The sequence below is a fragment of the Vidua chalybeata genome, chromosome 4 (assembly GCF_026979565.1).
Source record: "Vidua chalybeata isolate OUT-0048 chromosome 4, bVidCha1 merged haplotype, whole genome shotgun sequence".
Taxonomy (NCBI): domain Eukaryota; kingdom Metazoa; phylum Chordata; class Aves; order Passeriformes; family Viduidae; genus Vidua; species Vidua chalybeata.
This window is the reverse complement of record NC_071533.1, coordinates 2,812,131-2,939,143: the sequence shown is the minus strand read 5'-3', so window position 1 is coordinate 2,939,143 and position 127,013 is coordinate 2,812,131. Positions and strand designations below refer to the sequence as shown.

General features: G+C 45.4%; 2 protein-coding genes across 6 annotated transcripts; one reads left to right on the top strand and one right to left on the bottom strand.

Moving 5' to 3' along the window:
* Positions 1-52,255: 52,255 nt before the first annotated feature.
* Positions 52,256-58,580, top strand: PAQR3 (progestin and adipoQ receptor family member 3). Of its 3 annotated transcripts, XM_053939871.1 has the most exons (7): positions 52,257-53,896; positions 53,979-54,141; positions 55,099-55,254; positions 55,940-56,137; positions 57,531-57,621; positions 57,926-58,074; positions 58,494-58,580. In XM_053939871.1, exons 1-6 carry the CDS (start codon positions 53,712-53,714, stop codon positions 58,066-58,068), a joined length of 936 nt encoding a protein of 311 aa, XP_053795846.1. In that variant the 5' UTR covers positions 52,257-53,711; the 3' UTR covers positions 58,069-58,074; positions 58,494-58,580. The 3 variants fall into 3 exon arrangements, with proteins under 3 accessions (XP_053795847.1, XP_053795846.1, XP_053795848.1); XM_053939872.1 differs by lacking the exon at positions 55,099-55,254 and having other exon boundaries at positions 52,256-53,896; XM_053939873.1 differs by lacking the exons at positions 52,257-53,896; positions 53,979-54,141 and adding an exon at positions 54,151-54,994.
* Positions 58,581-60,855: 2,275 nt separating this feature from the next.
* On the bottom strand, positions 60,856-110,826 carry BMP2K (BMP2 inducible kinase). 3 transcript variants are annotated; one of them, XR_008430343.1, is made up of 17 exons: positions 110,424-110,826; positions 91,665-91,783; positions 91,217-91,322; positions 89,408-89,550; positions 89,001-89,122; positions 87,940-88,021; positions 87,176-87,308; positions 84,980-85,083; positions 83,494-83,573; positions 82,542-82,702; positions 81,065-81,225; positions 80,332-80,427; positions 79,472-79,653; positions 78,502-78,659; positions 75,350-75,463; positions 63,721-66,053; positions 60,856-63,566 (listed from the first exon to the last, which is right to left on the bottom strand). XR_008430343.1 is itself a non-coding variant. In XM_053939870.1 (16 exons), the coding sequence occupies exons 1-16, from the start codon at positions 110,572-110,574 to the stop codon at positions 64,627-64,629; spliced, it is 3,339 nt and encodes a 1,112-aa protein (XP_053795845.1). In that variant the 5' UTR covers positions 110,575-110,826; the 3' UTR covers positions 60,856-64,626. The 3 variants fall into 3 exon arrangements, 1 of the variants encoding a protein (XP_053795845.1); XR_008430344.1 differs by having other exon boundaries at positions 60,856-62,567; XM_053939870.1 differs by having other exon boundaries at positions 60,856-66,053.
* Positions 110,827-127,013: the final 16,187 nt, after the last annotated feature.

Here is a 127,013-nt window from a genome sequence, read left to right as displayed (position 1 = left end):
TGTCAAGCTTGAGCTGTCAAAAGCAGACAGGCTGGCCACAGAAACAAAAGCACAGAGTTCACCCCTGGACCACTGGGCTTGCAATAGACAGACCAGAGCAAGTTAAGACATTAACAACCAAAAATAGTCTAACTTTTGGCTAGAAGCTCCTATGGGAACCATCGCAACATAGGAGGTTTGCAATCTACAAGGCTTGGCCTCACTAGAAGCACTGGAGTAGCCTTTCTTGAGGAGAACCCAGGCAAGGCCAGCTGGCCAGAAAACAACCCAGCAAGGGTCACAACATTGAAAAACCATCAAGGAGCCCCTACAGTTTGTCCTAGGAGTGGCTGGAACCCAGTGAACTGGCACCTCCTCACATGTTTAAAACAAAGCTGGAGGACAGACTTAAGGTCAAACATCAGCCCCTAAGCCTGCACCAAGCTAACAAGGTTAAACAGATGGTCCTGAATGATCACATGTGAAATTGAACTCTTCCTTCTCCAGTCTCAAAATTTAGGACCAGAGGCACAAAGTTATTAGCCAAGTGATACCAGAGGTGTTTAACCCAACTCCATTCCCTTGGGAGAAGACTCCCCAGCATACAGCTAACAGACCAGCAAGAATTTAAAAAAAGAAAAAAAAAAACAACAAAAACCAAACTTGGTTGGTTTGAACAGCCAAGAAAAGCACCTAGAATTTGAAAATAAAGGAGAAGGAAGCGTTTAGGGAAAATTTACATTCCATTTGTCTCATGTGCTAACTAGGTAACATCACATCTCCCAAAGAGCAAAGTTTTCCATTGCCTTTCATTTCTCATGTCTCAGGGCTCAGACACCAGAGACATCAAAAAAACACCCCTTAGTACCACATTGATCTATTCTGGCCCGAGGCACTTCAGAACAGTTAAGCACCTGCTCAGATTAAGACCAGTCCCAGAATCCTTTCTTTCACCACTGCACACACTCCAAAACCCTGCAGGCACAATTCCTAGCAAGCTACAAGGTAAAGGCTCCTCTTGTCTCCCTAGTTCTTAAAGCCCAATAAAAATTATTTACAGCCTCTCCGGGCTATCTGGTTTAATCCTTTCCAGCTCAAGTATGACACTTGCTGGGACCCTATTAGGTTTCTTATGGTGCTCTGACTAGCAATCACATCTGTACCTGACTGTCAGGGGACACTCTTGGCTGAGCCGGCCACCCTGGTCTATGCTGAGAGCTCTGAAATTTCTCAATTGAAACATTTCAAAGTTAATGAACCCTTCTAACACAAAGCTCCCACAGTGTGAGAGCTCTTTTATGAGCCCAGCACACGGTGGATGCACACGCAAACCTCACTTCAGGCAGGCTTCTCTTTTCAGAGCATACCCAGGCAGAAGGTCAGACTGTCAGGCCCAGTATGTGGCAGTCAGGACTGAAAGACACCACCCACAGGATAGCTGGGTGGCTCTGCCACATGGTGCTCCAGGCCACAGCCTTCTCAAAATAGGGCTGGCCATAATCACAGGCCCTCACTGGATGAACACATGGCTGCTATAAATGGAAAACCACTCTTAAGTCTCTGAAAACAGCCATCAACTCCCAGCCACTGTCCAAATGTGAAACAAAAATAAAAAACCTCCAGAGTCACTTACATAGAAATGTCATTGTGGGAAAAAAAAGGACAATCTTTTCAAAGCAATAATTTACTTACGTGCATCTTCATTTGAACTTCGGTTCATCTTTCAGGAACACTTTTCTGTCCTGTGAACTTTAAGCAGTGGGATCTAGAACCAGAGTCCACCCCTGCACCCCCCACAGTTCCACATGACCATTGGTAAGCCCCAAAATGCATCAGTACCCCAGCACACAAGAGTCAGACACAGAGAACTGGTGCCGTTTTTACAGGCATTGAACAGGCTCTTCCACATATGGCAAGAATGGGAGGCAGAACCAAGGAAACCCAGTGCCTCTGCTCCAGAAGCACAGTCTTCTTCCAGCTTTCACTCATGCCAGCTCATATATCTCCCCCCAGAGCTGCACACCAGGCCCAAACAACACCATCCAGCCCAGGGACAGCAGTGCATTTAACTGGGAGCATTGGAACGGGGGCCCACACACACTCAAGTGCAGGGCACTAGGCTATCACTGCCATAGCAGAAAAAGAGACTGGCTTGTGTCTTTCAGGTCTTGGGTCGCAATTTTTCCCCTTGTTTTTTAATTGCTAAGCCTGCAATTGGGGTTGAGTATGGGGAAGGGGGAAGGGAACAGAATCTGGTGAACAGCTGGGGCCTATCACTTTTCATTGCAGGTCTTGGAGAGATGTGGTTGACAGAGTGATGCACAGAGGCTGTCCCAGTTAATGACTTCACCATTCTCCATCATTATCCCCATCATTAGGAAATTAGGAGGACAGAAGGTATTTACTGTAAACCTGCCACCTCCCAAGGAGAGATAAATAGAAACTGATAAATGGGATCTTCTGGTGCTGTTCGTCTATTAACCTTCTGCTTCCCAGTTTAGGCATATGCATGCTATCCTGCCATTAATATCCAGTAATTGGCATAGCAGTGGGCAACACACTCCTACCTTGAGCATCAAACATCTCCTGTGCTGCATGCGAGCGCACGGCCACGCACACCACAGCTCTGCGGCTGGATTTGGGGAGGGGCTCCCATGCACTGCTCACACCTCAGCCCCTACGCTGAGCGAGCAGCCAGACCTACTGGGTCTGAGCATCAGGCATGGATTTGATGGCAGGAGATTTGGGAGGAGGAGAGGGCGCTGCGTGTGTATGATCTGCCCTGTATCGAACTGACAAAACAGCACGTAGGGACACTGGCACCTCCAGCTGAGCTGCTGTGTGTTCTGTCAGCTTACCTGTAAATACAGCTCACAAACACCTCCAGGGATCCAGGAATGAGAGTCCCACTCACCAATGAGAGTCCCACTCGCTCAGCATCCAGGAAACAAGCATTTTCCACACCACCTCAAAGCCATGTGCTCTGCAAACTGCTAAAAAAAAAAAAAAAAGCAAGCTTCTGAGGACTTGGAATTTATGAACTCACCTTGCTGGTCAAAAACCAGCCAAGGTTTCAGCAACCTGGACCGACACTTCTGCAGCTGCCTCCCCATACGAAGGCCTCTTTGCATGTGCTGACTTGCTTCACTCCCACAGACTGAACCTCTGCAAAAGAACAGAGGGACAAACTGAGCCACTTCTTCCCTCAGCAACCCAACCCTGCAAGGCTGAAGCAAATCCATACTCAGAGACCAGGATATTAGCCATATAGAAAGCAGGCCCACTGGCAGATCAAACAACTACAACTCTCAATCATTTCTTCCACCTAAAAGATTATACCTCCGCTTTGGAAAAACCCTGACCCACTGCTACTTTCCTCTACTACTTGGCATTATTAATTGCTTTACTTACCCTACCTCTAGCATTTTGCTTTCAACCAGCATTATAGTTCCCAATTCACATGGTGTGCAGGTGACTACCAGCAGGAGACACCAGCCAAGATGACAGCTGCGTTTCTGATGAGGAACAATCAGAACAACTTAACACAATTCTTAAGACATCCACATTATTATGGCAGTATTTATCAACATGTAACCTTTTCCAGAAGTTCAGGGAAAACAGAGGGCCTTTTTTTGCATGTACTAACCTGGAAAGCAGCTCATCTGCTCTGTGGTGGATGGATGGCTCCAACACCCTGGAAGCCAAGTACTGAAGGCAGGAACCATGCTTCCTCCTTCCACAAGCACTCCCTTGCACACATCAACCCAGTGCAAAGCCAACGTGACTGTGATGGTGAGTTCTAATGGGAGCACCGGTATTAATTCCCATCTGTCTAAGCAACTGGCAGTGTCCATCAATTACAGCAAGAGCCAACTAACAGTTGCAGCTGCAAAATAATAAAAGCAGAATTAACATTTCAAGTTCCTGTCATTCACCTGAATTTTTTACAGTTGTAATTAGCAAGCTGCAGAAGCTGTCAACAATCAACATCAGCCAATCTGTCTGCACCAGGAACCCAACTGCCTGCCAGAAATTGTCTTCGACAGGTTTTTTTCTCCCCTTGCTTCCCTCCATTAAAATTTTCCCTTCAACCCCCCCCAACACTCTCATCTCTTTTACCACCAGTCACTAGAATTGAACATGTCAAAACAGCGAGAGACAGAATGACTGACATTTAACTGATAAAGTCATAATTATTTCCTTGCTCCAAAGCTCAGTATCAAAACATGCTGCTGTCTGTCTCCCCAGGCCTCTGCTTCCCTGCCAGTAAAGAAGTAGTACTGCAGCCCCTTCCCAATAACGTGACTTTTACCGGACTCCAAACATTCCTTATGTGGAGACACTGAGACAGCAAAAGAGCCTTTCCAGCTCGAGGCCTGCTCTTTGAGGAGCATGTGCAACTGTTTCCCAATCTTTAGCAGAAGAGCTTGTTAAACACTTTACAAGGTGCACTGGCTCCATTTAGTCAGGATCACCCAAAAGCCCAGCACTCCCAGGACTTTAATTTCTTTTTTCTGTTGTGCCCCACCACACAAACAAGAAAGAAACCAGAAACTAACAAGTCAAAATGAAACCAACCCCAAACACTTGCTCCTTTCAGTGTTAGCCAGAAAACAATTCCTTTTAAAGACCTGGGAGCACGCAAAGCATCGTCCTTGGAGACTACAAGCACCTAGACCCAGATGCTGTACTTTCAGTGTAAAGTTAGGTTCTGTTGTTGGTTGGGGTTTTCTGCAGGTTTGACGTTTTTCTGCTTTTGGGTGTGGGGTTTTTGTTTAGTAAACCGTCACATTTTTAAAGCTATTGCTCCTTTTTGAAACCAAGTTGTGGCACAGGTAAGACACATGTCATTATCAGTTAAGAGCTGGTTTCAAAACTCTGCATTCACAGGTGGCTAGAATACATTACACATACTGCAACAAGCAAGGACACCTGTAAATGGCCTGGGATAGATGGCTCTCACAGATGCATCCCTTCAAGTAATTGCTATTAGCCAAGCTCCAGCATTGCCACCAAAGGCACCCGACTGGGGCACAGCCGTGGGTAAAGGTTAAAACAAAACACAGCTTGCACCCCACACGCACTCTGCTACCAGACCTCCACTTAATGCATTAATCCATCTGCCGGCTGCATAACCACAATGAAAGGATAAAGCTACTTTTAAGACAACAACAACAAAAGAAAACCCGCAAAAAATCAACCCACAAAAAAAAAAAAAAAAAAAACACAAAAAAACAAAAACACACAAAAACCTCCAAACACACAAAAACAAAAAAAAAAAGCAAAGAAAAAAAAACCAAACAAACAAACACAAGAGCCTCCACAATCTGTATATCCACCAAGAAAAAACGCAACTACCCCTTTTCTTCAGAAAGCATCGCACAATAGGTTTCATAGACAACTCGTGTAGATAGTAGCAAACCTGGTAGACTTAATGTAGCATTAATATGTTACTACATACGCTTGCTCCGAATTAGTATCACTGAGTCGCCACTGTCTTAAGAAACAGTAACACTGGAATAGAACACAGGGCAGAAGACTCTTCCCGGGCACTCTTACACACATAATATTGATAAACTGAACAAATAATGAGAGAAAAATCTAGTTATAAACACAGAAATATCCGAAGAGCACATTAGAGGAAATGTTCCTTATCACAAACATCAGCAAAAGCACAACAGACAACTACAAACAAAAAACGTACTATTCCAAAAACTTAGACTTAAACCTCTCAGCACAATACTGGGCAAAATTCACCTGCTTTGCAAATGACTCCAGGGGATATAAATCCCATTTTTTCCCAGCTAGACAGTGAGACAGGCTTCCAGCCTGGGACAAAGCCTGCAACCCTTGTGCTGCCCTTTGGACCCAAACCCACCAGTTTCCCAACATAGCCAAAACCCGTTTTCCTCAAACCCAGCCTGTGAGACTGGGAGCAGCAGGAAGGGTACAGGACCATCACTTGAGCCTAAAGAACTGCGACCCGTACTCCCATCCCGAGGGCACCCGCAGCCCAGGCCAAGCACCCCTCGGCAGTCCAAAATGCCGGGGAACAATCCCCGCCCGAGCAAGAAAAGCCTTCTCACCGACAAAATCGAGCCGGAGTCCCAGGGACGACGGGATGTGCGGGACCAGCGCCTCCCGCCGCGCCCTGAGGGGAGCCGCTCGCTCCTGAGGGCAGGACTTTCCCGCCGCGCCCTGAGGGGAGCCGCTCGCTCCTGAGGGCAGGACTTTCCCGCCGCGACCTGAGGGGAGCCGCTCGCTCCTGAGGGCAGGACTTTCCCGCCGCGCCCTGAGGGGAGCCGCTCGCTCCTGAGGGCAGGACTTTCCCGCCGCGCCCTGAGGGGAGCCGCTCGCTCCTGAGGGCAGGACTTTCCCGCCGCGCCCTGAGGGGAGCTGCACGCGCCGCGGTTCGAGGGCGGCGCGCGAGGGCCACGTGAGGGGCGCGCGAGGGCCACGTGAGGCGTGCCCGAGAGCCACGTGAGGGGCGCGCGAGCGCCCCAACTCACGAGTCAGGGACGGCGCCCCCTGCTGGTCACTCCCGGCGCGAAGGGCGCCGAGTGCCGGGGCAGGAAATGTCGGGATAAAATCCCCAGCGTTCTCCTCATCCCAATATGTGAGACTACAAACGAACTAGCGCACGAGACATTAATTTAGATCAATGAACCAAGTGAAGGCAGTACAGAAACTGACACAAGGGAAGCAAGCCTAAGAATGCCTTGAAGCTCTAAGGCCTGGATTCACAAATGGAATTAAATAGCAAGACATTATGCATCAAGTAGAAGGCAAGAAACTACTACGTATTTATCCAATATTCTTGGGGTTGGACACACTCCTGTGAAGGCACGGTGCTGCTGCCTTGCGCTGCCAGAGCCTCCTGCCCTGCGAGGTTCTGCACTGGCCTTGGCCAGGAGAACCCTCCCAAAAACGTTCAGGAAAAGGACTGAGCAAGAGATACCGTCATAGAATCCCCAAACCACCAAGGTAGGAAGGGACCTGTAAGCCCACCAAGTCCAACCATCAACCCAGCACTGCCACTGTAACCCCTAAACCACTGAACCACATCACTCAGCGCCAGATCCAGATGCTTCTTGAACACCCCCAGGGATGGTGAGTCCACCACCTCCCTGAGCAACCTAACCCAGTGCCTGAGCACCCAAACAGTGAAAAAATATTTTCTAACACCTAAACTGAGGCCATGATAAACACACAAAGTGCTTCCACAGCAGAGGTCACCTCCCAAAGGCTGGCAGTCACCCCAGGCTGACAGCAGTGTGCAGTTCCAGCATACAGAGACATTTACCAGAATGGCACAGGGGCGCATGGCCCTCGAAAGAGCCTGTGCCGGGTGCCAGGGGGTGCCAAGTGCGGGCCCTCGACCCATGTGTGCCAGGTGCCAGAGGGTCCCGAAGGGCCCACGGCATCGCTTCCATGCCTGGAGCTGCTGGATCGGCACTGGGGCTTTGGAGCAGAACACTCTCAGGAGCTAGTACAGATCCAAAACTGACAGAGGTCAGGGCGTGCCTGGCTGTGCCAGCGCCGCGGCGCGAGCCAAGCTGTCCAACTGACTGCAGGGCACCTGAGCCAGGCTGTCGCTCTGGCAGCAGCAGGGGGGCCAGGGCTGATGGAAAATGCAGACAGCAGCGGGCATGCCGAGACCAAGGAAGTCAAGGGAAGGGATGGACACACAGAAGCACTGCATGTTGTGCAGGAGGTTTATGTGAGGAATGTCATCGGCTCCACCAGCTATTTTCACCTCTGAACCCCTAATCTGAAATGTCCACTTCTGGTTTCAGCTTTCTAATTTAGGGCCCATTACCTCAAACACATTGTCATCTTGGCTTTTTGATCCTCCCAAGTGCTTTCTCTTTAAAAATCCCAAGTGACTCTCTGCAGATTACCCAGGGAAAAAGAGCAGCACAGGGAACGTCAATCCAAGGCTGTACAAGAACCCCCAAGTATCAAAGCACAGCAACTCCCTTGGCCAAGGCATTTCTCTGACCCTTTCCCATCCTGCAGGCTGACCACAAAGGCTGAATTTACATAGCTGGCGTTATATCCTAGTTATGTAGATTAAGTTTGCTTTGGGTTCACTGCAATGAAGCAGCCTTAAAGTTTATCAGGAGATTGTTTTTTCACCTTAAAAATTATCCAGGATTTTCCTAAAAGGACAGAAGTGACAGCATGAATTTCCTCTATTAGAATCATCAGAATTAGAATTGAGACTTGAGCACTAATGCCACAGGATAAAGTTTCAGCTGTGCATTCCAAACATTCCAATGCCCACTGCCTAATTGTGTCCAAAAAATTTTTAAAAAAATTCAAAACTCAAGATGAAGATGTCAATCTTACATGAACTATATTTCACTTGACCAACAATTTTGGGTTTTAATGCTAGAATTAAATAGTTATTCAAAATAGCTTTGGAAAAATTATTAGAATCTTGAAGTCCAGGGATTTGAACAGTCACAAGCTGTACAATCAAAAGGCATGAAGGAGTTTACTTCATTTGGCCAGCTGACAATCAGATTTCCAGCTAACTTCCTTCGTTATCAGAGAAAAAGACAGGAAGAGGGGCAGAGCCTGGTGCCACACTGAACTGCACACCAAAACTGCTGTTCCATCAGCTGAGAGCAGGATTTGGTCCTGAATACTTCTGGGAAACCATAAGAATTCTCAGATTTTTCCATCCCCAAGCACAATATTAGATTTTTTTTCTTTTTCTTCACTGTAATTAAATTCTCACCAGTCAAAGAGGGCACAAGAGCAATCTATAAAGAACAGTCCTCAGAAAAAGGATCTGACTCACCCTCACTCTCTCCTGCACAGCAGCTGGGGCTTAATTGGGTTACTGGAAAGTATACATACAAACTAGAGATCTCATATTTCTGACCAAGCATTTAAAATTCCTGTAAATAAGACAACAGTAAATATTTCACATGAAGCATAATCTGGTGCCAAGCCATTTCACACACAAAAAAAATTAAAAAGGAAACTGAGCAAACAAGCAAACAATTGCTGTATCCTGGTCTGCTGCCTCAGATCCTGTTTTAAGGGATGCTGCTCTTATAGTCCCTGACCTCTTAGCAAAGGGCTTGGCCCTGGCTTTTACTGCTGAATATTATTTCTCTTGGGAATGAGAGATTATGACACTGAAGTGATGGGAAAAATATTTATGACTCAAGGGGAAGATGGTTTGAAGCATTTTCCCCCTTTTAAGCTCACAAGTCCAGGGAAGGGAAACTACAGACCAAGTCTTCTTAAACTCTATGAAGTCTGAAAGAATTGTTTTATCCTATTCTACTCTTACCAACAGCAAACACGGCCTAAGGTGTTCAAGACCCACCCACCAAGTACTCATGGATAATTTAAAAAATCAAGTTGTGTTTAGAATTTTATCCTGACCATGGAGTGTCTGGAGAGCCTGAGCGTGCTGAGCATTATGTGAACATTGCAGACTCCCTCCTCCACAGAAACTTGCCAAAATAGGAATGCTGGCATAGGGTGGATTTGCCCAGGCTGGTCCTCTTGCCACTGTGCTTTTCCAAGAGAACAATACACAACTCCTACTTTCCCTCTGCCTGTTTGCTGGCTGTCCTACAAGGTACTGCCCAGAAGTCAGAGGATGCACTCCAACTTCCACAGCTGCCTCCACACAGGACCAAATGTACTCACTAAAAAATCACATTTTCACTCTTCTGACTTCCTCAAGGAAGGAACCAGAGGAAAGGTCCAAGTTCAGCTATTACCAATCATCTTGGAAGGTTTTCCAATCTAAAGGGGCTAGAAGGAAAGCAAAGCCATGTTTGTTGGCGCTGACTGTCACCAGTGGACAAGGTCCACATGTCATCGAGGCCACGGCTACAAAAGAACAATTACATCACTTGCTTGACAACATTTGTGATGGCACCTCAGGGCTAAACCAGATTTAAACACCTCCCTCAAAAACATGAGGGAACAGAGCCATAGGAAGTGAAGTTTGAAAAACCATATTTATCAGCAAATAATGGTGTCCTGGAGACTGGGTTATCAAGCTGAGGGATAAAGCCTTGTCACTGTTTGTCATGGGTCCCTGCAGTGTGCACAGAGCTCAGCTGCACAGTGATGCCAACACCCAGCGTGACACAAGTGGAGATAATCCCATATCCTTCCAGTGTTCCTGCCCTTCCCAGGCCAAGGCAATGCAGGTACTCGCACAGTGGCCAGCTCAGCAAGTAGAGAACATTCCAGGCAAGTGCCTGTGTTCAAACACCTGGGAACTGGGATTCTGGTGGACAATATTTACACTATCTTGCCCCAAGCTGGCACCCAGGTGCCTTGTTCAGGTACACCACCCATGCAGAGAACAGCACTGCAAAGCCTCAGGATGCTTTCCTCCTTTGCCAGGGAAAATGGGGCAACGTGCATTCAGCAGCAGTGAAAGGAGTTATTAGAAACAGAGACTGGGGGCTGAGGAGGGAACACTGACCACAGGATCCTGTACCTGCATTTGCACCCGTTGCCCACACAGTGAGTGTCACCCAGTCATTCAGTCACTGGGCTTCAGCATCTCATGTTGAAGCTGCCAGCAAGCACCCCAAAGATGGTAACTGTTTTGGTCAGAATAATAACTGAGTTCACAAAAAAAAAAAAATCACCGTTTTCTTCACTCTTTCAGTTCCACTGATTATTATGATTAAAGGAACAAAGGAGAGGAAAAATAAACCTGAACCAAAATAATTTCAACACTGAGACCTTTTAACACCAGGACCCAACTGTAAGCTACTGAGCTCCCCAGCAAGACTTACACACTGCCTCATTCTGAGACTCCAGCATACAGCGCTGGCAGAGTGTCAGGGAGTTTCTGACACTCTCCTTGACCAAAGGACCTGTGGCCTAGGTGACTGTGGTGTTTCCTTCACATTTGAAATCACGTGTAACTCCAGCAGAACCAAGTGCCCTGGACAGTGTTCATTCCAGGGCAACTCACTAGAAATATTTTGCCTAATTAAATACACTCCATTCTCCACAGAACAGCAGATCTCTCGGTGCTGGATAAATTATATAATTTCTTTTCAGTGAGATGGTCGTGCTTTTCCAAAAATGTAAATTAATTCCTGAGGGGAAGGAGAGTGAGGTCTGGCCCAAAGAGTGCTATTTGGCATGATCAGCTCTCCTTGCTGTCTCACCGTCGTTCCTGCACAAAATCTGATGTGGCAGCTTGTTTGAAACTTGTTTATTGGGAAGAGGTCATAAGCTGAGAACTGTTCAGAATAGGTCAGGCATCTGATTAAAGGGTGAAAAAACTGAAATGCTTCACATGCATCTCTGAGACAGAAGCTTGATGAGGAGAGAGCTTGTTGTAGAAGAATGTTGCCAAGCACCTCACACGGCAGGCAGCAGCAGACTGCAGGACTGGTTAGAGCAGGGGAAGATTAAGTAATTCTGCTGTCAGCATTAACAAATAGTCAGTATTGTTCTTCTGTACTTCAGGACAGGTTCGTGCTGGAAGAAAGCCCCTCTCTAAAAGGGAGATAATATGAAACTCTGCTAGCCCTGAAGAACTGAGGGTCAAAACAGATGGGGAGAAAGAATAACATTTTGAAATTATCTGCAAAACAAAGGAGAGGCAGATCATCTGCTTATCCCTGGTCTTGTACCACTTCAGTGGCTGAATTCCCATGTCCTGAGCCCCAGCTCCATGACTGCTTCCCCAAGGTGTTCTTTCCATCTGTTGTGCTTTTTGCAGTGTGTGGGGAAAAAGAAATCCAGGGCTTTGCTATGTTATGCATTGTTGCTCATACACATTCCTGTCAGCTCCACGTGAGCTGTGCTGTCCCAAGCTTCAGAGGCCGCAGCCTCCAGCCTGGTGACACTACCGGGCTACTCTCACCACTGTTGAACCGGAGCTGTCACACACTCCAAAAGTACCAGGCAAACAGCCATGTGCTTCCTCTCCATCTCTCACTCTGCCTTTCTCCTTCCAACTTCATTGTGACACTGTTCCACGGAGCAGCCTGAAAAGACAAATTCCTTGTTCCCTGCAGTGCAGGTATGACACGGTTTTCTTCTTGCCAACTTCACACACTCTTCTGGTTAAGCCCTGCAATGTCCTCCTGGGGGACTCAAAGTTATTTGCATCTGGTATGGAACAGTGAAACCATTTCAGAGCCCCCTATAAATGCTGAAGTAACTGCAAGTTAGGAAAAAAATAGCTTACCGATTTTCCAAGAAGAAGAAAATGCTTAGGAAACAGTAGGGAGAACCAAAGTAAAACATGAGAAATCAAAGTTGACTGAGAGGCATGAAACTCCACTTAAAAAGCAAAATCTGATTAATTTTTCTAGAATGATTTCCTGATCAACAGCTGCACAGAGAAGGGATGGCCCAGGTTGTCAAGCACAAGTGTGTGGTCCTTTGCTGCACTTACCCTGGGAAGCTTTGTGGCACTTCCCAGGATCTCCTGCTCTCCTGGGGCAGTCCCCTCTCAGGAGCTGAGCTCAGCACTGCGTGCCTACAGGATTACTGAATCGGCAAAGGTGTTCCAGGAGCTCTGACCCTGCATTCCTCAAATCTCTCTCACGCCTTAGAGCATTATGTCCCTCTAACCTAGAGAGCACCAAATAAATCTCTCTAGCTGTTAATTCCACGCAGGCTCTTGCTAAGAGTTCCCTGGAGCATGAGATGCTGCTTTCTTTAGAGTACGCCAGCCTCAACTGTACTATAACCCGACCACTCCTCTGGTGAGAGCCTAGAGCTGACAGCAGGGACCTCCAGCCCCCCTGCTGCCCTGCAAGGGTGACAGGAGCAAACGCCTAAACCTGTGGTCTGGTCTGTACAGTTCCACACAGGAGATGACAGATACCATTTATGCCACTTAAAGTACAATTGTTGTGCCTTACTACCTGGGCTTCCAGCATGCAAAGCACTGGAAATACAGGGAATTTTTAACAGATACTTAGAAGCCCTCAGGTGAGGCATTTATTATTAAGAAACCAGAAAGTCATGGGAAGCCCAAGTAAGGCAATAATGCTGCTTCTGACACACACATTTCGCCTGCAGCCTTCAATGCAGTCAGTGGTTCTGAAAAAACAACCAACCAACCAAATCAGCATCGCACACAGCTCCTCACCTCTTACAGTGCTGAATTTAGCCCTGGGGAGAGCACAGCTCTGGCCTGAGAAGCACCCCAAACGTCTCCTCTTTAGCTACACTCCAGCCTGAGCAGGTTTTTTGTAAGGGAACAGATGGCTGCAGAAATTACAAAGGTACCAAAGTAGAATCACCTTTTGAAAAAACCAACTAAAAAGTGTTCTACTCTAAAATTAGAGTGCAAAGCACAAAGTGAGGAGGACACAGGAGAATTGCAGTCCCTCATGCCTTTCCCTTCTGCTCTTTAGAACCACTTGAAAGACTTCCTCCTGCCCCCCCAGTTAGGACACTGCTCTCTCATGCACTCTCACTCTCCTCCCGTCTCCCCATTGCAGTCTCCAGCAAAATGTCAGAGGAAAAGAAAAGTGACAAGCTCCTAAGAAACTGAATAGCTCATTCTGTTTGAATATCGCATTAACCCAAAGCTCTGCTGCTTCATTTGTCAGCTTTTTCAGCACTCTCCATCTCTGCAGCCCCCCTGACCCAAGCGCTCTGATTAGCCATGATCAATGTGCACATTTGTGGGAGCTCTGTGCACACCGCTGGACCCTCGGCCTCGCCCGCTCATGCAGATAATAAAGGCACTTCGAGTCACTTGCCCATAACTCCAAGCTTCATTAAACAGGGGGGATGTCACCAAAAGTCCCTTTAACTGTCTTTTCACTTGCCCGTAAGGGAAAAATTGACAGTGCTGAAAAATGGGATTTGGAATATAAATAACCCCTGGTTTGGGTGTTGCAGTGAATGCACGCTGTTGCCTGAGCCCTCATGCAGAAGCCTCCTCGCTGGCATAGGTGGGAGGAGAGGTGGCTGTGCAGAGAGGGGAGACTGCACAAAACCACCCCCCGGGTCAGGAACAGCTTCCAAAGGAATGGTTTACCCTGCACAGAGCAGGCTCTGGGCAGAGTCCTGTCAGTCACCTCTGCTGCTGGCTGGCACACTATTTTCCATCTACCCTAAAAATGAAATAAAGGTCTGACGAAGCACCAAGGGGAAAAAAGGATAGAAAAAAAATAGGTATTTTCCCAAAGCAATGGAACCCAAACCCCACAACCCCTCACACCCAATCCTTTGCATTTTTAGGCCATGTTAGATAGTACCCTGACAGGCTCTGGGGTTCAGAGGTCTGAACCCTAATTACAGTAAAGAACTACAGAACTACTTCTTATCTGCTCCCCCAGGATGTCCAGAACTATTCTCATCTGATCCCTGAGGAGCTTTCTACAGAGCTCTGTACAGATCATTCCTCCACTCTCTCAGTGGGTCTGAGGCGGGAATGCTTTCCAGCAGAGCCTTAGGGCAAGAGCCCTGCAAACCTTGCATCCCCCATGAACGTCTCCGAGTAGATCCTCCCATATAGCTCAGCCAAGCGATGTGCTTGTCCTATTACAGCACATTCCATGATGCAGACAGGCTCCCAGAGATTTCCATGGACTCCAGAGCAGGTTCATGCACTGTCACCTCTGCTGGGAAGAGCTACACATTCAGGGCAAACAAGAGCCCCTTCCTTTGGGAGACGCCCGACCCCAGACAGAATTTCCCTTGCCTCCAGAGCACAGTCTGCAGAATGAGCCACTGTCTTTAAAACAAACACTCCAACGTCGTGCTTCTCATTAGCCCCAGTCTTTTGTCCCCTTATTCATGGGAAGGAGCACCCTGACCACAGAGCAGTCGTTCCAGTGCTCTCCCTGAATAGGGTCTTGTTTCTCTGTCGGAGCCCACAGCTCTGCTGGGCTGAACTCCCCAAACTGCAGCAATTATTCTGGCTGAAACAAGACACAGAGCACATCGGGATCAGGCCACAAAGACTCCAATAAAGGCAACAAGCACATAATAAAGCCCCATAACAACTGATCCTTACAAAAGGCTGTCCTTACAGAGTGATGTATGGCAAGAGTTTTCAGCCCGGTGCTCCCTGCTTTATCTGGATCCAGTCAGCCCTGAAGCTGAGATGATTTCTGTGCTTTGCTCTCGTTTTCTCCCTCCTGGCAGTACTGCCCAGGGGACAAGGGACAGACTGACAGAGGCCAGCAACCTCAGCAGGGACACTTCTATCCCAAACCTGCCCCTTCTGTCCTGCTGTAAAAGTCAGGGAAGATCTGAAAGGAGGAGCAAGGGGGAGGAAAGGAATGCTGGACACACAAAAAAAGATGGGGCAATAAAGATGACATGCTTGTGCTGTTTGAGGGAAGGCAGCCTGAATATGCAATGGGACTGCAGCCTGAACCCCAACACCTGCTGGATGTAATGGACTCTGAAGTGTTGTTTCAGAATTAATCAAGTCATTTAAAATCATAGCTGTAGTCTCCATTCACTACTCCTGTGCATAAACGCACTGATCCCGATACTCATCCATGTCGGGTGACTTGAGCAATATATCACCATAATTGCCATTTTAGGGCTGCAAATTGGAGCTAAAATAACCAGATGCAAAAGAGATGGCCGTATCATACTCTCAAGATGGATCTACAAAGTTCAAGGAGAGTTCAAGCATGGAAGAGGCAATAGAGAGGGGTCAAGTGTAAGGAGATTGTTCATGTTCAAGAGGAATTAACTTTACAAATATATTGTTTCTGAGGTGGTAATTGTACCATCTTACAGCTATTCATACCTCATTGAATCTTTGCATTCTTCTCAGCCATTAGAGTGATTGTTCCCCATTGAAATAAATTTGATTTTGACAAAATATTCTGTTTTAAAACTGCAACTGATTTCCCCAAGATTTTCTGCTTTGAAGTAATTCCTGCTGAAACTCCAGAGCACCCCAGGTATGAGATCTTCAAACTACAGGCTTCACATCCATGAGAGTAACAGAACTTAGACCTTGAGATCTCATCAAGAAGAGCCTTTAGAGTGCTGTTCTCACCCAAAATAATACAGTGTGGCTGTGGGCCTGGTCTGGAAGCTTTGAAGTATTCAAACACTTCAGCTACCATGGATTTTTGGTTGCCAACACAGAAATGCCTTTCAGCAGTCAAGAATAGTATTTTCCATACAACTTGACAAAGAAAGGCTCACATAAAGAGCTAAGTCAGTTGTTTTCTGAAGTAATCAAGAGACAGAGCATCAACAGCATCAAGGCAAAGCCCATATTAGCAGGAACAAACTGTCCTGCCATGTTTGGCCAAGCATTCCTGCCCTCAGAAGACAGCAGTCCTACATATCTCTGCAAACCAAAACAAAAGGCATTCCATCAGCTGTAGGGCAGGTGCCTATGGAACTTTTAAGCCTCCCAGCAGCACTAATTTAAGAAATGGCTTATCTTTTACGCTTTAGAGTCAGGTGAGCCCATTATTTGTGTTTCTCTTCCCAGCTTCAAATTGCACCATTTAAAGTCTGATTCCAGCTTATTGCTGAACCACCCCCAAACCTAAGAATTACTGGCAGCATCTAGTAAGTCACATGCACAGCCAGGGAAAACGCACTTCCCATTGTTCCTGTATGGCTGGGTAAGTCTCCCCTGCAAAGCTGTGATTCCAGCGTGCTGCTGCTGCACCCCCAGCAGACAAAGGGGCAGCCTCAAGCCCTGTAAATCAGGCTAGCACCATTGTGCAGGGAGAGCTGTGCTAATTCATCCTGCGAGGAGCCGGTGACCTGAGCCCTCCCCACAATGGCAGTACAGAGAGCTAATGTGCTATGGGTTACTTGGTAATTCCTGCAGCATAATTGGCCAACATGGAAACGGTAGCAATGATTGAAGTTCATAACTAATTGCAGCCATTACCGAGACAGCATCATTTATGATTAACTGCATGCAGTAGGCCTGATTCCGATTACACTCACATCTCATTCCAGGCAGTTGTTTGACAGGTAGCTGGTGATGTTTCCCTTCTGGAAGAGGCTCACCCTCATGGCTACAACTGTGTTTCCAGCATATCAATTCTACATCATGCTGATAACACCAGGAAAGCCAGGGTTTTGGGGCTTGAACTCTAGGGTGAGGGGAAAGAAGTCTGCATTTTACTTGTCCTTTGATTGCCTGACAGCAGAACTCTGCTAGCCCACTCCTGTTGCTTCAGGCAGCCTGCTGACCTGTCTGCTCCTTTACTCCCATGTTTACCTGGCTGTCAGGTCAGGTGGGACTTCTGCAGCCTCACTTGACATGTTCAGCACTGGCAATTACCTGTGTTTCAAATCCTCACGTGCTGCTTTGTATGGAATGGGAACAGAGAAGGGAGATTGCCTCAAGAAGCTTACATGCCATTTACAGTTCAAAATAAATGGCTTCCGTTTCTCATTTCTTCCAGAGGTCTGGCTGTTGAGTTTCAGCAGGAGTTTTTGGGAACTAGCCTCCCTTGGAAGTCTCCTTTCAGCTACTGGTGCTCAGCACAAAAACGCAGCTGGAGGGAAGGCGGCTCAAGGCAGCATTACTTGGGTACTGCCCTAAACACAGATTCATACACAAACATACAAGAATGTGTGTATGCACATACATAAAATGTATGAAAAACAAGTCTCCATAAAGTGCCCCAGGTGGACACATTCATTACATTTGATGCAGCTGGGTCAGAGCCTGGAGTCCCTTGCAGAGAATGAACAGTTCCATATCTTTATTTTACTGAGAGGCCTTGTCTAAAAACCATCATCTGCAAATGTTAATTTTTCTCCACCTTTCATAAACACCAGCAATAGAACAGCCCTTTCTCCCCCTCTCTTTTTCTTATTCAGGATATCAGGCAGATAAGAGTTATCAGTAAAGGTCATCCTCAATTTCTGTACAGAAATGATCTGTCTCCGGTATGTAATAAACATTTATCCATGCCTTTATTAGCTATATTGGATCTGACAGTTCTGTTAAACCATTTTCTTTCATTTTGCTAGGTCATGACGGTTAATGCTGCTAAAAAATCTCATCACTGCTTTTGATCACTGTATTGTCTTCCCAGCGTTAGCAGGATTTTGTAAAGGTAAGCACTGGCTGGAATGACCTATTAAAGTTACAGCCCGTTGAGCTCCTGGCTTTTTTCTCCTCACAATAAAAAGCGAAGGAGTGCAAAGCATAAATTTTACTCTCAGGGTTATATTTAGTTGGGCAGCTGACATTTAGGAGAGCAGCCACTTCAAGCCCACTTTGCATTGGTTTCGCTCCATCTTTTTCGCATCCCCGAGTGTCTGAAATGGTGCTGGAAACCACAGCATGGCAAATGAGCACAATTAGTGGGACCAGGAGGTGATGTCCCAGTTAACCCCCACCATGCCAGCAGCATGTTAGGCAGCTGCTCAAAAAGCAGGGGCTTGGCATAAAGCTACAGGAAATACCAGAGTGTAGGAAGACCCTGCCCATGACTGGGATCTGCAAAGGCAGCAACAGGAATGCAGCTACCTCTCGTGTACCTGGGCAAGGCACATGGTCAATGCAAGTCTGCCAGCCTCTGGAGAAGTTCAGTGTGAGTTTCACCTACTGTTCCACGTAGTTAGCAGCAGCCCCCATAGCCTGCTGTCCTGCCAAGCACAGAAGCCAGAAACAAGGGGTTCACAAGGTACAGGTATCCCTTGTGATGGCTGGCAAGAGAAACCTCTCCTCAGAAGGAGCCTGCACTGAATTGTGATCAGCTTACACACAACTACAAACTCCAAAACACCACTCTGCTGGGGGTGGAACAGGGCAATATGGGGATACTGCAGCCACAGAGACTGCACTGGAGCTATCTTAAACATCTATAGCTAAAACCTACCTTCTGCCTGCCGCTTTGTTTTTAGACTGTAACAAGGGCTTGAGATCAGTGGTACAAAAGAGCATATAATCTCTTTCTGTAAGCAATATATGGCTTTTCAATTTCCTCAAGCAGCCCCTTATTCAGCAGCAACAACCCATGCTGTTCTGTTCTCTTCTCCAGCTGTACCCAGCTGTAGCTTCCAAAGGAAAACAGGAATGGATGACTGCAGCAACTCACAAGAACAACAGCAAAATATTTTCCCGGTCTCCACGACAACAGGCATATCAAAGAGACAAATCTCTCTGACTGCTTCTCCCCACATGCTCTTCATCTCCCTTTGTCCTGCCTGTCTGTGTTCCCTACTGTCCGTGTGATATGTACCTGAGGCAGCAGAAGACCTCCTACCTTCCTGATAAAAATGACTGCCAACCTTGTATACACAGGGGCTGGTGTCCCTGGTGCCAGGACCCTGGTCAGCCCTGGGGAAATGCAGGACTTCCCATCCCTGGCTTTTCTCTTGCCAAAAAACCCGCCACTTCCAACAAAGGAAGATAAAGGGTGTTAACCCTGCCACCCCAGCTGGCTCAACCCAAACCTTGTTCCCAGTACCCAGGTTCCAAGGGAGAGGCCTCTCTTCCTTGCTCCTGGGTGGCCACCCAATGTCAGCAGCTCCCTGTGATAATTCATGACCAGGCACGGCCAGGGGCAAGGGCTCGGCAGCAGGGACTGCTCAGACTCCATTGTCCTTCTCTCCAGCCCAAGCTGGAAGGGCAGACAATAGACACACAGCCCCAGAGACGCACTCTGACCCCGATGCCTCAGACCACCAGGCTGCTAAACAAGGGGCAGGACCCCTGTGGCCATGGGAATCTCCAGCCTGCGTTTAAAATTAACACTGTTGGTGAGCTTGGCCAAAGCTGGCTCTAACACTTCCAGGTATACACCTCTCTGCAAGATATTCTCACTCTGGATACAGACATGCAAGCACAAAGAGAGGAAGACAGAATGCCTCAGAACAGCTTTTGGATGAGCAGCCACTGCTGGTGATTTTTCACGTATAGCTTTAGTTTAGCTGGCAAACCAAAATTTGCTACTGAGCCTTTTCATATTACAAACAGGCAAATCTGTGCCTTGGTGAAGACAGCAGCTTGGGCCCCAGGCTCTGTTTCCTGTGCTCTGCTTAAACACAGTAAAGTGCTTTCTGTTGGCTGGGAGCAACTCACATGCTCCAGAGAATTCAGGCTCAGCAGCCAGCTTTGACCAGCTCACCTTGTACAGCTCCTCCTCTGCACATCCCAACAGGACTCTGAGGGGTTATGTAACAACTGCTTTGTATGGGCCAGTCTTCCAGGAAAATGTCAGTCCTGACTTCTCTATGACCAAGCAGATTTGTGCAAAGGAATGAGAACACCTCATGGACCAATTTGCCAAGCTATTAGTCTTTACAGTGAGACAGGTAACATATCCTACTCTATGCTGAGGGATCAGAGAACAAACATAGTGCTAAAAAGTAAAATCCATACCCAGATAATGCAGCTGGTAGTTAATGACTACAGTATGTGATATGCATACCCACTGAGTTGACACTGACCTGATCTGCCTTCCCTAGTTTGTGCTAAGCAGGTTGGCAAATGAGGAGAGTGGTTTATCTACCAACATATTTAACACAACCTTGAACTAAATTACAATCAAAAGCCAGAAGCCTGCCTCATTTTAGTAGTTAAATAATTTATTTCTAGGAAAAAAAAAAATAACCCCCAATCCTGCCCTGAAGTAATTACCAGCATGATCATCTATTTGAAGTCTCGCAAATTCTCAAGGAATGGCACTAGTGATTTGGCCAAAGCAAACCAGGCACTCAGCAGTTCTACACAGGCCAGAGGAAATGCAGATCCCAGTATGAGAAGATTAAATTATTATGACTTTTGCAACAGGGTGCACAACTGTGAGTGGCCCCCTTCCTCTGCTGACCAGGCTGTGCTCCTCCCTGTCGTGAGCACTCACTGTCATACCTAATACTGACAGGCTTTGATAATAATAACATTGTCAAGATAATAGCAGGGAAGTTTCAGTAGAAACTCCATATTCAAAAGCCAGCTGTGCACAGCCCCAGTTGCTTTTTCTAAGAAGATGCCTTCAAAAATTAAAATTCAGCCTAGCTTCTGAGGAAAAAAATAATATATTCTACTCCCCAAAAGTGAAAAAAAGGAAAGGAAGTTATTGGACAAGAGAGGGATGAAGACATTATTACATGAGTTTAAATTTCTCAAAGTTCTCAAAGGCATTTTGGTCACTGCAAGCAAATAACATTGCAAACAGAGAGGCAGGCCTTAAGTCAGAGAATAATTACCTTTGTCAGGTGTACTGATTGCTCTGATCAAGCTGGAAGAGTTTGGGAGCTTTTCTCCCTCATCCACCTTCCTGCATGACATAACCATTCAACAGTTCAAACAAGGTGGGACTTAATGTGATTTTTCACCAGAATGGTACTACTGCTGAAATCCAAAAACTCTGTATTTCTTAGGGTTTTGGCAAACTTGCTCCTTTGTCCACACAAATAATGGCTTAACAAATGAAAGGAGAAGAAAAAAGTCTGCTCCCTCTACTCTTTGTCTTTCCTCCCTGCTTCAGACTGCATCATCCTGAGTTACCCAGGCTGAGGGCTTCAGAACTCTTGTGAAAAAGCCCAGCAAGGTGAATGTCATGCACTGAACCCTCAGGGCACTGGAAGCTCACCCTCTCCTGCTCTGTGGGCACCCTAGCAGCCCACAGCCACTGAAGGGCTGAGCTACGGCAGTCAGGCAGTCTTCACCTGCCTCTTCTGTGCTCTTTGCTCACCTTGGCCTCATTCTACACTTTAGATCGTTTTCTTTTGAAAGTCATCTGAATTCAAGTAGTTTCTCCAGTGCTTTACACACCTCTCCAAATACATTGAGACATAAAAACTAGGTATTTGCTTCTAGATTCTGGAAGCAAAGCCTGAATGGACTGCACTGAGCTATGCTGGTCTGTAACCTCAGTCCCAAATCCCTTTTCACAAAGAGAGAGAGAGAGAGAGAGAAAAGATCAGAGTTAAAACCACCTCAAGCAAAGCCAACCTTTACTCTCTCTCACGGACACCTCTGAAATTCTAACAGGTCTGTGTATAGTCCTTTACCATAACTCAACTCACAGAGTGCAAGTCACAGCCCAAAAGGCAGGTGATGGGGGGGAATTCCACAATATTTTACATCATTTGGCCCGAGCAGGATTTATATGTTTCTGGGCCCTCAAAGGAGTCAGGAGCAGGTAGTGGAGGCACAGAAATCTACGTGTGCTTCCCATAAACTGAGGATGTCTCTTCACTGGCTGGTGTCCTGTAAGAGTGACATGAGCATAAATGACTAAGCATTGATATGAGTTCCCTGACTCTCATTGCTGTGTGAGCAGGGATCAGCACAGAAGGTGCAGCACAGAAGGCACAGCACAGAACAAAACCCCATAGGACTGAGCTAGAGCCTCAGGCCAGAACCACTGGAAAGAACTTTTCTTGAAGGTGGGAGGCTACTGAGGGAGTAACAATCTCTAAAAGAAATCAACAACAAGGAGCAGAGATGGTAGCTAACTGGATATGCCTAGGAGACATAAATACCAAAATAAGAATGGCAAGACCTTCCCTTGCTTCTGGCATTACTGCTTTCTTTGGAGGGGTTTGGAAAATAGATCACAGTTCTAATAATCCATAATTTTGTCCCGTGGACCAATCCAGATAATGGTGGTGCACCACCACCTCCCTATTAGGAGACTAAAAGATAACAATGCATTTATTAAATGCTTTCAAGTACACTCTATAATTCTAGCAGGGTAAAGACAGAAATATATATATATATTGCAAACAAAATATGTCTCAGCAGCACAGCCTCACTGCCCCAAAAGCACAAACCCCAGGCAATGGGCTACCTGCACTCTCAGCTCTTTCTGCCTTTGGCACTCCTGTGCCTTGGACAGCCAGTCTCCCATAGGCTGAGGAAAGGGCTGCCTCAACCCCCAGTACTGGGAGTAGCACCCCCAGCTCAAGTCAAGAGAGTGGAAAGAGCCTGAAATCCCTGACAACTTTATTTCCTTCCCTCTCTCACCAGGCTCTGCTCCTGTGTTTTAGTTGCAAATTCCTGTTCTGTCACTCACTTGCCTTTCAGGACTAATAAGTGGACATCATGATGCCTTGAGGAAGGAAAGGTATCAGCAGAGCATAAGGAAGAAATCCAAGGGATAGAAAGGAAGGAATAAACTCCAATGTTTTAGTCCAAAACATGTGTCTTTTTACAAAAGATGTCTTTATACAGCACATAGGTTTTGAGGGGTTTCCTGGTTTTTTTCTGTGTCTTGAAAAAGCAAGGGAGCAGGCATTTTGCTGGGAGCTGGTGAGTGTGGAAGGGCAACTTCAGGATTCCTGCCCACAGCCCAAGTGGATCCCCAAGCTGGCTGCTCCCTCCTTTGGGAGGGGCACTGTGGGACAGGCAGGAGAGGGGGAAGGAGGGAGGCTTTTCTTTACACTTGTGCTGTGCTGAATGTGGACCATCTGTGCCCCCAGCTGGAGTGCTGGAGATGGTCTGGCACTTGAACCACACCATATTTACAGATCTAAACACAAATGGCTACTGCCTGATTGTTTCATGATTCATTAGTCAGACAAGCTCTCCTCTCCCGCCAGCACAGCTGTTACAGAGTAAACCTTTGTCACTTAATAGGCCTGATTATTACTTTCCATCAAAGGTATTGATCTGTGTCATCTCTACTTAAGGGAAAAGGGGAGAAGCGAAAAGGGGACCAAAATGTGTCAGGAAAACAAGAAAGGGGGGAAAAAAATTCCAACAGAATGACATTTGTGTGGTGAGTAGGGGCAGCGGTCAATGCGTTTCATCTCTCCTGGCTGTACTGTATCCGTGTATTCATTTGCCACGGTGCTGAGGTTACTCATGGAGATGAAACGTCTCACATGATGTGGCACTCCTTGCGCCGCACCAGACTGCTGCAGTCACACAATATGGCCATGCATATAATTGGTCGGCCAAAGACACAACGTGAATTAACAAACAGTATTTTTAAAAAAATAGAAATCAATTAAGACAAGCAGCAGAAGGTAAAAATACAGGTTTATCCCCAAATGGCACCGCAGAGATTGATGGCAAGACTTGGGTGAGCAGCCCCAGGGTTCAGGCCTTGGCCACCCCAATCAGTGCTGCTCCCCAAATTTCCACCCATGGAGAAGCTGGTCCTTTTTGTTCAGCACACGGGCTCGGGTGGGATGTGGCTGTTACATCATTGCCATGCAGTGTTTTACCACAGCCTGAGAGCTCCTTGTTGCTCCGCAGCCACCTGCCAAGCTGCCATTGCAGCAATCCAGGGTTATTGTGGATTCAGTCGCTCCACTGGCAGGAGGAGGTTTGCATCAGCCAGACTGAGAGTTTCATGGGCCCTCTGACTCCCAGCACTGTTACCAGCAGCATTTTTGCTTCCTGCTGCACCCAGCATGCCAGCAACCAGGGAGGCAGTTCAGAGCCACAGATGTGGCAGTGGGGAGTGAGCAAGATCTCCAGCAGAGTTTCACTTTCCATTTTCCTGGCATTTAAGGGATCCTCTCTCCTGAAGCCAATTCCCAAAGTCCTCGGCCAGTCCTCTTTCAGACCAGGTGAAGGTCTGGGAGGTATGGGACAGAAAATGAGTACAGTGAAGACTGCTTGGCTTGCACCCACAGCAGCACAACAGTGTCACAACTGGGATCACAGAGGAATAAAAGCAAATGTGTCTTCAGAACCAAACATGACATATAAAACCAGTGTAGATGTTCTGAGTGCTAGGTCCAGCTCTCTCTCCCAGTTTGGGAACAGTTTCAGAGCCACCCCAAAATTACCGCTGCTCAGCTACCCCAGAACATGCTCTTTCTGGGTGAAACCAACTCCCTTTGTTCCAAACTCAGTAGCTGTAGGACAGGGCAAGGAATCATCTTGTAAATCCTTTAGGAAAAGAGAATTCCAAGACCCACACACATTCCTACATAGTACAGTAAGACCTTTTCCTCCCTCCGCACCTCTCAGGAACAGTCTAGAAGTACAAGAAGTTTGTCCTCAACCCCAAACTGTGTTTTCCAAGCAAAGAGGTCAACAGGACATCAAACAGGGAAGACCTGTTACTAAAGGCTAAGCACCGGTCAGAGAATGAAGGGGAAGGAGTGGAATGCCCATCATTGCTGTGGAGATCTGCTCAGAGCACATGGTTTCCCCTGAGGTCAGCCTGCCTTGGGGCCACCAAGGTCTGTCCAGACAAGGGTTGACATGTCCCAGCATGTCAAAGGACAGGGAAGCCATCCACACTCTCTGGAGAGGAGGATACAGGCATGTGTGCAGTTCTGACATGGAACATTCTCTTCCCATCTGGTTTCCACCCAAAGCTCCAAAACAGACCAAAACATGCATGACTAACTCCGTATCCCTCGGGAAACCTGGCGTCTCCACCCCAGCATTTCCCCCAGCCGGGCCAGGTCCCATCATACCCCCTCACTCCCGCAATTGAGCTGCATGGAAAGAGAATTCAGAAGCCTGCAGCACGTGACACCAAGCGAGAGTCGTGGCACACACAATCCCTGGAAAGAGTAGCTTGGCAATCCTGCGCGAGCTGCGCTTCCCGCCAAGGGCCCGGCGCTGTGACGGTGCCAGGAAATCAGCCGTTCAGCCAGCAGGCACAGCAGCAGCCACGGACACGGAGGAGCAGAAGGGAGCCGTCAGACCCCGGAGACACGCTTGTTCTCTTCTCCTCCCGCGCTACAACAAGGAGCAGGAGGCTGGGCGAGTGAGGAGGCAGCAAGATGCTGGAAATGGTAGCTTAACCCATTTATCTTTCCAATGCATCAAAAAAGAAAACTGCTTAGTCAGAGCTTAAAGAGAGACCCAAACCAACAGACTGAGATGATGCCTTAGAGCTCAGGTTATGAGCAAAAACCTTCCCACTTAAGAGCTGCCTTGCCATGGCAAAAGGTGCCCTTTTGTCTCTGAGGCATTCAGAAGGAGGCCAAGTAAAACCATCAGGAACAGGCTGTTGGGAACAATTCTGCAACAAACAGGTCCTCATCATTGTCAACACTTCACTTCCTTCCCTTGGAGATCTTCTTCGGTTCTGGTAGTTGGTGACAAGATTAGAGCAAGGAACCAGCAAGGGAGATGAAAGACATGAAAAATCCAAAACCAAACAACCCAAAAAAACTCAGCCAACCAAACAAACAAACCTCCAATCAAGTAGCTCTTAAAGCCTTAGCTTCCAAAATCAGACCTTTCCAGGTACTTGCTGAGAGCAGGGGTTTATTACTAATTTTTCTTCCTGTCCTCACTGATGCAAATCAGGAGCAATCATACATGAGCCCCACATCACACCTGCTGTCAGTGCAGCCCAGTAAGACCCTGCAGAGACCCTGCAGCACTACCAGCAACATCTCCTCAACTTCACTGCAAAACTCAGATAGCAACTTCTTCCTGGAATACATCACAGACTACACCCCAACACCCAGCATTATGGATCCTTCTTAAGTGAACAGGTACTGCTGGCTGGGGTGGATTTCCCACCAACTTCCAACACTGATGTTCTCCCTTCCCTGATGTTCAAACAACTCCCTTGGACGTCCTTGGCAGGTACCAGGGGCCTAAGGCCTGGTGACATGACCTACCTGCCATAAGCATGGCTCTGACTTCTCTGCAAAAGGCAGCAGCAACAGCTAGGCAAGTCCATTCCCAGATTTTCCATATAAATATCTACATTTGCTGCTCGTATAAATTGCAGCAGGGCTTTGTCAGGTTCCCTCTGTAAGCATGGTGAAGTACTGCCCCCCGCAACTGAATTGTGTCATCAGCCCAGGACACCTTCCCTGGGAGAGGAGGGAGGAAAGCGAAGAAGAAAAAAGGGAAAGCTTCAGGTCAAACGATTGATTACAGCTCTGAGTTACAGGGGGCTATTGATTTTTCATTAAACACCATGTACTGCTGTAAAGCAGAAAAAAAGTAATTCATTGATCCGAGCTGTGGGCCATGTTCACTTATTGGCTTCCTGCCACTTCCCATTATTCCCAGTTCTAAATGTATACTGAGGTCAGTTCATTCTCATCATTGCCTCCTGTCACCAGAAATGTCTCTCAGTAACTATTAGTTTAATCACCCCTTTCTTACAATGATAATGAGTGATAATATCCAGCATTATGGCAGATTCAGGAATATTATTCGATGTATTCTTGTATTGCATTCCACAATGCTACAGTTAAGGGTCTGTCAGTGTCTCCATTACAAAGCCCCAGGCCTTGAACTTTATAAATCACTCCTCAAAATTTGCTGCTGGCAGAAGTAAAAAGCAGAGGATGTCTCAGCTCTGGAGAGAATATTGCTGAAACTGCACTCTGCGAAGTCTTTCTGGCCACAGTTTAGCCGCAGTGAATGGGAGCTGGAAAGGGGAGGAAAAAAGGGGGAGAAAGAAGAGGAACTTGGCCAGCTCAAGCTGCTTTCTCCAGTGAATTAAAATGCCATCATTTCACAAACAGGATGATCTCGCTGTTCCGTTGGACGGCGATTCAGGAACAGGCACACTCCTCCTACAGCTGATAAACAGGCAACACTGCCATCCTGCCTGGCTGAGAGTGACACTGGAAATCTAAGAATGTCTACTCTGAAGCTTTTGCCTTGTGTTGGATAACCTGCACTTCGAGAGTGCTGCCAATGTAGGGCCAAGGGCTGAAACCCTTAGAGTTTAGTAGCACCTGCTCAGGTAAACCTTAGCCTGGAAACAGTGGTGGGTACAGCTTTCGTAAACAGCTTGTACCAGACTCCAGCCCAGAGATTTAGGGGGAAACCAGTCAAATTTGGGATTTACATCCATACCTACTGGAAACCTTGCTGTGTACAGCGATAAGCATTCCACAGAGATTTCACTGGAACTGGATGCCCTAAAAGCAACAGTAGGCTCTGAAGTGTTAATTTCAAAACTTTGCGCTGATGAAGATTTGCTGAGGTGAACAGTCATCAAGCAAGAAGAGGAAAAGTAGATATGGTAGGATCCAAAACTGTGCTACGATGAGAGAAGAGAAATGAGCAAATAGAAACTGCATCCCAGCTGCCTCCAGCAGCACAGAACCAGGGCTGAAATAATGTAACCGTGAGCAAAAAGATTATTTTTAGAGAAATATGAAACTTTTAGATAGAACTTTTCTAATATGTAAAAAATTTAAATATTTTCTTTGTCACTAAGACCAAAAAAAAAAGTCAAAGAGAACAAGAAGCACAAATGACTATCAAGTGGCCATGCATTTTAGGCTACTGTACGACTTCTTACACTTTTTGATTTTGTCTTAGTTTTCTAGAATTGAAAGACTTATTACAGGAGAAAATAGAGAAACAAAACAGATGACTACCCAACCATAAGGAAGCATTACACTAATTCGGTAGAATTACTTTTAGGTGGACCCTACTTCAGCACTCACACACTGCTGGCAGTGCCAATAGTGACTTTTCTCCGCCACCACTTAGGGATGCTCCAAGGAATCCAGTCTCAAACTCTTACCAGGCTGGAAGAGCTTACAGACCACTCAACCCCTGCAAATGAAGCTGTTGTTACAACCAAACCTGCACATGTTGCTACAAGCCAGGTTTGGCCTCTGTTGCTAAAACTTCAACTGTGTGCTTTTGTCACTTAGCCTGGAGGTGCCAGTGCCACCCTCCCCATCAGGGTTCTGTCCCCACCGTGGCCATCACCAGCAGCCACTGCTGGCACAGACCAAACAGCCACAGTGACAAGGGACATCCACAGTGCCACCCAGCCCAGGGAAGTGTCTCTCAGGGGCAGATTCCAAAGGGGCAGCCAGAGCAGCACTGAGGAGTGTCCCCTTGCCCACTCCAGGAGAAAGGGACCCCTGGGAATGAACATTTTCACCAGACACCTGAGGGAGTTCTCTGTTTCAGCGGGGGTTTCCGGGCCCCCCCAGCCCTGCTGGAAAGCAAGTCCCAGCTCCAGGCACGACGGCAATCACTCATTTGCTTCCCCACATTTTCTCGCATGAAGTAGCTTCTCCAATGTGTTCCGAAACATTGCCTCCCCCTGAAGCCAACCTCCTGCCCAAGCTCTTCACAGTTTGTGGTGGAGTATGAAGCTGGCTAATTCCTGCTTCTGAGTCCAGAGCCCGTTCGTGAGAGGTCAAGTAGGGCTCAGAAGGGCCATCTGGACAGAGAAGGAACAGCAAATTCCTACCAGGAACTTGCTTTTGTGCAATAGGGCTCTGCAGAGGGAGAGGAAAGGGTCCTACGCACGAGGCAGAGGTGGTGCCCACTGTAAATGAATTCTAGTGAAGAAAAGAGCTAATGGGTGAGTTACAGGGTGTGGGAATAAGGTAGAGGATGATGGCAGGGACAGCAGTGATCAGCCTGAAGGCATCAGGTGCAGCCCAGAGGGAACTCTCCATTCTCAGAGGATGCTGCAGGAATAAATAATACTTTTCTTACCAGGCACACGAACAAAAGAGCAGCATGTCAATGTCAGGTAGTTATATGGCTCCTATTATCAATAAGCACTTGGCAATCTCTGCTGTGTTTATCCTCACAAGACCCTGACGAGGGAGGGAAAAACAGTCTTTGCAGATGGAATAGGTTTGCCTGCATAGATCTTGAATGTGGCAGGACAAAGTATCTGTGAAGGCAAAGAGAGCAGGACCCAGGCTGTTTGAGACACTTCAGCCTCAGGATATCACTTGGGAGTCAATGTGCAAACACATCCGAGAATTTTGACCTACCTCAAGCTCACACCAGGAGCATGCAGCAGGGCAGACTTACCTCCCATGTTCTCTGGGAGAAGTTACTCTCATTCCTGCTGAGACAAATGCACCCACCACAGACAGGAGCAGCCTGCACCTGCAGGGCATTCCCGCAGCCTCCCAAGAAGTTACAAAGAGCTCAGAGCTGTTATTCTGGCTGCCCGAGCACTCCTCATCTTCCAGAAAGCCCCATGCCTGCAGGAGCCAGGTCATTTAAAATGGATTGGTTGGTGCTATCACATATCACCCTAGGAATGAAGCTCTTACTGGCAAGACCTGTTTATTCCTCTAATATCCCCACCTTGTGCCAAATAAACAGCGTTGATGTCACATCATTTGCAGAGGACAGAAAACCTCTGCAGAGCTGCAACCAACAGCCCTCTCTTGTGCCAGGACATAGCACACATCCCGGGGTAATAAAGGCTTCATTTCATGCTTCAGCTCACCTGGGCTGAGGCTGGGATTCAGCAGCCTATCCAGGCACAGCTCTGACTCCACAACAGCTCCCGCCTAGTCTTGCTATGAATGCTCCCAGATTTTTCACATTTTTAACTCTTTAACGCAGTCTAAAAGCAGGGTTCAAAGGGAGGGAAAAGGAAAGGAAGGCTTAAAGAAAAAAGGAAAATAAAACCCATTCAGACTCCGTACTTTCCACTTATTTGGTAACTTTTTTGCAGACCAGTCTGCTGTAACCAAACCTGAGAGAGCACTGACACATTTTAAGACAGTTCAGCTCCTGCAAGGATCATGAAAATAGGTTGCTTGCTGGAGAGAACAAACATCTTAGTTCAACAGCAATTTACAGCCCATCTTCAGAGCAGACCCTTCTCTGACTCTCACTCAGTGCTTCACCATCCGTCCATATGAAGGGTCTGTCAGAGCCCACGAGGCTGCAGAGCATCATGAAATATGTGTGCACTTTGTCAGAAGCATGGCCTAAACACTTAAGAGTGCTGTAAATATAAACTCAACAGCTGCTGTGCCTTACAGTTCAAGGTAAGGGAGAATAGCTGACGTAAATTGTGCCAGTGTGCTATCAACATAAAACAACAGGGCATGATACATTACCATGAGCCCTGAGCACTTCACATCTGTCTTGACACCACTGTGGGTTTGACACCCATCAGTTCAAAGGAGAAAATACAGCTTGCCAAGGAAATCGTTCCGGCCCTGCATCAGGGCACTTGCCCCACCACAGAGCAGACAGACAGCACTCTCTGCTCAGGCAGCATAAAAGGATTTGGGCCATGACACACAGGCAAACATGCCGATCTGTTCCATGGGAAAGTACCTGTCAGGATGAGTCTCAGTCCAGCTGGGTGCCTATGCCAGCACATAACCTCGAGCACCCACTTGAAGAGAGCTGCTTGCAATTTCAATTTATGCACATACTTAGACTGTGTTCATCCACAAGGGCAGGCTAAACCAGGCTCTGCCAGCCCCTGCCTTGTCACAGCGCTTCAAGCAGCCCAAATGGCATTCCTGACCTGAGCCAGCCTGGGGCCCAGTCTGCCCTGCATCGCAAATGCCACCATGCTCATTGCCCGCTACCAACTGCACCGATTTTAAAACCTCTCACCCCCATCCCGAGGGAAGGCTGCTTACTTCTGAACAACGGAAGTCTTGGTTAAATTGTTATTGAAAACCAGCAAATATATGGCACTCGTGAAACAAGGTACAGTCCTGAAGGCTCACGTGGCAACTGGACACTAAAAATTGGGGATACAAGCCATCATCAGGGCACCCACATTCCTGAGCCAAGCCTTTCCTGATCTAAGCATGGCTTAGAAGTCAAGATAAACATAAGTCATTCCTTAAATAAAGTTCTTCGTTCTTAAAGATTTTTTATGGACTTTGACCTGACAGAAACCCTTGGCTTTTGGATGTTCCTCACACTTTAAAAACCCAAGACCCCATCGTGCTGTGACAAAAATCTTTTTGTTGAGGTTTAACTCAAGGTACCTGTGTGATTCTGGTGACACCATTAATGGCATCCACACACTGAGCAAGACATATTGCTGGAAAATCAGGGTGGGAGACAAGTTTGTGCTCAGGTTCCTTTCCAATATACATATGGGCAGGGCATTGCCGGTGCCTGGCACCTGGGAAGCACTTTAGGATCACTGGGTTTGAAGGGATCCAATGAGACTGCACAGCTTCTTCAAGGTAAAGCTTGAGGGCTTTGTGGGATGTCAGTCTAACCTGGTTCAGAGAGTTCAGGTGGTACAACAGCAAGGCACATCCTCACAGGTCAAGCCCCAAGCACATTTCCTATCACACGACAGCCTGGAACACACCTAAGCACCTGGCTGAATTATGACCAGGAATCATGAGAGCCCAAGGACAAGGTGTGTTTATGGTCACCACTCCTCCATACTCATTCTGCAACAGCACCACTATTCTGGACACCACAAATGGGGTTACTGATTTTCATAGCTAACTGGAGTTTCCTTACTCAGGCTCCAACTTTCAGACACAAGCTTTGCCCTGGGGAACAAATGAGAAGAGCCAGGCACAGCAGGTATGTGTGACTGCTGGTGAGCACTGAGTATTGCCAACCATTATAAAACACAGGAAAATAGCAAGCAAGGTTTTAGCCAGTTTAAACAATCCTGCAGGGAATACTACCAATAGAAACTAATACATATGTAAGCAAGAGCAAGCTGCCCGGGAAACGGAGCACTTTGCCTCTAGTGTCAAATAAAGCACAACACTTACATTGCCTTTGGTCCAGTGTTAAGTGTATTATTTAACATGCATATATTCCCAAAAGATTCTTCCTGAATATCTACATAGATTTATCCCCTTGTGTTCAAAGCTTTCATGCATGAGGGCAACATTATGCCTGTGGTCTGAATGAGGAGTGACTGGTTTTGCTTGTCTGGAAACAGTCCAGATTTCTCCCTAAGTACCTGGGAGCAGAATTTGCCCATGTGGAGACATCCCCCAGCCTAGATGGTGACGGCAGTCACTTGTGATTTCTCAGGAGTATTCAAAGTCCACATGTAACCATCCTGTGTTTTACTGTGGATTTGTCTTAGACCTGCTTGTTCATCCGCCCCTGCTGTTGGTGTAAACTCAATTTATCTCTGTCCCAGTCCTCTCCTCCTCTTACAGGAGAGCTGCATCCTCTCCTGAGTGATGCTGCTGCATGTGTTTGTGAAACAGTCCTGTTCAGAGCAAGGGGAAGGGCAAGTGAGGGCCCCCACACAAAGTGGCAGTGCTGTGTCAGGAACAAAGATCTCAAGCAGGGGTCAGCAGCACAAGTGGCTGTCACCTGGTCAGCCCAGCACTCCAGAGGCTGAGCACTTCCAATTGCAATTCAAATCTGCCATGGAGTTGCTCGTGTTTATTTAGGCATTAAAAGCAATTTCCCAAGCACATGTCTGTCACATTTAGACACAAAAGGCTGGCCTGTAATTAGGATGTATATGACCTCACTGGCTTTAATTGGGAGAAGCCGGCATCCAACCCATTTCCCAGATAGAAGAAAACTGACATTAGGAGGGAAGTTTGATGTCAGCTGGTAGAACATGCACAATACCTTCTGTAATGGCCCCCAATTCATCATCAGCCCCTCCACCATCAGGACTTTGTCAATGCTTTACTCATCAATTTGCTCATGCACCAACACATGAGATGAGGAGACCGATACTGTGTCAGAGAGAATGATCACACAGCAGGAAAAAAGGATTTTTAAAAAGGAAAAAAAAAAAAAAAAAAAAAACCAAACAGGACTAGCAAATTCTGCTTTGGCAAGGCAACAGGGTAGGCCCAGGGCCAAAGGCAGGGTTAACCCAGGGGCTGTAAGTCTGCTAACTTTGCACCTGCTTATGCAGGTCAGAATTTAGCCCACTGAGGTTTGCTGGAACTTAATGCACAAAGAAAATATTTAAGACTGAAACAACCCAGCAAGAGCCAGTAGTAAGGAAAAGTGCATTTGCTGTAGGAAAATCCCGCAAAGAACACCGAATTCTGCTACACATATCCTGATGCAGAGAAGGTACAATTTTGGCCTGTTTGAGAGCTGACAGCCACACCTCTACCTGCAGCGCACTGCTCCTGCCTGCAGGAGAGGCCAGAGAGCCACCACTCACGCCAGGCAGTGCCAGACTCACCCAAGGGACAGACAGAGGCGGTGTCAGTCATTCCAAACACAGACCCTCACCCTCCAAAGCGATCTGTGCTCAGGCCCAGATTGATTGGTCCCATCAACCAATTTTTTTCAAAACAGGGACAAGGCTTGGAAAAAAATACTGTACATAAACTACACCTAATTTTATTACTTATATTTTTTACTGTGACAGGAACAGAACCTGCAACTCTGCTACACCAAGAACTGGAGAAATTCAAGAGATAAACAACTTAGATCTCAGAACATTTTCCAGAATTAAATACTTACTTCCAACCTATATCAAAAAGTTTTTTCTCTCTCAGACAGGCAAATACTTGGTCTTTCCTGACTGCCATATTTCACTGGGTCAGCAGAAAACCTAAGTGAAGCCAGATGACTACTCAGGCACAAGGAAATGCACCAGGTAGGTGAAAATCAAGGAAAAAGATACCAAACTATATCACATAATCAGTCTGAATTCTGTTCTTAGCACAGTTAATGAGCTCTAACACAAAGAAACTGGCCCCCAAGAGACAGCCAAAACCTGCACAAGCTGTAGAAGGCCTCTTGCTTCCTTCCACTCCTAATTCTGTCCTTCATGCTTCTGCAAAATAACCTGCTTCTCCATGTCCCTTCTGTTGGTTTCTGTCTGCTCTTGTTCTGCTTTGGTTTTCCTCTGGCATTCCAGCTCATGGGGGTCATCTTGTACTCGTGTCCCAGTCCCCCCTGGCAAAGAGGAAGAGCCGCACGGGTTACTGCAGCATGCCTGATCTGTATTCTGAGCCACAGCTGGGGGACAGACCCCAGCCAGCCTCCAGCCACAGCTCCAGGATACAGAGCTGGGCCAATGAGGGAGAGATGCTGTCTGCTTACTGTTTCCAGCAGACATAAAACACAACTCCCAGTGTGTGCTCCCAATAAAGAGGGGCTGGAGGGGTGGAATTAATAGCTGCTGAGCATATCGTGTGCAGGATTGATGAGTTAAATAAGTAACAAACACAAAAAGCACACAGAGCAAACACGCAGGGGGAGGCAGGAGGAAAGGAGCAGGCACTGGCCTGGAGGGCCTCCAGCGCCATGGAGCCCCTCAGTATCTTGGAACAGGCAGGGCAGCCCACGGCCATGGCACGGCCTCCCCAGGAGCCGCTGCCACTCCAGCTCCGAGGCAGCACTTGCAAAAGCCATCAGCACCAGAGCCTCGAGAGCAGGGGCTGCTGCTGGTGGGGAGGGCAGGGATGGCACCGGGTGGGCCTTGCAGCCCACAGATGTGTGCCTGTGCACTGGGGGAAGCCCAAGGGTGTGGGGAGGTGTCAACCGTGGGCACACAGTACCTGGCATTGCCCATGGACAAGGAATGGAAGAGAACATCATTTCTTTAAACTCATCTTGCATTCAGCCAGCTGCATATAAATTTCCCTCTATCTCATCAAGCTCTCACTGTTTGGCCTCCTCTGACTGATATTGGCTCATCATACTTAATCTAGGGTGAAATTTCCTCGTCTGAGCTAAATTACTCGCAGCCATCAAGGGAAACGATATTTATTTTTCGTGGGGCTAATGACCTGTCCCCCGGACCCACCCACTGATGGTTATTTACTAGGGCCCAGATGCTTGGGCTCAAAATGAGTGCTAATGTCAGCGGGGGCCATTCCTCATCCAGGGCTCTGATTGAATTGGAGCGATCCCATTGACATTGACTCGGTGACTTTTAAGGCCATTACCCTCAGCAAGAGATGAACCTCTCATCATTGCTCCAACACTGACAGCTGATTAGCGACAAATTACAAGCGGGAAGAACCTAAGACTTTGTTGGGTGATGGAGGGGAGGGGGAGAAAGTGGAGGGGGAATTTGGAGGAGGTGTGGGGAAAGCACAGAGTCGGGGAACTTGGAGCAAGGAGTACAGGAAAAGGAAAGAGTGGGAGGGGACAGCAACACCCAGAAGCTGATGCCAGCCTTTGGCTGATGTAGAACAGGGCCCACAGCCAAAGGTTGCAGAGAGGCAAAGACACGTAGTGACTGCAGGAAGCCCAGAGTCAGAGCAGGGCTGGGAGGAAGAACCTCCACTTCCAGTCAGCGTGTGAAGAATGGACAGCGGGGCCAAACGTAGCTGGGGCAGGCAGACAGCTTGGTGGCAGCTGTGTGCCAGCTCTCAGGAGACACAGGTCCTGTGAAAACAGAAAAGCCTCCAGGAGAGGAAAGGCAAGAGCTGCCTGACAACCCTGACATGCATTTCAGTTAACAACTGTTAACTGCTGTTGTTAACAGCAACACCAACACGACTGAAGGTACTGTCACAGTGACCTGTTTTGCCAAGTACACTGGTACCTGAGTTTCAGGTACCTCTTTTCACTGCTCTTACATTACTGAGGGATAAAGTTTTAATGATTCCAGGTCACACAGTTTTGGTTCTAATCACAGAAACACAGATACTTCTGCTGTCAAACATGGGAGTAGCCAAGAACCCACACCAGTCTCTTGTGTCAGCTCCCCAAAGAGGGAAGAGTGGGTAGGTGTTAATTTTAAAGGCGACAGAGAAAGATACCGTACCTTAAAGAAAATGCTACCCCCTGTGCATACAGCTTTTATCTGGATGATTTGTGAAGCACACTATACTCGCCCCCTAAGTAAAAGAGAGTATTTTCAGTGACATCGTTAATGGAGCCATCCTGAAAGGCATTACAAGGAGGCTTGTTGCTCTGTGGTCCTGCATAGCAGGCTCACCACACTTCACAGCTCACAAAACACCAGGCCCATATCAAAGAACAAGTGTCATGAAATACAGACAAAGAAAATGCTTGCAAGGCTGAACCACCACGGTTGCAATTGCCTTCTCCGAAATAAAACCTGGCTCTGGGTACTTGGCAAACAAATGCACTATGCCTAAGTGCAGTCTGTCAGCTGAGGTCTGAAACCTCAAACGCACCTTCAGCAGGTCATGGTCATGGCAGTTTGAATCTCAGCCCCCAGCTGAAGGAAAGCTGCTCTGAGAGACCCCAAGCCTGTGGCTGAACCTCCCCTTGCTCCTGCTTTACAGCTGCATCCAGCACCTGTCTGCCACCGCTTCCAAGGAAAGGCAGCCAAAGCAGTTGCACTGCTCTCCCCCTCTCTGCTCCACATCAATTGTTACAGTGATCTCAAGAGGTCACTAGGAAAGGTAGCATACACTGACATCCTAAATCCTCCTGGGGAGGAGCAGCAAGCAGTTGGACCGGCCAGACAAGTCACTTTGTTTTTTGGTCTGCCAAGAGCACCTGCGACCTCAGCTGTGCTCCCAGAGGTCTCGAGCTACTCCATTTCAGTAGATGCAGATCCCTCACTGCAGAACTGATGGGGCTGCCATCAGCCTTGGCTAGACACTACCAGCTGACACATACTTTGATGCAGTGATTGACCAACAACCCTACGCAGTGCTCTTCACAGCTACAAGCCTTGTCCCACCTCCAGTGCTGCAAGTTTTGACAGCACTCAATGGCCGCCTCAGAACATTCTCTGAGGGAACGCAGCTTGGCTTTTCTGACACAAGCATAAGCTATGGCAAGTGTTATCAGCATGAAGGATGTGCTAAGGGATAAATGTCTGATCATCATGGGAAGTTCCCTGGTTTTAAAAGATCCTAGCTGCAAAATTTCCACCTCAGAGACCATTCCATGAGCTCATCACCCTCACTGAGGTTTTCCTCATACAGGAAACTCATACTGCCACAGTTAAGTCCTTCTTTTACCTAATTTCCATCTGCCTATCCAGACCAGTCTATCAGTGTGCAGGGAACCCACCTGTCCCTCCAGCACTGGCCAGCCTGCTTTGAGAGAAAGCCCTGCCAAACCACTACCTCCTAGCTTTGCAGCACTACCCTCTTCTGAAGCAGGACAACACCAACTTGGAACATTCAACAGAGATTAAAAAAACTTCTATGGACAAGCAAAGGTTCACCAGCTTGCAACAATATTGAGCAGATACGGTGTACAGGAATGCAAATGGCTTCCACCCTAAGAAAATCTTTCTTCAAGACAGGACAGAGGAGCTTTTCTACTTAGAAATAATCTCCCCAATAAATGTAGCATTGTAGGGAATTAATCATCTCCTAGAACCAAAAAGAAATCTAGGTAATTGGAGCAAATCTAGTTGTCACCTAGTCAAACAAAACAGAATCCATTCACCAACTGCAGCATCACAATACTTGGTCACCAAACTGCATCTCAGAGCTCACCAACAGTATAAAAGATCTCACATGGTCCCTTTAAAAACCCTACACATTAAAAGGAAAAGAAAATATTTCTTGCAACATGTTCTGAATAAGCCCAATGACACCTGCTAGTGAGAGGAGGTCTGAGCCAAGCTGCCAGGTAAAAGCAGCTCGTCTCTCCGGCTGTGGAGCGCAGCAGGAAGCTGATGGAGTGCCTGGCTGCCTGCGTGTGCTGCACAGTTGCTGGGGTGGGTCTGTCCGACCACGCATCCAAACAGGCTAATGCTCCCTTTCCCAGCCTGATTGGTCAATTTAGGTGACATATTTTGGGCATCTCTGCTTACTCAGTGACTGCAACTTGTACCCCGTCCACAAATCCCCATCTGCAGCTACAGATGGCCCTTTTTTTTTCCCCCTTCCTCCCTTCTCCATTGTGTAGAACAGCTCTTGGAGGCTGCAGAACAGAGGCAGAGATGCAGAATTGCTGTACTCTGCCACACAAGCCAGACAGACATTAAATTCAACACAAGCAAGGAAACCCCAATTCTGAACCTGCAAACTGTTCACTGTGCAGCCAAAAGTCCCTTTCTCCAGGTCTGGCTCACACACAAAGCACAGCCCAAGAGCAGCAGTTAAATGCTCTTGTAGGACAAACCAGGAAAAAATCCTACTGAGTTTTTAACTGTGCAAACTTGATTCTTCCTTTAGTGTTTAATATACTTTATGCCAGACTTTGCAAAATGTTCTCTTCTTCTGTACCTTATGAGGAACAATAAGACTTACTCCAACCTGGGAATAGTTCCAAAGCCTGGGAAAATGCTACAAGGAAATCCACTTTTATTTCTGTTGCAAAATACCTACCTGTCTTTTCTCACATTGCCTCATTCCTAACTCTTCATTTTCTACTTCAGTACTAAACAGCGACAGAAGATTAAAAAAGAGCTGTTTCACCACTCATTTAGTCTCATTTCTCTTACCCTCTAGTGAAACAGGACCCAGACCAGGGGAAATGAGTTAAACAGCAGAGAGTAAAGGCACAACTGTTTGTACATAGACTCACCTCTTTCAAACCGCCTGTGCTGCAAGAAGGAGGTAATTTACCTGTACAATGCTACCTCATGCTGGGCTGTTGATGCTGCCAACCAAGCTGTTCTCAAGCCCTAGGGTTTTGGTCTAGGAATGTATTTGTTGTTGTTCTTTTGCCTAGGAGAGTAACTGTGGTTATTTTTCATGGTTATCACCACTGTTACCTTCAAAGCAAACAAGCGAGGCTGTAGAGTTTAACCATGCTCCAGTTCTGCATGAATTACAAGTGCTTTTACACTTCAGCTGAAGGAAAGCAAAGCCTTGTCCTCCTCCCTACATTGTTTAAATGCCTTTCCTGTATTTCAGTCCTTTGCACTACAAATATATCTCTTTTTTTTTTCCTTTTTTTCAGCCTGTTTATTGCAAAGTTCTGTGCTTCTAGAGTCACACCTTGAGCACCGTTAAGTGACATTTATTTTACATTACTCCTAGTCTGAAAACACATTTCATGTGATATTTTGCCAGCTGGGCTCAAAACTATTAATCCATTTTTAAAATGCAGACCATTTTGTTTTTAATCACACACTTCTATTTTGAGTTGGGTGCACTGTAATCCATGGAGTTCTGTAATTTTCCACTTCATTTATTTTGGATTTAATGAGCTGGTAATAATGTATATTTCCAACTGAAATGACTGCCTGAAATGTAGAGCAGAAAGTCACTAAAGTAAAGAATTTGGGCAGGGAATGTTTCTGTCTGAAGTTTTATGGAAATAAATTGAGCAACATTAAGATCTGGAACTATAACAGAGTGAAAGCCATGGTTAAGTGCTGATTTTATGTTTTCAGTAGTTCTTAAAAAATATTTTTTAGTGCTTACTGTTGTGTTAGACTGAAGAAGTCTTGGTACACCTCTGCACAGCATCAGTTGGAGCCGTGATGTTTAACTGCAGAGGGGAAATCCCCTCCTCATTAGAGCCTTAGGTGTAATTCCCATTGCAATCAGCCCAGGAAGACTCGGATGATCCACCTCTCAAATCAGGCTCCTAGCCTCCACTTGGGCAGCTAGGCCAGGGGGGTGATTTCAGAAAGCTCTGAGCAACCAGAAGATGCTTGAAAATTAGGCTACTTAATTAGATGTACAAATATGGGACATTATTTTCTACCTTGAAATGAATTCTTTGATGGCTCCTAGATTTTCCTCTGCTCCAGATGAGCAGGAATTTCATGCTAAGCAACAGCAACCAAAAGTTTCACCTGTTACATGTGTGTTTATGTCTGATGTGTATTCTTCTGTGTGTGTATGCTCCATCTGGGCATGGACAAAGAACACCATCACGTCGTTATATCTACAAAATCCCTTTTGGTTTGCCACAGAGGGCAAGGATCAGATGTATACAAAGTAGCCTTGCTTGATGTGAAAACACATGGGGTTTTCATCTTGGTTAATTTTAAAATAATCCTAAAAGTTGCATCTTCTTGCATAGCAGCTCTTTAAACAGAGTAATAGGTCCATCGCCCCTACTCTCCATTCCTGGTCAGTGCCACGGAGTGCCAGAGAAGAGGGAGTGCTTCCAGCAATGATCTTAGACAAACATTTGAATGGTTAGCAGGCACAAGCCAAATGTTGTGTTTGTTATGGCAATCCCAGCAATGATCTAGCCCGGCCAGGATGTGTCATCTAGAACTCAAGAGTAAACTTGGCAAAAAAAACCTAGGCTGTCTCTTCAATGGCAAAACTGCTTTAAAAGATGATGTTTAAAATATTAGTTTAAATGCTACATTCACAGTCCTGTTCTGCAAACTGTAAACAAAAGCTGATTACCCGAAGACATTTTCCTCTGTAATTAGGTTCACTCCTCAGTTTAAAAAATCCCCACATAACTTGTAAGGAAAAACAGTCATGTGGTATATATCCCCTGCTCTCCTCAGAGCCTCTGGATAATGTGACTGTGCTAATTGGTACCCATTAGGGCAGGAATCAGAATCCCACTGCCCCAAACATGCTGCCTTTTCCTGGTAATTATAGTGCTGGCAAACAGCCCCCCCCACCACCAATTTCGGGGCTAATCATAGTGAATCCTGTACATAGTGTGATGCTGCATTATTCAAAAAGGTAATGAAATTCCAGGAAACATCAGATGCAGCAGGTACATGAAGATAATTCTGTTTTTATAACCAATTTCAGTCAGATAAATACTAGAATCCTTTCCAATTTTCCCCCCATGAAACTAAAGTGTCACTGAGATTTACAGCCCCCTCAAGTTCTCTTTTCAGAGGAACATTCATTTACATAAACAGATAATCCCAGATAAAAATTTCCATTAGACAAAGGTGAAATGGATCAATTTTCTCTGCCAAGACAAATCTTAAATCTTGAACAGATAGGGTCATTATTACACCAGGCCCATTTCAGAAATAATGTGTTAAAAAAAAAAATCAGCCGATAGCAGCCATTTCCAGCTTTCCAATTATCTTTAAGAAAAGCTTATTCTGTGGACAATAAAGCACATTACTGCACAATATGATACAGTCCATAAAGATCACAATGTTTTATGAAAGGTTAAAGAAAGCTCAGCACATTTAGGGGAATGTCATAACCCACAAAGTCTTTCAAGACTTAACCAGATCCCTGCGCAGGCCGTGCCAGCGCCGTGCTGTGCGGCGCTGCCCTCCCGCTATCGCAGCGGCGCTTCCCGGGGGCACCTGGAGACTGGGGGGTCCGTGTGCTGTCACACGGAACAGACGGGCTGCCACAGCTCCTCTTCCCCCGGGAAGAAAGCCAATTACCTGTCCCTTCTCAGCGTGCTGGGGAGGAGGAGACAGTGGTTGATGACACTTACCACACAGACGGAGTCCCTCTGCCCCTGTCCTCATGACCAAAGGGCTCTTCTTAGCCCGCTGGGACACCTGGCACACAGAGAAACATGGAGTGAGGTCACTGTACTGCCTCCTCCTGCTTCACCTCCACCCCCAGCTGGGCACTAACGGGGCGGAGGCAGAGCCCCAGCCTCTCCTCCCCACCACAGCCCCCTGCTCCCCACCACCTGCTGTGGCCTTCCCTGCAATGCCAGAGCAGAGCATCCAGCTCTGCAGCCCTTCCCTGGCCCCAGGTTCCAGGGGGAAGCCAGGCAGCTGGGGCAGGAATACCTCCCGCAGCAGGGAGGCCACGCTGCTCTCCAGTGCCACACAAGTTTGTCAGGCCCCTGGGAATGGAGTTTATGAGGGGTGACAGCAGCAAGGAGAAAGTGCCAGAAATCACTGCCTAATAGACACAGCAGTCAAAGCAAAACAAGCAGCAACTTACCTGAATCGATTTTTCATCCAAGAGGAATCAGATTTATTTGCCATTTAACTAACTGTCTGCTCCTTACAGACATCACAGGAGGAACAGGGAGAGGAGTGGTATGGGTATGAGTGACACGTGGCTATTGTCAGGAAACAAGATCGCCTCACAAGAAATAACCTGCAGGAAGGCTTTATCCTGCTTGCTGCCAAATCCTGTCCTGCAGATCCCTAAGCCTGCTCAGGAGTGCAGGTGATAAGGCTGCAGAAATCTCTGGGATAGTTATAGGTACTTCAGAGCTGGGGATGTGCTGTCACTTGCTCTGAAGAATGAGAAGCAGGAATAACCTGAAAGGGAAATGGACACCAAAAGGTGCATCTGGATGTGCCTTTCCAAAGCATTATCCTATACCAGAGCATCAGGCAAAGTTATTTTCATTCCTTTGCTAAGAGCACCACAAGACCACCAAGTGAACCCAACAGTCTCCTGAGTGGGGACCTAGTTCAGTGACCTCGCCTGAGGTATTTTAATTCCTTTGTTGTGATGGATCTTCTGGACCAAAAAGCCCAGTGGAAGAGAGGCTGCTCAGTGTAATTTACCCTTACAGCAGCCAGCACCCAGGACCTCTGGGCTCTCTTCTCCATGGCCATCACCAATAGATAGTGACAAAACTGTGGAGTAACAGCAGCTCATTCATCTGTGGAAGGAAGGCCATCATCTATCTAAATGCAAAAAAAAGATGTGAAACTGCACAAACACTTTTTAAATGTCTCTTCAAGGGTCTTCTGGTTCAGCCACCAAAACCAGAGACATACCAAATTTGAAAAGTCTAATGATATGGAATCCCTATTTGCAGGTGAAACAAATCTCTGCATGAGCAGCAATGAAAATTTCCCTCCTACATTGCTAGAAATGTGATTACCTTTTAGTGACACCAGAAGAAAAAAACCTGACAGGACACAGCTGAGCCATTGGACTGTTTGCTACAGCTCTATCAGCTCACCAGAGAGCTGGCAGCCCCAGTGCTGGATGGAGCTGTGCAGGCTGCAAAGGATTAACACCACCCTGGTATCAGTTCTCATCAGATTTTTCAAGCCATGTTTGCGCTTCTATTTCTGTCCTACAGGAACATGACAGAAAGTCTGCTGTCACCTTCTACAGCTTGACACTATTTGTAAACTAATAAAAGAATTACTTGGTGCAGAATTTCTGAATGACTACTGGAATTTTAACCAATACCTTTGGTTTGAAAAAAGGGGATTTTCTGTAATGTAGATAAATGCCCCGGTGCCAAACTTAAATTAAAATTAATCACAAAAACCATGTCTGCTTTATCCCACCCCAGACAGCAAAGAGCCCATAAATGACAATACTTGTTTTCAACTTTATAAACTCTACTATCCTGTGTGTAAGTAAAGGATTCTTGGGAGGCAAGAAAGAATAACAAAGAGCAGAAGCTCAGAACTATCATCTCTCTCTTTCATACAGGCTGCATGATTCAATGATCACTGCACAAAAATCACTGTACAGGAGGAACTTGGGTTACCCAAAGAGGGATCACTGGATCACCTTTCAACCTAAGACGTGGTCCCAAATACTTCTAAATAAAGTATTATTTATTATAAATTTTATAAATTTATTATAAATTATTATTTATTATAAATCCTGCAACCCAGGAAAAAACCCAAACAACCCAGGCAGGATTTCCTACAAACCAAGACAACTGTGGTAGATCGTGTTGGGGTCTCATCTGCCCCAGTGTGCAGCCTTTCAGCTGAATTTTGACTAGCTAAGGCTGTAGAAATCACACAAAAAGAAAATAATGTTGATGTTCAAAAGTGTCAGGCGATGTGATTAAAGCTGTCAGGCGCAGCAATCAGCATGGCTTCAATACACAGAACTTGCAGCTCATGTACTAGAAGACAGTACATGGCTGACTTCATAATTTTATTAAATTGCTTTAATTTTGAGCTGAGAAAATCTTCCAAGTAGAGCCATACTTCCTTTAACTGCTACTGGAAACTTTTTTAATGTGTGGAAATACTTGCTATTGCCATTACTGGCATATCAGTCATAACATCTAATGGTGTGGAGATTGTTGCCTTATAAAATTCACAGCTGGGTAGCTACATGGCTCAAGGCTAAAACCTATTTTAAAATCCAGTATTTTAGGAGGGAGAATGTTTATTAAAACATTTTGCCCATTAAAAATATATGACATATCATCGGTCATTCCATGTGATGCAGTGCCAGCCCTTTTTTAGGCAGTCCACTTGGGATGACTGCTGAAAACCTGGCAAGCCTGTTTGACAAGACCACATCCTAATAACTAACTAGTCCATCAAAAAAATCCCAAACAAACAAACAAAAAAAACCCCGCAAACAAAAACCATTCCAGCAGCCTGAAAGAAACTCACCACTGCCCCTGACGTAGCATGCCCAGAACTTGCTCACACACAGAGCCACAGTTGGTCTCTTCACGCTGACAGTCACACACTGACATGCTTGCTTGATCTCCTCATGGCACAAGTGAAACTGAAATAATAATGAGGCTGCAGGTTTTAGTTGGGTTTTGTTGCAGTTTTTTGGTTTGGGTTTTTTTTTTTTTTTAATGAAATGTGGTGAAGAGAGAAACGTTGATAAATATTCTTTCAGCAACTCCAGGGGCATTTGGCATCCACTTCCATGAGCTGATGCATGTCTTAACCTGGAGAACACAAGGATGAATACTTTGAGGCTAAACAAAAACACAAGATTGCTGTCTCTTCAACCATTTCCCCACTTGTACTCTCTCTGTAAGGAGAGCTGCTGGCACAGGAAGGATCCTCCTTGTCCAGGGTGAATCTCCCTCCCCAGCGAGTACTCCCACTGAAGTCAGCAGGATCACCCACAGAGGGACCGATTGCCAACATGAGTGACCAAGTTCTCCATCTGACCCCACCTTTGAAACAGCTGGCATTTCAATTGTTAATTGAGAAAATTATCCGAAAAGCTCTGACAAAGTGGAAAGGACTCAGATACGGAGAGATGGATGTGCAGTCAAGGTCATCTGTTCTCATGGCTTGTCACTGCCCATCCTGCAGCTCCCTCTCACTCTGGCTGGCAGCAGCAGGTCTCACTGTGACCTGAGGAACCACAGCCCTTCCCAGCTGTCTGCAAGACATACTTCCATTGGGACTTTGCTTCCTGTAGCAGCAGGACCAACAAGGCCAGGCAGGAACTAAGAGGTCTCTCTTCCCAAACCACTGACATAGCTTCTGGATAGCCAAGGAGGTGGGGATGAGGGCAGACCGGGCTGCCTGAGCACAAGAAGGATGACACCTTGGATGTGAGGTGTCAGTCATGTTCAGTGTGGTTTTTGTCCTGTCAGGCCCAGCCAGACTCCTCACAGATGGCAGAGTTACCTGCTCTTCCTACTCGATGTGCAGAAGAGAGGGCCAAGCTGTTAAAGTCACTTTCCTACTGCAGGAGAGATTCTTCTGGGAAGTTAACCCAATCATGTCCTGTGGTCCCAAGGAAGCATAGCCTGGCCAGTACATCCTTGTTGTAGTCCCAGCTGAGTCTTTGCTTTGGACTAACTCTCCAGCAAAAAGAACACCGTGTTTTATACTTGCAACAAGTATGCCACCACTGCTAACAACCAGGAAAACAACTGTGACTGCATTGCACATCCCCTTGCAGGAAAAAGCATGGAGACTGTTATTCATACTTGTACTGTACAACTGTTCCCAAAATGTCAGTCTTCTCTAATGACCCTAAAGAGACTGAAAATTAAAGTGCAGTTCTGGGCAGGGAAGCGACTCTATTAAAAAGAGACAGACAGAGAGAGCCCATAGCTGTTCCGAGCAGCCTTCCAAGTTCTATATATTAACTAAGCCTATGCACCAAAGCCATGTTTTTAACTACTGTCAGCACTGAGGAGTCACTCCAGCAGCAATTGAGCAAGCTGTTCTGCCTCATGCCTCATCACCATTTCTCACAACTCTGCATCAAAGCACCAACATTAGCAAATTCAGCTGCCCTTCAAACTCCCAGCTCCAGTCAGGAGGAAGCATCTGCAGCCATTCAGTTCCTTGCAAGGCCACGGAACAAAGTCCCAGCTTGCCAGGAGCACCCAGAGTAGCCCAGCCCAGTGGCTCTCCGTGACACGTGGCCCTAGGACAGGCAAGGGAGCTGCGAACAGCTCCACATCCCCACATCGCTGTCGGATTCCCACTCCAAACCCCTCCCGGCAGCATGGATCATCTGCAGGCTTTCAGGAGTCACTCCTGCCATTCGGCACGTCGGCAGGAATCAGATTTCAGCGGGGGAAGAGCACACTTCACATGTTGGTAAGATCACTTCCCAGTGACACAGCACAGGCTGACACAACTGCGGCTCCAGCACTGTGCCTTCTGCGGAGCACAAAGCTCTCATTCCAGCAGTCACTCCGACGGCAGAACACCGTCAGAAGGCATCCATCAGCTTAGCAGACTGTAGGAAAACAGGAAACAGAATCAAGATGGGCTTTGGGCAAGAGTAGGAGAATTCTAACTCCTCACGGCTCAATGTGCACAGCGCAGACAGGGAGTTCAATCACTGCCTCGTTTCTCCCAGAACACTGGGTTACTGTCATTCTGAGGTCACAGGGAAAGGAGGAGCAGAAGCAGAACAGAATTCTCAAGACTGGTCAAATCCAAGTGCTCTGCAGCTGGACATGCTGGTGAGTTTTGTATGACTGATGAGACACAGTACACAGCATGATTTGTGAAATGAAATGGCAAGGAGGGTGTAACTGGAGAACAGAGGAAAATTCCAACAGATGCTTCTAAGACTGGGAAACAATCTTCTGTGGACCTTGCTTAATGTTTGACAACTTAAAAAAAATCAACACATTAGCTTAAATATGTGGAAGTAATAGATGAAATGGTCAAATAATTTGATGACAAAAGGGAAAAATTAGGTAGGAAAGCGGGTTACCGATTCCCTGCCCTCTCTTCTCTGCAGAGAGCTTTTAGTCCAAGTAATAGCTGAAAAGGAGCATTCCAGGTTTCCCAGACCCACATGGAGATGGGACAGGGGCATCTACTAGCATGAAACGTGGACAAACACAAGACCTTACAAAATAAGAGATTAAAAGCAGTTCCAGGGCTTGTTATACTGTACTTGGCTCTTCACCAACTTCCAGCCCTTCCTAATACATGGCCTCCTCCTCGGCACTTAAAAGCCTCCATGATTTAATGAAGCTAGACAGAGAATGAGGATAAGAGAGGGAAAATGACCTGTGTATTTTCAGAAGGTCATGGAATTCCAATTTTAGTAATCAAAGCAACTGAGGAAAACCTATCCAAAGGCAAACTAAGTAGCAAGGGGAAAACCCCAATCTGGCAGGCAGGCAACAATATCCACAGTGCAGTGAGCCAAACAAGACGATAATTTCCTCCCCATTTCCTGGATCTTTCTGGAGCATTTTTGGATGCAAGGCAAACCTTCATTTTGATATCACCAATTCTCAAACTACACCACTGCTGCTTAGCAGAGATTGTGGCATTTAGCAACACAGGAAAAAAACATGATGTGCATGTGTTCATCTTGGCAGATGACGAAAAAACAAGCCAAAAGGAAGTGCAGTGAGATCATCCCAAATGTCAGTACTCAGGCCTTGTTTGGGATTAAAGCAGAGCTTCATAGATCAGATTAAAAGGCCCACTAAAAGTTTGGAAGGACTTTTGGAAAAGGCCCAATTGATTTCAGCGTAGAAATCCTCATCAGAACCAAATGAGAACATGTGTCTGTGGTCCTACTTGCAGCAATATTGAAATACCTGGAGATATCCATCAGCACCAGTGAGGCTTTACAGCAAAATCCACAGGATGACTTTACAGAAAGGCTGGTTTGACTTTTAAGTGCCTTAGAAACACAATCCCCTTTGGTAAATCAAACTCCAACCAGGTGAGAGGAGCCTCCGACTGTTCCACAGGAACAGTCGGGTTCTTTCTTTAGCAAACTCCCAAACCCACATACTTCTCCAAAATTACTTTATGGAAAGTTATCCACAATTCCTAGAGTTTCACTCTCAACATAAATACATCAACTAAACTTACCCCAACTAGAGAAGCAAAACATCTCAGTCAAAATAATTGGTCTAGAAATGCCTTCTGTTGTGGCATGAATTCCAGCTATGACAAAATCTTACAGGCAGACTGGAGTTAAAAAGACCTTTAAATATGAAAAACAAAAAACCCAATTCTGATGCGCCTAAAATTCAGGACTCCACAGAAGTGGAGGATTGTTTTTTTCTCTACCAATTTCACTGGAAGCAGACTGCTGTGCTAGGAAACACCATCCACATGATTAAGAATCTTTCCAAAGCAGCTTCTCTCTTTCCCTGAAAATCCCTGCAGTTCTCAAAAAAATTTCTTTATTGTCCCCATACCACTTCCACCCTCAGAACATATCCAGAAAAAAAAAAGCCATTTGTCAGTTACTTCCAGTTCTTTCAGTTCAGGACTCTATTATGCTGCACAATTGTTCGTGTGCATCTGCTTAATGTGGAAGGAAAAGATGTTGCTAAATTGGCAGCAGAACAGTGGGCTGGGCAGGAGAGGTGCCTTCTCCATTGTGTGCACCGGGCGGTTCTGCTGACTGCAAGGGCTCACGCAGCAGAAAAAAACCCAAATGCCATCCCTGCTCTTGCTATTGGCAGCTGTTCTCTTATCACCAAAGAGAATTTATTGCACCACTGACAGATGCTGAGATTCAGAAGCTGGAGCTGAAAGCCAAAGGGATTGATTAAAAAAAAAAATCCCTTGAAAAAAAAAATTTATATTAAAAAACATATAGGAAGAGCCCTACCAAACCAAGTCACTTCAGTGCACACATCACATGACATCTCTCCATGGCGAGAGGAAAGAGGGAGCCGAGCCCCCACAGAGATGTTAGCAGGTCTGTCTGCAGCACTCCTGGAAGCTGCTCAGTGCTAAACCAAAGAGCTGCAGGAAACCATGGAGAACTTGGCCACAAAATTCCTACTGGGGACAGTGGGAGGAGAGAAGACTTTCAGGGAAAAGGACCTTGAAATCAAGCTTTCTTGGTATTAAAGTCATTATCAAATACAAGATACTTGCATTCCTAGTGCTCTCTCATGAAGGGAATTGGTGGATAGGGCTGTCTGGGATTTCTGTTCTTGCACACACACACACACACACACACACTTTCTCTGTCAAAGCCTCTTTCACTCCTATGAGGCTACAAGTCTTAGTTTCTTATATGTGACTCCACCGTGTACCAACATGCAGGAATCCACTGCACAGCTGCTGTGGCTACTCCCAAGAACTGGAGACAGGATTCCTGTGTCATACATGACAAGGGGCTTTAATACCTCCCCTCCCAATGTCACACATGGCCGGGTGCACACGGACACTCCATGCACATGAACAGCTACGTGGTGTCTGTGGCCATAAGCAGAGCCTGTACTTCATCCACAAGTTTTGCCAAATTGCTGCACACAGCATGCCAGTATATCCCTCCTGCTTCCTGTCCCCAGGGAAAACACAGTTGTGTTTATCACAGGCAAAGAAACCCTGAGCTATCCACCAACACTGCTGTAGACACAATGCAAAGGAAGACATGCAGTGCCTTCTGTCAACACTCCCAGGTGCACTTTCCTAACTAAGGCAGCCTGATATAAGGTTTAATTCCTGGGCTCTAATCTGTCTTTTCTGGAAAACTCAGAGCAAGCTGAATTCTCCCAGAGCAGCGGATTCCAGCAGTGGGGAAAGGAGTCCCAGAGCACCTCCCATTTCCTTGTAACGTGAAAAGCCCCCGAACAAAACTCAAGAGGAGGCATTATGCCTGGCACTTCAGAAGAGGGCCAAACTGGCAGCCATGGCAACTTTAGGAACGCCAGCACCACCCCGATGCGCACTGCTAGGGGTGTGCAAGGCCCGGCCCCGCCGGGGCCAGCCCCGAACTCTACGGAATGAGGGTGAGGACGACAAGGCAGCCGGCGGGAGGCAGGCCCAGGTGTAGCGGCAGGACGGGCGGTAGCGTGGAGCAAGGCTGTCACCTGCAGGGAGAGCTGGGCATGAGCGAGGCGGAAAAACCAGTTTCAATGCCTCAAAAATCAGCAGCGAAAATATTTCCACCCTTTCAGTTTTAAACTTGAACCGCTTTGGGGTTTGCTCACATTCTGCCACCAATATTTCAGATATTTGGGATCATTGTTCTTCCCCCGGAAAACCAGAGCATAAATGGAGCAAACAGATCCTGGGATCCCACACAGTCCAACCGGCAAGGTTTCCTTACCAGCTCGGCTCTAGGTTTCCAGCGGCAGAGCCCCACACGGCTTGTTCCCTAAATAATTTAAATGTGGTGCAGACGCACAGTAGCAGCTTGGGGTGGTGCCTCGGGAAGGCCCGGGGACAAAGGATTCCCCAGGCGTTTATCACCTCCCCGGCTGAGCGCCCAGAGTCTGGGAGCTTCCTGCTGAGCCATGGGCTCTTGCAGTCTGGGAGTGCCTGGTCACCCTTCCGGAGCCGCAGAGCCCCGAGCCCAGGGTCAGGTCGCGGCTCCTTGCTGGGGGCGCCGTCCATTCCTCCGCTCTGGGCACAACCTGCAGTGCCCCGGAGCTCCCTGCTCTCAGTGTGCTCCTCAGCAGGCAGGGACAGTTCGGCTCCTGGGTGACCTCCTCAGCCACCTCTCTGAAAGGCTTCCCTACCTCTATCTGCACAGCTGACTCCAGTCCCAACAGAAAAGATTATGGAACTCTCAAGTGCATTCATCTTTCCTCCCAATTAATCTTATCTGCCACGTAAAATTCGAGTAAAATTTGAGATGCAGTGTAGGAATTAGGGCAAGCTATTTACTTACCCAGGAAGGTCAATTTAGGTCAAAGCTACCTCACACAGATGGCTAATTTCAATCCCTTACACATACAACACAATTGTTCAATATACTCAAAATAAATAGTGTGAGTAATTTGAAGCTGCCCTAATTGTTTCTCAATTTCCCCTATTAATTTAACCTATAACACTCCTCCTATCAAAGCTTCAAAGCTCTAACTTAACAGCCAATTAAAGCTTCTTAAGGGAAAAAAAAAAGTGCTGTCAGCGCCGATTTCTTCTGACTGAACCCCTTGAAGCACTCGGGAGTTCATTTAAATTGCACTGGGCTTAGAACCAAAGTGCTTTTTACAGGTATAATGTTCTCAGTAAGCTAATGAGACAATGGACAATTAAGATTAATTAAGGTTTTCAACTCCGTATCAACTTTCTGATCACCCTTTGGCTTGACGAAAGTGGTCTGACTCTGGAGCAAACAAGAAATCCCTGGGTGTGTGAGTGGGAGCTGGCAGGAGCAGACACAGTTTTCCCCCAGCTGACTGAGATCTGGGGCTCAGCTACGGCTGAGGGTCCCCCCGCAGAGTGCCTTCTCTCTGTGCTTCCTTCCTAAATTAGTCTCACTAACCTCATTAGTGGAAAGCTTGGGTGAATGGGAAATCCTGAACCAGAGAAGCAGTACGGAACAGGAAACAGAAACTGAGTAAAACAGGAATGAACCATTCCGAGTCAGGCTTCAAATACATCCCAGGAAGTAGAAACACAAGCAAGTATATTAAAGCTAAGCCTGCTCAATTATTATTGTGAACAGGATTCCTCTGAGAAACTCCTGGGGTTACATGAGGGGGAAAAGGTACCCAGCACACAGTTCAGCTGAGCAGGAGGGAGGAGGCAGGTCTGAAGGGGCAGGAGCAACAGCGCTCTAAGGACACAGGAAGAAATCTCAGTGAATGATTGATCGGTGCAAATATTCAAGAGCTGTTGCTGACCAAATCCACCTTAATTTGGGGAACCAAATGGCATAACACAAATCCGGGGGTGACACAGCACAGCTGGTTCTGTTGAACACCTGGCCTTGACTGTCAGTGTGGATTTTAACCTCCCATCATCCCCATCTTTTACTTCACATGACACATCTGTGCCATAGGACAACCCTGCGCACTCCTCACATTGTTTGGTTTAATGAGACCAAAAACCTTTGCAGGGGCCTTCCCAGCACAGAACTGGCAGGGAGGGCCAGGTGAACCAGGATTACCCTGTGGCATGCTCGTCTGCAACATTGAAACAAAAGTGTTATTATTATACCTGGGGAATTACTGCTTTACCCCCACTACTTTTTTTCCTTTTTTTTGTTGTTGTTCTTTTTTTTATTCTTTTAATTAGCAAAAAAAAACCCACTAAAAGTAAACTTTTGGAAGAATCTTTCTCACTACTAAGACTTTTTTGTTACTTCACAGAGTACACAGGGAAACCCCCAAAATGCTAGCAATCATGATCTCAAATTAACCAGACATTGCCCTTGCACAGTGTAATTGCAATTCCCACCGGGAATGACAGCCCTCAGTGTTGTTTGACCTGACAAGTGTGTTCCTGGCCTCTGTCACTGAGGTTTGCAGCCTCAGGCCTACCTGAGAGGAACGCCTGACTGGCCCAAAGGCACGTCTCAGTTGTTTCGGAGGGCTGAAGGGTGCAAGGGGCCCCCAGGGGGTCCCTGTGGGTTCAGAGGTTCTGAGGAGTCCTGGAAGGTCTGAAGACTCTGAGGCACCCCAGGTCGAAGGTACCTGAGGGGATCCTGGAAGTCTGAGGGGTCCCAGAAGGATTGAGGCACCCCAGGGTGTCTCAGAGGGTCCTGAGGGTCTGAGAGCTCTGAGGAGTCCCAGGTCTGAGGGGTCTGAGGCACCCTGGGGTCTGAGGAGTCCAAGGCATCTCAGGGGGTCCCAGAGGTCTGAGGGCTCTGAGGTGCCCTGGTGGGGGGGGAGGAGGGGCGGTTCTGAAGGTCTGAGGGACTCTGAGGACTCCAGGAGGTCTGAGGAGTCTGAGGCACCCCTCGGCTGGGGGACCCCTGGGGGACCCCGACTGGGTCTGAGGGCTCTGAGGGATCCCGGGAGTCTGAGGCACCTCAGGGGGTCCCGCTGGTCTGAAGGGTCTAAGATACCTCAAGGATCTGAGGAGTCCAAGGCGCCCCGGGGGTTTTCAGAGATCTGAGGGCTCTGAGCGGCCCCGGGGGCGTGAGGGCTCTGAGGCACCGCGGGGATCTTAGGACTCCAAGGCGCCTCGGAGGATCCCGGAGGTCTGAGGGGTCCTGCGGGGGTCCCGGGGGTTTGAGGGCTCTGAGGGATCCCAGGAGTCGGACGGCTCAGAGGTCCCGGAGGTCTGAGTGCTCTGAGGCGCCCCGGGGCGCTCCGGCGGGTCCGAGGCCGCTGAGGTGTCCCGCAGATCTGATGAGTCCGAGGCGCCCTGAGGGCTCCGGAGCTCCGAGCGCACCCGGCGGCTCTGAGGGAGCTGAGGCGGCTCTCGGCGCCCCCTCGCGGTCATTGCCGCCACAGGACGGGGCGGAGCCGCGCAGTGACGCCATCGGCGGGCGCCGTGCGGTGACGTCACCACAGCCATTCCCGGCGCCGCTCCCGATCCTCATCCCCATCCCGATCCCGGCCCCCGGCCCGTGAGGGCGGCTTGGGGTGGTCCGATGCGGCGGTGGGCAGGATGCACCAGAAGCTGCTGCGCAGCGCGCACTACATCGAGCTGGGCAGCTACCAGTACTGGCCGGTGCTGGTGCCCCGCGGCATCCGGCTGTACACGTACGAGCAGATCCCGGTGTTCCTAAAGGACAACCCCTACATCACCGATGGATACCGCGCCTACCTGCCCTCCCGCCTCTGCATCAAGAGGTGAGCGCGCCCCGCGGCCCCGGGCGTCCCTCGGCCCCGCCGCCGCTCACCCCTACCCCGCCTTGTGTCTCCTCTCCCCCAGCCTCTTCATCCTCTCCAACGAGACCGTCAACATCTGGAGCCACCTGCTCGGCTTCCTGCTCTTCTTCACGCTGGGCATCTACGACCTGACGGCCGTGCTGCCGGCGGCCGGCGCCTCCCGCGAGGATTTCGTCATCTGCTCCGTCTGCCTCTTCTGCTTCCAGGTGGGCGCCGGCTGCCGGCGGGGCCGAACCCCTCCCGCTGCGCGGGGACAGCAAGGGCTCAGCGGCATCGCTGCTCGGGGTAAAAGCCGCCGCGGTTGGGCTGGATCTGACCTGTAGTCAGCCGGGGGAAGCTGAACGCAGCTGGCATAGGAGAGAGTCCGTGGTAGTGGTAAACGAGTGCGTTTGTCCAGGCCGTGTCCCTGTCCCAGAGGTTCCGCAGTTTGAGGCAGCTCCAGGTGCTGCTGGACAGGGCCGAGCACCGGAGCACAGGGATCAGCCGTGGCCTGATGGTCGGCAAGGGCAGGAGGGCTGGTGGCCTCGCTTCTTACTTGTCAGAGAAATCTGCACACAGCAGACTTGAGGCATGTCTCCGGTGGAGCTCCTGTGCAGCACGCTGTCCTTGTGAGAGCACAGAGAGCTCCGTTTGTGTTCTCTGCAGGGTACAGGATGCCTTTGTACAGCCACAAGTGGCTTTAGTGCTCCTCCCTGCTCCTGCAGAAGGCCAAACACTTCTCAGGGAAAAGATTTTAAGCCAGCCTTAAGGAACAAACAAGCAGCCTGTGCCTAAGAGTTAAATTTCTGTGTGTTCCCTCAGTCAAGGCACACAGTGGGTGCTGGGCAGTCAAGGCAGAGTTGAGCTTTGGGCTCTGCCTGGGCCACTTTGGCCCAGCAGAATTCATCCTCCCCCTGTACTGGTGCGGATGTGTCTCCCTGGAGCACTGTCAGCTCCCTCAGCCTCAGGAGCCCACGTGTGTTACTTGTACAACTGGTTACCATGGTTTGCAGCGTCCTTCTTCTCCTGCCAGAGAAGCTTTATGGCCGGCTGGCAGGGATCACAAGTGCCTGCACCAAGGTGGGTCATGGGCCAGGTGCCTGCTCCAGCTGCAGGGCTGAATCTTGCTGTGCTCCCTGCTCCTTTGTAAGGAATTAACCCGCCTCCTCTGGCCCTCTGTGTAGGTCTGTATGCTTTGCTCAGTAGGATACCACCTGTTCTGCTGCCACCGCTCCGAGAAGACCAGCCGGCGCTGGATGGCGCTGGATTACGCAGGCATTTCCATTGGGATCCTGGGCTGCTACGTGTCAGGCGTGTTCTATGCTTTCTACTGCAGTAATGTGAGTCAGGAACACATGTCCTTGTAGGGCTTAGTTCGTGTGGTCTCACTGTAGTTTCTGTGCTGCACGAAGGGGGTTCAGTGCAGGTGTCCAAAGAGAACAGGAGTTGGGAGGCAGGGATGGGAACTGGAACACGCCCCTCTGACCTCAGCAGAACTCTGCTGAAGAGACAGGCAAATGCAGGTTTTCCTTTCCAGCTGTTGATTGCACAAGCCTCAGGAAAATATTTAAATTTCTCTCAAGACAGGGAAACTTTACAGGTCCTACCTGTATCCAGTGCCTGAGGCTGGTCATGGGATGTGCCCCATCACAGATATTTTATTCAAACAGCATTGCCCACGAGGTAGCTGCTGTGAGGCAGAAACAACCTTGTTTTCCTTCCATCTAATGAGTTCCCTCCCAAGGCCTGCCATGGACATGGCTGTCCAGGAGCTGAACTGGGCTGGTGAGGCACAGGTGCATTGAAAACATTTGGTGCAGGAAGTGCTTGGAATGAAGGATGTGGTACCAGGTGCCCCCCAGGAACAGAGTCTCCTCCCCTCAGTGCCAGCTGACAAGCACAAGGCCTTGCACTCAGACCCATGGCTGGTGCTCGCAGCAGGGACAGGGTGAGGTCACTGAAACCTTCTGCCCAGAGCTGATTTTTGCACTCCGAAAACTTGCCTTTGTTTCTTTCTGCCCTCAGTACTGGCGCCAGGTGTATTTGATCACTGTGCTGGCCATGATCCTGGCAGTGTTTTTTGCTCAGATCCACCCCAGTTACCTCACACAGCAGTGGCACAGGCTGCGTTCCATCATCTTCTGCTCCGTGTCTGGCTACGGAATCATTCCCACCATCCACTGGGTTTGGCTCAATGGCGGCGTCGGTGCATCCATTGTACAGGTAAAAAAAAAATAAGGAAATAAGATTCCCTTTTGCTTTTCACTTGCCATCTTCCTTGAGTTCTCTTACACTTGTGGAAACAACGGGGAAGGAAGAGGAGTTAAAATCCTTCTAAGGACAGAATTCTTTTGGTTGATACCATCCATATGGGAACACCGAGAAGTGTGTTGAGAGGGGATAGACAGCCTGGGAAGCTTCATTGTCTTGTGCTGCCCTAAAGCTGCATGGAGGAGAGGAATGCAGGATCCAGCTGTGTCTGCGCCTGGGCACAGAGCAGCCTGTGTGGGCAGACCGCACCCTTGCCAGGGCCAGGGGCTGAGGTGTCTGTGGAGCAGGAAGGAGCCTGTCAGGCTGCATGAGTGCTCAGGGCTGGCCGCCTCCACAGTTCCAGAGGGCAACCAGGAGACACTGGGATGATGGGATGATTATTTGTCTCCTCTTCTGTTCCCCAGGATGGCAGCAGAAATCATCATTTACCTGCTCAGCCCTCTGTCTCCCACACAATCCCCCTCTAACAGCTCTTTCATGTTACTATTTTGCTGTTTGTTTCATCTCTTGGAATTATGCTGTGAAAGCAGCAGCCCAGTACAGCCAAAGGCAGTCTAATGTGCCCCGGTATGAACCACCCTGAAATCACTGCAGTTGCCCAGCAACACACCTGATGGTGCTGAAGGAAATGCTTCCTTTTCATAGTGAGCACAAACTGCACACTCCTGAGCTGGCCTGGATGGATGGCTGTCCCCTGGGGTGAGGGTTCAGCCCAGTCCAGAGCTGCTGTGGAATGTGGCAGAGCACTACTTGGAAATAGATGTGGCCTTTATACAGGACATTTCACACTGAAAATCATCTGTAGCAGTTGTACCCCGACGCTTCCCCATCTGGCTTCCCCTGGGATAACAGGGTGGTGTCTACAGTTCACATTTTGTTTCGATACTTCAGAAAAATGGCCCACTTTTGGTAACAAAACATTCTGCTAACAAGATCCACCTGGTGGCTGAGTTGCTGGTTATTGACCACCCACTGTGAGCAGTCCTGTGTGCAGCAGCTGGGATCCCAGCATAAGTGGGATGTGCAGTGCAGTGTCCCTCACCCTGGCTGTCCTGTGCAGGCTCAGGGGCTTGGCAGGTGACCTTTCACAGACACATGTTCTGTCTGCTGTCGGCTGAACTGAGTAGCTTGCGTGTAGAAGCAAGAGGCTGGAATAAAAGAGTTTCTTCCCACTCAGGCTTTCCCAGAGTTTGGCATGTGCGTCCCCATTGGATTTGTGCACAGCTAACACAGGCAGGGAAGGAAGATTCGGTGTTGTCGTGCCTTTTCCTTTTTTATCTTTAGGAACTTTTTTTTTCTGTTTTTGCCTTCTAACAGAATAGGAGAGCTTCCTTTTCTTTTGCAGGAGTTTGCTCCGCGGGTATTTGTCATGTACTTCATCGCTGCTGTAGCTTTTCTCTTCTATATTTCCAAAGTTCCAGAAAGATACTTCCCAGGTAGGAAATTATCTTCTGGCTGTTTTCTTTTCTGCATTTGAGCTTCCTACAGCGTCACAGTCCTTGCTGTGGGTCCTGAACTTCCTGGGAGAGGACAGGCTGACCATGTTCCGCATGCAGTGTTCCCATGCAGAGTAAAAAAGTGGGATGAGGCAGACAACTTCCATCAAGTTCGTTAAAGAACTTTCCCTGTCACCCCTCAAGGGCGGGGTGTGGCGGAGCTCTGCAGGAGACTGCTGATTGCACTGCATATGTTGTGGCCAAATTTAACAGCTGAACTCTATGTCCCTGTTCTCCCCCACAGGCCAGCTGAACTACCTCGGCTCAAGCCACCAAGTGTGGCACATCCTGGCAGTGGTGATGCTGTATTGGTGGCACCAGTCCACAGTGTACATCATGCAGTACCGACACAGCAAGCCCTGCCCCGAGTACAGCACGGACTTGTGAGCCAAGGTACGGCTGTTGCCATCCTCAGGGAACAGGATACTCTAACCAGAGGCTTCGGGAATGCTGGCCTGAACCTCAGGTTGCTGCCCCAGAGTAGGTCCTGAGTGGTGCAAATAAAAAGCAGGGATGTGATGCCAGGCACTCTGCTCACCTGTGCTGCTGCACTGGATGAGGCTTTGTGCAGCTGCTGGGCCCTTGAGCAGTTTTAGAGCAGGCTGGACTTAGCCCTGCCAGATCCCTTCCAGCTCTGTGTCACAATCTGAGTAGTCTCAAACCATCATTAGTACTTGTCCTTAAGTAGCCTTTTCCTCAGGCTTTTGTCAGGTTTTCAGTCTGCTTAGCATTGATCTGGATGTTGTGGAAACCAGATGAGTTGCAAATTACATATGCACAGTGATTTACCTCGTTTCCCTGCTCTATTTCAGAAGCAGCACAAGAGGATTTGTGACTCTGAGGGTCTGGACCTCATGTGAAGAGCTGTGCTGTCAAGGACTGAGGCAGTTCCTTTCCTGACTCCTGGACTGTTAACCCCTTGCCGGGACAGACTGTTACTGCAAGCTTTGGTAAACAGAGCAATACGGCCTGGGGTCGGAGGGGCATTTCCTTCTCAGCCAGTTCCTGCCCTGCAGTCGAGTACCAAACAGCTCTTCCTGGAGCGGGACAGCAGGATGCTGAGCTAACTTGGCACGCAGATCCCAGCAGGATGTTTTGTTGCTTGGCAGACATGAACGGCTCAGCCAAGGATACTCAGGCCTGCACACCAGGTTTTCAGGGGGTGTGCACAGTTAGGAGAACACTCTTGGCAGCATGCCTGTAAAATTGTGGGAACTGTGGGAGCTGGTCCTGGATCCAAACCACAGGCCTGTGGACTGTGCATCCTTCAGCCTTTAGGTGGAAGACATGCTTACACTTCAGCACTGGAACAGGAACGTATGAACTGGAATTCAGTGGATTTGTGTCCTGCTCTGGATGAGCTCTTTCCCATTCTCTGGGAGATAAGATCACATGACATCCTGCAGACCTAGATCTTCACTGCAGATCTTAAAAATAACCTCCCCCAAGGGGGGTCGTGGTCGTGCCAATGCTTGAAGAAATTTCTCTAGACCCCTTCAATAATCTGGAATCAGTATTTCAAAATTTCAGCAGTAGCACTAAGCCTGCGTCTCCACGTTTGTTGCTGTTTTGCAATCAGGGAACCTGCTGGGGATGCAGATCCCTGACTTTTGGCCTTTCCCTGTGTGCAACATGATACTGCACTCGCAGACACCGCTGCCCAAAAGGACTGGCTGTCACAATCCTTCCACAGTGCCAAGGCTGCTTGGAGTTTCAGGATGTGTTGTGGAACCGCCTCTTAAGAAATGAACACCAGGGAGCCATTAAATACACTGGTTATTGTGCAGCTGCAGCCCAGCACCATTAAGCTCCAGAGGTGCCAGTCTTCAAAACAGCATTGAAATCCTTTGGACTTCCAGGTTAGAGGCAAGGATGCTCTTGGGACTAGTCCTACATGGCTGTGTCCTTGTGGAAAGGGCTTCCCTCTAATCCACTGGGAGAGGCTGGCTCTGTGCAGTGACTGTCCCAGGGCAGGCAGGCTCTGTTAGTTGCCCAAAGCTGCCTCCCTCTGGGCTAAGGCAGAGGAGCAGGACTTGTTTTCCAAGGAAATGTGGAGTGGAGGTGGAAGCTTACAGATAGGCACCTGAACACCTTGGGCGTGGAGAAGGCAGGATAGGAACTCCTGCTGATGTGCTGGGCAGAGGGTGGTTCTGGTGCTTTTCTGTTGATTTTTTTTAATTCCAGAAACAAGTATTGCAAAACTGACTCTGCATCAATGATTCAGCTCCCAGAGCTTTCAGCCTTTCAGTGTAAACACTGATTTTTTAATTATTTTTAACTTGACAGCCAAGCAAGTTTCAAGTGCACTAATTACTACTACTGAAGCCTGACAAGGAACTTGCAAGTGTACAAGTCTGTTTCCAGTGTTATATGTACAGTAATATCCCAGGAATGTGTCTGTGCTCTGAAATATTACTGACTTTAGCATTTGCTAATGTATTTTTATAATGGAAACCCTTAACTTCTCCAGCAGTTTTCACCAGATAAGGAAACTGATTGCCAAGCTGTACATTTTTACCTGACACAATTTATCAAACTGCATGATGATCTTTGATGTACATACTGAACTTATAAATAAATTTCAGTTCATTGGCTTTTTCCTTGGAGTAACATCATTCCTGCTTCTCATGCAGCAAAACAGTAGATGTCCAATGGCTCAGCCATGGAACTTGTGCCACAGACAGGGATTTTTGGGGGAGACTCTCTAGCTGAATTGGCTGATGAACTCAGCTTTTCAGCCTACTACCAGTACTCCTTGTTAACGGAGTCCTGCTGCTGCTCTATCTGTTCTTGACCATTCCCATTCTTACTTCAGCTCACCCAAGAGTAAAATCAATACCAGGAGCATTCAAACAACCTGCTCCAGTAAACAACTGCAGGAAGGGGCTCACACCACATTATAGCCACATCCAGAAATGCAGAGCTCAGTCCAGTGGCATTGGGAACTGTACATGATCTTTCTGCAAGTAAGGCTTTAAGGACTAACACTGAACTGAAGGATTTTTAACTGCTTGGGCACAGCAGGATGACTGGACAGCAAACACAACTACTTAAAACAGTTTTAAGAGAGTCACAGGTGCTTTCATGACAGCTACAAAGTCATTCGGCAGCAGCACTGCTTATAATGAGTAAATTAAAGCCTACACACAAAGACTTCACAATGCAGTGTTGAAGAGACCTGCAAAGGCACTGTTAACCAGGTTCCTTTATTTAACATCTCCAAGGGTTTTATGATATACATCAGCTTCACAAAAAAAGTTAAAAGTTTTCGCTTTAGTAGTACACAAAAAAGCTTTAGAAACTCCAAGTCTAACAAGAAATGGAAGTGTAGTTCAGGCAAGTGCACTTGAAAGCTGAATGCCAGCAATTTAAAAATAGTTTCTATGCTCTTTAATAGTAGGTGATGCCTCAGTCACAACTTTAGCTATACACACCATCTCCTTGATTTCCTTTCAAAATAAGCTCTATGGAACAGTAACACAGCAGCCACCCTTGGTGCTTAACTCATATTCACTCAAGTCACAAACATGATTGTGGCTGCTGGGTTACCAACACCACAGCAACTCCAAGGGCTACGTGATGTGTGCGAGCATGTGTATATTTTATATATATCCTCCTTAGATATATAAAAATACACAATATAGTATAAAAAACTCCAGATAAAACTCTTTTTCTCACAGTAGCAAATATATCAACTTATTTTCACAGTACTTTGTTTTACTAACTGGGACACCCAGAATGATTATAAGCTTCTTCTTCAGACGCTGGTGCTCACAGAGCCCCCTGCCACACACAGGACAACCAAAGCATTAATTGTATTAATTACACACCTAAGGGCCTTTTGAGTCTGGAGGCAAACACAACTAACTGGTTTTTCTTTCCATGACCACAGCCACAAAGTGGTTGTGCTTCTTAGGACTTTGGGACAGACGCTGTCTCCAGCAGCTGATCCTAAAAGGCCTGTGGTTTCAGTCCCTCGGCATGCTGAAGGAGAAGCTGTAAAAACCCATTGGGATTTCTGTATGGAAGGGAAGTGTCAACTCCTTACCTTGCCTTCTTGCTACCACAGGCAGCATGTACATGTCTACTGCAGCAAGGGCTTTCCTGATTTCAACTAAGGTTACATTGCAATCCACACACCCTGAAAACAAGCAAAGGATACCCCATTCCCTGACAGTCACACATTTCACCTCCTTTGAATAGTGGATAGTGGCTGTAAATAACCCCAAACTTGGTTTCAGTTGTGTATAAACTACATATACCAGGAAAAGCTTAAGCTTAGCGGGGTGCACCAATCTCACATCAACCATAAAAAAAGGATAAAATAACTAACTAAAAAAAAAAAAGAAAAAAAGGTAAAAAAAAAAAAAGGTAAATTTAAGCAAAAACCTGATTGGTGTCTTGAGTATGAAGACCCAGGTTTGTTAAGGCCATTAGGAGGCAAATATCATGGGCCATAACTGGTGGCAGCTCTAGAGTCACTGGGGTCTGCAGCTTGCCTTTGCCTTATCTCTCCCTTCAGCTTTGATGTGCTGCAATATAACTACATAGAGACCCTCTGCCAAACCCCCTGCAGCCCTCCCCAGCCTGGAGCCTTGGGGTGTAATTTACCTGATTGCTTCTGACCACAAGTCTGTCAATGCCCAGCCTCCTCCCTGCATGTCCAACAGCCCTCACCTCTCCTCCTGGGCCCTGGAGCCAAGCCCCAGGGCCATGTGCATTGTTAACCCTTCCCGTTGCTTTCCCACTGGGAAGGCAGCAACAGCCTGGCTTTGGCGAGGACCAGCCACATTTAGGACCACAGTTTTCATCTCATTTTGTGTCCACCTCACTGCCCCATTTGTCATCTCGCTGTGTTCCAAGAGCTCTTCAGGCAGGTAACAGCTCTGAAAGACATTGAGAAAGGCAGCTCATAATAAACATGCACAGAGAAAAAAAAAAGGGAAAAAGACTGTTAACCTGAGTGTCAGAAATGCTACAAAAATTGGCATGTGCTTCTTGCAGCCTTTGGCACCAAACAGGTGAGAAGAGCAGTAATAAAGCCTGGAAAGTCCTGTGTTGAAACATTTCTACTCAATCTCCTAAGGGCTTAACTCCTAAGCCTGGAAAAGGCACCCTGAAGCAGGCACAGCTGGAATATTCCACTTATACCCTGTGAGAACTGAAACTGAGGAAGATGAAGGTAGCTATCTGTACACCATCACTATGAGCTATGTTCAGATTACAGAGCTAAGGGAAGCAATCTCCCACACATCCTAGGGGGCATTTTATCAAACTGATCCCAAAAGAGTCACGTGACTTGTTTTCAATGTGTTTTCAGTGACTACTGAAAGGGACCAAATCCCCCCACTGTGAGATCTCAGGATCACAGATCTTCTGCATATCCAGCAGGAGGCGTCGGGGGAAAAAAGCTCACAACCCTGAATATTTCACTTCACCTGTGACAGGGGGCACATGAGGACACCCGGCCACAAATAGGGAAGTCCCCCATGTGCAAACAGCCAGCTACCCACTCCTCAGCCTCCAGTGGAGCAGTACAGAAAGGTGAGACAAGCCAAGAAGCCACCTCTTTCCATGTCCCTGTGAGGATGGCCATGGAAGCCAGGCTGGGCTGTCCTGAGGGGCACTGTCTCTGCACACAGTGTCCATCCTGCCTACACACACCACCAGCTTCTGCACCACAGGAAGCAAACCCTGTACTCAGCAGTGTTCACACCTCCTGCCATCACCTGAGGACCTCCTGGAGGTCCTGGGCAGCAGGACAGGGGTCCTTCCCGAAAGGCTCCGTGGGGTGAAATGAAGCTCAGCGGTCCGGCAGGCACCAGCTCCTGCTGGAACACAGGCGGGGCAGGAAGCGTCCCCAAAGCTCAGTGCATTTAGCAAACCTTAAAAGAAAATCAGGTTACAGTCATTTTATAAAACTGTTGTGGTAAAAAACCAACAGGTCTGAGAGAAGACACATTTTCCTTTTCAATCAAAACCCAAGAGGAAAACAGACACAAATCCCGAGTTGTAATCAAACCAATCCAATGGCTGTACCTCACAGTCAACTCCGCAAGTCATCTGAAACACTCCACGTGCCCAAGGACAGCCCCTCTTCCAGTGTGCTGAGGAGTCTCCCAAAGTGCTGTAATCCCAGCCATGTCCCTGCTGGCTCACTCCCCCACACATTCAGGCTTCTCGTAGATCAGTAAATCACCTGCTTCTTTAGTTTTGAGTCTACATTTCCAGTTTGCTACTTTGCATTAATGGCACTTACTATTAAAAAAAATATTCAAAATTGACCATTTACGCACACAAAAAAATAATCTGCCTTTTATCTCTGCAACTGCATAGATGTCTGCAAGGTCCCAAGCCATAGCTGTGCTCTGGAATTCTGGGCCACAGCCCCTTGAGGATGTGGCTGCTTTATTTTTATGATTAATAAAGGTAGTTTTCACCTAGGAAGCAAAGACTTAGCTATTTCCAGCACATAATCTGGATATCAGTATGTCTTGGTTCTTAGGTCTGCTGAGACACGAAGAAGCACCGCAGTTCATTAGCCTCCTATACATACAGGAAGCATTTTCCATGTGCTCCCTGCCTCTTCTGCTCCACTGGGGCACATGGCAGAGGGATGGAAAGGCAAGACCAAAGTGCACAATGATAATGTGCCCCAGGGCCCCAAGTCAGTGACAGAGATTCGTATCCAATTCCTTACTTCATTCTGGGAGCCATCTCACATAAGGAAACAACACTTCTGATTTTTTTTTCTCTTTTTGTTAAAAAGACCCAAATCAGAATTAGCTGTTATTTGCAACTCCATCACGCCTGCAGGCCATTGCCTCCTCAGCCTGAACAAGCTGTACAACCCAGGCTCCTGGCATTTCAACCATATAAATTACTCCACTAAACCTTTATTAAGGGACTTGGAGAGGTGGAGAGGGGGGAACCCATTGGAAGCCTCTACTGTTTAGAAGGGAACGGAGCTGCTCCAAAGGGATCTAACTCCAGTGCCTGCTGTGGTTGGCTCTGTGTGCTCTGCACCACCAGCTCTGTGAAGGGCACTGCACCAAAGTCATCTGTTTTCAGCCCATCCCCACCGTGAACGGCCCCATGCAAGGAGCTCTGCCTTGGCCTGCCAGCCACCACGACGTTGCTGTGGTCCCCGCGGCTGTCCCCAAAGCCCTGGTGCTGGGCATGGCGCATCAGCTCCGGCGGGTGGAAGGGTTTGGCTCCAAAAGGATCCAGCAGCGTCTCATCTGTCTGCAGAGGGTTGGCTCGATCCTTGCTGTCGGTCAAGGCCACACTGATGTTCTCCTTGGAGTCCGAGATGGTCAGGAACTCGTTGCTGCTCTGGGAGTCCCTGCGGCCAGCCTTCCTGTGCCGGCGGGCGCGCTCCGGGGTGCGGTAGCTGGGTTTTAGCCCCTTCTTTGTGCTGGTGGGGGTGCCGTGATGGCGCTTCCCATTGCTCTTGGACACCTCCTGCTTCATGCGCCTCTGGCGGGAAGACAGCTTCTGTAGGTTCCGCTGCTGCTTCACCTTCTGCTGCTGCTGCTGGCTGCCTGTGATCTCCTCAAACGGAACCAGCCCAAACAGGTCCTGTCTACTCCCAGCAGACTTGGGGACAAGGGACGGCTGAAATGGGGTGCAACCAAAGATATCCACGCTCCGTGGAGAGGTGGGGGAGAGCAGAGGCTCCATTCCTGACCCCTGCCCATCTCGCTGCGGCACCTTTTTGCTGAAAGGAGCTTTTATGAAAACATCAAAGTCATCCTGCTCTTGGCTGGGAAAAGCCACCTGAGAAGAAACATCTTTGTCCACTTTCTCTCTTGCCTGAGGCTGCAGAGGGAAAAAGGGCACAGCTCCAAACACGTCAAATTCTTGGCCAGAGTTGATCAGAGTGGTTGGCACCTCAGGCAGGGACATAGGCACTGAACTGGGCTCTGTGATTTCACTGCTGCCCACACCATCTCTGAACCGAGTGCTCAGGAGCCCTTCCACACATTTTTGCTTGGTTCGGTCACAATCAGAATCAGAGCTCTGCTTTTCTTCCTCCTCTTCTTCCACCTCTTCCTCAGAATCCATGAGGAGAGGTCGGTGGCCTAAATTCTCTGGTTCTGTATCATTGTCATCATTGAAGTCCCCATTTTCTCCATGCAAGACTTCTTCATCCTCCTGTTCTTCTTCTTCCTCACTGCTCTTGGGAGAAGGAGGATCAGATTCAAAATCACTCTCTGACTCCTCACCACCTTTTGTCATGTGTCCCTCTGCACTTTTCCTCCCTGCCCGGGGATCTCTAAATGCATGGCTCAGTTTTCCAGCCTTTGTTGGGGTCCCTAAGTTATTTCCTTGATTGCTGGCTGAGTTATCCACTTGTTTTCCAGGGGAACCTGCAGGTCCAAAGAAAAAAGCAAATGAAAACTTAACACATAAAAAGGCAAAACTTGCTCCACACACCCCACAGCCACACATCCCAGAAGCTGATGCAAACATATATCCTGTACTTAGGGAGGGAAATGAGCTAAAAATCAGATTTGACGTTTCAAACAACATACATAAAAATCAACAGACAGAGCTGCCAGCTTTACTTCTAAAGCACAATGTGCCTGGAAATACAGTACCAGTATTTGGGGGGCATACAGAAGGGGCTAATGGACACAGCTGATCTCTAGACACAGCTCTTCAAACCCAGTCATTACACAGCCACTCTCCTCTGGGGAAATGGGAGGCAGCAGGATTTAAACACTAATTTTCTGGGTTTTTTTAAGCAGCTCCTTCTAACTTCTGCAGCAACTGAGGCACAAAAGCTCTTGCTTTTCCTCAAGTTTGAGAGCAATGCTTTCTGCTTTGTGTCTAAATGCAACCTGCCAGCTCAGCTTCTCCATGGCAAGGAAATTTATCTACTTGTTTCCCTATGCCAGCTTCCTCCCTACTATTCACTGACAACTAGAACTGAAAGAACAATTCACTGATGAGTCTTTTGTGGTGTGGTTGCCTTGGGAACACTGGAAGCAGTAAAAATTTTGCAGCAGTACAAAAAAGAGATGGCAAGAGCAGGCAGAGCAGGGGAGTGCACAGCGGCACTAGCACCGCTCTCGTCACTAAGCACACCCAGTTTCTCCCTGTGTCAGTGCCCCATGATGTGGGGAGATGTCTTCAGGAGGGTAACTGCCTCTGATTTCTACTGGAAGAGAAAGAGAAGGTGGAAAATAAAAACACCCAAGTCTTCACTGGGTAAAGCACACTTGCCCTTGAAATGTCCTCTTGGCCACAAGACAGGGTGCGTAATGTTAGATGTAATGCCAGTAACAGCAGTGAGAATTCACCCCCTGGCAGGCCCAGAGCCACGGCCCACAACCTGTGTGCCCAAAGCCTGTGTGCTACTCTGCCCAGAGAGCCTGCCAGGCACCCTGGCACTGGGGACAAGCCTCTCACATCTACAGCATCTGACAGCAACTGGGGCCAGGGCTGCTCCTGTGAAAGCAGTCATTAGAGAACTCTACCCACAGCACTGCACTGCACCCCTGATCTCACCCAAGCAAAATTGATGCCTTCCACTTAGGGCTTTGTTACACAAACACTGACATTTAACCCCGTCCATCTGTTCAAAAGATAGAAAAAGCTAGGGATGGCTACAGGCATCTTCAAAAATCATCTTCAGCTACTTCTCCAAAAATCACCTTCAGTCAGAATCCATCTCATAATTATTGTTCTTGCAATATATCAAACAATTTCTCAGCTAATTCCTTCTTTCACAAGGAAATTAACATGCAACTTCTAGGCCAAGTCAGATTCTTTTCTTTCTATGCTCCAGTTTTACAAGACCCATTTCTTCCATTTTTAAAGGGAATTAAGAGCGATTTATTCATCCACCAGCTTCCTCACTCCTTTGCAGCTACACTTAAAATAATCAAAATACAGCAGCAATACAATTCATGTAAGGATTTAAAAACAAGATGACCACAATGACTAAAACCATCAGGTGATTAGGGCTTTGAGCTGTTTCTTCTTGCCTTCTGGTGTCAGATTGATTCTTATCTACTGTAATTTTAAATGCTACATATTTGCTTTACCCACTAAATTAGAATCTGGATTATTTTGCTGCTTACTTTAGATTTCCCAAAGGTACAGCTTTCACATTGCACTATAAACCCCCCCTAGCCTCCAAATCCTGCTGTCTCCAATATTTACTGGAACACTAATGTTAACATAAATGCAAATAGATTTAAAAGAAAAAGGGACTACTTCCAGGCTAGATGTTAACACCACTTCCACAACAAAAGGCCCAAACTTTTTCTCTGTGTCCATTCCACAAGAGTTTACAGTCCCATGGAATGGTTAGATCGTTGCACTTCATCTCAATATGCAGTAAACAACTAATGAGGCAATTTTTTTTTTCAAGGAAGAACTGAATCACAGTGTTACCTAATATATCTGACTTTCCAGAAGGTTTAAGTATTATTTGTTAAGTGCTGCCACAGTCAGAGTCCCGAGAAAACAAACTGTAACAGGCACTGACAAGACAGAACACCTCTCCCACGAGCAGCTGAGCTGCCTAAGGGGCTGTCAGAGGCACATGAAGTGCAGCTCTCAGCCCCAGAGCTCTCCAGACAGACGGCACAGCAAAGAGGACGTTTCCCACAGCACACTCCATGCACGGGCACCCCGGCTGCTCCAGCATCCCAACAAACCCACCTGTTACTCACAACTGTGATTCCTGCTGGCAACACACAGCAAATCATCTTGGGAATCAGGCATCAAGACAACCCAGCCTTTCCATCCTAAGGTTTCCTCTCTTCAGTCTAACAAGTACAACCTCCAGAGGAACTCGGATGAAACCAGGAAATCCCTCTTGCTGGAGACACGCATCCACAGCAACACACAAGGCAGGTATTTTCCCCCTGTACTTGGAGCTCTAAACCACTCTTCAAGGAAATGCTGAGCACCTTCCTGGCTGACAGAGGCACACACAGGGGAAGTGACTGAATAGCCAACGAGAACACAAAGTTTGATGCACGTGTTGATTTTTACTTTGCCCACAGCAGTCTGTCCTGGCCCTGGTCAGTTCTGTGGCCTCTTGCTTCACTGACGGCAATGCCATGGCACACTGGACATAGCACACACCAGCCTTTTTGCTGGCAGGAATGAGGCAGTCCACGGGAAAGGGAAGCTTAAGGTGCAGATTTGTCAACATCTGTCCCTGCACATGAGAAAACATGATCCAAAATGTCTTAATTTTGAGGCCACTCAAAGACACAGCAAAAAGACTTTTTCCCATTCTAACAGCACAGTCAGTAACTGCCTCTCAGCTCAGCAGTTGTTTCTGAAGAAAGTTTCCAAATTTCTAGCTCTTCAGCTGAGATTGCTCCTTCTCCAGTCTCCTTGCCAGAGTTAGCAATGTGACTTGCTTATTACAGCACAAAACCAGTGTCCAGGTATTATGTACAGACTGGGAATTATCCAACAGTGACCAGAAACTCGAAATCTCCGCTAGGAGCTTACTATTATCAGAGTTGCAGAGCCAGCATGTATGACCCTACATAGACCATGTCACCTGGAAAGCAGGTGGCACGCAGCAAATGATGCTGTGAACAGCAACTGCTCCCGATATGTGGGTTTGAAGAAAACGCTTGTACTCCAAGGAGGATTTCCAGAATGGCGACATCACTGCTCCCACACTGGAGTGTGTCAGGAGAGAACAAGTATCTTCCTTTATCCTTCTGTGTGTGTTGAGGACAGAAATAACCAGAGCCACCTGCTCCAAGCAGAAACTACTCTAAGATACTCATCTTGCACACTTTTAGCCCTACCTGGCCGACCCTGAGGGAGCAAACCATCTCCGCGCCCGCCTTTGCAGCTGCAGTGGCTTCATGTTAACCCCAGGAACAGGGATAAAACTGCATCAGACAAGAATCAAAACCAATCCAAAGAAACAAAAATATCCTCCCTAGAATTATGGTATTTTAAACTAAGATAGGAATAGTTTTGGTCTTCTACACTACAGTTGCCCCCATTTCACTGCTAATCAAGTTAGCAAATGAAATGGAGCACTACACACAAAGAATCCCCCAAAAGGGAAAAGCCCCTGCTTAATGACAATTGAATGCTCTGGCCAAACAGGTTTCCAGACTGAAATGTTGTGTCATGTTGATTTCATGCAATCTTGTCAGGCTACACCGCTGCAGAGATATTCAGATACACATTTACACAGCACGGCTGCACACTGGTGGCAACATCTGTTTGCAATGTGCTGCTCAGATTACCACACTTCTAATCAGGTTTGCAGCTTGTAGGGAACAATTGTTCTTGGCTCAAATGCGGATGTTCCAGGTGGAACATCTTTAATCATATAAGAAGATCCCAATCTTCAAGGAAATTTTCTGTTCCGATGTTCTTTTTCGAGACACAGGATTATAAGAGGATGAATTCCCTCTAACAACCACAGTAATTACATGCCTTCTGCTGGTTCTTCATTTTAGGGTATGGTGGGGGTAGCCCAAGAGTGGGGCATAAGAGCGTTAAGCTCCCTTGGAATTGGGAACATACTGCCACCATCATTTCATAACAATTTGCCACATGTCAGCCCAAGGATTAGTGGCAGGCTGCAACTAAATCTGCACCAGTTCTCTGACAACAGCCAGGGCAGCAGCTGCTCAACACTGTAATGGATTTACACATCTTATCACCTCTATTTTCAAGAGCAACAAAAATGGAAGAATACCACACTTGTGCCTGGCACTACTGCTGACATTCTTTTAAATAATGACTCCAGAGATTAAAGAGCAATATAAAAAAGTAGTGTAACATGCCCGTGACTGTTGCAAGATTTGAAGAAACTTAAAAAAAAACAGTAAATCATTTTGGACAGAAAATGCAGACCCTTGGCAGAGCCCAGACATACCATTTATACCTGTGATGGGTGAACAATTGCAGGTCACTTAGGAAGGGGTATCTAGAATAGGTGAAGTTGAAGATCTTGACACAGGGAAATATCCTGAACCTGCATTCAGCAACCACTATGAATAACTGAAGCCACAGCCAAGAAGGTACAGAATAATATCAGCAAAGCTTTCAATGAGGACAGATATTGACAAGAACTTACTCTGGCAAGTTAGCTAAACCTGAAACACTCTACAACACCCAGATCACTGCACACAGGTCTGGGCACCTTTAAATAATCAATACCAACTGTTGGCAGGAGCCAATTTTTCAAGTTCCAAAAGTGGCTCAAGTCTTTTTTGTTTCTTCTGGTCTGGTATTAGTAGTTTCTTCTTAAGTTCTGGCAAGTTAAATTTCTTCTTAAGTTCTGTGTCTCACTGAAAGGCCCAGACTGCACAGTGGTCCCAAGGCTCCACAGCTGTGGTACAGAACTTGCAGTGGTTTGAAACCCTGTTGGAAGCAGTACACAAAAACCAAGCGAATGATTAATCATCCCCCATGTCTGCTCCCACCAGGACATCACACATCTCCGCTGTGACGCCGTGCACATCCAGCAGCACCTACTGCAGCAGGGGATTCCCAGGGATGTGTCCAATGCTCTGGATGACTCCCATAGCATTGTGTCTGGCACACAGCCGGCTGATTTTCTGCAAGATCCACACAGCTGGGACAACACACGCCACACCACAAAGCCCCTCTTAGCCCAGTGCAGACACCTGAGCCACCATTTGAAGACACCACCAGGCTGCCGAGCGTGGGAAGTTTGGAAGTCAGAAGGAAGCTGCTACAGAACTGGACTCGCTTTTATTCAGTCCCTGCACAGAGAACAGGCCTGCAGTGGCTCGGAAGGGGTTACCACAGAGGCTACAAAAACAAAGTGACTCGATCACATCTACAGCACACGAGCTGTACAACATTCAGCAGAACTCTTAATGAGACGACCTGAACCAGAACCCCACCCTGAGATCCTAGGCGACAGCTCATGGAGATTGTTCCACAGGAGCCAGATGCCTGAAACAGCTTCAGGCAACACTGCCCAACATCTCCACTTCTCACACAGCCCATCCATGTAACTTTGAGTGTTACCTCAATTCTTGTATTCCTTCTGGAAACAGCAGTATTAAGCTGAGGGAAGCAAAAGGCCATCCTAGCCCAGATTCATCCCACAAACCATTAGTGTGAATAAATGCAAGATGACCAAAGGCACTGAGTACAGCTCGCCAGCCAACTGTACTATATTCATGACATTTCCTTTTTACATTTGAGAGCACCAAAAAGCGTCTTTCTCCCGAGCTTCTGAAACACTTGATAATAACAAAGGGCATTACAACATAAGCCGATTAACACACAGTTGAATCAAAAACTTTCATTCCAAAATGCTGTCCACAGGAGATGTTTTTTCCCCCATCACCATCCAGTTCAGGCATTCCAGAACCAGGACCTGTTTTCCACATGTGAAGTGCTTAAATGCCCCAGTGCTGGCTATTTAATTCTCTCTTTCATTAAGAAGTTTGCAATGTAGGGTTTGTTTCTATCAGATCAAGCACTGGAATTCTTTCCCAGGCCAAGCTTCTTTTCCAGTCATCTCAGGTCTTAAGGCTCTACTATTTTCCACAAAAATTCAGGCATAAAGTAGTGTGTGTAGCAAGTTTACTCGTGAAAACACTTTTAGTAGGATACACACCAAAGGTGAGAGACACCAAGAGCTTCCACAGTGGTTCCCTATTCCCCAAACTGAGAGGAACCCAACACCTGGTAGCTCATTTCACACCCCTTTCCCTCTGTGCACGCCAAGGGACACAAGTGTTGCTGCTGGCTCTCCATTCCCACCGGACAAAAATACACACAGAAGGTCTAACAGACAAGCAGCTACAGTCCGTTCAGTTGCAGGTTTCTTCTCCTGGTGACCTTTGCATCAATGCCAGCCTGAAATGCACTCTCAGCTAGACAGCAAATATCCCAAGTCGTGGCAGGCCACAGACTTTCCCAGCGATGATCGAAGGCTTCCAGTTCCAGCCTCTGCTGCTCCCTTGCCTCGCCTTCCCAGACACATGTTAACAGACCTGGTGACACGTGCTTAGCCAGATTACCAGCAGTTGATGTTGGTGAGTCCAAAGATGACACATGATGGTCACGATCTTGCTGCTCTCTCTCAGGAGGTGACCAGAGTCAGTTAATTACTGAGTGAAGAGCTGCTTTCAGCAGAGAACCCTTAGGCCACCAGAACAGAAGGAATCCTCTGGGTGACTCTACTCAACCACAACCCACATATGTACTTTATACATCAGACCTATGCCAGAGCAAGGAGAACCAAGCACAAAAAAACCCAGCCTTTGAGTTGGAACTCTGATCAATACAGTAGAACATAACTTCAGTAACAACTGTTACTCTTCAAGAAAGTCAGTTTTATTTACTTTGAAGATCCCATGTTTATAAGGTCACCACTTCATGTAACTGTAATTCAACAAGTCAGAACTCAGTGGCCAGAGCCCTGGGCAAACAGTGCTAGCACACTCCCCATTTGGCCCAAGACACCTTACAATAAAGAAATAAAACTTGTGCTTGAACAAGATCCAAGAGTCTCTCTTGCAAATGCTGGAATTGCACTCAAGGTATCAAACCTCTGTTCCACTTGCCAAGCCATCACCTGCCCTTGGATGCCCTGAGTAAAGGACACAGGTGGTTTACTTCTCAGTTACATGTTTCACAATCACAAGGAACAAACCAGAAAGAACAGGTCACAAAACAGTGTTAAGTGCAAGCGGAAATCAATATATCAGAGAGGGACATTTGTCAAGTTTGCCCCAGAAAGTCCTCAGCTAGAAATTAAATATGTCCAGGTCAACAGCTTTCTCCTTTTCTTAGCTGTCTTGCAACTCCTCTTTTCAAGACATTACCAAGAACAGTTCAGTGGGGAACACAAACCAGCTTTTAGAAGATCAGTGTTAACATTTAAATATTTATTGTACCTGATTTGTTTACTAAGTGCAATTCACAGTTAACACATAATTAACAATACCTTTCTTGAAACCAAGCCATTATTTACTCTTGTTTAAATGCTAGTTAAAAGTACATAGGAAAAAAGGCTATAGAAAAGTGCACACTTTTTCCCAGTGCCACAGCTATTATACAACCAGATCAACAGGTTTCAAACAGCCTGGTTTTTCAGTCATGACTGAATTTCAGGGGATTTTTCCTCCCCTTAATAGAAGCAACTCTTTTTTTTTTTTTTTTTTTAGTGTGTCAAGAATTAGAGCTTGGATTCCAAGTAATAAAAATAAAACACATGATAAAACACAGTGAAGACATTTGTTACAATCTAAAGCTATATTATAACCATCTAAAAAAACTATCAACAACCAAATGAACTTCCAAGATCACAGGTGAGGAAAGCAATACAGTAACCTCTGGACACAAGGGTATGAACACGTGGCAGGACAGGAAGTACCTGATGGTCCCCATCTTAAATGGAGTGTGAGCTATTTTCTGTTTGTTTTGCATGTGAATTCAGGCTTACCTCTAAGTCAAAGCAACCTCTGGAATGAAGATGCCAGGGAAACCTTTCCCAATAGCACCTGCAGAGCAAACCCTTCTTCACTTAAATGGCTTTCACATGGCACTGAACTACTGAACATGAACAAGGTGATAGAAAGCAAATTTGTCCTGAGAGCAAAACACAAGTACAAACTAAGAACACAGTCCTACAGCAAGCAGAAAGAACTCAGGTCTAGGGACAGGAGCAGCCATGGGCACAGGGATTTTCACCAAAGGCTCTGCAGAAGACAAGAGCATGACCCTGTCCACCCTTCAGTACATGGAGCACCAGAGCCTTTGTGAACACTTGGCAGCCCTACCAGAGTGTCTCCAAGAATGCAGGAGCAAAGCAAAATAAAACACAGATACTACCTTAGGTTGACCCCAGCTGATTTATTTTAAGGCATGTTACCTGAGCTTTTGAAGTTCCATAAAAACAGACTGTACATGTCATACTAAGGCACCTTTATCACACAAGAACTCGCAACAAAGCCCAAGTGGCTCCATAAGTGACTGACACTCCTTTTACCATTCAACTACCACACAGGCTTTACTTTGTCAAAGGTACCAAAATAAATACTAAAGTGCTGATCAACCAAATGTTAAAACTGTTGCTTAAGTTGCAGGGTGATGCAGTTTCCCCACTCACAATGCCCACATAACACATTATTTTACTTCCATTCAAGGTAAACATAGTCAAAGCTGAACTGAAAAGCAATAATGAATGCCCACCCTCCCCACGTATAGACAATGTAAAATGTTTGTGTTTGACTCAACTTGTACCAAAACTGTGCATTAAATGCATAGAAGCTTACTGTCTTCAATTGGCTGGACAACTGAACTACAGATACAGTGTGAGTCAGAAGCAGACTACAGGGAAGTAGCAAAATTTGGCCTTAGCAAGCAATTTCCCTTCAGCAAAAGCACTTGTGGTTCTGCCCAGGTGATGCCCACTGCACTGGCACAGCACAACCACACCCTACACAGTCTGTCCCAGGGCTCCACAGGCACCAGGAGCTGGATGCACAAGTAGTTTTAATTGGAGGTAAAGAACACACCAACACATCCCTTCAACCCAAGTGCTGTTAGGAGGCAGCAGAACCCCCTGCCATTCTTTGGTCACTGAACTGCTGTGCATACTTCAGCAGATACATACACCTACAGGTATGTATGCATACAGCTATGAGGTAATCATGTCACAGATGGAACTTGCCTTGCTGAGAAATGAAAGGAACAGAACCAAAGGGATCTTCAGGAGGACTTGTCTGTGGAGCAGCATGTGGCTCCACATTCTTATCTGAAGATGCTCTCCTGTCCACCAGCCTGTCTGTAAAAAACAAAATGAAACAGAACAAAAAATAAAGTAAAATAAAATAAAAACAGAAGGACTTACACCTATGCAAAGCTACGCACTGTACAGGGTGAGGGAGGAATATCTTCTCTGAGAGGGGGTTTGACAAAGGCTTGTAAGAAGAACAGCTCTTGCCTGCACAGCTGGTTTGGACAGCTCCTTCCTACTGCAAGGAGACAGGCAGAGTGCCTGGGAGGCTCTGCACCCACACCTGTCCCTGCTGAAGCACCAGAATGATCCCAAGCCTTTGTGCAATGCTATGAAAGCTGGGCTGGGGTTCTTTCCCAGCGAGGAGCAGATTCGCTTTCTTGGCTCCCAGTTCTGCAGAGATGATTAAGTGGTTACAGGAGCTGTTTAAGAAATCTACTTCAAAATGCTGTCAGAAATGCAGCATCAGATGTCGCTTCTGGCCCATCACTAACCGAGGATCACAGCAACACCAACAACAGAGAAACAACAAGAGCCAGGAGCTCCAATCTGTCACTCTGCGTCACAGCCCTCCACAAGGGTGCTCAGTTCAGAAATTTATCCAGTTGCACATTACCTTTTACTGCAACCAGCACCATTCTACTAGAAAAACCCTCACCAAGTATAAGCAATGTATTCTATCCTAGGAACTGGATCCCCTTTTACAAGAGAAGTGATTAATGGCCCCAGCAGTACCCATCACTGCACACATTAAGCCCCTCAACACATGAAATCTGACAGTAATGCCAGCCTGAAAAATTGTGGTGATGTCTTCATCCTCTGACAAAGGCTTTGTATATTTACTTAGGTGTTACTGTCATAAACATGTAAGCTTTAAAAATATTTGCCAGATTTAGAAACATCTTTGTGTATAAAGCATCAGCTCAATAATACAAACTAGGCTTCTGAGAAGAAAAAGAAAGGATTCCTGTTTTGAACACTAGTGAGCACTACAAACTTACACACCACTGTATGCAAGTTATAAAGTACATGACAGCAGTTTAGTAACTGCTTTAGTAACAGAAAAGACAGAAAAGGCAGGCTTTAGTAACAGAAAAGTAGAACCACTGATCAAATCTGCATCTGCAATTCTCTTTTGTCTATATGGCAAAAAAGTTACTTGGTACTCAACAGCCTTTCTTCCCTCATAGGAGATAACTTACATCTAAAGAGAACTCTCTGCCTTCAACCTTAATGCATATCTAAGGAAATTCCACTAAGTCTTATGCAGTTAAAGACAATTTTATGGGTACAAGACTTAATTTTACAATAAATCTCCTGATCTCTCTTTATTCCAGCCAAGACTGAGAAAGTACCAGTAGACAACATGAAGTAAAATTATTCCTGCTTTGACTGCAGCAAAGGCATTAACACTGCCAAGTATGCTCATATGATCTTTGGCACAACACCCTCGGTATCAGAAAGCCAGGTTAAAAGGTCTCTGAAGGCTGTGACACGTGCACCTACATGCACACACAGACACAAACCACCAGTGCTCCCCCTCCTGAGGGACACCAAGCCCCAGGAGCTCAGAGCAGCTGTAAGGCAGCCCATCTGTACAGACAAGGCTGCCACCTAGTGTGCTGCTGGCAAGGGAGTGACTCGGGGTTATTTCTGCACTTTCTGTATGTGAGTGACTAAAATCCCAAATGCTGGTAACTACTGAGCAGAGCCGTGCCATTGGATTTGGTTTACTTTGCAGATACAGCATATCAAGTGTGTTATCACACCCAGCTCTCCTGTGCAATGAACTACCTTGAAGAGCTGAGCCCAAAGTGGACCTTGGTTCTCTTCTTTGGTCCTTGCATTTGTTCAAAACTCGTGGCTTAACCAAATCAATCTCATCCAACTTGCATAAGTAGTGCCAGCAGTCACAGCTGCTCAAAGTGGGTGCTGTTGTGCTGACCTTTGGTACAAACTAACCTGCTGCAGATTCACAAAGTGCACTATTTCAAAAGACTAAGGGCCACATTTGGAAGGAGCGTGCCTACAGATATTCAATTCTACTACTGAATTCAATCCTTAACTTCGACTTGGAAGGAATGCTAAATTTCAGCTAGTACATAAGCCATTTTTCCCAGCTACCAGAGAGACATTTGACAGTAAAATGTGTGCAGGCTACATTCCCAACTCAAAAACAGGAATCTTATTCAATCCACACAGAATACAAGGGAAAACTAACAACCAGAGTTTCACAAACAAACCCACCCAGACACTTTCCTAAAGGATTAAGAGGTAATGTGCACATCCATAGGAAAAATACTCAACTGAAGGCAAAGGTATTTTTTCCAGTTACTTGAAATTCAACTTTACTGTACTTTTAATTGCAAGAAACTTGCTGACAGACAGCCAAGCATATACAATCTGTTTTTAACATTGTCACATCTTCCAAGTCCCACTAATAAATCTGATCTCAGCAAAACCAGTTATAGGAAGAGCAACTAACAAGCACGTATTCAGCAATTAAGAACAGAAGGTAATTCCAAGTAAAAACCATGGAGATAACTGACTTCACGAGGAAAAAGTTTATTCAACTATTGCCATATCAGTACAGTAAACCAGCCCTTACATGTAGCCACTCAAAAAGGACAGTACAAAACATTAACATAATGTAATAGATCAATTTTCTTTCAGGCATTTTCAAAGGACATATCAGACCCACACAATCTTCTGCTCTGGTGTGCAAGAAAAAGCTGGAAAGGAATAAAGCAAGCAGCCAAAATTCTCTTCCCATCTGACAACATACCTCTGCTGTTGAGAGCCTCTTGGCAATGAAGGTGACACAAGCAGTGTAGAAGAGCTAAGATACTACCATTTTTGCAGTAATTGAGCCAGTAACTACCAGTTTCAGACGGTGAGCTCCTATTGCACGTGTTTTCAAAAAGGAAAAGGAAAGGAAGACAGGCCCAACTGTGCCCTCAAATGCTCAGAAAGAATGTTCTGTACACAGCCTGCACAGTCCTTGGACAAGCAGGTGTTGGAACTGCTGAGCAACCACAGAGCCCTCATTTACTGGGAAGCAAAGTAAGCCTTCAAGCGTCCCTTACTTGATCTTAGCAGGTCAAACTCTCTGTCCAGCAGCTCCTCCTCTGTCAACTTGGAAAAATTGTCCTCTCCAAATGGGTTCCAACCTGACATATCAGGTGGGTTACTGATGTTCTGCTTGGGGTAAGTGGCAATTGCTTCAGCATCAGGAATACCTGACCTGTAGAGTCAGTTCAAGGAAGCAAATGAAGAGAAACATGACAGGATTAGTTATCAGGGTCAAAATCTGAGACATGCTTTATCATGCCACGTCCTACACTGAAGCAGCAAACATGCATTAAGAGCTCACCCCAAAAAATCTGAAGGCCAATTTAAACGAAGCGTAATAGGAACCGACACAAATAGGTATCTGGTTTCTATCATCAGTGAAACTGGACAGATCTGTAGGTTCTTTTATTTTTAAATCAGAAAGGAAGGGGATTTTTTTATTACATACACTGTCATTCACAAGAATTAATGCCAAAATAATAATTTATTACCATTTATTAAGCAAAGGCAGGTCTGAGGGCCACTGCTCAGGGACTGTAACTCTTCCGAGGTGTACTTTGTGTTACATACTCAGGTCACACCTCTGAGCACGGGAGCTGGCAGCCCTAGCACAGCAAGGCCAACTACAAAGCAGCTCTTTAACAGGGTATTTGAAACTCCTTTCAGATGCACACAACCTCATTCAACATAGACTACTGACCATCCCAAGCAAAGTGCTTAACAGTCAGCTCCTGCAGTAAGTCCCTGAACAAGAAATACTGGAAGAAATACTTTAAGAAATTGTACCAAGCTTATCTGTTAACAAACTGTCTCACTCTGCTCCCAAAATATCCTTTACCACCAAACACCCACTGTCCAACTGCTCTAAGTCATCTCTTACTACCAAAGCAAGTAACTTCTGAGGAAAGAATTTGGCAGCGCTCGCCACAATTAGTAACATAAGCCACGAGTAACCCCCAGGCTCAGCTGAGCCACAATTCTCACCTGTTTGTAGGGTAGGAAGGATCTGCCACTGTTCCACCATGCACTGGGAGCGACCTGGGGTAGGAGATTAAGGCTGGTGCAAAGTCTTGTGGAGAAGTGATGTATTCAGGGGACTGCACCTGCTGTGCCCGCTGCTGAGCCAGCATCTGCTGCTGCAGGAGAGCCTGCTGGTACTGCTGCACCTGGGGAGACCAGGGCTGTGTTACCGGAACAAAACTCTTCTGCCAACTATCAGCACTGCTCTTGGAGCCAAACACAGCCACCACCACCACCCTCCAGAATCCATGAGTGCAGAGAAACCACTCCAACAGGTCAGGGAGGTTGCTTTTCTTTTCCAGCCTATTACCACTTTGATTTCTGTAATTATTGCAACCCAAATATATGCCACTGCAGCACTGCTAATTGTGCGTTCATCATACTCTATTCTTAAATCTTAAAACAAGATTTCAGGACAATTTCTCCTGATCTTTACAACACAGGCTCTGGCAGTGAGCTCTCGTGTTTTCCAAGTAAGAATTGGACATCACCAATTCAGTCACTCTGTTGTGTAACATGTATTTGCTGCTGTGGCTAGTACTGGAAACATTAAGCAAGTATGTTCGAAATTAGCACAGAAACCTTCTTATGAAACTTAGGATAGATCCCATCCTATTATTAATACACAAGTGCAACTCCAGACGAGCTAGTTTTATTGAATTCCCACCAACTAAAAATATTATTTTAGATGCCAAAATGCACACTATTTACCATGTCCACAGCTCAGTACAACTAGCCAGGCACTTCTCTTACTGCATCTGCACAAGAGATTTACAAGCACAGGCCATTATTTTAACACTGTACCATCTCTGTCACTTGCTTACCATGGCAGGATACTGTGACTGGGCAGGCTGCTGCTGGTACACAGATTGAAGCAACAGCTGCTGCTGGACCATCTGCTGGTGCACTGCTTGGTGATACTGGAAAGACAAAAAATAGCTTTAAAAAGTAACAATGCCCGCTCAGAAATAAGCAGGTATTTTAATTAATGCTTTTTCTGACTATCACATCTATGACTCCACAGCATTTCTCAATTAAGATACCATATAATCAAGAACCAGCTTGCAATTCAGTCACTGCACTTCAACCACTCTGTTTGGAAGCTTTTTCCTTCCTCCACTCCCCAGCCAATTCTTAACAAAAAAAAAACCCAAAAAAAAACTGAAAGAAAGGGAAAAAAAAAGTCAGACTACATATTCAGCATTGGTGCATGTACAACCATCTACTGCAAGCACAACATCATCACCCATAATCACTCCTAACATTTATCCTGAGCTCCTTTACACGTGGGTAAAGCCTTCAAGTCACACATTGGTGATGCAAAGCAAGATGGAATGCAGGGTCAAACTGCAAGAACACAGCACAAGGCAAGCAACTTTCTAGGACAAACATTACAGGGTCAATGAAGGAACAAAGCAAAAGCAAGAAGGGACAGGAGTTCTTTTATCTGGAAAAGTACAGGCAGCAACAGCAGAAGCGCTGAACTAGCACACAATTCCAAGGGTTATGAACACACACAATGAGTCTCAGACACTTGTCTAACAGATCTGACTGTACCTGCTGGATATAAGCATCCTGCATGGCAGGCTGGTGTTGCAAATGGTGCAGCTGCTGCAGTCTCCAGTCTCCCTGCTGCAGCTGCTGGAGGACCCTGTGCTGCTGTGGAGTGGTCCCTTGGGACTGTGAGATGTCTTGTGCATTCCCTGGTCGCGTGGTTCCTGTGACAGACAACACTACTGACATCCAGAGCCCCCAGCTTCAGCCAGAGCTCTCCCTGGCATTTTTCACCTCAAGCTGACTGTCAACTTCTCTGTCAATTGTCTGTCAAGTTCTCTTCCCAGTCTGACAACCAGGACACCCCAGTAGAGAGCACATTGACTTCTTTACAAGTAATTCCAGGCCTGCAAATGAACCATTTCTATGTGCAAGATGCTGGAAGCTTTCCCTGGTCTCATGACAGCAAGCTGAGTTTCAGACTTCTGCTTTACCAACACTCAAGTTACACACTGGAGGATCTCAAGCCCTTATCTCAAAGCATGCAGCTTTGTAAGCATTCAACACAGAGGTATTTTTTTTTTTTTTTTCCCCTAAGGAAACTATTAGCTCATCCATCAAACTCCCTTAAACAGGACACCTGATTAATTTTGCCACTCAATTGCTTTTGCACCTTTTAAGAGATAGGTACTACCATACATTTCTCTCTTGCACAATGTGTTTTACATTCTGAAATGCCCATGAATAATCTGTTACTCGTCATAACAGAAAAACCTTTTCAAGCTGGATGTTACATGGATCCCCACCTAGTAAAATGTATTTATACCTGGGACACAAACATTCTCAGTGGCCTTTTGAGACTTTTCCAATACCATCCCTGAAACTTCTCCTCCTTTTCTGCAGCAGACATATAACAGCATGAAACGCAATTAGAAAGTGCTCTAGGTCTAAATGTCAACTATATAAGTGAGTATTTATCAGAGCTATAACTCTTTCTCAATGAGAAAAAGAACAGGGATTTTTCAAAAACCCATTTCAGTCGAATGAGTCTCCCCTAATTCCTCCTGCACCCACAGCGCCACGTGGAATGAATCTGTCAGTCATGAGAGAAGTGACATGTTTCCAGCCTACAAATACCACCAACCTATTGGTGCTATCTCATGACTTCTTGAGGCACAGGAAAATATTTTTCCTACTACAAGAAACCCAGTTTGATACAGAAGGGCTCTGTACTTTTTGTGATTATTCACAAGTCAAAACAAGCCTGAACTTCTGTCTGCAGTGGGCAAGTTCATTCAAAAACCAGTGTTAAACACAAGGAAAAAACACTTTCACTTCTCAATCTGAATTTAGTTTTTGCAGCACCTCAAATTTACAGCTCACACATTCAGAGTCTTTCAGAAATGAAGATCTGGTTTTTGGTATATAAAAAAATAGGACTGATAAAACTGAGTTTTAAATGTTATCTCTAGTAGAGCAAGAAGAAGAATAGAGGCACAGTTGCTTCTTTATTTTCATCCATCCTCAGACTTCAAGTTACCTTTTTGCCCACGATTAGCAAATTCCCCAGGAACTTGTACTTTGACAGGAGTCGCTGAGCTCTGGATTGCCAGCACACTGGAAGGGGCAGTGCTCGAATTGGCCTTTGGTCTTTGTCGTGGTGCAATTGAGGTTTCTGTTGGTCCAACAGCATCTGTTATTCTGAAAGGGCAATTTTTCCCATGTAAGATAATTGACAACTACTTCAAATTTGACACAGTACATCTCTTAACAGCTAAGTTATGTCTTAATCATGTGCTATTCTATTTCAGCACTGCATCTAAGTATCTTAAAATTCGCTTCCAAAAACTTCAGTAGTGTGCCTGAGTCCACAACCCTACAATTAGAAACAGGACTACTGTTCATATGTACAAGAAATAAGAGAAAGGAAAACATTTTGTGTTAGGTCAAATTATTCCTACTTCTACGAATCTCTTAGGTTTTAATTTCTTTTTTTTTGCAAACAGAGCTGATAATTATAGCTGAATGTGAAAGTATCCGAGTCACACATGCTGGTAGATTCAAACCCAAATAACTTCCATTAACAAGGAAAGAAAGGTTAAAGGATTTACCAGCATCAGCCTTAAGTGCATACACACTAGATCATAGCAAAAATCAGAAGCATGGAGAGGAATTCCCATGGTTTTGGGTTTGTTTTTATTAACAAGGACAAAAAAGTGAATCTTTCTCCATAAAAATTTCAATTTCTCAAAAACAAATAACAAAACCCATTTACCTTCAAAATATCAGCTTCCCTCCATGGATTGTCAATATAATGAAAAAAGCAAAGGCGTGGAATCCAAACAGACTTGAAGTTCTTAGAAACACAGTTTATCTAATGACTTCTACTGAGGCAATACTTCATTTATCCACAAGTGTATATGATAACAGATTTTAAACAAACATGTAGCTTAACAACATTAGGAGAAAGAAAAGTCACATCCTCTGCTTACCTTGCTTTTATTTGGCTTTTTCTAGCAGCTGCCTCACTAGCTGTCATGGGCTCAGGAAGACTTGAGGGGACAGGAGAATTCTTGGGAAAAACAAATTTGAATAAATTAAAAAAACCAAAATCCTGAAAGAAAAAATTTGTTACATATTGAAGAGGAATACTTGGATTCAAGACCCCCACATGACAAGGCTTCATGCAGAACTCACAGCTGTAGCTGGAAAAGGATTTACCTTATCTCTATATCCTCTCAGTGTGTTGCAGGTTCCTCAAAGCAGAACCTGACTGGTCTGACTCTCTTGTCAGCTCTTTCACTTCATTTACACTGCCAACTATCAACAATAAGGTACAACATGGTCTCCAAGCACTTTCGTGTGACTGCACAGAGACTCACTTCAGCATCAAGCTCTAAAGCAAAGACCAGTCTTTGGAGGAAACTGTTTTAAGCACACTGCTCTTCAACCACAATGCAAATTCCAGAAAACCATGCAGCACCAAAGCTTCGACAGGCTTTTACCTTACCCCCAATCTCAATCACATCCCTGAATGAATCCCACATCACCAAGACTCTGTTTTATAAGGAACATGGCAGTTTGGAGCAAAGAAGAAAATAAATCATCTCTCATGACAAATGCACATAAATGCAAATCTAAATCTGGTCACAAATTAGACAGTTAATTATCAAGTATTTCAAGACTTCCTAGTTTATTTTAATCTGTGTTTCCAAAAGGCAACACTCAAATTTACTGAGGAGATCCTTCTACAACAATAAAGGAAAAAAGGAATTCAAAGGGATCTCAGAAAATTCACTGGTCTGCCTCTGAAGACAGAGATTACTACAATCGATATCTGTTGCAAAGTCAATTTTGAGATGGATTTTTCGTGATGCTTGTCTTGAGAACCACTTTATAATACTCAACATTAGCTAAAAGTCCCCAAATTCCATTGCACTACAGATGTAATTACATCTGTGAAGCAAGTCATCTTGCAGACCAAGTTCAGACCCCCATGGAAAGCAAGGGTGGGGGAAAGAAGGCAGGCTGACTCAAGTACTGCTCTTTTTGCTTTCCAACTCACTGGAGTCCTTCCAATGGACTACCACAATTGCTAAGGATGCCTAAGCAAAGTGTTTATCCAAGAGCAAACATACATGCTCTTGACACTCCATTTATAACATTCAGCCTTCTACTGTCAACAAGGTTAACATCTGTATATTTCATATTGATTGTATTAAGAGATTACTAGTGGCTAAAATCCTAAGCCGGGTATTGGTATGGTATCAATAGAGTCCATGGAGCTCTGTCCTCAAAATTAAGAACAAATTTTATTTATAGAGAGCTCACATTGCGCGTACACAACATCAGCTTGACATGTTCTCTGCTTTGTGTTACATTCAGGAACCAGGCACATGACAGAGCTGACGTGATCTCTCAGCTCTTCTGACAGTATGTCAATACTACATTAGACACTGAAAACACAAGAGTACTTACATTAATATTAGACACTGGACACTCCTTTTTGGCAATTTTAAAGGCAAAGTAAGATACTTGAAAGATATCAGGTCTCTTCTCTTGATCTGGTTCAAGCATATATCCTGCAAAAATTGATAAGACTTATCATTGCTAGATCACAAAAAGCCTGTTGAGACAGTATGCTACCAGCAAGGAAAAAATCCAGCAGTTCCACCAAATCAGCTTACCACCATAAGAGTCATTTGCACTGTTATCTTGGGTTTGGGGGACTTTTTTTAATACTTTTTGTCAAGTCAAATAGTTTATAGGGTCAAAAACAATTGCAGAACATGTATGCTGCTTGATATGCTGACACTCAGCTGTGCAAAAGGGAACTAAACTGAAGTAGGAATTAGTAACTGCAGCGAGAAACAACATAAAATCAACTCACTGCACTAACATTTTCCAGGATTAACAAAGATCAGTGTAGCTAAAACAAGATTGACAGATCTTACTACATCATGCTAAGGCTTTTGTCTGCAGGTTTCATTGATTATGAACAATTTTGCATATAAAAAAATACAGTTCCATGAATAAAAGGACCTTTCCCTGACAAGAACTTAAATATAACACAGCATACATAATCCAGCAATCTTGCCTAGATAACCAGAGAACCTAAATAAACAATAAAATATACTTTCTAAAAAACCTAAGCCTCTAAAAATATGTTCTGCTATCAAGTAAATGAACACTATAAAAATTAAACTTCTCACTTTTGATGAGCAAAGTGAACTACACTTGCACAAATGCTCAGTAGAACAGCCAGTCTAACACATCATTTTACAAATATCCTCCATAGGTTGAAAAAATAGTATCAGCCAGATCCCAGAATTTTACATAAAGTCATTATTTCATGTCCTGTACAGTTCACTTCAAGTTTAATTTTTAACAGATCCCAGCACTCAGTTGCAGCACTACAGCATGGAAGCAGAACACTCACTGAAGTGACTCTTGCCACTTGATTCTGAAATGTTAAATTCATGGTGTGGGGCACTTTCAGCTTCTTGCTCCCCAGTCACTGCCTTGTAAAAGAGCTGAGATGAAGCCACAGTCCCTGAAATACCGTTTATGACCAAGTACAGCTTTTTATGACTTCCATTCCAAATGGAAAGAAGGGAAGTTTAAACAAGAACCTTCTGCCTCACTCACATATATTCCATGTCAGTATTGCTCATCTGGTACAACTATTCATTGAATTAAAAAATCCGCATTCATACCTAGGAGAAAGGATTAAGCCCCATAATTTTCTAAAAAAAAAGTAATCCTGTGACAGAGAAAAGTACTTAAATCCTTTGAAAATACATCTCATTTTGTCAGTACTGGCAGAAGACAAGTGCTTACTATCGTAACTGCTGTTTCTCAATTATGAACGTGCACTCAAAAAAGTGGTTTGGATTTGGTATTGCTTATTATATGAAAGTATAAACTATATGGTCAACACATCCATAGCTTAAAGTTATAAGAGCTCCTATTCAAACCTTTTGAATTTTTCATATGCTGTTCATCTCACTCTTTCAAGTGAGCCTACTCTAAGCTGAAAACAAAGACAGTACTGATGATTACTGTAAATATTAGCTCCCAGATCTCTGTGCCTGGGTAATGGATGAATCACAAGCCTCAGAACTGCTTCTTGTCCAAAATTTTCCTCCACACACTTAGTGCTTCCAAACTTTTGCCAGAGTTCACATCTGACACTTGGGGTTGCCCAAAAATTTCCAGATTTTTGTTCCAGTATAAACCATGCAAATGCTATTAAAATTGTCCCCAGTGCAATTAATCTCAACACACTGATGTTGCTATGATAAAGCTGCACCTCAAATTTATCTAAGCACAACTCTCCAACTCGGATAGAAAATACTGTCAACAGTCCAACATTCCACAGAAAATACAAACTTAATGGCAAAAAATATTAATACATACAGCTAAACAATAAATAGAAGCAGTCTTGGCATTTCCCCTATTCCTTTGGGATTTATGGACACCGAAAGAAAAAAAAAACCATTCCGGAGTCCCAGAGAAACCAAAAGGTTCCCTTGAGCTCCAGCAAGGCTCTTGGAGAGGTGAGAGGCACAGCTGATCGTGACAGGTCTTGACACCAATGGTGCTTAGCAGCACCTGCTGTGCTTTGCTGGCTGTATGAGCTGGAAGGGCTGCTGCCAGTGCCTGTGTACTTACTGATCAAGCAGTGCACGCTGTGGGAGTACCGCGAGCCATCCGGGATAGTAAAGCTCCCATCGCAAATGGCAACCTGACTTTCTCCAAAGGGAAGTGAAAAGAAGCAGAGCTTATACAGCAAGCAGCCCAGTGCCTGTAAAAGAAACACAAGGCCTGTGAGGGGAGGAGAGAAAGCCCTTGCTGCCACAGGGCAGCACTAAGAGGGCGCTGCATTCTGGCCACAGTGATGTTCACATGCTGTGCAGGAGCTGCACTTTGGAACACAGCTGATGTGAATAGCTGATGGATTGAAAGCAGCTCTAACAACACTTGCTCTTCCACTGATTCCTGTAGCACACCTAGTACAAACCAGAGCATACCAAGAGCTGCATTCTCAGTGTCATATCACTGACAGATACTCTTTGCACTAAATTTCCCCTTTTTTTCTTCTCTGCTCATCAACTACTAAAAATACCTTTCTTGAGCATACCGGTAACAGGTTTCCATAAGAAATCGCTGGGGGCTATCAAGGAGAAACCAGAGCCAACATAAGAAGAGATGTTCTAAATCACATCCCACTTCATTTAAATTAAAAAAAAAAAAAATCAAACATGGGATTCACTTACAAAAACGTAACTACCCAAGATATCTCTACTGTTCTGTGTTCTATAGCTTCCCAGTGTTTTTCATTTTCCAGTAATTAATTTTTCAGTCAGTCAATGCTGGTTTTAATTCCCCCTATCTTAACCAGTCCCATGTATCATACTACCCAATTTTTTGCTTACCCAGATATCTGCCTTGGTAGTAATTGGCTTTCCTCCATATAGATTGATCATCTCAGGAGCTCTGTATGATAGTGTAGTGTACCTAGCAACAAAATAGAGAGGACAGAGCTAAAAATCTAGCCTCGGAAGTGAGAGGGTGTTTTCCTGATCCACCATGAACACACCAGTAACACAAGTTTCAGACATATGCCTGGAATTGTCTTGCATCCACATCAGTGCATTTTCAGCATCACAAATAATATCTGGAGCAGCAGGATGAACTATCATACACAAGATTAAGCCTTAAGTCTGATAAAAGTGGCTTTTATTGTTACTCCCCCAAAAGCACAGACTTCTACTGGAGTGACTGTGTGCACACAGCCAGTCACCTGAGGGGGGTAACTGCCAAGTCCTGCAAGGGCTCTCCCTGTCCCACACTGAAACACACAGAATGCAGACTTCAAAACACTAACACCCCAAAACAACTGCTCAACTGGTAGTTCAAATACTTCAGAGCTGGAAAAAGTCTGTTTCACTTCATGACTTGAAAACAAGCAGCCTGTGTTTACCCCTCTGCAGTAGTTAGCCCAGAAAGGCAAAACAACAATAAAACAAGTTTTCAAGAGTGTGTCTAGGTAAAGCTGAAATCTTTTTCTGATCAGTCTCAGGAGAACAGACATGGACCACACTCTGCAAATGAGACTACATAAATCCACTGCAGTGCTTCTTTACACTAGTTCTTGGTATCTTAGCAAGTATTTGCTTAGCAGTATTAAAAAAGCACAAATTAAAAATATCCAACTCCTAAAGTGGCCAGGAGCCAGACATATTTTTGAACAATTCACTTTCACAACAGCATGCTTTTTCCCAACAGTTTTATTTTTAAGAATTGCAGTTTTGAAAAACAATCTGCGAATAAATGGAGGAAATCTTACCAAATACTTGCCGTCTTTTACTATATTTACACCAAAATTAATTCAAGATCAGCCCTGAATTCCAATTCATTAGCAATACATGTACACCACACATGGAGTTTCCTGGCAGCACAGTCATTGCTTATGACCACCTAAAAGTGAACTTACTTTTTAATTTCTTCTTCAACCATATTAACACCATCTTTTTGAGGGTTCAGGTATTTGTTAGTGGCACTGCCAAAGTCACAGAGAACATAGTTCCCATTATCATTTAACAATAGATTCTCCACCTTCAAAGAAAATCAACACACAAAAAGTAGGTTAACAAAAGCATGAATTTCCAGGTTAAGCATAACTCCATGTTGTCACACACAATCAGGAAGCTTTCCCAAAAATCAACTGCTAAACTTTGTTTTAGCAATAAATGATGTCCTATGGTTAATGTCTGTTTATAGCTCCAGCAACAGTGAGCTCCCAACTAGAAATCTGTCTTACAGAAATCTCTCCCATGTCCTCAATCCTTTTCAAGCAGATCCCCGATTTTAGCCTGGATTTTCTTACAGTGAAGGTCATACCTTGAGATCCCGGTGAACTATAGGTGTTTTGCATTGATGCAACCGGGCAACAGCTTCACAGGTGTCACAAAATATTCTCATTACTTCTGACTCAGTGAAGCCTGTCTGCAGACGCTGGTTCATCTGGTTCACAACTTGCCCAGCTAAAGAAACAGGAGAAATCTCTTTCAAGTACTTCCTATCAGGTAAAGAAGTAACGACTTAGTTATGTGCATTAAGTCCACCAATATGATGCAGGAAATTTTTCCATAGTTACTGTATTTGAACAAAACAAACCTGGTTTTCCAACCACACACTCTTGTATCACCCTGAAGAGAAAAATTATTGACTCAAATGAAAGCAATCCAGCCCCTGAGGCTGAAACGTGTTTGAAACCAATTGCTGCAAACGCAAAAAAAAAGAATTCATCACACCAATATGTCACCTCAAAACTGTCTCTTGCAATAGGATCCATAACCCAAACTCTGTCAACTGAGTTCATTAATTCATTCTCTAAACACTCACTTTGTCTTTCTGGGAGACAAAGGATGAAGAAAGGGGAGGCAGAGAAGGAGGGAAACAAAGCCCTGAACTCATCCTCCAAGGAAGAAGACCTCCTTTTCCCTTTTCATAGGTTTCTTTTAAGATTAGGAATCAATACTTCCCTGTTTCTTGAAGTAATTGTACCAGACACCACTAAGCTCTTCCTACCACAATGCTCACTGCACACAGAGATGAAGAAAGATTATTGCAGAGACACAGCAGGGCCTTGGTGGCCATTCTGTCCAACAAGAATGCTTACAACACAGAACACCTACCACAGTCAAGTTATCTGACAGCTGACATCCACAGGGCTATTTACCAGGACCATTAGGGAAACAGTACTACCAACAGCAAGACAGAACTGAGCTCCCACAGAGGTATGCACCCATACAAGCAGGGTAAAGGGTCAAAAATGTGGCCATTAGTTCTCAAGTTCTCCTTAATCCATTCCCCAAAATCTACAGTAATCTACATTGTCTTCGGCTCCTTATGGTACAGATTGTACAAACTGCAATGCTCACTGCTTCTATTGCAAATATAACCCACATATACCTCAGCTCAAAGTATTGGTCGAGCAGTACAGACCATAGGAGGCTTTACTTTGTGTCTCCAGCACTTGTTCCAGGCTATCACCAATTACTTGGGTTAACCACTATCTTGTACTAGGAGGCCAGCACCCAGAGCCCTAGATTTTAGACAAACTTCACAAGTTAAATTCATTGTCAAGTTTATCCCATACATATGTGAAGTGAGGGGAACAGAACCCCAAAATAGACAGTGCCTGACTTAGGTATTGTTTCAAACAAAGTTATACTGTCAAGTAGGAACACATGGCTAACATATTTTTGGACAGCACTATCAACCTGAACTTTACTACACCCATTTGTAGAAAATCACCTGTCAGGTGAAGCTTTTTCAATGTTGCCATCTTGAACAGAAATAGCAGAGGGAGAAGAATGGTGAAAATTTGCTAATCTTTCCTATCGAGTTATGTTCCAGGTACCTGTTGCTTAGCACCACCAGCAGAACAGCACAACTGCACTTCATACACAGAGAATTAATTTCCCTGTTTGTAACCATATTTAATTACAAAGCTTCATGAAACTTTGACATTTTGCCCAGTGCCTAGGTAGCAATGCCAGCAAAAAAAGTGAAATGAACTTCTACCTGGATTCCAGCTGTGACATATGCATGTTAACCTCCTATATTAAAGGGAACAGTTTTAAGTAAAATCACAGATGACAGTAATAAACATTTTCATCTGGAAACCTAGTCGATGACTCTTACCTCGACAGTACTCCATGAGGATGAGCACCTCCCACACATTATCACTTAGGGAGTTGACAGCACAGTCCAAATAACTCACAATGTTCTTGTGCCCAGATAACTCTTTCTGAAAAAGAAAATGGACATTACACTTCAGTACTGAGAAAACAAAGAGCGATTTTCAGTTGCCACTGCAGCAGTGGAAGAAAGTCCTTTTGCTTGGGAACCAGACACACTGACCAAATGGAATACACACATTTCATTTGAGGTATCAAATACATACTTGACTAATTCCTTCAGAAAATCATCATGCACCAACCCTAAAGCCAGCATTAGTTTCTGAAAGTGTTGGTGGAAAATCAGAAGCGCTGCATCAAAACAAGAGGTGCCTAGAAACACTGGAGAGGCATTTGCTGCGTGTACACTACCAACTGACACATTCTCCAGTTCCAAGTAATGGCTTTCTTACCATAATGGTGATTTCCCTCTTGCAGATGTTGAGGTCTGGCATATTATTCACACACATCCTCTTCAGCGCGCAGCGTGTCCCGCTGGGTGTGCGCACCAGAAACACAGTGGAGAAGCCACCTGGAGAACAGAAGTGCAAAAAGAAGCAGGTACCTGAGCTTCGTGGTATTCCTTAAGTCATCATCACTACATCCTAAGGATGAGTAACAAAGACTATGTTGCTCACTGAGTGACTAATAACAAACACTTCAGAATTTAAATAATTGTTACCTCAACCCATTTCTTTTAAATCGAGTATTCATGACAAAACCAAAACCATTCAAGTCTTAGTATTTTCTTACAACATTACATAAAAGCATTAGAAAAACATTTTCACATTCAAATGAATTTATAAATCACAGAACAACTATGTACTGAGATATCAGCCCTGAAGTAATTAGCATAATTCAAAAACCTGAATCAAGTCAAGGTATATTAATTCCCTAAACCCACATTCTAACATATAAAAAATAAAATATTTAGGAAAAGTCTTGAGAGATACTGAAGAAGTCACTTGACTTTTCAGGTTAGCCTCAATAGCCTCCCTGGACCCCCAGACAGTGCAAGCAACCAGTCCTAGAGAAGCATTTTTATTTAAAACCACACTCAATGTGCAGACTACAATTAAGCATTTTCTTACAACCAGTCCCACCGGGAACATTCTTAGTCTGACAATGGCATGAACTGGGAACCACACAGTCAAGCCCACTCCCCTCTGGGTTTCTTTTCTCTCTTCACTGGTAGAGAAGACTCAAGTAGGCAGGAAATACACACACAAGTGAAACAACCTACACAGGAAGTACTTCCCAATGCTCAGGACACCAAAGTGGAACCCAGCAGGGCTGTTTTAGCTGCCTCCTGTTAGCCCTGCCTGCTGCTCAAGGAGGCCACACTGGCATCACCTCAAGGCTCACATGCACAGCTTTCCCAGACTTACAGGAAATCCACCTCACAGCAGAGCCCATGTAAATCCCTGCCTTCCTTAACTGCTGCCTGATCCAAAGCCAACCAGCACCACAGGAACTCTGTACTAGGCCAGGAGCTTGGGTAGACCACCAGGACACAAATAAGTAAATTAAAATTATTAACTACTCAGATAATCAGGCAGCCAATTGAAAAGCACACATTTCACGGTGCCCAGTAGCATCTGCAAGCCGTGTTGATTAAGTATAGTGCACCTCATTTGATGCAAGTCTCATGTGCTTGAGCAAACAAGCACATAATCACTGCCACTCAAGAAGCTAAGCTATATTAAAAAATTCTCTTGAAAATTAAGTATTTATTATTTTTTTACTCTATTGTCATGTAGTCAAATGACATGCTAGGCTGTCAACGCAGAATAATTCAACAACCTCACCCTAGTTTACATAGGGCCTTCCTAAAAATTCACAAGACACCCACTCTTAACAGCTCAAGTTCTTAACACTGAACTCCAGCTGGCACTGAAATGATCCAAGAGGGCTCCAGCTTGGGGAATTCTGCCAGAGGGATGTGCAAGACCCTTGTTAGCAGAAGAACTTCTGTACTATCCTCACAATAAACCTACCTGGTTTTTAAGCACCAATAGACCAAAAATATAAAGCAGTAGTCAGATAAAGCAAACAACTCGTGATTTGAGGGTAATAATCACTTCTTGGCTTTTAAGCCAGTTTAAGCCTTGAAGCCTTGAAATTCTCTCTGACTAGCAGGAGGACAAAACAGAACTCCAGATTTCAAGTCCCCCTGACAACTGTTCTGATGTAGCCTGAGCAAACAGGCCTAGGTAGAAACCTTCAGTGGAAAGCAGCAAAACCCTAAATGCTGAGCCAAAGGCTGCTCTTGCCATCAGGTGGCAATATCAGCCAGCAGTTGAATCCTAGGGACTGAAAGACCTGGTCCTGTTTTGGCAAGAAGCAGATCCCTGACCTTGAATGGTTTGCCATCAGTAAATACCACTGCTTTAAAAATCCTTTTCTGCAAGAGTCAAGGGGCACAACCCTGAGCAAGACCCGACTAGGTGAACTGTCCTGGTTTCCTCACTGCTCCCCTTCCTGTTCTCTCCCCTCCCACTGGGCCGTGTGGGGCTCAGCTCCTCTCTGGTATTCAACACAACAAGAAGCTTCATCTCTTTCAGTCTTTGATTTCCACCAAAGTCACTCGAAGTTTAAATCCTCCCAACGACAGCTACATTGCACTTTTCCCTGGAATGCTTAGTAAAAAGTCTTTCTATAGAATCTATAGTTAGATAAGCCAACAGATACTTAGCACAATTAAACTCCTTAAAAAGCTCACTCATCCTTCTTACCCTTCTTTACTTGAACTGTCTTTGTGTCACCTTATCTATGCACTTTTAGGATCATCTTATCAGCTAACTAGCAATGATTCAGGCTTTTTTTTTTCCGGGCTAATTGTTTTGTTTGTTTGTTTTCAATGAAATTCTACATCAGCCACATGTGTTTGGTTTTTTCCTATGTATATTTAAGGTCAACCTTGAGTAATTTCACAGGCCTCAACATGCCGTTTACACCTTATCATGTTACATTCCTGAAACTCAAACCAGGAAACAGTGGAGCTGTCAGAATTCTAAGCACCCTATTTGCTTACTCAGGTAGAACAAAATAAGGCTGAAAAATCTTCCAGTGACATTACCATCGTTCAGACTGCCGAGAGCCATTTTGTGGAGACAGTCTAGAAGAACAGTAACAAAGATATTCTGAATACAGTTACACATATTATGCATATACAGACAACACTTTTTTTTACATCATACAGATTTTTCTCAAACATACAAAAGCATCAAATATTGTTTCTCCAAGTAGTGAATTCCTTGACTATATATTCAAATCTACAGAACTTACAGCACAGAAGGATTTTACCTCTAGAGTAACACACAGCAACCATTAATCACATACGTAAAAGCTGAAGCAGGAATGGCAGCTACTACACTGTAAATGGTTCCTTACAAATCCATTAAAACCTGGCTATTTTGGAGAGGTGACTGAGTTTTTAGCATCCATTTCCATTCAGAGAAGTAAATCCTCAAATGTATGTTTTGATAAAGCTAAGGATTCTACAAAAGTATATATTCAGATACAATATTTCCATGTGGTTTTTCTGTACATTTCAATACCTAAAACTAATGAAGAAATAAATGTGTACATCAACAGATCCTAGTCGTTCTCATGTGCCTATGCAATGTGGACAGTTAGGTATTTATGAACTTCCTCAACAACTCAATATGATCTTGGGTTCAGGAGGATAGTTTTTGAAGACACAAAGCCTTGGAACTGCAAGCCCTAAGAGGAGTTCCAAGGCGGACCAGACTGCATCCATCACAGCACAGCTCCACACTGGCTTTACATCCCTGTGGAAAGTTGTTCTTAATAAAGTTCAGTGTAAAGCTGTTGTTAACAAAGCCCAACAACAACCAAAAAGATAGTTTCTTTCTAATTTGAAGCCCGCTGCCAAGACAGGCCCTCAGCTTCACATCACCTTGGTCAGGGAGATAGCCTTGTATCCCTCTCCACAAAGCTAGGATAATTGTTCAAGTACAATTATCTCCCTGTGACCTGTCTACCCACACGTACCCATCTTCTTCCCCAGTTTTGCAAGAAGATGGCTACCCATCCATATGCTAATTTCCTTTAAAAAACCAGGTCTGCCTTTTTGGCATTCCAGATACTGCCCCATACAACGATTATTTCAGTACATTTGTCTGTGTTCTGAATAAATTTCTTCACTTAGCAACACTTTCACTGCTAACTGACTGGGAGAATCACTTGATGCCTGGTCCACTTGTGCATGTCCGCTCCCTGTTAGTTCCAGAGACAGATCTTCAAGATCAGGCTGAGCTGCAGCCAGAGCTGACCTGCTCCAGAAGTGACCCACCTCCCAGAACTGCACAGCCTTCCAAGCACTGTAGCTGCAAGCCCAATGCACTGGAAAGAACCATTTCATGGACTAGGAATCCACTCAAAACACAGAATAAGACCAGTTCAAGTACAAATGCTTTGAAACAGGCTCCTAGCAATACAAACAAATAAAACCTTACTGCAAGTCCGTTATGATGGAAAGCAGTAAGACCTTATTAAATGTTTTAAGCAGCCTTCTTCCACAAGAGGAAAAAAAACCACAAAACCAAAACAAAAAAAGACACAAAAATCCCCACTAAAAACAAAACAAATATAACAACAAAAAAAAACCACCAAACCAAACAAAAAAATAACTCCAAACATCCCCCCTTTCCCCCCAGCTCTAACCTCTATAACTTCTGTGGTACTCCAACACAAAAGAAACCAGCGTCCAAAATGAAAGGACATTAAAAAGAAACTGCAAAAAGAACTAGTCCTTCTCCACAAAAAAAGCACAACCTCAAGAAAAACAGCTCTTCATATCCCATTCACTTTTGTATGGAGGACTGAAAAAGGCCCTTTTTCAACCTGCATCAAACAATATAACCATGTGCTGTTTTACCAGGCATTTGGAGTCAGCTCCTTTCTGCCGCAGTTGAAGGTAAACCCATGCCAAGAGCTGCTTCCTGCAGCTCAGTTTTGACCCCACCTTCATGTTGTGTAAAACACACACCAGCACTCTGGCTCTTGAGAGTCCTTTCCATGACCCTCATACACTGCTACGGTGCCACAGAGCCCCCTCTTCCATCTTGCTGCTCCATTTCCCTGGTGGTGCGCTGCCACAACATCCATAACTCTATATGTCCATTGGCATCTTATTGGGATAGGTTCACTGGTACAAATGCCCAGAACTTCCCTCCTCCCCACAAAGATGACAGTCCTTCCCCTCAGAGGCACTGCCTTCTGTCAGCACAGATGCCATACTGCAGGCACTTTTAGGAGCAGCAGACTAAAAGCATACACAAGAAACACCTGAGTTTTGCATAGAAAATATTAATTTAATTCTTGAAGCTGTGCAGCTTTCCATCTGTTTTTGACAGCAAAGCCTTTAAAAACACACAGAATTCAAACATTTGAATTTCTCATCAGATTCCAAACACCATGTGATTGTTGACGGAGTAACCTTTAACAGAAACTTAAAATACCTTTTTCAAGCCTTATGAAAAATTTTTGATGGAATATTTAGGTTTTGTCACAAGTTCCACCAGAGAAGGAAGCCACAGTTCTGTCTTCCCATTCCTGAAGCACCTCTGCATGAGAAGATGAGTTCATGTCCTATTACTAAAGGTCTGTTTTGCAGCAGTGCAACACCAACTCCTGCAGCAGCTGGTGCATGCCACATGCCAGCTTCCAGACTGTGGGCTGAGGAGCATCCAGTGTTCCCCATGCCAGAACACTGCCACACTCTGCTCACTCCAACACTGCTGCCCCAGTGACTGCTGGCCCTGAGCATTCCAGACCCCAGGAAGGTGCCAGATGTGACCTGCCCCCCAGCCCTGCTGTGTGGCTGCCAAGCCAAGCTGTAACCCCTGTGTGTGTGCTCCCTGCCTGGAAAGCAATGGAAAGCGGCTGAATGAAGGCAGCATTAACTAACACTGATCATATACGTACATCTGTGCTTTTGTGAGCGTGCACATGGGCATGGATATTCTTAGTGAAGCTTACCCCATGAGCCTCAGTCATGAGCACAAGGCTCTGAGACGCAGCTCCAGCCCAAAGAACATTTGACATATGCTGCTTCCAAGCTCAAGAGCTCAGCATTGCCCAAACCAAGAACAGAAGTAGCTCCCTACATCTAAAATACTCCATTTCTACACACACATTTCAGAGTTGAGTATTTCTCCACTTTATTTTAAGCATGCAGACAATGCATTCCAAGGGCCATACCACTGCTCCCTTTCCCACTGCCCACACAAATTCCCACCATGTAACAAGCTGACTATCAGGGCTAGTTTAGACAAGTAGCACTGTTTTTCTCAAATCTGCATCCGCTCCTACGGCAGCGCTGGGAAAACAGCAGCTGTGAATCACATCCCAGCAGGACAACTTTGTGCAGCCACAGCAGGCAGGTCTGCCATGCACACCTCTGCTAATGGCACTGCTGCCCTGCCACAGGCTTGCATGTCTGGATTCCACTTCTCCCAGCATCAGCTGTAGGCCAACCTCACAAAAAAAGCTCTGACAGAAGCACCAGCGACAGCCTGGGGGATCCAAGACACTTAAGTTACTGAGCAAGATGGCAAAGCTGAATTAAGGCCTGCTATAGACTTTTGTGAAAAGTTTCTGTGTTTATTAAGACCCATGCCAACCTTGAGATGCTCAAGATCCGGCATATCGAACAGCAAAAGGAACAGAGCTCTGTGTCCCTCAGTACAGCTCATCACCCCACCTGCTTCTCCACGTCCAGGTGACTTGCTAGCCATGTTTGACTACTGCTTCCATGGCACCTTCTGCCTGACAGCCTTGGCTACTGGGCTGCTAGAGAAACAGAAAACACCCATTTCCTATAGCATATAAATTTCCTAACACACTTGCAATTCCTGCAGTAACCTAAGTTTAAGGAAGATGAAAGCAGATTTGACTGAAAAGCTCACTTAATGCATGCTTTTAAAAAATAAACAGACAAAACTTAAAAACCCAAGCATTTGCTACACCCTGCAAGGATGCATCTTATGCACCCAAGACAAAGTATTTTATTTCTTAGGGTAAAGCTGATGCCTTCTCATACCCTGGCTGGAAAAAGACCAAAAACCTCCCTGTATTTCCATCTTCAATCAAGCTGCTTGAGAGTTAGTCACAACCACTGTACTACTTTCATGTATTATATCATCACCACCTCCTTCTGTTCACTGGGGGAAAAAAAAAATCTAACGCATTTAACTCTGCAACTATATTTAACAGAAGCTTGTACTTAAGTCAAGTAATACTTCCTTCCTGTCTATAAGGAAAGGACCACAGAAGGCTACCAGCAGATCACCAACAGTTCAATTTACTTACTATGAAAATTATTGTTAACATCTACTTACTCACTTGTGCTTTTCACAAGAAAGCTTTTCAACTTACCCAAGACATTGATAAGACACCTACAATGAGCATCCAGTAACACTGTTTACAAAAAAAAAATCCCAAAACCTGAAAACTTTGAACAGCAGTTTTATCTTTTGCATGTCTTTCCCCATCTCATGTCTTTGTTCACTGAACTTGGCTCCAGCTGCAGTTTGGTCTGACCTGAAAACAGAGTGAGCTGGAAAACCACAACAAGGACATGATCAGTGCATATAGGCTCAACAAACACAGACTTCACCATTCTACAACAGTGAGGTTAAGAGCACCAACTCATTTCATTTCCTAGATGAACTTCAAATGTCATTTGCTACTTTTTTTATAAAGCTTAATTTTAGGTCCAGTATAATCAAAAAATCAAATATAGTTACAAATTAGTTAAATCAGCAGGTAGATAATATATAGCCAATATGCAAATACCATGACTTTTCAGTTTTTAACTGAACTTAATTGTCATACCATATAGTTACCAACCAGTTAAGAAAACAAACACCTTATCTCTACCAAACTCCTACTTGCTCTCTAGCTGGCCTTTCATTTTCCTTGAAATCACTGCTTTAATTGTGATTTCCATGTGGAGGGCCAGGAATGCAAAGCCAAGCAGGGCTCTCTAACCTCCCCCATGACTAACTGTGCACTGAATGCCCCCGAGCCGCCGTGGCACGGGAACAAAGCTCCGCACACAGAGCCCGGCTCCGGCCCAGCGGCTGGTTCGCGCCGTCCTGGACCAGTGCCACCTCTGGCTGCCACACAAAGCAAGAGCCACCAGGCCAGGCAGACACAAACCAAGCCGTTTGTAAGGCTAGCAGCACTTCAGACTGAGGCAGATGTCACTGGAAGTGTCTCTGGTTTCCTCCTTTTCTAAGGCATCTTACACATACAAATGAGCAAGATGAAGCCCATCTCTTCCCTGCTAGGAAAAGCCTACAGTCTCACCCACCTTCACATCTGAGCATAATTCACTGACCATTTCATCCAGGAGCATGACTAGAATTAGACTGCCTGGAATTAGTGCTAAAACATCCAATATGAATAATTAAGAAGGCTTTCATTATCATACCTCATAGTCTTTAGCTGCTGGCAAATACTGGCGCAGGTTTAAACTCCAGCATACCAAAGGTGTATGCTGAGATACAGAGTTAGCCAGTCTAAGAACAACAGGGGACCAGTAAACTTTAAGAGCACAATATCTGAGATCCAACCTGCTTACACCAATGAACAGAATTATAAGCCATTTTAAGCAATAATACTTCCTTGGGACCTGCATGGGGACAGGCAGTTCTTGAACCTCTACCTAGTACATGGTGAATACATTTGAGTAGTCCTAATTGCATATAAAGCATCTCTCAAGACCTTGCAGCATTTCTGTGCTTGCGATTCCAAACTTCGCACTGTAACATTTGATAATTTTAAATAAACAATACACGTAAATTTCATAACAGTAAGCAGCTTGATAATTTTAAATAAATAAGCAATGGTGCAATGGAAACAGGATTACAGATAGAGTCGAGATTACCAAAATCATTTAGTATCTCTCATATAACTTGCATATTTCAGGAAGCCAGTCAACAGTGGTAACTCAGAACAAGGGAGTTATTTATTCAAGGCACTGATCAGGAAACTCATGGGTTTGGGGAAATCTCAGAAAATCAAAGTGTTAGGACCCAACTACCATCTAAACTCAAATATGTCCTTCAGCAAAAGCCTCCTCTTAAAAAGGCAGCCATACAATTTGATGTCAGTTTAACAAAACAGCAAGTCATAAGAAAAGCGTAAAATGTCTAATGGAGAAATCAAATATTTGAGGAAAGCACAAAGCTGGGAGGATAATACTGTAAAGTCACACCAAGATGGATGGAACTCAAAGGCTACAAGACTAGGCCAAATAAAATGCAGTAAACTACTTCCTTTTGAGTTGCCAAAACAACATAAATTTGCTTTTCTATCTTCAGATTGCCTAAGACAACTCTGGATAGCTTTCTGGGATCGAATACTCCTCCCATTGCTTACAAAAGTTCTCATGATGTAATAACCAAGTGATAGTTCATTTAACCTCACAGCCAAGTTGAAGGTGTCAAGTCTTTAGATGCAGACTGTGCTACTGAGCTCTAAGGAGACACAACAGCATGGCTCAAAGAAAGCCATTATTTCATTTGCTTTTCTCCAAACAATTTTCCTGCACATCACACAAACCAGAACTGATCCCATGTCTAATGCTGACACACTAAATTTCATTCACTCTTCCTATTCTAGTCTCATGAACACACATTGTATTCAGGTCAGGTTCTTATACATACATATCAGCAAAGTAGAATTTAGTGCCTTACATTCTTTCTTTATTTATTTGCTCTGCACCACTCTCATAGTTATATGCAAGTTAATCATCCAGAACAAGAGAAAACTTGTTCAGCAACAATTTCTCTAAATAAAAGCACATTCAGTTTTTCAACCTGCAGGAATTGCAAAAGAACATAAGAAAATGTCATATTAATCACTCACTTGCAAAGCTATTTTTTGTTTCATAAGAAGCAAAACACTGCAACAATTACTCATTACAACTGCTACTGAAAGACAAGATACACAGATAAAAATCACAGCCAGAGTAACAAATTTTTTAAAATGAGTCAGTTCAACAGAACTGAAACAAACCAGGAATTGAACCATCCATGTGTTTTGGCACATGCTTGGTAGAGACTTGCCTATTGAAGTTTCTAGGCACCACAGGAACAAATCCACCCATTTAAATAACAAGCAAGTTTGGAAGGAAGCCAAACATACATGACTCTGAATAAAATCTCCTCAAGCCCTGTAACATCAGAATTCCTACCTTAGTTTTACATGTGGCAATTAAGGCACAGCATGTTACAGAAGAGATGAGGAAGAAGCTATCACAGAGCCAGGACGTTCCAAACTCTACCTGTATCTCTTGTACAGACTCATATGACTCAGGGCAAATCCCTTCATCTTTGTTTCTCCATCTGTGGAGTAATGACTCTCCACAAAAGCCAGCTCTTTGCAGCAATACCAGCTTTGAAGATACCTCTTGACGAGCAAAGTAAAGATTGCTCAGATGTTCACCCTCACTTGTCTCTATAATCGTTTCTTCAGTACTTTCACCACTAGCCTCAGAAGCAAAGCAGACCTAAATGATCAGCAAGACTAAGGGAAGACTCTTCTACCTTTACAGGGAGAACACTCCCAAGTCTGCCAATTTTCAGTTCCACTACACAAGAGTGCTTTAACACATGATGCTCGAGGACAAAGCAGCAGGTTTTCTGCTATCAAACCAAAATAAGTATTCCTTATTTCATTATGACAGTCACCTAGGATCAAAGCTAGGTTTTTTTTTTTCCAGTTGGCAACCTTCACTTTTCTACTTTCCTCCACCCTGCCTCTGTTCAGAGACCCAGTTTCACAGATGAAGCCACCCATATCCAAGACATCACACTGGAACTAGAAAAAAGTAACCAACCTAGACAAGCATGAGCAAGGAACATGAGAATGTGGAGAGGAAGGGAAAGGTTCCTACCTCCTTAACCAGATGACAAACACTGAAGGAGACTGAAATCCATTCCCAAGGCAACCAGGCAAACAGGAGCAGAGGAATTCATGCTCTTTTCTTGTCAGCAGCCAGACAGTGATGCAGAGAAACATAGACCCTCCTTGGAGGACAGCAGGGGTTTCAGGATCACTGCACGTCTCCATCCGCTGGAGGAGAAAATGCAGGACAAGCCATCTCTACCGCAGCGCAACAACCGAGCAGAGATGATGTGACCTGCACCGGGGCACTGCTGCTCTGTGCTGCTGGGACCTGCAAACCACCCTCAGGCTGGCAGCTCCAGGCATCACTAATAGGCAAATACCCCAAACACATCAGGAAGCAGCTGTTCATCCAGCACATTGATAGTTTTTAAACTAAGCCCACAGACACAAATGAGGAAAAGCTTCCATTTCATAATAGATGCTTGCAATTCTAATAGTTTCTTAGGAAAAGGATGACATCTGAAGCAATCCAGTTACAATCAGGCAAGCGATTGACCCTGCCTGTGTTCTGGGTTAGTCCCCAAGCTGCCATCCAACTCTTACACTGCCCTTTGGCAGGTACAGAGCATTCATAGTGTCAGTTAACACAGCTCAGCTTACAAACACCAATTCCTTCAACTGTGGCAGCCTGCTTAGCTAGAACATTACAGAGGCAAAAAATAGCTACAGCAAGTAAAATATAGCACAAGGTTAAGGAATTAGGAGAATGAAGATAAACAAAACACTGTAAACTAAAGCGATGCCAGAGACAAGCAGCACAACCTAACTGAGCACCTCCAACACCTCCCTTCTGAGCCAGAGATGACATCTATTCAGCTGCAAGTGAGACACCCATCAAAGAGCATATGTGCACATGTACAGAGCAAACCAACTTCTACAGCTGGAAAAGCAGCTGAGCTCACTCAGTTAAGGTGCTTATGCAATACAACATGCTCGTTCTTCCCTGCTGCCAAAGCCAAGCATGCCAGTGACCATGCCATTCCCTAAACACTGAGCCCCATCCCTGGTGTTAACTTCTCCATGCACAGAACCAGTGCAGGAACCCTTCCCTGTGGGCAACATACAGGTTACTGACTGACAGCTCTGCTAGTACACTGACAACAGCCCAGAGAAATACATACCCTCTTCCCACAATTACTGGCTCCCAGTTAATGTGTGTCTGAAAAAGAATTCTACTGCTTTTATCCAACCATTTTCCTTTTCCTTTGCTGACATGCAAAACACTGAGATTTAATAAGAAAAAAAAAATCAGTTAAACCAGTAAAGCACACCAAAAAAACTTTAAGATCCTGTACAGCTTTTTTTTTAAAGCTTTGCCATGTCCTTCGCAGACCCAGCTAACATAACCTCCATTCTCCCATACTGCCTTATCCTATGAGGGTGTCCAAGAGCTTTCTCCTGCAACACATCTGCACACATACCCTCCCCTTACAGATACTGTAACATCAGCATTCTTTATCAAAATGCATCTGCAAGGAAAAAGGCAAGTAGATGGCACACACATTGGCACATCCGTTTTTCTTCAAAATTTGGCAAAGAAAAGATGGTTTGAATATTTGTGTGATATTAACATGATACTGCTAAAAATGAAGTTCCTCCTCCTGTAGCCATCTCTCAGCCACTAGCCTGAAAACTTAGCTCGGAATTACTAGATTCCTCTTTACTTAAGTACTTCCTCTTTACTTAACTACTGCTGGCCACACAAAAACTAAAGGGATAGCATCCTCAAAAAAGACCATAACTGTGTGCAGTTAACAGAGGCGTAACAAGACCCGTCCATATACACACGATGCAGGAAGGAATGTCTGCAGGGCATGCAAGAACTAATAACTGGATAATCAAAGAGCATTAGACCACGTGTCCTAAGAGCTGAACTTGGCCCTAGCTGTACAATAGATGCCTTTGTCAGCCTACAGATGTTTCCCAACCTGTTCGTTTCTCCACCCATGTCCCAGAGGCACACAGCAGCTCTGAAGAGCTGACTGCAAGAGCAACTGTTCTGCCCAAGTGCCACCACAGTGTTCAGCACACCAGATGTGTGACTGACTGAACTGAGTTGGAGCTTCATTCTGTGTGCTACATTATATGAAAATAGACATTTACCTGCATATTGGTGTAAGACAAGGATCACATACAAACCACCAAACTGCTTTTTGTTTGCCTGCTCATTGCACAGAGCACAGCTCCATGCTGCGCTAGCCAAACAATGCTCTTTTAGCACCATGTGAGCTGCCTTAATGAGGCTCAGGAAGTCCCAAGAAAATCCCCACACACAACAGCACAGGCTCCCCAGCTTTCACCACCAAGAAATCAAGTCTAGCTTGGTCCAGGATCTCAGCACCTGCCAGTCTGCAGATATACTTGATGTAAGGCAGCTGTGACTATTTTGGGGCGTGTAGAAGAGCTTCATGTATATTGTATTATGCTTTCAGCCAAAACAAAAGTCAGTTTCAAGTACTCACTCTGCTTTTTCTCTTTTATATCTTGAACTGGAACAAACCCTATCTCATACTCCATTATTAGCAAAGCAAAACTGTTAGAGACAGAACAACAGGCTTGACCTTTACAGTCATGTGCAAACAGATTCAGAAATGTTTCACTCTGGGAAAAAAAAATCGACATGACCAAACCAACTGAAATGCCACAAGTTAGTTTTCCAGACAGCCTTCCAGCTCATAATCCACCTAAACAACTGGAAATAAACCAGCAGCTTCCACAGAGCAGCAAGTCACATGCAATAACCAAATAAACCAAGACCAGTACTGTACATGTCACCTTGTCTCATAGGATAACACTAGCACACGCCAGTGGAAGTAACCCCACACTAGGTATATTCATAACACTTGCCACAGAAATAAGCTCTCCCAGAGTTAAAAACTTGGGCTACACTTTGTGGAATCACTTGGAAGTACTGAAGTTCACAGATCCATTACAATGGCATCTCTATTTACCTCTCCAGAAAAAAAGAACAACAAACAAGCCCCACCTCGAGAGGAGATGAAGAAGGTCAGCTATACAACAGCCTGCTTCCAAATTTACAGCAGTTGCTGGAGCTGCAAATGATCACAATATCTCGCTCTGGGGACCAAAAATGATGGTATGAGAGTTCAATTGAGGTGGGGGTTGACAAAGGCCAATAGAATCTTATGCACAATACTCAATTTGTTTATTTGCATTACAAACTGAACTGCTATTGCAGAGACATAAGGTAGAAAAAACCAAAAAACAACAGAACATTCAAGACTACCCCAATTTCAAGATATGTTTGGAAGAACTTAAATAATAAATAAATAACTTCAATAAAGTATCTACAAACACAGAGCACAAGAGCTCACAAAACAGGACTTGGAATTCCTCTCAATTAAGGTTACATTTTTATTAGGCCTCGACTAGAACAGTATGAATGTAAGAGGCAAACCAAATCATAAGAGTTGTCAAGTACTTGCAAAGACTACACACAATTAAAGTGGGACAGTAGAACTCACAGGAAGCTCATTCCTTCACTGGTGTAAGAGACTGGAGGAATGGTTGAGTGGCTCAAAATAACCGGGCAGGAAGTGTGTGGGGTAACAAGGTGAGCTTTGCATAGGTGAGGCAGCCACTGCTTCTCCCCTGGCCCCCTGGGGTTCTGTTAGCCTCTGGTCCACACTGTAATGTTCTGACTGACCCCCTCCCTGCCCCAGAATGGCACTGACTGACTCATGTCCTTACCCAAAATGGCACTGACCAACCCACTGCCTTCAGTACCCAGACCTGCTGAAAGGTTTTGTCTGGGAGAAAGTCAAGCTGACCCCCAGAGTGAGTAGAAGGGGAGAGAGAGCTACTGACCCTCTGTGGCTTAATGACCAGTTTGTTACTGAACATCCTGGGAATTTGGTTGTTTCTCTGCACACCACCTAGAAGGAATCGAGCTACTTTCCCTATTGAGAGGCCCCCTTTCAAAGAAAATTGTGCTTTAACCGCCATATCTACTAAACAAAGCAAACATTCTATTATACAAACATGAACGAATGAACTTTTAAGTACTTAATGAAGTACCTAACAAATGAACTTTACCACTTGAGTGGCCCTTCCCCTGCCTCTCTAGTCCTAGACACAAGGTCACTTAGAAAAGCAAGGCCTCCTAAGCCACAGCAGCAGAGGCTCAACACCACACAGCTCCAGACTCACCGCTTTATCAGCCTAGACAATAAAAATAAACCACTGTACCCACTACCACACAACTTCTTTCCACACACAACAGGGCAAAGCAAAGTCACAGCAAGAGCCAGTGAAGCATCACGTTCACTCTTTCCTATCCAGAGCAAAGAGCTGCTCTGCATCCCCTCTGGGTACCTCTGAGAGCAAGGGGCATGCAGAACTACCCACTTCTTCAAGGTGCCTGCCCTCTCACCTCCACGCTCCTCAGCAATCCACTGGCTGGCAAGAGCGTGAGCTGCTGTGTGGGGAACACTACACAGCGCTGCTTTATTTTGGTAAGATGCAACAGCGTATACCCCACAACTCCATTAACCAATTCTGAATGAAAACAAAAAGCAGATGATTACCATCTTTCCCCATCCACAAATCAGCTTCCAAACCTAGCCAGTCAAGCATGAGAAGGAAGCTGAAGAGTCTGCTGGCCTTTTTATACAGTTGTAATTGCCTCTTTCTAGCTTCATCTGCACTTGTTAAAAACATACCCTTATACTCAATTACAACACTTCCCATAACCTCTTTGGTCTGTTCGTGGTACAAAGACAATTTAGAACCTGGCAAAGCCTTTATTTATTCAGTTCCAACATCTCAAACCCAGCCAAGCAATAAAGACAGTAAGACAAATGAGCATCTTGCAATGCCTAGCTTTATAGTAGGCAGAAAAATTACTTTTACTGCAGTTATTAAGCAAAAAGGACTTAGTGAAGTCCAAGTCAAGGCAAACAACTAAGTAAGTAGTATCACTATATCAAGCCACAACTTTCCATCTCCTCCCCATGTAAGACAAAAATATTTTGAGAACTTGCTAATTTTAACATTCCTTTTCACTCTTCACAACAAACTGTTCTGCACTGACATTTGAGATAAACTTTCAAGCATGTTTCATATCTGGCCACTTCCAGTTTGCTGCAATTTCTGAACTGTAAAGTCTTTTTCATTATTGGAGTTTCCATAACTGCAGTTCCCCATGCACCACCTGTAACTTTCAACAGAGAACTCCCTGTATTTTTATTAGATTTCACTTTCCAAACTTGAGCTGTATTGCAAATAGTCTGCTTCAACAAAAAGACAGAAAGACAAGGCCTTCACTCTGTATCAGTAATTTATTCCACATATTTCTGCCTTGCCCTCAAAATGGACAGGAATTAATTTTCTACATCAAACCTTAAACCAAATTAACTGCTTCCCCCCCATCTCTGAGAAATAAAAAGTAACAGTACATACCTCCATCCAACAGCATACTGACCACTAGGTTATGGAGGCCAAGAAGTCATCAGAGAATAGGTGTTTAGAACAAAAGAAACCGTCTAACAGCCTAATAACTACAGCTCTCCAACTTTACACCCTCTTTAGTCAAAAGGATGCATTTCCTTTATATAGAATTATACTTTATTCAGAACAACTGGATTATAATGCTCCACACTTCTACCTTTAGAACACTGCAATAAAACCATTTTGTCAAAGACTACAGAAAAGCATCTGGAGGGCAACACTTGTATCAACACAAGAAATCTACCCAAAGATCCATCACTGCAGCCCAGGAAGGTCATTACAACCCCAGCTGTTCGGTATCACTACTGCCAGTCCTCCAGTTCCCAGGAGCCTCAATCCTCCACAACACCAGGAGCTGCCTTCCTGAGACTGCTCAGAACAGAAGCTGGAAAGAGGGTGGGGGTTAAACAGCTTGCATAAAACAGACATCTCATGCTATAAATTTTAATAGCTAATAAAAATACAATATACTACACCTCTGCTAACAGAACACTGTATCTCCTCTTAAATAGATTTGTTAAGATCCTTAGATTCATTAACTGGATCTCTCATTAATGCTTCATAATGCAAGCTCTAACTTGGATGGATATTAGCATCTTAAATGCTATTTCATCAGCACTGAGTAATAGGAACTACCTGACAAGTTTACAAGCCTCGGTTAAACTGGGTTTCAGAAACTGAAAGAAAAAAATGCCTTGTGTAAAGAAAACAGGAAAAAAAAAAAGTTTTCACCTCTCTCTTTCTCAAGAGAAAGATTATTAAGCAGGGGATTTGTGAAGTGTTCAGCATTAGTTCCAGGTAGCAGTATGACTAATGTGACAGCAGTAACACAATTCTTACTATTAAATGCTACTGAGGCAAGGGATTGACTGTCAACGAGTTATTCCTGGATAAAAAGCCATCTCCTGACCCATAAAGCCTTGTACCAGTTAGGAGCACCCAAGGGCCACCTGGACACTCAACCACAGAGCCCTTCCCCTGCCCAGCACACACCTGCAGCACACACACAGCCCCTGTTACAGCCCAGCTGCTCCCCGACAGTCAGAGAAGCTGGGAGAGCCCGGCCCCTCCTCCCTCATGTCCCTACTTCCCCAACCCTGCACTTGTGCCACCTGTTGTTTTCTTATCCTCTAGGCCCCTTTGGGTCCTCCCTACTGACCCACTCCAGGGGTACCTTGGAGACTTTTCTCAGGATGCAGCAAATTTGCACTGCCCCAACCCTTATCACCCTTATCAGTTCTCATCCTAAGCATCCATACTCAAGAGACCACATAAAACCTGAAGGGGGGGGGGGGGGGAAAAAAAAAAAAAAAACCAGTAGAAAACAGCTTTCAGACTCAAAAGTAGGAAGTTAATTCACACAACAGTCACATGTTTAAATTTGGACTTCCCCTGGCCCCAAGAGCTGTCAATTTGTTTCTGCCAGCTACAGAAAGGAAAAAAACCCCATAATCTCTAGTGACTCTAAACACAGAACATCATGAGAAAACTTTTAATGATGTGCTACACTAAACAAAGCACTAGAAAATTTCTCTCCTTTCCACTACACACGTTTTCTGTGATACCACCTCAATTTGTTCAAGAGCCTGTTGTCTTTATTTTTTTAAAAAAGTCCCTAACTTGTCATCAAGCCGTGCCAAGACATGACCTTCTGTCAGACCTTCTTCCAATGACTTGGAAGTAGTTCCCAGCAAGGACCACGCAGACCTTAGGCAACGAGGTATGCAGTTGGCTAATTCCTGACACCATCTTCACACCCTAAATACAAAACACTGCATTCTAAATATTGAGTACCAAATCCACTTTACTATGAAAATCACTCCTAGACAGCAATGAAAATATAAGTGCCACTTCTGTGTTCCCGTTCCAATTAGTAATATTATCTCCATGCACTTGTTAAAACCACATCTTAAATCTCCACCAAGAAATGCACATAATCAGTGAAAGTTAACTGGTACACTTACACATAAATATACTTAGGCATAGTCTAAGCAACACACAAACGAAATCGACAGAGACGTATTATTTCATCCACAACATCCCAAGCGGCGCACTGTAAACATTCAGTAACCGTGAAATATGCAGAACTAGCCCTAAACTCAGTGACCTGGGAGGCGAATTACACTTGACACATCACATCAATTACCAGCTCTGGGAGATGGACACCGCACTGTTTCCCCCACACAGTGCAAAACTCAAAAATGGCTCTTCTGATGGCGTCCCATGCCAGCACCTAGTGAAGCAGTACAGCTAAGAAACTCCAGCCAACCCCATGGCTACAAAAACCCACACAACTCTTCCTTCGGTCCCAGTGCAAGTCCGACGACATGGAGTTCACCACAACAAGCACAAGCCGAACACCCTGCAGCGAGGGGAGGCTCTACACCACAACCTGCCAGCACTGTACTTCCACTCGTGACCGTGACACCAATCTGCCGCCTTACACCAAGGAAGACCAGGAAATTTATTCTGTCGGGTTTATTTGGGGTTTTTTTTTTTTTTTTTTTTTCTTCCAGAGTACGGGGCAAAAGCAAAAGACGCAGGCTGACGGAGGCGCCGGTGACACCTCACCCTGCCTCACACACCCAAGGCAGCGAGCCGGGGAACTCCGAACGCCCTAACGAGCCCCCGGCCCAGGGAGCGGCCGAAGCAGCACAGCCCAAAGCCCCGCAACCGGCTCCCCGCCGGTGAGCGACTCCGCGGGGCCGGGAGGGCCCGGCTCCGGCCCGTCCCCGCCGCCCCCGGCCCGTTCTTACCTTCGGCAAGCGGCTCCTCGGGGGTCACCTGGTACCGCCCCACCGCCAGCGCCCTGCCCAGGGCCACGCCGCTCCCGGAGCCACCGCACGCCGTCCCGCCGCCGCCGCCGCCGCTCCCCTCGGACTTGGGCATGCGAGAAAACTTCTTCATGGCGAGCGGAGCCCCAGGAAGAACCGGGGAGGAACCGGAGGCAAGCGGCGGTGAGGGGGTGCCCCGCTTCACATGCCGGCCGCGGCACTCGCCTCTCCTCGCCCGCCGCCGGCTCCTGAAGGGGAGGAAGAGAAGGAGGAGGAAGAGAAGGAGGAGGAGGGGAAAGGAGGAAGGAGCAGCCAACAGCTCCGGGCGGCCGGGGCGGCTGAGGGGACGCCGCGCGCTGCGCCGGGAGCGGCCGCCCCGCCGGCGCGCGGCCTGACGGCGCAGGCGCGGGCCCGCCCCTCACGAAAGTACCCGCCCGGCCGGAAGTGCGGCCGGCCCTGCACGTGCCGCGGGAGCGAGGCGCGAGCCCGCCCCTGCCTCACGGGGCCCCCCCCCGCGGTTTTCCCGCGCGTGGGGCGGCGCGCGCTGCCTGAGGGGAAGCGGCGGGAGGCGCTGAGGGGGGACGCGGCCCCGGGGGGGATTCGCGCGTCGCAAACCCCACCCTCAGGCTGGCCCCTCACGGCGTCCGTCGTGCTCCACCGACCCAGCCGGGACCGGGACGTGCCCCCGGGAAGGAGTCTGCGGGGAGCAAAGCGGCGTGGAGACGGTGTGGTAGTGATCGAGGTGGTAAAAATGGCTCTGCGCGCCCAGGGCTGTGGAGCCTCTAGGGTCTGTGGAGTGCTTCGAAGGGAAACCTCAAGGGGGTGGTGGAGTCTCCTTCTCTGCCGACATTCCAGTCTCACCTGGCTGCTTCCTGGGTCACGTGCTCGAGGTGACCCGGCCCTGGCAGAGTTTGACTGGATGATCTCCAGAGGTCCCTCGCAAACCTAACCTAAAAATCTGTTTACGTGGGAAATACGTGTGAAAAGCGTTGATGACGGGTATGAATCCCAGTGGCGTGTCTCCGCATATGCTCTGCGCACAGGTTTGAAGGTGGCTGAAAAGAAGGGGTGAAATTACAGGTCTGGACAGGTAACCATCAGCAATGAAATTTAAAATATACATTTCCCTTCTGTTGAAGTGTACTGACCAGCTGCAGTTTCCCTACAAAACAAACCAGGGGATTTTCCACCACTGATTCACAGTGCCCAGGCTGATTTCACATGGGAGTCCCCCTCCGTGTGCAAATAAAAATGTGGTACTTGTGTGGTTTTTTTCTCCTTACCAAATGAAAACATACAGGAAGACCAGAACTGGTAAAGGACACTCTATCAGTCTCTCATAGGAATGAATGAAGATGAATTTTTGGCACTGACAGTGGTAATTTAACAAAAACAACCTTTCCCACTGAACTGGTAAGTTTTGGATGAATATCACTTACAGCCACTGGTTCAGTAAAAACTTCGGAGAGATCCGAAGTGCAAACATTCGGAATGATGTTTCAGTAACCAAATTAGTTTCAGCTTAACCATGTTGCCACACTCTTAGTGAGTAGGAAAATGACAGTGTGTCTGTACTGAAGGGACAACCTGTCACATAGGGAAAGCACTGATAAGCTGTTTGCATGGGCAGTCCCCTTTCTGAGGTTGCTGCTGTCCTCTCAGTAACAGCAGATCAGTTCTTCAGCAGCATACAGAGATTAAATTGCAGTTTTCCTTGGGAGAGAAAGGAATTTTCAGTGCAGATGAAAGGAGCAGAGTTCAGTAAGTGGGATGACATAAGCAGGAGTGTTGTGTTAACGAGGGCATTCCTACCATGGGATGTGCCTGTGCCTCTTAGACATTTAGGGATCTCTTTGAGGAAAAATGCAGCTAGGTTAAGAGCACGTACGTTTGGTGCCGCTGGCTGCTATGATTTTGGTGGTGCTCAGTAAAAATAATGTATTTCCTAAAAGCCACTGTGCCTTTGAGAGTACGACTGGCTTTCAGGTTGAAGTAGGAGGTTGAATTATTGCTGGAGTTATTTATGGGCCGGAGAAAATGAGCCCTCTTGTTACACTGGGATTAACGCTGCTAATCTCTGTCTTGGCATCCTGGAGAACACAGAGGTCCCCTCCTGGGCATAGCTGGCAAATGAGTGTGTCAGCAGTGCACACTGAGCTGCACTTGTGAGCGTGTAGTGGCTGCAGGGCTGGCTGGTCTCCTGTCAGGAATCTCCAGGAGCTGTGTCACCACTCCCTCACAGTGTTCCACAGCACCAAATGGGTTTTTCCTGTGAGATGCCAGCATGTCTTCATGTTAGGGAGTCCCTTTTATTTAAGTATAGATCAAGGAAGTTTGGTAATAGGGAGGATTTTGACAACTCACTTAAAAACACAGGCCTGACCCTCCAAGCAGGTAACTGAGTGATAATTTTACATATGTCAATAGGCCCCCTCTCTTTTGTTTAAATCCTCACCTGAGCAGAACAATATTGTGACATTTCTAGAAGCTATATTAATTTCCAGAAAGGAGGAGTTGTGAGCTGTCTTTCACTGATGGAGTGAAACCCAAAGTAAACTTTGCTCTCCCTTACTGAGGTGAAACCTCTCCTTTGGTTCAGTCACAGCAGGGATGCTTTGGTCTCCTGCATCTGCAAAGTATGCAGCAAACCCCACCTGTTTAATGCAACACGTTTGGCAGTGTGACAAACAGATCAGAAAGGTGCTTACACTACTTAAAAAACAAACCAAACAAGTTTTAGTACCTTGAAAGTACTCACAAGCAGTTATTTTCTGATTGATGTAAAACAGTACACGGTGTGAAGAAAAATCTGGTGATAAAGAACAAAAATCAGAAATACAAATCCTGGATTTAGGAGAGATCATTCAGTGGGGGGATGATGGCCTATGTAAATTTTTTTTTCTTAAACTGTCAACTTGATGAATCATGAAATCACAGGAGCTACTCAGATTTCATTAAAAAAAAAAAAAAAAGAACAATATGACAATAGAGGCAATCCTGAGCTTTCACTGCACAAAACAAAGTGCCAGTCACCTGCTCTGTATGTCTCCACCACAATATTGGAACATTTTGCTTCTTCCTTCCTCTTATTGCTTGGGGTCTAAAATGTAGATACGTTCCTCCACTTGAAATAGTTGTGTAGTGGCAGATCTATATGGCATATAAATGATCCACTTGCTGGCCCTGTTCAGCACAGAGCACACATCCTGAAGGTTCTGTCCCCAGTTAGAGTCACAGGCGCAGGTCTGGAGGGGTTTTTAATACAGCGGTAACTGTGCTCTCCACGTGCAGACTGCGAGAGCCACTGCTTGTGTCAGGGAGAGTATCCATAACTTTATTTCCGAGCCCTGGAAATGTCGGTTCCACCTGACTCGCGGCCCGCAGAGCACCTGCCTCGCCTCAGACCTCGGACAGCTGTGGGAGCAGAGTGGGGCAGCTTGGAGTAGACTGCTCACCTCCACGTGTGAAGAACTTTGCCACCTATAAAATCAGTGCAGTGTTTAGCTAGACCACTGTAAAACCTTTAAGGATTTGTGGAGGAGAGCTCTAGCTGAGAACACTGCTTGAACATGAAACACCAGATACTTCACATGCGCTGGGAGTATGAAACGTGATGGTTTAATCCTCTTTAAACTGAATAGTTGAAATGCCGGCACCTTGATTTCTGTTTATCGAGCATTTCTTTCCTCACATCTCTCCCTACTCATAACTCTCCTCTGTACAATACATGAATTTGTTTTAAATCAATCCCATGAGGATAAAATAACTTCCTGCAAAAATATTTTAAATCCATTACAGAAAGTATTTATTAAGGCAAAAGAGAAGTAGAAAACTTCCTTTGTGTGGGTGTTGTTTTGGAAATGTCTCTTGCTGCTTCTGGATAAACTCTCTTCATTCTAATTACCCAAACTGAGTGTTAGAAACAAAAGGAAAAAGTTCTAATTGTATAGAAATATTTCCTTTATGTATTAAAACTTTGAAAGAAATTGGTAATAGAGATCTCAGGTGTTCAGCAATTACTGCAGTAAATTGGTTTTTTTGTCTTATGTGGGTATGTGTGGGTTATTTTCTATTTTGTAATAATTCAGTCAGTGCGAACTAAACACTGTCAGAGAGTGGGTTTGCCCAATAAGCTCTTGTAATTCATTTTCCTCTCTTACTGTTTCATTGTTTTGCTGTTTTGCTTCTGGTCCCCTGACAGCCATGAGAAACATCATTTTACACATTTAAGTAGCTGTGCAAACTTTCTGTCTCAGTGTCTGAGTTTTGTACTGCTGACCCTGATGCAGTCTGGTTTAGGCACGGTTACTGAAACCACACAAAATGTTTATGATGAGCTAAAAGCTAAGAAAACCCCGTGAGACAACTGGTTTGGGTTTGGGTTTGCATTTTTTCTAGGATGAAGTCATATCCCAGCTCCACATCTTAAAGGCAGGAGTAGTAATGAAAGGCTCTTGTGCTTTACTTTATTATAAATACAGATTTATATATACAAAATCGCAGAAAGAGTTTGGTATGTTGTGAAATGTCTTGGCATGGAAAATAGGTTGATGGGGGGGGTGGAATAAAAAGCAAAGAAAAGAAGTGGAATCACTTGGAGCAGAGGGATGGCACAAATCAGTCAGAAAGCAAGTGCATCCTCTGAAGGCTGCTTCGGTCCAGAAGGCCTGAGCAACCCTGGAGGCTTTGTGAACAGAGTGACCTTGTGAACAAAGACAGATTTTCATTCCTTTCAGTTTCTATCATCTCTTCTAATCAGGAAAGAAACAAACAGAGCCGTGGAAAAAACTAAGTTGCTGATTTCCAACTTTAAAATGGAAAAAAACGGAGGAGCCAGCTGGTGAAAATATTCAAGGTGCAAATAGCTGACATCAGCTTTGGTGACACCCAGCACAGCTGTCATTGACACTGAGGTCAAGAGTCTTTTATTGCAACATGAGATTCAGTCATCTGTACTGCAGCCAGCATTGGTACCAAACAAAATATAAATTCCTTGTTGAAATATCAACCCCTGGCCCGTTCAACAAGGCAAAACGGGGAAAACAAAGGCAAATGTGCTGGTAAGAGTCCTTGGTAGGAATCTGAGGGGAAGGAATTGCAAAGAGCTTATGAGGGACTCAGAATTGTTTGCATCTGACCTGGTAAATTACATTACATTAATAATAGTCTGTTTCCCTTCTGGAACAGAGCAGTCTCCTGTGTTTGTGCTGATGACCAGGCCTCTGACTTTATTTGATAGGGTAACACGTTCCTGCTCGCTCTGTAAGAGCATTCTGATATCCCAGTATGTGGCCTCTTGCAGTTGAGCTCTTTGCCTTCTGTTGTCCAAGTTCCTGGTCATTCCCAGCTCACCATCAGTCTAGTTGTTTCATTCTTTCTTAGAAGCAAGGACTGATCTTCCCCTTGCTGTAACTACTTTCTTTGGCAGTCCTAAAAATGTCTAAGGAGTTTGTTTTCTAGAAATGCAGTGTACTCTGTGCAGCCTTTTTAAGGAAGGCTGCCATCCCAGCTTATTTAATGAGTAAGTCTTACAAAGTTGTTCTCTTCCTTGAAAAAGTTACTCATGTGACTAAAACACGTGGCCTTTCTCAGCAATTCCTAATCATAAAAGGCCTGCTGACAGTACACAGAGATCTGGCTGGTGGCAGAGTGTTCCCTTCCTGAAAGCTAAACTTTGTTACAAGAAAACTAAAATGCCCAAATTCCGACACTAATACTGCTTTGCTGCTTCTACAACTGCTTTTGAGATAAAAAGGACAAAAGGTGAAGGTCAAGCACAAGTGATTAGCCTGAATGGTATCCTACTTCCAGCAGCATACAAATTTGACTGTAGCATCCTTTGTTTAAGTACTTTTGAGAACTAAATGCATTACTTCATAAAAAGTATTCAAGTGTCACTGAAAACCCCCAGAGGCATTGATACATCCCAAAATTACTTGTAGCAGTGAAAAGTCTTGGAAGAGGAAATAACTGAGGTTCAAGAAATAATTTTATTTCAAATATTTTTCTTTTACTGTGTGCAGAGGTAGATTTTACTTTTGAGAATTGTTCTATGAAATGAGCGATGGTCTTTTCTCCCCCTCCCGTGTATTTTTTGAGTCTTAGAGAACTTCAGTTATATCTCTGGCCATTAGTCTTTATACTAAAAATTCTTAGTTCTTAATATAGTCTCAGAAGCTTCCAGAGAGGGAGAAAAAAGCTCCCTGGAACTGAGAGCCTGGGAAGAAAGAATGGTTTTTGGGTTACAAGTGAACACTGTGTGCTGCTACACATTAAACCACACTGACTACAGATGTCACTGCTGGCTGACTCCTACCTTTAAAAGCCCACTTATAAATACAGTTATAAATACTTGGGCCCAAGTGCATAGTAAATGGCACGGGTAAGTCTCGGGCACAAGATGGAAGTAACTTTCTGTTGCAGATAGGAGAGATGGTTCTTAGGGGAAGAACTATGTTGGATGTCTGTTAATTTCCTTTGGTGTAAGGGCTGTTACATAGGAGAAATTGGTCAGTGTTTGTCAGTGTTTATATTTACTGCTAGGAAGACAGGAATAATTAGTCTTAATCTACAGGAGAGAAAATTTAAACTAGACAATGAGAAAACCTTTCCTGTAATTAGAGTGTAAGGAATCAATAGGAGAAAACTCATTAAATGCAGCATCCCCATCAAAAAGGTGGTGGAAGCTTTAAATTTTTCAGTGGTCTATTGATTCTCTTTAAAGGCTTAATAGATAAGTATTTGTTCAGAGAAGGCTGAAGTTGGATTGTAGGTACACATAGTGGAGCTGAGTAGGTTCATCTGAACTCGGTGTTTATACATATGCATTCATGACAAGGAAATGCTGTGACTCAAGTGAAACCTGATGTGACCTGTAACAGAGATGTTAGGAGCTTTAGACTTAATGGTTCCAGCCCACAATGTGCTGGCTGCTTTCTTTTACTCTCCTGTGCATCTGTGCTTGATTGGAATGGGCCTTCAAGCTGCTATAATGCAGAATTTACTGAAGACATTATTTCAAGTTTTGTTGACAAGTCAATAAAGTAGTATAGGTTAGCTTGGAAAAAAAAAAAAAAAAAAGCACATGAAAACTAGATTTAACAGTAAAAGAAAAAACTACTTGTGTGGCAGAAGGACCTGCATAGGGCCATAAATCTGGATTTGTGTCTGGATATATTTGGGAAAAGGGACTGTGAGCTAAACCCAGCAAGATTTAAAATGTTTTCCAAGTTCACTTTTTAAGTTGGCTCGGAAGTTGAAAGATGATTGAAACAATGTGACAAGCCTTCAAGACAAATTTTTTTCAGAGCATGCATTGGCTTTCCAATTGTATTGGTTTTGCCTATAATATTGTGTAATCAGTTTAAAAATTATCCTTTCTGCATTTTTTTTCCTGTTTTTTTCTCAGTTTGCGATTGCAATAACAATTTCCCTGCAGGATTCTGGCTTATTGTTTCCTTCTAGCCTTTGATTAGTCTCTACGAAATGCCTACACTTAGTCACTACTGTTTAAACAGAGCTGTCACAAATAAAAGTAATGCTTATAATCTTTACAAATTCAGACTTGCAGTGTCCTTGAGAGGAGATGAGTAAAAGCAATCCTGCGAGCCTTGAACAAAACCTGGGTGCTGCCCATGTAAATGCGGTTGCTGCTGACGAGGCAGGAACACTTGATGCTTCACCAAGCAGGCTTGGCTGTCCACGGTGAGGGATTCATCATTCATGAGTGATTCCTTCAGACCTCCCAGTCCATGTGCACCACCAGAGGGACATCAGCACAGACAGGAGGTAAGGAGAGAATTGATGGAGGTTTAGTAGAGCTGATTATCCTGCGGGAGCAAGGGCGCAGTTTTAGGGACAGTCCAGCTGTGCACCGTGCTAAGTCCATGTTTGGCAGTGAGGTCCGGCAGAGATGAGAACACAGTTCACATCACTGATACCTCAAACATTTGCCCTGCCTGTAGTGATTAAACTCTGGGGGCTCAGTTCACTCCAGCGTAGCAGGACCGGTTCAGACGTGAACTTAATTAAATTACTGCGGTGCTCACCGCTCAAACAGTTTCTAAACTGATGTAATTAAATCAATCAGGGCAGAGTCTTTATTCAAACTGTTGCTCAAGTACTTAATCTGTGATCAAAGAGATCATTTCTCCCTGCTGCCTGTGTGCCCTGGCTATCCCTGGAGTGTAGCAGAGCATTCATGTTTATTTGTTGCTATCCTGCCCTGTATCAGACTCAACTGTTTAGAAAATAAATCAGCCAAGTCCCACTTACAGATCTAAGGCAGCCTTATCTGTTAAGCTACTATCTGTTAGCATTACTGTATGAAACCCCAGTAAAAGGCTATAGGAGGAAATCTGGTAAAGATTGGACTGGACAATGTTGATAAGGTCATGAATGACCCTGGTATTGATATGTAAAACATTAATAAGATAAAATTATTTATTTTGTCTGCTCTGTATTTGTATTAAAAAAAAAGATGGCTAATTAAACCCAAAAGCAGACAATTTGAACTGCCTCTGGGAAAAAGATATAACTATACAACAGCAGACACACCTAAATATACACAGGAACAGTTTTATATATGTATGTAATACTGGAGTAGCCTGTAGAACCCTGTGCTGCTAAAGGTCATGGAGCTTAACAGCTCAGGTAGATGCAAAGGAGACATCTGCTTTGATAACAAGAAGACTCACAATTACCTCAAGCAGGTTGATTAATTAAAGTGCAGTATTAACATATAACTCATAAAATCATTAAAGTGCAGTATTAACTTTAGTGCTTCGTTGCAGGTGATGGAAAAGGTGTCTTCATTTTTTCGATATCTGCTGTATACTTCTTCCTTTTTGGCATCTGGTGTGATGCATGTTTGAAGCCTGGATGAGTCAGTGTCAGTTACCAAATTATACTTCACATGGCAGTATATTCTGATATTATTATGTAAATCCGGTGGTTTACCTAAACAGCTCATCTATCTGCAGAACACATACCTGTGTGTGCTAGAATTTTTAGGCAGTATAAAGATGTAAACATTTTTTCAAAAAAAAACCAGTCCATTTATTTAAAAGCAAAACCTGTTGTCTTCTGTTGAGGGAAATAATGTTGTTTTTTTTCTTAGCTTTCCCATGTTTGATACAGTTTGGGAAATGAGAAAAAATGTCTCAGTTGTGCTTCATTTAGTTTGAATTTGTTGATTTAGTAAGTGTCATTTCCAAAAGCATTTTCAAGCCTCGCTGTCATATTGAAGCCAGACACTTTGCAGTTAATAACTCTGGAGTTATCTGGAAATGAAAAACAATGGCTGTGACTTAAGAAAGCAGAACCTTGCTACATTTCCTCCTGGTTGTTTCCATCACCAAGAGGTCCTTACTGACAGTAGCATCTGTGCTTAAATATCTTTTTTTGTAATGTGTATTCAGCTGGGAGGACATAATTCCATAGATAAGGTACCAAAATCTCTAGCTGGGCTTCTGCCAGCCTTAACTGCTTCTAAGAAGATTTTGTTCACATTTGTGAACTCTCTGCTTTGCACATCAAATGCTTTAAGACATGGAAGAACACAGAGCCTAGATTATCTTAACATAGGCTTGCTACAGAAGGCACCTCTGTCTACCAGAAAATACCACATTATAATGCACTTGATTTAACAACTGTGTGGCTACAGTCACAGCTTCCTGGGGAAAAAGAAAAGTAGAGGTCATGCTTCTATCACCTGACACTGGCCAGAAGGCCTGCCTGTACCACAGAATAACAGAACTAGGTTTAAGTGTGGCTTGAAAACACAAATAGAGGATCCAAGAGATGTGAGGTAACCCTTCCATTCCATATTCAAAGGAGTGCTATGTTTGAGGGGCACACTGCCCTTCAAAATGAGGTGATGTCAGTGAGAACCATCAGATGTCTGGAAACCACACAGCCTGTGAGTAAACATGAAGTGAGAGGAGTTGTTTAGCCCAGGAAAGAGTCAGCCTATATTGACAAAAATAGCAAATGCGAAGGGATCAGTCTGTACAGTCACATTCCCTTTAAGCAGGGCAGAGATAGGGGTACCTAAATAATATCAAATGAAATTTAGGTTAAACATCATGGACGAGTTGTGTAGCTGCAAGGACAATTGAGCATTGAATGAGTGGCCAGGGGTGTTGTTGATGGTGGTGATTCCAGCACAATGAGGAACAGCCTAGACAAAAGATGCTCAAAAGCAAGCATACTAGTTTTTAGTTATTCTCCAGGCAGTCTCTTTTCCCAGGGCTCTCCCACTGATTCCCTGTGGATTTAACTACTTTGTCCCCACCCCACCTATGCTAGCTACCTTCAGAGGGCCTGACAGGTTACATATCCTGTGCAATTCTTGGCAACTTCGTTGGGTTTGGAGTTTACTGCTACTGTGTAAGACTGGAACACAACCTTGTGTGCCTTACCATTGAAATATTACCTGTCCACTGATACTAGTTCACGTAAAGAAGGTGCAACCTGCTCCACATCGCAAGGCCCCCCTAGAACCTAGACCAGCAACACTGTAGAGGAGGAGGTCCTCCCACTCCCGCCTGATCAGGGCCAGTGCACACAGCATTTTGCAAGGGCTGAAAAGCAGACTAGAATCCTGGCTGGGCAGCCAGAGCCTGAGTACACAGCCTTGCCCAAGGACAGCTTCCTCTTTGCTAAGTGAGTATCGCTGACAATCTGTTGGTGGTTTTCACTGTGTCTGTTTCCTGCCCTGGAAGCTGCCCCTTTTTAGTGTTCTGTGGTCCAGCCGTGTCCAGTGCCTGATGACGGCTTTATGGACAGCTGCTACCAAACGCAGTGGGAAGCACAAAAGAAAAAATGGGTGCATGTTCCAACAGCTGCTATCCAAAGAGCCTTCTGGAGCTTAATGCACAGCAAGCACTTTGTACTCAGCTAGAGGCAGTCTTTTTTCAGCCACATTGCCTGACAAAACAAAAACCATCCCCTGTCTATGTAGTCCAACTGTTTCATAGCAGCTGATGTTGCAGCAAAACCCCCATCCCTCCAACTGGAAAGAGACCCCCATTAGTAATGCAAGGTTTAGCACTGCTGCTCAGCTCCTGGGGCCTCTTTGACCAAGGCCTTCGCATCCATTCCAGGGTGGGTGACAAGCTAACCAGTTGCAGTCATCTCAGCTCACCAAGACAGAGAGAGCCAGGTTAGCCATGATTCCTTCCTGACGTGGCATTTCTGTTCATGCTTCCATTCACACACAGAGGATTATGATAATTTATAGCTAAAGCTCACGCCAGTTCTGCCTGGCTCTGCCCCCAGAAGATTTGGAAGTTTTTCTTGAAGCTAACCTTGGTGATGGATTATCAGTGACTGACCATTCAAATAGCCCAGTCACACAGGGTTGTTCTGCTTCCACTGGTCTCTCACTTGTCATTTGTTTCTCCTGAAGGTCCCATGTACCAGGAGCTCTAATCCTCCACCAGGAGCTCTAATCCTCCAGGAAAATCTATTTAAGTTGCCTCTGTAATCAGGTGTACAATAGTGTATAATCTTTAAGGCAGACAGCATACTCCCCATGCAAAGAAAGCACTTGCATTTACCATGTGAAGCCTGCAAGACAAGTTTTCCTTTAACCTACCACCTGATAAGTAGAGAGCTTTAGCAGGGCTGTCAGAATTCCCTGAAGCAGAGGCTATAAAGAAGTAGCATTTGGCAAGAGCTGCTGTCATCTGCGAGACTGCCTCTTTGATCCTCCTTACACTTGTGTAATCATGCCAACATCTCTGCAAAACAGAGCAACAGAGCTGTTGCATAAAGGTGATCTCTCTCACTTGCTTTTTTCCTCTGATGGAATTTTTGCTTGGTGACTTCTATTTTTGTACATTAAGAAAAGCCCTGCACCTCCTTCTCTACAGTCTCTACCTTTGTATTGCAGCAATTACCTGTGTTACAGATTTTTTCTTTGATTTCTCACTACATTTCCAGTACCATATTGTACTGCACAACAACTGAAAAGTAATTAATGAAGTCAGGTAGGAAACCTGGTCTTGAGGAGTCACCCATTGCCAAGAGCTGACTTGGCGATGCCAAAAGCTGTGGCAAAACTCCAGGCAATCTCTTCCAGGGACTGGTATTCATGTAGTGCCAGTACATTCATGTACCTTTCAAAACACTGTCATTGAAGACATTGGTCAGACAACGTTAATAAAAATTCAAGAGTGTTTCCCGTCTGAACCTCTTCTGATTTCTGAACCCTGAACATAAGCATCAGCCACACTTCTGAGCCTTTTTGCCATGTTCTTTTTAACATGCCAGCTATGATTTTATTATCAGTGAATTAACACAGAAAGGTAATCTTGAGAAAAGAAATAAGCACGGGAGGTTTAAAGCTTTTGAAGTCAAAGTCTCCCTTAATTCTTGTAAGAAAAATTTTATGTACCTCATTAAAGAACATCCACTACATTAATCATTCAATATTCACTGTAATATATCAAGATTAACAGTATAAAAGTTAAGGTGGAATACAGAATCAAACAGAAATTACTGATTTACTTGAGACCCTCTGTACATCAGATGAAAGCTGAGGGAGACAAAGATATAGGTACAACTAGCATGCAAGCTTTTGCTTCCAATTATGATCAAACTACCAAATCCTTTTGCTGTTTATGCTTCACTAGACTGCTTCTGTTTCTAAAAGGAACAAGCTGTGTCCAAGCTGCTAAACTGAACTTATCTAGAAAGCATGAAATCGGAGCTTCCCAACATGTGCCTTTACAGTTAACATCCACCACAAAATTAGTACTTTCTTTAAGAACATGTGTTTTAAAGTGAGCATGTGTTTAAAGGGAACATCTTTGGAAGCTTTAAGTAGGTATTTTTAGAATCAAAACCAAACAGAATTTGGACACTCAAAGCACTGCCTGTATTCTGTATTGGTGTAGCAGCCAGTAGAACAGGTCTTGGTTGACAACCAGAGCTCCTGTAAACTCACATGATGTTTGTCTTTTAAAAAAAACTAACTCCTGCGCTGTCATCTACTGCTGTGGGAATTATGTCCTTCAGAGGATCCTGCATTTTACACAACTCTGGATTATGTCCTTTTTAGGAGCAAAGGGAACCCTTGCATTTACCAGTACTTTAAATACAAGGTGCTATTTAGAAAATACCCACTGTTGGACTCCCTTTCCTTTGGGACCTGCAACACAGCTCCATGTTTCTATGAAGCAGTTGCTGGAGTATTCTTGAATACAGAATTGGAATGTGGGAGCAAGTCCAGTGTTAATTGTAAACATGGCATGAATTGAGTGACCAAGGGCAGCAGACCAGGTCCAAAAGTTAGCAGTTTGCATTTGATCTTAAATATTTGGCTTCCACAAGTATGTCTATTTAACAGGTTTGTCCCCCACTGGTGTATCTTATTCTTTGTACAGTCATTTATACCAGCACACAGAGATGAGATTTATCTGGATCAGAGTGGTAACATGCACTCACTTAACCCTTCTGTCCTACATATTCATCAGTCCTTTTCCTTCTCTTGTTCTCAATTTACATCTAAGATGACATTTTGGATAAGAGAGCAGAAGAAAAGATCGTTATTCTCTGCAGCACAAGGGCCAGATTTTCCATTGCTTTCCACCGTGCCAGGGAAAGGCAGTTGGCTTCACTGTGGCTCAAGAGGAGCACAGAGCAGCCCAAGTGCTTTGTGCCCCTCTTTGAGCCAGCTACAAGGACAGCAGGAGATGAGGTGGGAGGTCAGGTGTATAGCTCATAATCTGTAACCTAAACAAATTCCATCAGCTGGGCTGCATCACTTACTTGTGCCCTCTGAATGCCAAAAACTCAGTAAGCACACAGAAACTTTCTCAGGACACCTGAGCTGTAGGATTAGTTTTCCCTCGGCCATTCACAGAAAGGGACACAGCCTTAAGTTGATCTGCTTGGTTCAGCAGCATTAGCAGGCTCCCTTACTACACAAGAGCTCATCTCATTACCCAAGAGCTCATCTCCCTTCCAACCAACAAGAAAATTCCTTGAATGCCAGAAAAACTAACTCTTGCTCTTTCTTGCCCAGGCAGTGCCTAGTAGTGTCTTTGGATCCAAATACAGTTTTAGCAAAGTAATTGAAGTGATAAATCAGGTAAAATCTACAGCAGAGTGCCATGGGGATCATGTTGATTGTTACTGAACTGCATTGCAGCAAACAGGAAAACAGCAAGCAGACCCACTCTTTCACCCCACGCTGCAGGTAAAGAACAGCCCAAGCCATATTTGACTAGCAGGAACTTCTACAGCAAAATTTAAAACCTAATGTAATTGTATTGTTGGCATGCTCTTCACACCAGTGTTGCAGTGCCAGAGGGAGGCAAAGAGAAGTTTTTGATTTATTTTTGAAATTATGAAAAACCTCCAGCAACATTAAGGGTGAAATTTGAAGTATTTAAAGAATACAGACTTTGTATGCAGTGCTCCCCAGTGATGCTTGACACCTCAGATGGGAATCCTAAGGCTTAGGCAGGATCAGTCAAATTGCTTCTCCTGACAAAACTAGTCCAAAACTCTGTTTCCGTTTTTCTGACCTATGTTCTCGTGTAATGATAATTTGCAAGCTGTGGGTATTCAGCTTCACTAAAGGGACAAACAAAAAGTTTTTTGCTGCAAAACAGTTTAAGCAGTTGGGAGGGAGAACTCACACCTCATCTCTTCTCTGCAAAACACAGCCTTACTTCTCATACTCTATTTTGAGCCATTTCAGCATCAGTGCATGCCTTGGTTTTGACCTATTATGGGAGGCTAATACACATGATCTGTGCACTCAACATATTTCACCATTTTAATGAGCTAATACACATTGTTATCAACAGCATATTTCTTGTTTTAATACCTCAATCCTGACAGTCTGAAGTATGTCTTTAATAGCTCAGAAACAGTCCTGCTGTGAGGGGAATGAGGCAGTGCAAAGCAAGCCTGAAATACGAAAGCCTGTTCCAGCTCACCAGCACCTTGTGCCAGCGGAGCACTGCAAGCTGAGTGACACGCAGGGCTTGGTTTCAGACAGGTGGCAGAGCTGGGAAGGCAGAAATCTTCCTGGCATAACTCCCATTAACCTCTGTGCCCGTTTCCAAAGGGAACTGTCATTTCCCTGTTGGTAAGTTTTCATCCGGGCTGCTGCTGACAAGCCATCAAAGCATTTAGGCAATCCTGCTCATAGCACCAGTTGTACAGTCACAGGGGAGAGGACAGGAGCTAGACCTGAGAAGTCTTTTGGCCTCCTGCTGTGTTTAGATTATGATTTAATGCTAAAAAGTTGGCATGGTAACCAAATGCTTGGCAAAAAAAGGCCAAGGAATGGGTCCAGAAGAGGGCCAAGCAAAAAGCACTGCCCAGCTCTTCCACAGGCAGATCTGTGCCCTGCATACCCATCTCATCAGCGCTTCTGTAGCAGCCAGGGTTACAGCAGAAGAAGGCATTATTAATAAGCTAGGCAGGTCTGCAATAAGTGAATAGCAAATTTCTCCAAAACACTTGAAATGGACCCTGGCGCCTCATTCAGGCTCCTATTGCTCCGTCCACCAATTGCCACACGTTGCCAGGAGACGGTTTTGCTCCACAGGAGGACTCGCCACTGGCTGCCATTGTGCTGTCTCTCTATGTCCCCCTCCTCCCCTGTCCTGCTCTTGCTCTCTCCAATAACAGAAGCCTGGCAGTGCTCTGTTTCTCAGTTCTGACACAATAACTTATTTTAATTTGAAAGTTTTCAAAAGCTTTTTGGTTTCTCTGCAGTGATTAACTGAGCAAAATCCCCGGTCTGCACAACTCCAGGCTTGCGACACGCAGGCTGGAAAAGGGACGCAAGTGCCTTAGAGGGTAGGGCTGGTCTAAAGGGGGATTAGTGACCACTCGTTTGCTGCATGAGCACCTTGGTTGCATCTCCTGAAGTCCAAGGTATTATGTTTGGGCACCTGGTTAGGGTACACAAGTTCCATTTAGTCTCACTGGGACTAAATTTAGTGCTGGGAACTTTCTGTAGTCCATTAGAGCATGCCCTTGGCTATTTAAATGTTCCCAGACTGTTTTTGATCATATAAGGCCTCAGAAACCTCTCTTGCCTTTGGATATTGGCAAGCTTAGTCCCATGCACATCAGAAAAGAAGCCATTCTTCAGCCTTCCTGAGGCACTTCCCTTATACCCCTAAGGAAACCTTTTGAGTATAGACTTGGTACAGGCCAATATAGCGTCACCTTCCCACGTCTGTTGGTGCCAGTGCCAATCTCTTGCTTCAGAGAGTTGGGCTGCTAAGCAGATAAGTGAAGTTGAAGGTTAATCAGTTCCAGGGTTGGTGTGCCAAATACTGTGAGCCGAGGATCAGTTTATGCTGCCATTTGGCATCATCTTCCATGGTCAGAACAAGCTGAAAGGTGGCAGTTGAGGAGGAGGCTGCTGTTGTGACAGAGACCTCGGCACTGAAAGGCTCCAACACAACAGTGTGGTCAGGGCGTAACTAGAGAACACAGTACTTCAGCTTCCTCGAGGACCTTGGAAAGCAGACAGAAAATGAGCAGGGATTTTAATGTGCTCTTTGCAGGGACTTAATGACACAGCCTGTCCCTGTG

Excerpts from the sequence above, each read along its gene's own strand:
- BMP2K (XM_053939870.1), bottom strand. The coding sequence starts at position 110,574 with ATGAAGAAGTTTTCTCGCATGCCCAAGTCCGAGGGGAGCGGCGGCGGC. Across the intron at positions 91,784-110,423 it reads CGAGGAGCCGCTTGCCGAAG|GTGGCTTCTCCACTGTGTTT; the intron begins GTAAGAACGGGC and ends TCTGTTCTCCAG. Across the intron at positions 91,323-91,664 it reads AGAGGGAAATCACCATTATG|AAAGAGTTATCTGGGCACAA; the intron begins GTAAGAAAGCCA and ends TTTCTTTTTCAG.
- PAQR3 (XM_053939871.1), top strand. The coding sequence starts at position 53,712 with ATGCACCAGAAGCTGCTGCGCAGCGCGCACTACATCGAGCTGGGCAGC. Across the intron at positions 54,142-55,098 it reads TCTGCCTCTTCTGCTTCCAG|GTCTGTATGCTTTGCTCAGT; the intron begins GTGGGCGCCGGC and ends CCCTCTGTGTAG. Across the intron at positions 55,255-55,939 it reads ATGCTTTCTACTGCAGTAAT|TACTGGCGCCAGGTGTATTT; the intron begins GTGAGTCAGGAA and ends TTCTGCCCTCAG.